The 120,154-nt window shown below is 44.3% G+C and overlaps 1 protein-coding gene across 1 annotated transcript; it reads right to left on the reverse strand.

Moving 5' to 3' along the window:
- Positions 1-16,450: 16,450 nt before the first annotated feature.
- KCNK13 (potassium two pore domain channel subfamily K member 13) lies at positions 16,451-113,911 on the reverse strand. The gene is made up of 2 exons (XM_027571260.2): positions 113,426-113,911; positions 16,451-18,083 (listed from the first exon to the last, which is right to left on the reverse strand). Exons 1-2 carry the CDS (start codon positions 113,763-113,765, stop codon positions 17,191-17,193), a joined length of 1,233 nt encoding a protein of 410 aa, XP_027427061.1. The 5' UTR covers positions 113,766-113,911; the 3' UTR covers positions 16,451-17,190.
- Positions 113,912-120,154: the final 6,243 nt, after the last annotated feature.

Genomic DNA, 120,154 nt, shown 5'->3' on the forward strand with positions numbered 1-120,154 from the left:
AGGTTTGGATTAACTTGTGGATGTAGCCTCACCCACTACACTTCTCCTACCCAAGTATTTTCAGTATTACAGGGAGGCAATGTCTGCAAAGAAAGCATCCCCTACACAGGTTGAAACCTACCTCTTTTTTCCACAACCAGCAGGACAAATGAATGCCATCAATGGGGCTCCAGGATGCCACGGAGCAGAAGTGAAAGCCAGGTGGCTACCTGTGAGCAAACCCTGGAGAATGTGTACATGATGGGTGAGGAAGAGAGCCTTGAGGGGGCCCCGTGCCCAGAGAAGTAGGGACAAAATGGCAGACACAATTGTAGGGAGGCTGTGGCCCACAGAACTGAATACTTCCAGGAGACCGAGTAAGGTCTACGTCGAAGAATCCCTGGGATCTGGCAATATGGAGGCTGTTGGTAAGCATATCTTGTGGTGTTGGTGACCACAGTGGTGTGCTGGAGGCAAAGCCCAAGTGTGTAGGATGAGGGGAGACAGGTAGAGAAGAGGAATGGCAAACCCAAACCTTGCTTCGGGAAGTGTGACTCTGAAGGGAAGGGGAGAGATGAAGTGGTATATCAAAGGAATTTCTTTTGTTTCTTGTTTCTTTTTTACTTTGTTTTACTGGGAGCAGACTCGTGTGTGGTGCAGTGGTTGAATGTGGTGCATGCTTAAAGCTTTGGCATCAGCCAGATGTACCTCTTTGTTCCTCTCACTTTGGGCATCTTTAATTTCTTTCTTTTTTTTTAAAGATTTTATTTATTCACTGGAGAGAGAGAGGGAGTTGGGGGAGGGCCAGAGGGAGAGGGAGAAGCAGACTCCCCGCCAAGCTCAGAGCCTGATGCAGGACTCGATCCCACAATCCTGAGATCATGACCTGAGCAGAAATCAAGAGTCGGACACTCAAGTGACTGAGGCACCCAGGTGTCCCAAGGGGACATTTAATTTCTGTAACCTTGGAAAAGTCTCTGAGTCACCCCAACTGAGTTCCTTGGTTGTAAAGCAGGCAACATAACTGTTCCTACATCGTGTGGTTATTAGGGGGACTGCATAAAGTAATGTGCACAATGCAGTTAGCACTGTGTCTCACGTGTAGCAAGAACTCAGTAAGCGTTCGTTAGCTGTCCTCACAGACAGAGCCAATCAAAGAGACCAAACGTGCAGGAGAGGAAGGAGGAAGGGATAATGATGGAGCCCAGTCTCAGCCGCGCTCCTAGACGGTCTCGTGTCTGACACAGAGATGCTGACCACCTGCTGCTGACCGTTGGTCCATTTCTCTTGCTGAATGTTTTATGTGGAGTGTGGTCAGAGAATGTGAAGGACAGGAGCTGGGACTTCGTCACGCTCTCGGAACAGGCTGTATGAACTGGCTTGGGACCTGCATGGTACTAAGTGATTATTTAATAAATGTCTATATGTAGGGTGGCTTTTGGTCTAAGAGTTGCTTTCATTAGTTCCCGGTGGTAAGGTTTGGTGGGTGGGGGGAATTAACTCTCTTTCATCTCAGAGTTTCAGTGGTTACTGTCTTTTTGCACAGAGAACCTAACCATTGTAAATGACCAAACTGGCTCAGGTCCGGTCACGGGAGGCACCAAACATGGGCTTTTGAAGTGAAGAGGGGAAATTAAGAGAGTGAAAGAAATGAGGGTTCACAGGGGCTAAGTTGAGTAAGAAAATGGGTCCAGGGGCACTTGGGTGGCTCAGTCGGTTAAACATCTAACTCTTGATTTTGGCTCAGGTCATGATCTCAGGGTTGTGAGATCAAGCCCCATGTTGGGCTCCTCGCTGGGCCTGGAGCCTGCTTAAGATTCTCTCTCTCTCCCTTTCCCTCTGCCCCTCCCTCCTAAAAAAATCTTGAAAATGGAGTCCAGAGGTGGAAAGTTTGTAACATCTGCCAATCAATCTCTTCATTGCCCTAGCAGCAACAGCCAGAGGATGCTCAGTGGCGGAAATGCACCCAGCTGACTGGACTAAGAGTGACGGTGGGAACCGCCCTGCAGTGAGCCTGTCACTATGACTTAGGCTAAGACACTTACCAAGTGACTGAATTATGACTGTCCAGTGAGTGGCATCCACTTCCCATTATAGCTTCTGTTCACGGAATAATTGAGGGTTCTAACTAAGGGTCCTCTTAAGTAAGGTTTTGCAAATGGAACTAATTGGGGGAATGTCCCCCAACTCCCCTCACTAATCAGAGAAAAATGTTAAATAGGAAATGTTTGGAATCAACAGATAGTTGTAACTGGATATTCCCACCCCCAATAACTCCATATTCGAGACCCTTGACTTTCAATATATAATGGCATCCTTATGAGCAATAATTTCAAAGAACTCTTTGCAAGGCCAGTTAGAGATATTTATTAGATTCCGCAATATGCCCTTCTCTCACTGAGGGGTAGAATTCAAAAGGGAAGGGCAATGAAGGAAAGTAACTATTACAATTCACAAAAGGTTAGAAGAATTGGTAGTTCCCCAGAATAATCCAGAAAAGGATGAGAATGTGAGGTGGAAAGGAATATTAGTTAGGGTGTCCAGAGAAATGGAACCAATAGGAGATAGATGAATGATAGATAGGTATATAGATAATATATAAAGCATATAAAGAGATTTGAAGATTTTATTTGTTAGAGAGAGAGAGAGAGAGAGAGAGAGCACACACGAGTGGGGGGAGGGGCAGAGGGAGAGAGAGAAGCAGACTCCTCGCTGAGCAGGGAGGCCAACGTGGGGCTCCATCCCAGGACTCTGGGATCATGACCTGAGCCAAAGGCAGATGCTCAACTGACTGAGACACCCAGGCCCCCCTAAAGAGATTTATCATGAAGAATTGGCACATGGGATCATGGAGGCTGAGAGTCCCACAGTCTGTCCAGTGCAAGCTGGAGACCCAGGAAAACAGTGTAGTTTGAAGGCGAGAGAGCTAGGAAGCCCAAGAGCAGGAGACTGATGTCCCAGCTCAGGTAAAAGAGAGGAAACCCAACATTCCTCCACCTTTTTGTTCCATTGGGACCTTCAAGGGATAGGATGGTGCCCACCCACATCGGGGAGGCCAGTCTACTTTACTTAGCCTATGGATTCAAATCCTAATCTCTTCCAGAAACCCCCTCGCAGACACACTCAGAAAAAATGTTTAACCAGATATCTGGGCATCAGGTGGCCCCAGCAAGCTGACACATAAAATTAACCATCACAGAAGAAAGGAGGGAGAGAGAAGCCAGAAAAATACTCCGTATGTGCTTGTGAGGGGCACATACAACAGGAACCACACATGTGTTCACACAGGAAGGCATTTAAAGATCCATTAAAAAAGAAAACACTAATTAGATTACTAAGAGTCTCAGAGCCAGAGATGACCACACAAGCATTAGCACCTCTAGAATTCACAGCAATCTTGGGGGTAGGAAGGGGAGGGCTTTGAACTGATCTTATCTAGATCTTAAGGGGCCAGAAAAATTCACATGAACATCAATCTAAGCATCTGAGGCCAATCTTTTGACAAGTTCCCTACTGTAGAATAAAGTCTCAAGTCCATGAATCTCAAGTCACCCATTCATCTCGAGATGAATATCTTTCTACCTCTAATGCCCAAGACAGTAGCTGGCAGGTGGTAGATGTTCAATAAATGTTTTCTAAATGAGTGGGTGATTGCACGAACGTAGCAGTGCATAGATTTAGCCCTAAAGTCCTTCCTTGAATTAGTTGCCATGAAACCCCAACAGGAAAGCTAGTCATTCTTGCTTAGACCCTTGTTCAGTCTGTCATAACTCATATTGAATAAACAATTTAAAATATATTGGGTACACTGGATACTTGGATAGGTGTCTATTTTAGGAGCACTGATTAGGGGAGGCACAGCGGAAAGTGGCTGGTCCGACAGGCACAGGGATAGCGGAGAAAGAGAGCTGCCAGGATGACCCTAAGACAAGAGGGAGACAAATGTCCGTAAAAGCCTGGAGTCTTCCAGAACAGAGTAAGTTAATCCTTTTATTGAGCGCTTCCTCTGAGCCAGGAACTTCTGGTCATTTTATAAAGCTGTGCAACTCAGCTGTAAAGTTAGGGTAATTATTCTGTTTCATGGGCGGGGACACTAAAAGTCAGAGAAATTAACAAACTTGCCAATATTCAGATCCAAATCTGTCTGCTTTTTCCACTAGTCAGCACTGAATCCGTTGTATTTTATACTTTTATTTTAATTTTCGAAGATTTTGAAACAATAGTTGTCTCTTAAGAAAAGTCCCTCTACTGGATTTATAAAAATGATCTCTTCGCATTCACCAGTTTTGTATCTAATTTAGCAGCCTTACTCTGGCATCCTTTCTTCCCCGGTGTGTATGTGTGTTTGTCGAATACATACTCGGTATATCTTGGTCCCTTCAAGTCTGGTTTGTTAGGCTCCACTGTCTGTCTCCTCTTGTTCCCTCACTGAGTTAAAGAAATCTTTTATTTTTGCTCATTATATATTTGTATGGGACATATGATTTTCATGTTTTGTAAATTATATTTCAACGCATGGGCCCCACCAAGAAGAGTGTGTGAGGGGCCGCTGCAGGGAATGAGGGACTGACGTCTGATCTGAATCTCGTACTCACACTGTTCTTTCTAGGCTGTCAGGACAACACCACCTCCCTCCTCAGCCGGGCCAAAATTTTCCAAACAAATCTTGCAAAATGGAGCTCAGGGAAAATTTTTAAATGTATAAAAACACAGAATATAGAGTAAGTTAGAGAGCATAAACTTAGAACTTCATGAAAATCACTCTCGCAACAATTTTGGAAGCTGTTAAAAATCCTCATGACCGAGTACCATCCTAGACCAACGGAGCCGGAATCTCTGAGACAGGAATGGGGCATCACGTTTTCTTAAGGCTTTCAAATCATTCTAACATACAAGAGTAGGGAATGCCCGGTGCCAGGGGAAAGACTGGAGTAGGGAACTGTAGTTGGGGTTTTCCCTCTTCCTTCCTTTCCCTCAGTCTCCGGGCTATCTCAGGGGAGGGAAAGATCGGACGCCATCGCCTTAGGGTTCTCCTCTGATTTACTTAGAGTCCATTTGGAGACAGAAACCACACTGGCAGTTTGAACAGGGAAAATTGAACAGAAACAACTGTTAACCTGATGAGAGGTGGTTAACTACTCAAAGCAGAGCAAGAGGACTCGTGGGGGGTGAGGAGGCAGCAACGGAAAAAGCTGCTGTCACCCCTAGAGCTGAGGGGGTGGTCGAGGGAGGCCCTTGGAAACCTAGAGGAGGGCTCCTCCCTCCCTCCAAGCTGACACCCGGTCCTCTAGGGTGAGAGTGTGCCATTTGGTGCATTTCCCCTGAAGCCCGACTAGGAGGGATTTCAGGGCTTAGGATGGTTTCTGAATTTTTTTTTTCCCCAGCTTCTGAGGGGTTTAATGGGTGTGATGGTTAATTTTATGTGTCAACTTGGCTAGACCAAAGTACCCAGATATTTGGTCAAACACCAGTCTGGATGTTACTATGAAAGTATTTTAAAGATGAAAGTAACATTTAAATGGGTGGACTTTGAGTAAAACAGATTGCTCTCCAGAGCGTGGGTGGGCCTCATCCAATCAGTTGAAGACACAGAACAAAAAACTGAGGTCACTGGAGGACAAGGCAAGGCAGCCTCTAGACTGTCTTTGGACAAGAGCTGTAATATCACCTCCCCCCTGGGTCTCTAGCCTGCTGGTCTAACCCTATATATCTGGACTTGCTGGCCCCCACAATTGCAGGAGCCAATTCCTTAAAATAAATCCCTGTCTACATATCTATACATACTATTGGTTCTGTTCCTCTGCACTCCTGAGTGCCGAGCTGAGAGGCACCACCCGGGGAAAATGGACAGGCAGCAGTGCATTGTGTTAGCCAGGGATCTGCAGAGGAACAGAACCAATAGTATGTATAGATATGTAGACAGGGATTTATTTCATATCTCCTCCAGGAGAATGAGGCATCGGTGCTGGGTGCTGCCCTCCATTCCCACTAGGTAGAGCTTAAGCAGCTCGGGGGAAGTTTAAAGAGTCCTTGCAGTTAGTGAGTATCCTGGAGCACCCAGGGTGACCAGGAAGAAAACAACTGGAGATTCCAGGAAAGGACCCCTCTCTTCTACAGGAGAAGAGTCGGGCCAGAGAATCCTTAGAGGAGGGAGAAACAGAATTCCAGAAGACTAGGAGCAAGCAGTTTCCCCCAGCTCTGGACTTGCTTCTCACTCCTGATTTCCCATGGGCATGGGAGATGCTCACAAATACTCAATGTTCAATGGAAGACGAAGTCTCTAACCTTGGAATCCTTGATCTCGCTTCTTCCTTTCTTACCTACCTATGCCTTCAGCAGGGAGCTTTTAACCTCTTGTATCCATTCTGCCAGGCTTAGCGCCCAGCCAAACTCTTCCATGCAGACCTCCCTGACTTTCCCAGGCCACATGGACTCCCACCCCTTCCCGACACAACCCTGGAAATTTTTTAATAGTTTGTTTCAGCCCTCAGTTATATAATGTGTTCTTGTGGTGATCACTGTGTTCCGGAAGTCAGGAGCTGCCCTGAGATTTGTTCTGTACTTTCAAACAGCTCACTCAGGGCAGGCTTTGATATTTACTGAATATTGAACTGACTTACAAGAGCCTGTGAGAAAGCAGAGGTGAATGCTCGGACAAATGGGTGGGGGTGGTGCCCAGGTTCATGGACAGGTCAGAGAAAGTCAGGAATAAATCATGTGGACAGGTGCACCATGCAGGTTTTGGATCATCTCAGTGTTCATCAGCCTAACCAATCTGGATGCACAGAGCTATGCTATAATTATCTCAGGTGTCCATAAATCCTTCTCGCTAGATCTGAGGCAGGTCCTGCATCTTCCTTAAGGCTATCCAGTTTCTTCAACCCCCACCTCATCCCAAAAGCAGCGCTTCCCAAATGTGACTGTGCAGAACAACTGATTGTTATGAGAGGTGGTGGAACTCCATATTAAAATGCAGATTCCCTGGTCCGTAGAGATTCTGATGAGAATGTTGGGAAAAGGCCTGAAAATCTGCATAAAAAAATCTCCCTAGGTGAATCTGATGATTTTGAGGAAGGTGGTACATACTTGATGCTCAGCTCCCGTTGGCATATCATTCTGTAATGACTAAAATCCAAGGGCAGCTTCTGGGAAGACTCAACAAAATTCAATCATCAAATGCCCTAGGAATACACAGAAATCTACCCAAGGACAGCTAGGAGGTGATTTAAAAAAAAAAAATCCCTTTACAAAAAGTACCACCTTCTGCACAAATCCAGGATGCTAAGTCATTACTTTCATCTAATAGCTTACTGGAAGCATAGTTATCAGAGTAGTTATTTTGTATCTGGGCAATTTAAAATAATTAGAATTGGTTCTGAGATGCAGACAAGAGATTCATTTCTGGGCACCATTAGGATCCGGCAACAGAGGTAGAGCCTAATGGCGATGCAGGCTGGACCCCAGGGGAGGGTCTTCTACCTGCCCTTGATAGTTCATGCTCAGGACAGCGTTCTTTACTGGAAAAAAATTGCCCTGGAGGACTTGTTAAAATGCAGATTGCCTGGGCCTAACCTCAGAGTTTCTGATTCCTGAAGCTGGGCTGGAGCCTGAGAATCTGCATGTCTGACAAGTTCCCAGGGACTCTGGGGGCCACCTACTGCTTTAGTTCAACGGGCCAACGCCTGCTTTGGACGTGAGACCCGAACTGGAGTCACAGACGTATGCTGAAGTCACAGCCCACACTGAGGTGTGACGGGCTGTGTGCAATCTTGAGAAAAGTCTGGGCGTTTTTCTTCTTAATTTTTTACTTTGAGATAATTTTAGACACATAGCCGAGTTATAAAAGTAGTACAAGAGTTTCCATATATACCTTTTATCTAACTTCTCCTAATGTTAACCTCTTAACCACAGGACAATTGTGAAAACTAAGAATTTAACCTTGGTAGAATACTATTAACTAGACTACAAAATTTATTGGGTTCCACCCCAGTTTTTCCATGAATGTCCTTGTTATGCACCAGTATCTAATCCAGGATCCTATACCATGTTTAGTCATCATGACTCCTTCCGCTCCCCGTAATCTATAACAACTCATCAGGGGCACTGGGGTGACTCAGTCGGTTAAGCGTCTGACTTCAGCACAGGTCATGATCTCAGGGTCCTGGGATCGAGTCCAGGGTCGTCTTCTCCCTCTCCCTCTGCCCCTCCCCCTGCTCATGCTCTCTGTCTCTCTCTCCCTCAAGTAAACAAAATCTTAAAAAAACAAACAAAACATTTCTTCAGTCTTGTCTTCTCTTTTGTGAGCTTGAGACTTTTGAAGCTTTCTTGTTCCTTGTTTTGGAGGATGTCCCTCAGTTTGGGTCTATCTGATGTTTTCTCTTGAGTAGACTGGTGTTAGCGTGAGGGATGCCCCAGAGATGCTGTGTCCTTCTCAGTCTGTCTTTTCAGTGGTACCTGGTGTTGGTATGTACTGTTGTGGCTGTTAACTCTGCTCCCTTGATTGATCTGGTATCTGCCAGAACTCTCCACTGAAAAGTTACTATTTTTCTCCTTGTAATTACTAAACATTTTGGTGAAGATCCTTTCAGACTGTAAATATCCTGATTCTGCTTCAACTTTTACATCATTAATTTTAGCCTCAACAGTGGATCTTGTCTGTGGTGATTCTTACTTTCTCAGGTTCTAAAGGTTAATTCTCTGTTTTCCTGATTCCTTCTATGTTTATTAACTGGAATTCTTCCATATGGAAGAGTTGTTCCTTCTCTCCTATTGTTTAAAAATGTTAAAGAAAGTTCTTCAACATTTCTTGAAGGGTGGGTTTGCTGGCAATGAATTTTCTCAGTTTTTGTTTGAGAAAGTATTTGTTTCTCCCTCGTTTTTGAAATATATTTTTGATGAATACAGAACTCTGGATCAAAAGTGTTCTTTTTTAAAATTTCAGCATTTTAAAGATGTCACTCTATGGTCTTATGGCTTACATGGTTTCTGATGATAAGTCTGCTATAATTCTTACCTTGTTCCTGTGAATGTAATGTTCTTTTTTTTTTCCTCCAGCTGCCTTTATGATCTTCTTTTCTTTTTGTTTCTGCAATTTGAGTATGATATGCCTAGGTGTATGTGGCATGTGTGTGTGTGTGGTGGGGTGTATATTTATAAATACCACCTGCTAGGCATTCTATGAGCTCCTTGGATCTCGGTTTCTGTCATTAATTTTGGGAAATTCTCAGCTATTATTTCTTTATATTTCTTCTGCTCTGTTCCCTTTTCTCCTTGGATTCCACTTACTTGTGTTCTAGTCCACTTGATATTGTCCTGAAGCTCTTGGATGTCATGGTTTGTTAACTTTTCACTCTTTCATCTCTTTGTGTTTTAGTTCGGGTAATTTCTACGGATTCTCTTCTTGACTCTGTCAGTTGACTGATGTACCTATCAAAGGCATTACTCATTTCCCTTACTAAGTTTTATATTTCTAGCATTTCCACTTGATTCCGTCTTGTTTCCATCTACTGAAATTACCCATCTGTTCTTGCACGATGCCCACTTTTTCCTTTTGCACTTTTAACATACCAATTATGGTTATTTTAAATTCCCTACCAGGGTGTTTCCAACAACTGCTTCAAGTCTGAGTCTGGGTCCAATGATTGCTTTGTTTCTGGAGAATGTGAGCTTTCGGTCTTGCACTGGGTCTCAGAGAGGGGTTTTCGGTACCCTCTTACCCTCTCAGCGGTATTCTGCTATTACTTGTTATCTGCAGCTTGTTAGCTTGGTAGGGGGATGTTGGGAGTGTTTCTGTTGTTCTGATTCAGCCTTAGTTTTAGGTAGGCACTGTGTCCTTGGGCGTCAGGGGCATGGTCTTCTCCCTTCTCCTGCCTGTCCCTTGGGCTTAGCTGTTGATGCCACATGTACTCCCGCCTTTCTCCCAGGAGCAGGGATTATTCCCCCTTATTCTCGACCCCTAGCTGCCATGAATTTTCACCAGTGCCCAAAGGAAGCACACTTTGTTGCCTATCCCTCCTCTCATTAAGTTTTCCGCTCCTTAGAAAAGACAGGAGAGCAAGGTCCTGGTAAAGTTTCTTTTCCCACATGGCAGCCATTCCCCTCCTCCAGGTTTGCACCATCATGGACACTTTCTTAGAGCTCATTCTGGATTTTCTGTGAGTACCCAGTGAGGTTTATGAAGAAAAGACCTACAAGCACGTGTAGGTTCCCAATTTTCTATGGCTCTCAGAGGCTTCACACTGTCCCACCGGGCTACACTCATCAATTCATAATTATCCATAATTCATGCTTACTCTAAACGCTTCCACCCCAGGTAAGTGAGCCCTTGTGGTTCTTCCCTCTCTGCAGATGCTCGTTTCTCCTCATATTTTGGGCCAGTTGGTTGCTCTGCAACCTCAGCTCACCAATGGTTTCCTCAAAAATGGTGAATTTGAAATTAATCCAGCTCTTTTTCATTGTTTGTTCAGAAGTGATGCTCCTTCCATCTCTACATCTAGGGAGAGAGGCCACACATGTCACCAAGTCATTAAATTTTCCTAAGCCTCACTTTCCTCATCAGCAAAATGGAAATGGTGATGTCTTCTTCACAGGACTGTTGTCAGAATTAACTGACTCATGGAACAAATGGAGATTCTTCATAAAGTTTGAAAGATTATGCCAAGTAAAGTATTGTTCTCACTAGGTCATCATTATCAATAGGATATAATAATTTCTGGAACCCAAGATAATAAGCTCCCAAGCAGGGGATCTCAACCTTGGCTGCACATCAAAATCACCAAGGAGAATTTTTTTTTAAACTTTTAAAGATTTTATTTATTTACTTACTTATTCTAGTTCTACCCATGTGTGTAGTCTTGGATTCTCTACATATAAAATCATATCATCTACAGAGACAATTTTACATCTTCCTTTCCAATTTGGATTCCTTTTCTTTTCTTGCCTAATTGTTCTGGCTAGAACTTCCAGTACTATGTTGAACAGGAATAGTGAGAGTGGGAATCCTCGTCTTGTTCCTGATCTTAGAGGATTAGCTTTCAACGTTTTGTTGTTGATATGATGGTAGGCTGTGGCCTTATCATATATGACCTTTATTTTGTTGAGGTATATTTCTTCTATATCCAATGTGTTGAGCGTTTTTATAACGAAAGGATGTTGTGTTTTGTCAAGTGTTTTTTTTTTTTGCATCTATTGAGATAATCTTTTGATTTTTATCTTTTATTCTATTCATGTGGTGTATCACATTTATTGATTTGTAAATGTTGAACCATCCTTGCATTTCTTCCCACTTGATCATAAAGGACTGTATTAAGTTAATTAAAACAAAGGAAACTTCCTTTTCTTCCCAAATCTTGGAATAAACCAGGCTCTTCTAGAAGTCCATCTTGTTTATTCTTTGGCTTCTGGAATGTTGTAACATATCCTCTTCACCCTCGGGGGCTTAGATGCCACATAATGAGAGCCCAGATCATTCCATTTATCTGCTGCAGTGATGTTGTGATGCAGATACAATTATTCCTACACAGCAGATGAGGAAACTAGGCTTTTGAACATTAAGTAACTTTCAAGGTCTTACAGCCAGAAAGTGAAAAGGCTGAAACTCAAACCCAGTCTGTGTCATTTTAAAGCTTATTCTCCATTCTGTCAATGTGAAGCCCAGTTCATTTTTATGTAAAGTGTGATTATTTCTCTTATTTCAGAAAAGATTAAAGGCAGTTTGAAGACAAGTGCTCTGCCTACTTCACAGTGTGGTTATGGAAGTAAACATATTACAGTTGTGGACAGATAAGCCTTAAAAGCCATAAAGTTCTAGCAATGTACAAGATACTAGTATTACAGCTTTCCCCAAACATTTTACTGTGTCAAATTGTACAATTAACTCAGCTAATTCTGAAATGAAAGGACTCAGTGGAACAGAAATAAAGTTGATAGGGTCTATTGGTTTAGTATAAAACCATCACCAAGAGTGATGCCATCTAATACTCAAGAACCATGAGTAAAGCACAGTGTGGCAAGCAGTGGATGTCAGTGCAAGAACAAAACAAAATCCTTCACTGTGGGATTTAATGTCCTCCTCATCCCTGTCCCCAGTGCCCCCAGCATGTGGACAGCCAGTGCCCACTGCCGGGGCAGCTCCTGGGGGGCCACAAAGCCCTGCGCTGAGCATCGCCTCATTTGATCTGATGTTCTTACCATTTCCACATCACGGGTGCAGAAGGACTGGGGCACAGAGAGACTTGCCCATCCTCTCTCACATTGGAACTGGTGTCCACGGACAGGTGTTCAAACCTAAGAACTCTTCTTCCCTCTGCGGTTAGCCTCACCTCAGAAACTGCTGTACTTTGTGACTTCTACACAGCCCCTAATGAGGGATGTGCACCAATGGTTTGGTGAACGTGCAATGATTTTAGGGGCCCTCAGGCTTGCGATGAATTCACATCAAAGCACATAGTGAGGAAGTTATCCCGGTTTTCATTCTCTTCCAGTTCTCGTGGTTGTATCACCAAGTCAGTTTGGTGCTTGTGTCTTTCACACCTCCCCCACACATGCCAATCTGCATTTGTAACAGAGAGAAAAGGTCTCAGGTTTAGAGTCTTCTCTAGGATATAGGATCTGGCTAGAATTTAATAACATAGTTTTGTCTTCATTTTATTGATTTTTACAGTGACTGCATTTTCTATTTAGAGCAAGTGATACAAGCTCCCCCTTTAGTGAGACAAATTTCTTTTTAAGACAAAATTAATTAAAAACTGAGTTGATTAAAATATTAAGAAGGTATCATTTCAGGCAGTATGGAAATACCCCAAAACTGTACAAGTTGTATGGGATGAGGGCCCCAGGAGACACTCCATGTCTTGACTCTGAGGGCCCCCATGAAAGGCCAGTTCATATTCATAACATCATAGAGAACTAAAGATAGGCTAGCTGTGAGCCTAGCCATGGATGAAGCCCGAGAGATTCATGGACGTCGAGACAATGGGTCCCTTCATCACTTAGGGGAGACTCTGTGTTCCTGAACAGAGGGACTCAGGCCAACTTCAATGCCTTCTGCAAATAGTCACTCTCCTCTTGGCCAGTAAGGTGCAAGGGCAGAGGAACGTGATTTCTGATGGGGAGGCCATGCAACACAGTCCAGAGAAGGGGACAGATAGAATTGGCAGGGAGGGTTAGGGACATGCAGAGTGGGGACAAAGGTGACAAGGGGAAATAGCAATAAACGTTCTAACTCTAGGGAAGATGGAAGGACTTCCTTGGAAACATGAAGAAAACGGTGAAGCTTAGTATGCAAGACAATGTACATGTATGTACATGTGAGTGCTCCCTCGCACGTTTTATTGCACCTCACTTTCTTACTCTTTGCAGATACCATGGTATTTTTTAAAGATTTATTTTTATTTTTAGCGAGAGAGAGAGAGAGAGTGTGTGAGCACGTGGCGGGGGCGAGGGAGCCGAGGGAGAGGGAGAGAGTCTTGAGCAGACTCCCCACTGAGTGTGGAGCCTGACACGGGCCTCGGTCCCATAACCCTGAGATCATGACCTGAGCCGAAATCAAGAGTCCTACACCTAACTGAGCCACCCATGTGCCCCAGATACCACATTGTTAATCAATTGAAGGTTTGTGGGAACCCTGCATTGAGCAAGGTTATTGGCACCATTTTTCCAACAGCATTTGTTCACTTAGTGTCTCTGTGTCACATTTTGGTAATTTTTGCAATATTTCAAACCCTTTCATTATTATATTTGTGATGATGATCTGTGATCTGTGATCTTTGACGTTACTATTGTAATCGTCTATGGGTGTACAAACTGTGCCCATAGGAGATGGTGAACTGAATCAGTAGATGTTGTGTGTGTGCTGGGTACAGATGTGGAATTCGCAAGAGAACCAGGATTAGAAGGGGAGCCTGAAGATGTGAGTGAACTGTTGCAATCTCATGATAAAAATTTAATGGGTGAGTGGCGCCTGGCTGGCTCAGTTGGTAGAGCAGGTGACTCTTGATCTCAGCGTCATGACTTCAAGCCCCACATGGAGGGGAGAGTTTACTTAAAACTAAGTAAAGTCTGTAAAAAAAAGAAAAACTTAACGAATGAGGAGTGGCTTCTTATGGATGAACAAAGAAAGACATTTCTGGAGATGGAATCTATTCCTGGTGAAGATGCCGTGAAACTTGTCGAAATGACAACAAAGGATTTAGAAACAGTTGATAAAGCAGCAGCAGGGTTTGGGAGGATTGACTCCAGTTTTGAAAGAAGTTCTACGGTGGGTAAAATGCTATCAAACAGCATCACGAGCCCTCGGAAATCGTTGGTGAAAAAAAGAGTCAATCAATGCAGCAAGCTTTATTGCTGTCTTATTTTAAGAAATTGTCACAGTTCCCCCTCCAACCTTCAGTAACCTCCACCCTGATCAGTCAGTAGCCATCGACATCGAGGCAAGACCTTCCACCAGCAAAAAGATTGTAACTCACTGAAAGCTCAGATGACAGTCAGCATTTTTTAGCCATAAAATATTTTTAAATTAGGGTATGTACTTTTTAAAAGGCACAGAGCCACTGCATACTTAATGTACGATAGTATGCCATAAACATAACTTTCATCTGCACTGGGAAACCCAAAAGTTCATTTGACTGGCTTTATTGCAATATTTACTGTATTGTGGTGTTCTGGAACCTAACCCCCAATACCTCCAAGGTGTGCCTGTACATAGGCAACAATGTTAAAGGATTTGTGGCCTCCAGATTTTGAACTCCAGCTTTATATTACTACCTAGAAATTCCCCTATTAACCAGTTCATGCCTAAGAGTAACTACAGAGAGGCTTAACTACATAAATTCCTAGTTTGCCATTTTGGGGGGCAAATGTTATTCCCATCATCCATTGTAAATGTACCACACTTCACTCCTTATGCTGGTTCTCAAATGTTTCCACTAGGGAACCTCAACCCAGAGCAAAACAAACTCATTCTCTAAGACCCTGAGAAGACTCCTCAGGAAAACTCCTCAAAAGTTCAAAAATTTTTTTCATGGTAGCTCAAAAGTTTATTCCAGTTTTGGATCCTACTTAAATAGAGCCACGTGTTTTGATACATCTCTCTGCTAAAATCATTCAGTATACTGACCTTCTAGGAAGATGATGCTCACTTATACTGATGCTCCTTGGCCCCCTGGCACACCCCCGAGGTCTAGGGACCTGGGTTGGAGAAGCAAGGACCTTTGGGCCAGTCCCTGTACCAGGAATGTGGAGCTCAAGACATCTCCTAGGGCAGGGACCCAGCTCCTCTCCCTATCCCCATGATGCTTCGAGCAGGGTAGAGCCCGGGCGGGGTGGGGGGGCTTGGTTTGTGATCAGAGGTTTTTTTTTTTAAGACTTTATTTATCTCTTTATCAGAGAGAGGGAGAGAGAGAGCACAAGCAGGGGGAGCGGCAGGCAGAGGGAGAAGTGGGCTTCTGACTTGGGGCTCAATCCCAGAGATCATGACCTGAGCCAAAGGCAGACGCTTAACCGACTGAGTCACCCAGGCATCCCTCGATCAGGGTTTCTTAATGAGGGCTTTGCAGTAGCTCCAGAAGGCTTCCCTTTAAGAGTGATACAAGGTAAGACATGAAGATCTCTGACTTTGGAGCCACACAGCCCTTCGTTCAAAGCCCAGGGTTGCTGTTTATTGGACCCCTGCTCTTGAGTACTTTTGGCATTATAAAGAAAATATTTGGGTTTGCCAGCTGGAAGAAAAGGCAATTCAGCTGAAGAAGGAGCAGTGGAGGGAGGTTCCGAAGTCTGCAGCTGTGTGGAGCAGGGGCGACAAGCCCGGACATCCCCGTCAGGACACCTGGCTTCCCCTTGCTGTTCGCTGTCAGCCTGAAGAGTTCAGACAAGGAGCAGTCCCTTCGTGCCTCTGTTTCCTCCTTGTCTAAAACACAAGAAAGGTGTATGGGATGGTTCCCAAGGTCCTCCCAGCTCTGATGCTTTCTTCTCAATATCTCCGTTTCATTAGACATAGTTCTCTGCTTTCTTTTCTTTACAATGCCTGACCACCCTCATTGTTTCTAAAATAGCTGTGTGTACCATCCTTATCTTATAAAAACAACAGCTATCTCTTATTAGTGCTGCTCTCAAACCTCAAAATGTTCTCTCCTGAATATATGAAGAAGATCAACAGCCCTTGTTCCCAGCATGGATGTTTTACTGGCTTGGGAGGTTATGTAACTAGACTTGTTACAACACCAGAAGGCAAAACCGAAACAAATGACACAGGAGAAGCCAAATTTTCTTATCTGGCCTAGAATGTTTCTCCAGCCAAGAATCCAAGACGATGCTCATATCCCTGAGAGTTAATTCCTTGTTTCCTTTTTCTCTAATTCTCTGTTTCCTTTTTCTCAATAAATGCCCATTTAATTAGGCCATCCCCCCACCCCAGCCCCACCGTCCATAATGAGCACTCATGTAATCTTAGTTAATAAAGTGAGGATTTATTCAATTTTTAGTTCTAATAAATAGTCAGCCATTATCTCTGCAATGGGCCCTGAGCCCTGGTTAAAAAAAAAAAAATGATATGGTCTCTGTGACCATTCAGAGGGAGGACGTTACGCTATATTCTTTTATTACAAAAGTGAGTCTCTCCACTACTTGGCGGCAGTTTCAAGGCCTGAAGCTGACTTTAGCTTCCTTACCACACGGAGGTCCCACAGACATCTTAGCCTGGCATTAGGATCTTAAAAATTAAAGAAAGGAGAAACAAAAAGCAGAGAAGCAGACACAGAGAGCAAAACAGGCGACTTCCCTCTCTGTGGCATTAGGGACACGTCCGTTCTGAAGGAAGCCCAGGGCCCAGATGTAGCGTGAAACATTCCCCCCGCTTGTTTGAAGGGGCTGGGACGGGCAGTGAATCTGGATTCACAGAATCAGGGCATCAGGCAGAACAAGAGGATCTTCGTTTGGGATTTTTATTTCCAAATGAAGAACAGAGCAGCAGAAAATGGAGGTCTACTCAAACCCTCGCTCCCTTAGGCGGTTTAAAACCCTGGAGGAAGATGGGTCAAGAAACAGTGCCAATGTCTTGGGCTGCTTTTGTGATTCATTCTTAGGACTGATTTAGACCTTAGAGGAGAAGAGCTTTCTAAGGCTGGGCCTGCAGAGGGTGACGGGACAGCTCCAGAGTCAACCCAGGCCCTCGTGGTCCATCTCCCGGTCTCCATGCCCAGCGTACGCTCCTCGCTCCTACCTGTCCCCACTGGTCTCCGCCAGCCTGTTGTTCATGATCGCGAAGGCCCCCACCCCGCCTGAGAACTCATTGTCCCGGGACAGCACGATGGCCTGGGGTGGGCAGCCATTGGCCGTCTCCGACAGCTGCTTCTGGAGGATGGCCAGCGAGACCTTATTGGCGGCCAAGAAGTCCTTCATGGAGATCATCTCCCCCGAGAGCCGCCGCCCGTCCGTGTCGCTGTCTATCACCCCATCTGTGTCTATGGAGATGCTGCACTGGTTCTGGACATTGCCGGGCATGATCACGTTCCTCCGTGACCGCAGGAGTCTCCTCTGGCATAGTCGGCAGCACCCCCCCTCCATTTTCCTCAGGATCCAGTTCACAGACTGTTTGATGAGGATGGAGATGACATTGAACAAGGAGTAGATGCAGCAGACGCCCATGAGGATGAACATGAAGTTGGCGAAGCGGTAGAGACCTTGGCTGTCATACTGGGCATTCTGGCTGCTGACAAGGTCCCCGAAGCCAATGGTGCTGAAAGCCACAAAGCAGAAGTAGAGCGAGTCGAAGTAGCTCCACCCTTCGATGGAGGTGTACATGGCCGAGGCACAGCAGGAGATGAGCAAGGAGGCCACGCAGAGGATCAGCATCACGTAGTACACGGAGGGCTTCCAGCCGGCCAAGCTATCCACCTCGCACCTGCCTGGGTTCTTCAGGCTCTCCTGGGGCAGGGCCCCCCGTCTCTGGAGCTGCCGCTGGTGGCACGACTTCATGATGTAGGCAATGACGGTGATCAGGCGCTCCAGGAAGAGGTTGAAGAACAGGATGGTGCTTGCACACCCAATGAGGCCATAAAAGATCAGAAAGATTTTTCCTCCTACTGTTGCTGGAGTTGTCATCCCAAACCCTGCAGGAGACAAAAATCAGAGGAGAGAAGAGTGAGGGAATGCGGTCAGGGTCTTGGCTGTGATGGCTGGCAAAGGAGGCGAAGAAACAGTTTCATAAGAGCGCTCAGTCCTAGCCTTTCTAGGAACTAGGGGGAGAACTCTCACTTCCTTTTGAAGACATGAAGTGTTGTTCAGAGCTGCATTGCTGAAAGCTCATATGGTGCCCTTGTGCAAATCAGAAAAAGGCATGTCTTCCTCCAGGTGGATACAGGCAGCAAAAAAAAAAAAAATGGCTGGGTGATGAGGACGCGAGCTGGATTTCAGGCCTCCCCTCCGGACTTGGCTAGATGTCCTGTACAGTGCACAACCTGAACAACCATACTCAGCAGACACTGTTCAGACAGACAAAGGTTCATACAGAGAAAAGGCTTACACAGACTCATCAGAATTCATTTATTGTATAAATACTTATTCAGTGCCATTGCAGGAACTGAAAATTGAACTGTAAAAAAGCCAGAGCTGGTCCCTGCCCTCATGGAGCTCTAGCCTAGTGAGGTGATTACTACATTGTGTAAGGGTTGTGCTGGAGGAAGGACAGTGTCCTATGGGGATGGCCAAGAGGGGAACCCATCTCGGACTTGAGGTTCTGGGAAGACTAAGCAGGGATACTTGAAAGCTACAGAGGAGTTAGGCAGGCAAGGAGAGGTATGTGTGTGCGTGTGCGTTTGTGTGTGTGTGCGTGTGCGTGTGAGTATGTGTGTGTGTGTGTGTGTGTGTGTTGATAGTAGTGCTCCAGGCCGAGAAACAGCCAATGCCAGCATCTGTAGAAATGAGAAATTTGTTCAAGATGTTCTCATCTTTTAAACAAAATTCTTCAAACATATACCTTCTATTTAGGGAGTGAAAACTGAGGTGTTGATTTTTATAGTTTGATCAAATAGAAAACGTCTCTCTTGCCTTTACCTCTTACTGTTCACAATTTCTACCTTCTTGACATTTCTACCCATGCACATAGACATGTTGCTAAGAATACCAACTACAGGACAATAGGCATCACTAAGAACACCAAGGAAAAGAAAGGAGCAGTGATTCACTCAGTATTTCTCACTGAGGGGTGCCCGGGGTCAGCCCACCCCGAGTGACATGGAATCCTTCCAAGCAAATGATTCAGTAACCATGAGAATTCTGATCTGTTTGAGGGGATGGGCATCAAAGTCTCTGAATACAAATACCATTCAAAAAATAAGTACTGAGCCTGCCTCCCTGGGTTCAGCTTTTCATTCGAGCCAATTCTTCTTGTCTCCATTTTTTCTTATTATCAAGTTCAGGTTCCTAACTTGGGCCCCATCATTGGGATCTTGAGGGCTCCCCCTTATCCTCTTTCCTGATGACATCCTGCTTGTCCCCAAGGCAATACTTTTCTTTGTTGCCACAGCGGCGCATGGCTGCCTCCAGCGCAGGCTGGGAAGTGGTCAGAGCAGACCTGGCCGTGTGTGGGCTTCTGGGGTGATGGCCTCCTGCTCTCCTCGGGCAGAGAGCCAAGGGGCCACCCTTCCCAAACACCTAGCTACACATACTGTGTTACCATCTGGTTTTCCATTTCAATTTGATTTTCCTTCTGCAGCACACAAGGGTCTACATGAGTGTAGGCTGTTAACAGCCTATAACCAGGACACTGGAGGAAAATGGTGAATCTAGCTTTTTAGCGGGTTGGGACAGGATGATGATGTGGGAAGGAAGGATCGAGGGGCTGGAGATAGTTTCACTGGGAGTTACAGTTATGGACCCTAACGGTAGAGAGAAAAATAGACCCTCATCTCCTCCCTGGGAATTCCCTCGGCAACTCTTGGCACTGCAGGTTTCATTTATTAAATATCGTCATTATGTAAAGAAATACTTTGTCTTGGGGCACATGGGGGCTCAGTCGGTTGAGCATCCGACTCTTGGTTTCAGCTCAGGTTGTGATTTCAGGGTCATGAGATCAAGCCCTGTGTCGGGCTTCATGCTCAGTGTGGAGTCTGCTTGAAATTCTCTCTCTCCCTCTCCCTTTGCTCCCACCCCACCCCACTCCCGCCTCTCTCAAATAAATAAAAAAATCTTTTAAAAAAAGAGAAATACTTTGTATTTGCTGTGGTTTCTCTTGTTAGTATCTTTCATTCTAATCCCCAAGCTCAAGTTGAAATGAGGTGGTTGTAAGAGTGTAGAATTTAGAAAAAACTTACTGAGTTTAATGACTGAGCTGAGAGCAATGTCTTTCTCTCCCTGGGCCAAAGAACGCTGAGGGGTAACCAAGGTGTTGAATAGATGTTGGGGTACCTCCTCTGGCTCAGTGAATGCCCAGAAGCAGTAAAATTTGCAAATCTTTCTGCACTAAGAAATGAACAATGAAAGCTGGAGCCCCTGCCCCAAAGCTGTAAGGCCAAATGGGTCTTAGGGCTCTCTTCATTGGAGACAGAACTGAGGCAACAAGCAGAAAAAAAGGAAACATTTATCCAGGACCTTTTATTGACCCAACAATATTCCAGAAACTGGATAAAGGCATTGAAAATGGGGAAAGCTCAGAAATAACAAAGGAGGGGGGATGGGGGATGGGGAGGTTCTTGCCAACAATCAGAGGAGAACTTTCTCATGTAGCACAGGTTTTAAATGGGCAAACTTTTACTTCTCCAAAATCTTCCTTTCTGATCCCAGAGGTGACTTAATCATTTTAGTCTTGGAGAATAGGGCCAGTTAGGAATAGCTCTCAGCTGAAGTTGCCAACAATAATTTGTTAAGCACCTGTGAAGTTCAAGGGCCTTCACTAAGCGTTTGGGCCACACAATGATTAGCTGGACAAGGTTCTTGACCTCAAGGAACCTCGCATCCAGGCTGGGACAAGTAAACTGCTGTCTACAAAACAAGGCATAGAGAGTCAAAGGCCAAAATAAAGGCACAATGGAGTTTCCCGGCTTCAGGGGCCCAAATGCTGCCTCACTTGAAATGAGTGACGTATAGGTGTGTGACCAAAGCCAGCTGACAAGCTCGGTCAACGGACCTTTCCAATGAATGACACGTCTAGTTGATGTGGGGACATGTCCCAGGGATTGAAAATTTCTAGATTCTATCTTGTTTATTTGGTTTTAAAACATTCAATTTGATTAAAAGAACAGAGAAACCATGAGTTTCAATTACCTACTGTATTGGATTGGGCACCGCCATTTTTTCAATCAGCAAAAATGACAGCAAATGGCATACGTGGTAGTGAGGGAAAGCACTGGGAGGCAGCGTCCTACGGTCTGCAGGGAGAGGTGTTTCCACAGCTTCTACTACTCAAAGCTTAAAAGTGTGGAAGCTCATAATATGGGCTTATTCATAGAAAGCCTTTCCTTTTTTTGAGCCCCATAATACTGAACATTAGGGATGCCTGGGACTGGGAATAAGAAGCCTCGGGGTCCCTCTTGGTGGAGGAAAAGAACACAAGCGTCACCAAAGATCTGCCCTCTGCCAGGTATCACTGGCTTCTCGCACTCTTGCTGGGGAGCTGGGCGTTTAGTATTAGTCCACTAGTCCCATTTGACAGATGAGAAAAAGAAGACTACAGAAGCTAAGTAACTTGCCTAGAAGTGTAAAGCCAGAATTAGAACCTAGATTTGTCTCCCAGGCCTGTACTCTTTCCACCTGACCACGCTAAGTGAGTGTCAGCCACTGTCAGGTATATGCAAGAGTAGAAGCCAGGGAGGGAAATTAACCAAGCATCTATAGTTCCATGCTTTACATAGACACCCAGACCAGAGTGGCTGCCAAATCTGGTACCCAAATCAGGGGATTGGCTTGCATCAGAGACTGAAACCCTACAATTTTCATTTACTAAAACACATGTTTCTGAATGTATGTGTGCCTCTCCCAACAAGTGATGTAATTAAGTCGGTTTTAAAAATGGGCTACACCCCATGCATTTTGGTCTCCGTGTACTTCATAAGCACACAAATGAAACTGATTGCCACAGGTGGTGCTTTTCAGTATATAATTTATTCCCTGCGCTTCAAGCCTGAGGTCATCTGATTTGGGTCCAACCCCTGAGTCTGGGAGCACATGGGCTAGCTGACTGAGGACCGAAGGTTCATGAGTTTGGTTTGGAGTCCCAGGACTCCAAGGAAGCTTGCCCAGCAGTCTGCTTCATTCTGGCTCCCTTGAACCATTTCAGATCTGTTTCAATGTGACCCCTAGGGCAGCTCTGGGACCAAACCAGGCTCCCTGGTGTCCTTGAGGCCAGGAACGAAGAGGCCAGAGACTGCCAGGGTCCTAGTCAACTCCAATAGAGCTTTTCATTTAGACCATGAAGAGAGGAGAGCAGACCTGCAGTCTCCCAGCATTTTATGTATATTCTGTTGACCACCATTCTTTTAAAAAAAATTAATCAAGTTAAAACATTGAAAAGCTTTGCATGATGATATTTTCAAACATACACAAAGGTAAGAGAATGCTATAATAAACCCTCATTTCCTACTTTCAGCAATTGTCAACATTTTGCCAATCCTGGTTCTCCTAAGCCCACCCCACCTCCTTTATTTGCTGGAGCATTTTAAAGTAAATCCCAGACATCATGCCATTGCATCCATTAAGAAGGATGCACTGGGGCACCTGCGTGGCTCAGTCAGTCGAGCGTCTGACTCTTGATCTCAGCTCAGGTCTTGATCTCACAGTTGTGAGTTCAAGTCCCATGCTGGGGCTTGAAAAACAAGTTAAAAAAACAAGAATGCATCTGTAACTGACAAGAACTTGGTTTTCCCAACATAACCACATTGTCACACCTAATAAAACTAACACTAATTTCTTAAAACCAAATAATGCCTTGGCCAATTTCAAATTTCTCAAAAATATCTTTCTACAGATCTGTATGACTCAGGACACTGGCAAGGTCCAAGCCATGTATCTTTTAAGTCTCTTTTATTCATTGAGAGCCTTCCCTCCCATTTTTTATGCCATTGATTTGTTGGGTCAATGTGTCCTGTAGACTTCAATCACAATTCTTTCTAGAAACACTTTTTAAAAAAGATTTTATTTATTTATTTGAGAGAGAGAGCGAGAGAGAGAGTGAGCACAAGCGGGTGGAGGGGCAGAGGAAGAGGGAGAAGCAGACTCCCCGCTGAGCAGAGAGCCCAAAGTGGGGCTCGATCCCAGGACCCCGGGATCATGACCAGACTGAGCGACCCAGGCGCCCCTAGAAACATTTTTTTTTTAAATATCTATTATAAGAGTGTGCTCAGATGCAGCAGAAAATCTCAAACGCTGTTTGGGGACATATAAATTGGCATAAACTGTCTAGAAAGCGATTTGGAAATGTCTCAGGCATCTTAAAAATACTTGTATCTTTTTCTCTCTTTTGTTTTGTTTTGTTTTTAGGAATATGTCCCCAAAAAGATCAGAAATGTGACTCATTATGTACACTGATGTTCACCATGTCTTTGCTTTTAATAATGAAAATCCTCAGCAACTTAAATGTCAGATAATAGGGAAATGCCTAAATAAAGCAGTCATTAAATTGAAGCCATTAAAATTACATATTCAGAGTTTTTAATGACTAGAGAAAATGTAAAGTGGAAAAATGCAGAGCCAAAGTGTGTCTGCAGAATGACTCAAGCCTAGTGCATGGGGTATCCTTGTTAAATATTTGTTGGATGAAGGAATAAACTTTCTAAAATGCATTTGTGCAGATATATATATATATATATCTGCATATATCTTTCATATATATATCATATATATATCTATATATAGATATATATATGGTGGCAGTGAAGATTTTGCTTTTGGTTGCCAGTAATAGCAAATCATAAATAGAGGTGGCTTAACATGAAGGGGATATATTATCTCTTAGAACATGAAATCTGGAGGTAGGGTAGCCCCAGGGATTAATTGGGTGGCTAGTTGGGTGGCTTTCCAAAGGATCTATGAACCAAAACCATTTCACCTTTCTGGCTCTGGCCCTGTCAACAGGTTGGGCATTAACTCCTCACACACGAATGTCCAGAGCCAGAAAATGTTGTGTTCCTGCCTTGTGTATATCTTTCTAAGAGCAGAGAATCTTTCCGAGAAACCCCCTGGCAAAATTCCCATCATACATCATTAATTATTACAAGCCCCCTTCTCAAACCAATTATCTATAAGAGGAATGGATTTCCTCTTAGACTGGCCAGGGTTTACTGGAGTTCCTTGGGAAAGAGACGGACCCCAGGACTGACAAGGTCTGCCACAAACGTATATATACAGAGAAAAACAACATAAAGGGAAAGAAACAAAATTTTTAATCAGGTTATTTCTAGATGGTGATAATTTGGGTGATTTAATTTTTTGTAATGCTTTATATCTTTCATTACTTTTATTTATTTTCCTTTTTTTTCTTTCTTTCATTACTTTTAAGCTAAGAAAAATGCGTTAAAATATTCTGGAAGATTTCCCCAAATGGCAGACAAACACCTGCCCAAAACAATCATCCCTCTTGATTCATTCTTCTCAATACACTGAGAATCAGTTTGACTTGCATAAACTTTTCATCTTTTTGATTCGGGAATTTTAAGCCTCTTTGTGTGAGATGAAACTACACAGGGGTTTTTGGGTGTTTTTAAACAAGACCTTCCAGTTTTAACTGGGATGGAAAGAGGGCAAAAACAGACCTCATGGTGGGGCACCTGGGTGGCTCAGTCAGTTAAACCTCCGACTCTAGGTTTCGGCTCAGATCTTGATCTCAGGATCCCTGCTCAGTGGGGAGTCTGCTTCTCTGCCTTGCTCCCTGCCCCTCCCCCCACTCACCCGTGCTCTCTCACTGTCTCTAAAATAAATGAGTAAATCTTAAAAAAACCCCAAAAACCAAAAAAGAGACTTCATGGACTATTCTTATGGGGAAGGAAATAGGGCTCCAATGATGGAAGACTTGAGGGTCAGTCTTTATGTGGACTATGGAACCACAACTGTTGGAGCCTAGAGGAACTTCACAGCTTTCTAGGCCAAGCTTTCTATGTTATAGGTGGGGAAACTGAGGCACTGAAAAGCCAGGTAATCTTGTGGGGTGGAGGCTTGGCTTGAATCCAGGCTCCCCATCCAGACTGCCTTCCCTTACTCTTGTTGCCTGTAGTAAATTGTTTTTCAAAGATGATTTTGAGCAAAATGCTCCCATCCCTGTAAGAGGTGAAGCCTATTTCCCTTCCCCTTGAATCTTGGATGACCTTGAGACTTGCTCTGACCAATCATATGTGGCGGAAGTCATGCTGCACTAGTTGTAGGCTTAGATGGTAAGGAGCCTAGCAGTTTTATCTTTCTCTGGACCCCTGAGTCACTGTATAAAAAGTGGACCATTGAGCTGGAGAGAGAGTCCCAGCCCTCCCCAGCATTCCAGCCTCCTCAGATATTGGGTAAATCCATCTTGGGCATTCCAGCCCCAGTCAAGCCTGAGGTATACCAGGGGGTACCTTGTGGAGCCAGAGAACCACTAGTTGAGCCCAGTAGATCCACAGAATTGTGAGAAACGTCCATGATTGTTGTCTAAGCCACTAATTTGGGGGCAGTTTGCTACATAGCAATGAATAAGGAAACATCTTCTCTCTGGGGCTTGCAATTTTTTCAACAGGCATCTTCTCCCCACCATTTCTGGGCTGCTCCAGCTCATCCCTTCATGCTTCATTGATAATTGGGTATAAGGGATTTTAAAGAATGTCAAGAGGAGGTCTGCAAGGCATTTGGAATTGAATGGAAATTCCACTTGTAAATCAAGCAAGTTGTTAAGCCTGTGTGATTTTAAGGAACAGACACCAGCTGAGGGCGCTGGGAGGGTGGGATGAAGAGGGAATTCTATGGTTAATACATATTTGGGTCATTTCTGGCTTGGGGGCTATTATGAATAGCATTTCTACAAACACTCTGGTGCATGTCCTTTGGTGAACAAATATACACATTTCTCTTGGCTACCCACACTTAGGTGTGGAAGTGAGGATTCCCATATTATATGTTCAGCAAAGTGGATGCCCTGATTTCCCCCACCCTCATCAAGGTTTGAGAGCCCCAGCTCCTTCATATTCTTGCCAATATTCATTTTAACCTTCTGGTGGGTACATAGTGGTCTTAATGAACATTTCCTTGATGCCTATTAAGTTGAGCATCTTTTCATATGTTTTGTGGTCAGGTGGGCATCCTCTTTAGCACGCCTATTCAAGTACTTTACCCATTTCCTTTTTTGTTGTTGAATTCTAGGTGACACAGAAACAGTTCACCAAAGGACTAGGCCTTGGGTGGGTTCCCAATTTACTCAGTGAATTTACTGCCCATCTAAGCAAGGGCATTGGTTCACATGACCTGTTGGCCAACCTCATCTTGCACAACACTCATTTCTCCAATGGAGAATTATTTCTAACATTTCTTATGCTAGCCAATATTCCCTACAGTGTAGACTTTGATAACAATATTTATAATGCTTAAGAGTGACCTCTTGAAAGTAGACTGCAGAGTAGACACTGTCATTGAAGGCTAACGTCCTCTAGGGTATAAGCTGAAGTTAATTTACACAAAAGTGCACTTCCCTGTTTATTTATTTAATTATAATTTTTTTATTGTTATGTTAGTCACCATACAGTACATCATTAGTTTTTGGTGTAGTGTTCCATGATTCATTGTTTGCATATAATGCTCCATGCTATACGTGCCCTCCTTAATACCCATCACCGTGCTCACCTCACACTTGAGTAACCCCCGTACACCGGTAAATCAAAGGCAAAGGTACAAGCTAATCACTCAAAATCCTTTTTTCAAGACCTTCTACAACTTTTAAAAGTCACTGCCCTCCCATCCCAAACACCATTTGTTGGGTTCCACGAGACAGAATTCTGCCAACAAACAGAATTTCGTTTTGGCTTGATGGGATTTCACACTGCACCATGTTTGTGTTTACCATAATCTCCCTTACAAAAACTAAAAAAAAAAGGCAGTCCCTACTAATGATTAAAATCAGGCTAAGAATGTCTCTCCTTGGGCCTGGTTCTTTCTTCACAAACCACCACTGGAAAACTCCCAAGAACGATTGGTGAGATGTAAAACTAGCCTTGTCTGGTCTGTCTGGGGTTTCCTCTGTAGCCCAGCAATATGCCCTTGTGGCTCCCGAATGCCTAATAAATCAGGTCTGCACAGTACAGCTTCAGTGCTCGACTGGGGGCATGGCAGGCCCTTCAATTCCATCCAGGCATGGGCATCCAAGCCCCGAACCCTCCCTCACCTATCTGGAAATGAGCTGGCGGGGTAGGTGGCAAGATCAGGTAAGTGAACAGATATTTACCGGATGGGTCAGATGGGTAAAACCTTGTCTTAGCAACTTAGGTAAAACGGGGAGAAGATTGGACCCTGTTACTTTAGAGAAAGAAAGTACTGCATGCTAGGAATTAAAACAAAAAACAAACCAACAACAACACTTCAGGGAGTGCCAGAGTGGTGATGGAGGTTTCCCTTAATAGAACTTTGGGGTAACGAGAAACTGGGACAAATCAGTCCCTTAGGATGCGTGTACAGGAAGTGTGGAGGGAGAGGTGTGAGCACGGCGGGAAGAGGTGGGCGGCCATCTGTACTTCACAGGCTGTGAAAAGCGTGGATGAAGCTTTATGAGTCTTCTCAAGAAAATGCTTGAAGACAAGGGTTTATGAGGGTCAAGTGTTCACCATCAAAATTTACTTCCTCTTGGATCATTTCTGGATGTTGAGGAGAAAACTGTTGGAGGCAAGTGTGGACGTGACAGTCCAATCAGGCAATATACTTATTAGGTTGCACGCACTGTGCCAAGAGCATAGGCAAGGTGGGGCAAGGGTGGGTGATTACAAGACAGCTTCTGCCCTCCAGGAGCAGCAACCCTGGTCCAGGAGATAAAGTACTACAACAATACGTAAGAAAAAAACCTTCACTAGGCTGTTTACCAAGTCAAGTAAACTTTTTCTTTCTTTCTTTCTTTTTTTAAGATTTATTTACTTGACAGAGAGTGCACAAGAGCGCGAGTGGGGAAAGGGGGAGAGGGAGAGGGAGAGAGAGCATCTCAAACGGACTCCACGCTGAGCTTGGAGCCTGAGGAGGGGCTCGATCCCAAGACCCTGAGATCAGGGCTGCAGCCGAAATCAAGAGTCGGATGCCTAACGGACTGAACGACCCAGGCACCCCAAGTAAACTCCTTTTCTTTCTTGCTTTTTTTTTTTTTTTTAAGATTTTATTTATTTGAGAGAAGAGAGAGGGAGCATAAGTGGGGGGACAGGCAGAGGGAGAGGGAGAAGCAGACTCCCTGCTGAGCAGGGAGCCTAACACGGGGCTGGATCCCAGGACCCTGAGATCATGATCCCAGCTGAAGGCAGACGACCAACCAACTGAGCCACCCAGGCGCCCTGTAAACTCCTTTTCTGAGTCACCTGCAAACAACATAAGAGAGAGATGGAAAACTTCTGCCAAGCTTCGGGGAAAATGGACGGTCTGATCACACCTTTATTTACAGAGAGGTGAGTGAATAAGGTAGAAGCAAACCATGGTCACTTAGGACAAAAGTCTTGAACTTCAGTACACATGAATATTCCCGAAGGAGCTTGTTAAAAACTACAGATTTTCAGGCCTTGCCCTCAGAGATTCTGATTCAGGAGGTTGAAGAGAACCAGACAACTGGCATTTTAAATTAGTTCCCATAGTGATTCTGGTACAAGGACCACAGGGACCACTCAGGGCGATACCACTAGCTGGGGTCAGGGCACAGGGGCAGGAGGATCAGAAAGAAAGGTCATGTCTGCTTGGGTAAGATTCTGAAGTAGGTTCCCACCAAAACCAGTGAAGGGTGTGATACTTCTGGGATCCTAGAGGCAAAGGCAACCTTAATTTCTTTGGTGTAACAATATATGATGCAGAAAACATTCAGATGGTACATTATATCTGAATGAGCTGTCTTCAGAAGTTCTGGAATAACTGTGGGGCCAGGACAGCAGCAGACATGAGGACAGCCGCTCCCCTTCCTTTGCATTGGTAGGACTTCCAAAGTAGTCAAGGACTTCCTACTTCCTCCATTACCTACGGCAACAAAGACAATGAAGAGAAGGAAGTGGTACTTCCTTCCTAGCCAATCCATTTTCTGGGATGGAACCAGGTGGGTGCTGTTCTTGGTTTATTTTTGTAAAATGAGGTTTGGGATTGTTTGGGTTGCGGGGAGGAGGGAGATGCAGGAGCACAACTGAGGGCTGAGGTGGGCATTGGTTCTAAATCAGCTTTCTGCATGGGCATTTGCTCAGCACCCGCTGCCATGGTAGCCCCCCCTTGGTAAAGAAATAGACCCAGATTCCGTGTTCTAGGCAGTGCTTCTTGACTATAGTACCTGAATCAATGGTTCCAGAACTACCCAAGGAACTTGTCAGATATGGACCCCTGAGCCTTCCCTACTGGATCAGCATCTCTGGGGCTGAGCCCAGTTCCCAGCCTGGATATTAATGATTACCCTAGAGCTGGAGAATCATTGTTCTAGAGTTTTCCATTCAAGACAGGAGTGCTCAGTGATGTAAGAGACCAAAGGAGGGTTGGCAATAACTTCCTACTTTTAGGAATTTGATAACTGCACTCATTATTTGCAGTTATACAGTTCATAGCTTCACCATCTGGTGGTGAGAAAAGCAATGGAAATACTGATTTTGGGAATTTCCTCCTTCGTTCTATAACCTACGGGTTCAGGAGTTCTCTGGGTCTTTAAGCACAAGGCCATTTGACTGTTTATTCCAGCTTCTGGAGCTGGCACATCAGTCACATAAGAGGATGAAGATGATGGTGGTGGTTTAGATGGATGGAGCATTCATTCTGAGCCAGACACTATGCTTAGTGCTATACACGAACTCACTTCTTCAATCCTCATACCAGCCTTGCAAAGTGGGAATATTATGTCCCCCCTCTTGTACATGAGAACCTGAAGCACACAGAAATGATAAAACGTGCTCGGAGTCACGGAGCTAGCTAGTTAGGGGCCTGGGTTCTTGTCCAGACTCTTAATAACCTAAGTGTGTGATGGTCATAACGTATTCAGTTGTCCCTTTGGTAGAACGAGGATAGGGTGGCCCAGATGAATTCTAGGGACAGTCAGAGTCCAGTATTCTATGACTCGGGTGTGCGGGGCATGAATCCCATCATCCCAGCACTCGGGGGAGAGCTCACCTTGTGTATCCGAGGCTCTCCTTCTACGGGCCAGGCAGATGACACGATAGGACACATGAAAAACATTTCTATCTGTAACATTTCTCAATTGCGAACACATCACAGGCTGATTCAAAGCATCTCGCAAAGCAGTCCGATGGCTGAAGGGAAATGGCATTTTGACTGTATGCGGTGCTATTGTTCTGTGATGGTTACTGCTGTGGATGCAGAAGTTCAGAGTTCTTACAGTTCCGGATATCTTTGGAATTTGCTATTTTTCAGGTCATCATTCCTCTCTCATTTTTTAACAGTAAAGCATCTTTGACAAAAGACGGTATCGTAGGTAGTAAAGATTAAACTATTTTTCAGGTAATTTCTGAAGTGGGGGAAATTTCTAGACTCCTGAGCAGTAAGTCACTTACAGGTCAAAAATGAATTACTGCTCTCCTGCCCATAAAAGCTGAAAACCGGGCTGTGAGACATAAGGATTCTTTAAATCATTTGCATTATTACGAGTCACAGTAATTTCCGTGCTCAGAAGGTGACAGAAATTAGCCTCCCAGGAATCAGAAGAATGTCAGCGCCTGCAGAGGAATTTGACGAATTTTGTTTCCCTGGGAGAGAACATTGAGTCATGGGGGGGCTTTAGCTCAGGGTTTGATGCTTTCTCCAGCCCTTTTCCTCCTCGCCAACACGGAGCTAGTACGACGGCTGGAATCGATGTTGTCATTAGTTCTGACTTTGCCCTCATTTGAGAGGTGGGGGGGGGGAATCATTTAATTTACTTCTCTTGGGGAGGCGTCCCCATTCCAATGGTTCATAACTTGTAAGGTAGGAAACTGCTCCTTCAAAGCAAGCACCTGTAGTTAGGTTCTCTCTCGAACAAAACTGCCCTGCCCCAGGGGCGCCTGGGTGGCTCAGTCGTTAAGCGTCTGCCTTCGGCTCGGGGCATGATCCCAGGGTCCTGGGATCGAGCCCTGCATCGGGCTCCCTGCTTGGCAGGAAGTCTCCCTCTCCCACTCCCCCTGCTTGTGTTCCCTCTCTCGCTGTGTCTCTCTCTGTCAAATAAATAAATAAAACCTTTAAAAAAACAAAACAAAACCCCCCAAAAAACTGCCCTGCCCCAGACTCTGAAGAAATGGTTCCGTTAAATAGAATGTCACTACAAGGCAGAGCACGTAACTGATCACAGGTGCCTTTTCTTCAACACGAATGAGAAGGTCTGGCTCCGGGACCTGTTGAGGAGTTGCAAAAAAAATCTTCATTTTGATGGGCATCCGGGTGAAGCACAAGTCAATCGGAGTGACTTTTCGAATTTCTTGCTGCAGATGAGAGGGATGTCAGGCTCCTGTGGATGAGGGGCAGATGGTGTTCACAACGGACAAAGCTCCCCTCTTCTGCTTGACCCGGGAGGCTCCCAGGCCACCTTCCCAACACCCTCTCTCTGCCCCCCAGCAGCTTTGTGGCCCCCTGGTGGGATCCTAGTGTTTCCGGAAATCCAGATTGAAAGCCAAAGACCTTGAGAATCTTGGTGGCTCTCTCATTTGTTATGGTTTTACTAAGATGTATGAAGCAACAAGAATGAAGCATGGCCTGGGCATAGGAAATCATACATGACTTAAGAAACAAATGTGTTCTTTGTAATACCATAACATACTCTCCCCAGTCTATAATTCTTCATGAAATTATAAACTCATGAAATTTCCCATGTGTTATGAACTGACTGTTCAGGAACTCGCCAGTTCATATGTCGAAACCCTACTCCCCAGCGCAGTGTATTAGGTGCTGGGGCTTTGGGGAGGTAAACAGGATTAGAAGTCAGCAGTCTGAAAACCGGAAGGGGGCTCCAGAGCCCGGCCTGATCTCAGACTTCCCACCTCCAAAACCGTGCAAAATAAACTTCTACTGATTATTAGTCACCCAGCCTATGGTACTTGTTACAGCAGCCTAAGACAGTATGTTACTATTGAACCATTATGCACTTTGCATTACCTAGAATCTCCTAGAAACATCTAGCAAACATCCTCATATTTGCTATGAACATCCGCTCTAGCCCTAGGGAACCAAAGCTCCCTACAGAAAATGAAGTTTTTCTTTCCTTTACTCCCTTCTTTCATTCTCTTCTGGCCTCCTTCTTCCCTTCCTTCCTCCCTTCCTTTCTTCCATCTCTTTAAAACTCTTTGGAGACATATGACTCACACCTCATTCTTTTTAGAGGCACCTTCTTGGCTGTATCTAAATGAATCACTGTTCCATAACAAACTATTTTTTGAGGGGGCTCTATTGAGGCCTTTTCTTAAAAACATTTAATTTTGATATTATTAGTTCCAAAAAGCAGTTATAACTTTCTTTTGCCCAAAGCTGGTAGAGAATGCATTTCAGAAAGCATTGCGGTGCTGGCGGCACAAATAGAATTGGTATAATAATTTAACTGCCAGAGGAAATGTTTGAAAATGGTATTTTAGCTAGTCATGGGGAGAGAGAGGGCTAATTCATTAGGATTTATTTTTCCATTGAGGGAACACACACTGAAGACAGACATCACCCATGAACTCAGGCTGTCAGCCCAAACACGACGGTCTTCTTGTAAGTTAAGAAATGGAAGTGTGAAGAGTCAGTCAGCAAGTCTGAGTTGCCCAGTGTAAACCGGAATTCGGGTTCACCCTGAATCTGCTGGGCTTCTTGTCAACCGCACTGTTAATGCCAAGCGGTACCAGAGCTGGTGGCAAAAACATAAGGCTGGAAAAGGACCACGTCATCGTTGTCCCCGGGGGATGGCAAGAGAAATGAGCGGGGCACATTCAGACAGAAGGCACTGAAGAGAACAGTTTAAAGCCTGAACTTTATCTCAGGGACTCTCCTATCTGGGTGTACGCTCGGTGGAGGCTTTTGGGAGGTAATGCCAAAGGATTTTCTTCTGATGACATCATTTCTAGTTTAGGCAAAACGGGCTCTACAAGAAACGTTGACCTAATTTGTCCCTTTGCCCTTAAAAATTTTTTTTTCCCCTCCACCTTTCCGCTTCTCTACAACAAGCATCTGAAGGGTTCCTTCTCCTTGACAGGTCGTCTGTGTTCTTCATCTCTGCTTCTTGAACAAACTTTTTACTGAGCGTGTTGACCATGCGCCAGACATTCAGCTACTTGTTATCTGTAAGTAAGACATCAGCTCCCAGTTTCCTGCAACTATGTTTCTTCCAGAAGTTATGCTTTCTTTCTTCGCCATCTTCTGCTTTGTTGCCATTTTTCACATGTTTATTGGCCTTTTATATTTCTTCGTTTGTAAATTCCTATTCACGCTTAGTCTGTTTTCCTATTAGGATATTTGTTCTTTTTCCTATTGATTCCTAAGAGCTCTTCATATATTTTTAGAAAATTAACTTGCCACCTTTTATATATGTTGAAATATTTTTCCCAATGTATGTCTGCCTTTTATTTTTACATAAATGTTTTGTCCCTTTGCCGAAGTTTAATTTTTATGTAGGAAAAGCCCTCAGTTTCCATTTGCTTTTGTGGCTTTTGTCTTTGGGAGTCGTGGATGGAAAAGTCCTCCAGGAATATACTAGTATTCACTTATGGTTCTAATTTTTAAAAGCAATTTAATAATTAATTCCTCTCCAAGTGCCGGTATCTAAAATTTTTAAAATAGTTTTTCTCAGCACCATTTTTAATGAAAATTTTTATTGAGATAATTGCAGATTTATAAGCAATTATAAGAAATAATACAGAGATAGTCTGCTTATACTTTCTCCAGGTTTTCCCCAAGGCTAATGTTTTGTAAAACTACAGTGTAATATCACAAGCAGGACACTGATATTGATTCAATCCACTGATCTTTCCCCTCCCCCATTCACTTGCACGCGCGCGCGTGTGTGTGTGTGTGTGTGTGTGTGTGTTTTTAAGATTTATTTATTTATTTGTCGGGGTGTGGGGGAGAGCGAGAGCACAAGCAGGGGGAGCGGCCGAGGGAGAGGGAGAAGCAGGTTCCCCGCTGAGCAGGGAACCCGATTCAGGACTTGATCCCAGGGCCCTGGGATCATGACCTGAGCCGAAGGCAGACGCTTAACCGACTGAGGCACCCAGCATCCCGTGTGTGTTCAATTCTATAAAATTTTGTCCTGTGTGTAGGCTGTTCAGCACCATTTTTAAATAGTCTATTCTTCCTGTACTCTCTTGATATGCCACTTTTACCCAAGACAAATTTTATTAATTTTATTATGTTAGTCACCATCATTAGTTTCGGATGTAGTGTTCCATGATTCATTGTTTGCCTATAACACCCAGTGCTCCATGCAGTACGTGCCCCCGTTAATACCCATCACCAGGCTAACCCATCCCTCCACCCTCCTCCCCTCTAGAACCCTCAGTTTGTTTCTCAGAGTCCATCGTCTCTCATGGTTCGCCAAGACAAATTCCTTACACTTGGTTCTGGATTCTGTATTACGTCCCATCAGTCTGTCCGTCCGTGCTGGGAGTGGTACCAAAAATCTCAACAGTTCTCTTTGAATATCCGTGATCACTCGTCTTCCTTTTCCCCTCTCGTCTTCCCGCTCCTTTCTCCTTTTTCTTTTCAAAACTGCCCCGCTTATTTTTATGCTCCAATTTTCCTGATGAGCTTTAGAGTCATTTGGTTAAGTTCCAGAAAAGATTTTTGGATTCTGATTGGAGTCGCCTTATATTTAGAGACTCATTTGTGGAGAAATGACATCCTTACCAAATTGAGTTTTTTTCACCAGGAACACAGTGTATCTCTCTCTGTTTATAGAAATCTTTTTTAAAAAATGAGCCTTAGTAGAATTTTGTCCTTGCTTCATATGAATCCTGTCCAGATCTTGTCACACTGATTCCTGCTTCATAGCTCTGTCCATGCTATGAATGAGCCTTTCCCTCTACCACATATATTTTTCTTCCCAAAGATTTTATTTATTTATTTATTTGAGAGCACGCACAAGCTGGGGGAGGGGCAGAGGGAGAGGGAGGAGCAGACTCACCACTGAGCGGGGAGCCCGATATGGGACTCTGTGGAACTCTGTGGAACTCGATCCCAGGACCCTGGGATCATGACCTGAGCTGAAGTTAGAGGCTTAACCAAGTGAGCCACCCAGATGCCCTGGTTGTGTGTTTTCTTACTGATTTTTAAATTATGATAAAACATATATAACATAAAATTTGCCATCTTAACCATTTTAAAGCATATAACTCGGTAGTATTAAATCCACTTGCAGTGTTGTACAACCATCACCATGACCTATTTCCAGGACTTTGGCATCATCCCAAAGAGAAACTCTGTACCCATGGAGCAGTAACACCCTGGTCTCCCTTCCTCCCAAGCCCCTGGCCACCTCTATTCCACTTTCCGTCTCTACGACTGTGGAATCAGACGGTGTTTGTCCCTTTGCGTCTGGCTTCTTTTGCTTAGCATCACGTTCTCAAGGTTCATCCGTGTGGGGCCGTGTGCCAGCACTTCCTTCCTTTCTATGGCTGCGTCATGGTCTGCGTGTATGTTTAAGCCACATGTCATCCATCCATTCATCATCAGCAGACATTTGGGTTGTTTCTATCTCTTAGCTATGGTGAGTGATGCTACACACATTGGTGTACAAGTATCTGTTTGAGTCTTTGCTTTCAATTCTTTTGGATATATACCCAAAAAGAAAACATATTTCACTACTTATTATTGGTGGCATACAACAGAAGGAAGGTATTACTTTTTTTTTTTAAGAGAGAGAGCGGGGGGAGGGGCAGAGGCGGGGGGAGAGAGAGAGAGAGAGAGAGAGAATCCCAAGCAGGTTTCGTGCCCAGCATGGGGCCCTATGCAGGGCTCGATCTCATGACCCCAAGATCATGACCTGACCTGAGCTGAAATCAAGAGTCAGACACTTAACCCACTGAGCCACCCAGGTACCTCTTACATTTCTAATTAGAAAAAATGATTACTATCCCCCTCCCCAGTAAAAACCCTCAAACAAAACCAAAATATTTGTACTCATCCTTCAAGGCCCTGGCCAAAGGCCTTTCCTCCTTCTGTCAGGTCCTGACCTCCCTGACCTCACGGTGACAATTACTGGTGAATTCTTGTCCATTCCTAGACCATGAGCTCAGCATGCCCCAGATAGCCAAAACTTTAAAATTTAATTGTTAATAAAAAACAAAACAAAACAAAACAGTTCTCTGTTTGTGCTTTTGAATGTTCTGGATGAGTTTCTTTGCAAAGGCAAAAGGGACTGGCCAGAGGAGATGCAACAGAGAGATTCTTCCAACCTTGCCCACGTGCTTCAGGGCTCAAGAGGCAGAAGAATTGATCTGAAGTGGCAGGTTGTCCCCTCAACGTCCAGGTATCTGTCATAGACCTGGTAGCTGACTTAGAACATACTGTACATCTCTTTTGCTTTCCTCACAGACAATTTCTCTTTCTAAGGCGGGTATTCTTGTTGTACCCTGGCCTGAAGGTCTGGATTGGGTTCCTGTTCAGCCGTTCTTGTAGCCTGTTAGGTGTTAAGCTCCTTAAAAGCAATCGTGTCCTGTAATTCCCTATACACGCATGCGCGCACACACGATAGCTGAGGACCAAATCAGGAATCGGGCTGTCTGGGTCAGATCTGAGCCCCGGCACCTTCCCAAGGACACTCAGCGAGAAAGGTCTGCAGGGAGGATGTGAGCTCAAGCAGGTTTTGATCATTGCCTTAACCTGGACCAAATTACTTAACCTATATTCTCAAGTGTCTTCATTTGTGAAACAGGATAATAGCAGTACTTTCCTCATAGGATTTTTGTGAGGATTGAACGATCTAACGTGGGGAGGTGCTAGAACAATGGCTTAGAGTTGGAGGAGCTAATCCTTGAAGAGGGGCAGCTGTTACAGATCTGGGTGGCCGTGAGCGCTGTGCCTTCCGCGCGGTGTTGGCTAAGTAACACTTTCTGTGAATTTGCATTTTCATTGTACATCTTGGGAAAATTTCTTACATTATCACAATGGCCTAATCGCATGGAACACAGGACACCCTGCCCTCTTGCCCTCACCATGGCACCTGGAATAGCATTTCCCTTTGTATTTGACAAGGGCCGGCCCCTAACAACACACAGCATGCAGTGACCCCATGTATCCACTGACTGGCTGTGCATATGGTCCTGGGAGCAGCAGGTGCCTGGAAGAAGAGGAGGGCCAGGCACGGAGTCCTCAGGCTCCATTTCTGATCTCTAATCTGAGCAGAGAGGCCCTGGCTCTGCTGGCTGAGGGGTCTGGGAGCTCCCACATATGCACTCTCCTCCAGCGAGGGGCCCACCAACTCCCACAGGCCCAGCTGGAATAGCTCCAATGTCAAGTGCTCAGAGAGGCCTGTCCCAGTCTGTGGTTATCTTGCATATTTGGCCGTTTCCACGTCTCCCCCAATAGAACATAAGCTTCCTGAGGGCAAGGACCTTGTCTGTTATGTTCACTGCTCTATCCTCAGCACGTAGCCCAGAACAGGCACGCAGTAGATGTTTGCTGAACCCTTGGAAAGAAAGAAGGTAGGCAGGCAAGAAAATCACCTCCTTCCTCTTCCACGCCGCCTACTCACTTACTCCTGCCTCAAACACTGCCTCTGAGAAGTCTTCCCTGATTCTCCAACCCCCCAGAGAAGTACTACCACAGCACAGGGCTCTGGTCTATATTCCCACAGAGGCAAACAGCCTGAATTTCTCCATGTACCCAGCCTTTCCTCACCCACAGTCTTATTTTTCTTTTCTCTAGTTGCTGAGAGCCATGAAAATAAGACTGCCAACTATTCAAAAGCGGAACTGTGCCCACATTGGAGTTATATCCTTGCCCCACGGGCCCCCAGCGGCCAGCCCAGCTCTGGCCACATTTACAGGTCAAGGCGTGGGTCAAATCTTGAATGCTTCCTTTTAAGAACCTGGTCTTAGCCTGCTTTCCTCCGCACGCCCACCCCCCCACCATCAGTGACAGATAATAAACAAATAATCTTTGCTCTTCCATTTCTTTCTCTGATAAACACCACCTGGGAAGGCATGTTGGTGGGGGCAGATGGAACACTTTCAGCCCTGGTATCTTAGCACGGCCCCTCAAGGGAGGCCGCTGGTGCTCTGGGCCACCTTCTCTCTGGGCCACTTACAGGTCTGCTCTGGCTGTGGCCGGTTACCTCCCTTCTGCCCTGCGGTCAACCTGAAGGCTTGTGCATCTCAGACCAGGGCATGGGACCAATCCTCACTAGAGGCTCTCCTTGGAAGGGGGTTAGTTTATCACTATTCCCATCTGATCCCTAGCAAAAATAAATGACATTTTTCTTGGTTACAGTAAAACTGGATCCTAAGACAGGGTAAGTCTAATGGGATTAAAAAAAACCTAGCAGCCTGTTTATTGACTGTAGTTCAATTAATATTCTGGTTAACTGGGCATTACGATAGTAGATACACATGTGCACATATCAAAGTTCATCAAAATGTGTTTATCACACAAATTCTGCCAGATTATATTTAAAACTATCTTTGAGGGTACAGATGGTATTTCAGATTATTGCAGTACATCATCAGAATCACCAGAATGAGCACAAATTCTTTTGAAATAGCACCGATGGGAGTGTCTAATTATGTGAGATTTTTCACTGCTTGATATCTAATAAATGTGTTTCTCTACATTTATTTGTACATAGAATAGACTCTAGTGTATCCAGAATCCAAACATACTCATTCTACAACATGCAAAGGCATAACAGCTGGACTGGAGTTACATAGAGCCGACTGGAACGATGCCCCCAGGATGCGTGGGCAGGGCTGCAAGGATCCCACAGGGGGATCGAGGGGTGGGGGAGAGTCGGGCACTGGGAGGCAGTGGACTCACCTCCCGCCTCTGCCACTCATGCATGGGTGGCCCTGGACGCGGTATTTAACCCCTCTGTGCCTCCGTCTCCTCATCTGTAAGATGGGATGACGATAATACTACTTACCCCACAAGACTGCTGGTCGGATTTCATGAAATGAACCGTACAAGGCACCCACCAGCCTCCCATAGGTCTCTCCCTGACATTCCCTGAATATTCTCATCCCTGGCTCACAGTCACCAATCCCACTATGTCACAATTCCTGACGGTTTCAGTATTCATATAGAATAGATGCTCCCTACAACACAACACCCTGGTGTGGCCTCTCTTGTCCCAGGCCTCCCCCTTTGGCATATTAAATCACTTTCTTCATTTGGTTTCTAAGACATGAGTCTTCTGGTTGTCTTCCTAACTCAGTGGTTTCTCCTTCCCAGTCTTCTTTTCTGGCTCTGCTTCATCTTTCTCTTTTAAGTGCCAGAGTGCCCCAGGCCTTAGCCCTTGGGGCTCTTCTCCACTCCGTATTCATTCTCTTGATGAGTTCATCATAGGTGTCACAATTTTAAGTTCCATCTAAATGCTGATGTCTCTTAGGTGACATCTCTAGTTTGAACCTTTCTCCAGAACTCTAGACCCATACATCCAGCTGCCTATTTTATGTGGATATGCAATAGGGATCTCCCAAATTGACAAATTCAAAATGGAGTTCCTGACCTTCCCCTCCAATACGGCCCACCCACACTCCTCCCTATTACAATAAGGAGTAACAATATCCTTCCAGTTGCTCAGGCCCAGAACAGTCACCCTGGACTCCTTTCTTCCTCCGACACCTCCCATCCAATCTGTCCAGAAATCTTGCTGACTCTGCCTTCCAAAATAGAGTCAGAATCCAACTATTTCTCATCCCCTTCCTGCCACTGCCCTGGTCCAAGACATTATGTCTTCCCCGGATTCTTGTAGTAGCCTCCAGACTGGTCTCCCTATTGCTTATCCATCCTGCAGTGCCAGAGCCACCCTTCTGAAACATGCCACATACTCTAGGGCCCTAAACCCTCCAGTGGCCCCCCATTCACCTGGGATGAAAACCAAAGTCCCTATAAGAACTTACAAAGCAGACTCAAGCTGCCCCCTCCCCAATCCCACCACTGACTTCTCCAACCCCCCACTGCCCCCTCCCTCTGCTCCAGCCAGAGTGGCTTCCTGTTGTTCCTTCTACATCCCAAATCCACTCCTGCACCTCTTGCCCCCTCTGTTTCTCCCCTAGATAGCCGCAAGATTCACCCCTTCACCTCTTGCAGGTCTTTGTTCAAGTGCCAACCACCCCGCTCTCGTGGTAACCCCTTCCCAGAACGCCCATCCCTCCTTCCTTCTTAATTGTTACCATAGCATTTATCACCATGCAATATATTGTGTGTTTTACATTTTTCTCTGTTGTCAATCTCTCCCCATTAGAATGCTAGTTCCATGAAGACAGGATTTTTATTTTAATTATTCTGGTAAAAAACACGTAACATGAAATCTACCATCTTAAAAAACCTTTAAGTGTATAGTGCAGTGTTACCTATGTGCACATCATTGTCCCGCAGATCCTTAGAGCCTTTTCGACTTGCATGACCAACTCTATGCCCATTGAAGAGCGACTGCCCATTTCTCCTCTTCCCTCACTAGTCCCTGGCAACTACTATTCCGCTTTCTGCTTCTAGGAATTTGACTACTTTAGATACCTCATATAAGTGGAGTCATCCAGTATTTGTCTTCTTGTGGTTGGCTTATTTCACTTAGCATAATGTCCTCAAGTTGCATCCATGTAGCATATAACAGGATTTCCTTCATTTTTAAGCCTGAATAATATTCCACTCTACAGATAATACCATTTTTTCTTTATCCGGTCACCCACCAATGGACATTTAGGTTGCTATTGTGAATAATGCTTCTTTGAACACAGGAGTGCAAATATCTCTCCGTGATCTTGACTTCAATTTTTTTTGCATAAACTCCCAGAAGTAGAATTGCCAAATCTTATGGTAGTCCTAGAGGACAGGGATTTTTGCCTATCTTGTTCATTGCTATATCCCCAGGGCCTAGGACAGTGCCTGAAACACAGGAGGTGCTCAATAAGTGCAATCATTTTGTCTGCAGCACTGTACATAGCCTGATTACCTTCAACTCCTCCAGTACAGATTTTGCAGTCATTCCCACAGTAAGATTTCCAATGCAACCTCTTGCAGGGGAAGGGTTTGCTAAGTGACTTAATAGGGTAAGCAAGTGTGCAAGGGAAAATGATGAAATTAGCTAAGAGAATAAGTGATTTTCAAATATCCTCAAACTAGAAACAACCATTTATGTAAAGAGTTAAAATTTTTGTGTAAGTTCTCCTTATTGGTGACTCTGGCAGTTCTGAACATTTGTATGGTCCTATTAACCCTTTTTGTTTTTATGGCCATCAGCACAACAACAGCTGAACAGGGATGACCAAGAACCAGACTGTAGGCTGGGCTAGGCTAGTGGAGCCTTGTGAGCATGGCACTGTGGGTAGGAGAGCATGGCATTGTGGGTAGGGGAGCAAGCACAGTGGGTAGGGGAGCAGGTATTGTGTGTAGAAGAGAGAGCATTGTGGGTAGGAGAGCACAGCATTGTGGGTAGAACATGGCCACTCTGGTAGGAAAGCCCACCTGCAATGTTGGTAGAGATCACTCCATACTATTGGCAGAGTCAGAAGATGCCCATGGTTTCAGGCCAAACCAAAGAAAACATGAGCCACCTAATTATATAGCCAGGTAGAAATGAAGTACAAGAGTCCTGACAGAAGTCAGGGTGCAGGGTCGAATCAGAGATGAGGGACCCAGCATCCAAATGGAACTAACCACATGAAGCGGCAGGGTCCGTGTGGGGACCCATCCACTTTCACCTGTGCCCCCAGGACAGAGGCCATCTGCCCTCAGTCTCAGCACCTTCCTTGCTGGACAGATAAAGGCTACCTGGTGTCACTGCTCTTGGGAGAAAGGCTGGGCACACGGGGCATGTGGCTGGGGCCACCTCGCCTGAAGAGAGCCCCCTGCCTCTGAGTCTTCCTCACAGCTCAGAGGCCTGCAGCCCTGTTTCCTCCCAGGATTCCCCTTTCGGTTCTGATGGTGTTGGATGGAGGACCTTAGGGAGACAGGAACTTTATACCACAATATTCCCTGCACACCCGCTGCGTGCCAGGCAATGTGCTTCATGCTGACATCAAGAAGAAGTAAGCATGGATCCTGCCTGCAGGTGCTGTGGGGTAGGTGGAACCACATCAAGCATGGGTGCGTGATGAAGATGATGACGACGACGATCATGATGGTGGCCGCAATAGTTAGCATCAATCAAACTCGAGGTGCCAGGCTTGGTGCTCTGAGCTTTACAAGGATTATTTTATTTAATTTTAGGAGCCTGTGAGGTAGGTAGAGCTCCTGGGATTATTATTCCCATTTTACACAGGGGACGTATGGAAGTAAACTGCCCAGAGTCCCGCAGCTGATAAGAGACAGAGCCAGCCTGAGACACACAGCCTTCCTGACTCCAAAGTCAGTGCACTAATCGCTCAGCCCTGAGGACTCTTGCGGTGCTGGGGGTACAGTAGAGGGGGACACCTAGCTCTGACTGGGCTCAGGGGAAGGCCGGGGGAGGCTGGTCAGGCTCGTCAGAGAAGGCCTCCCCTGGGAGGTGGCCGAGGCCTGAGCCGAGCTGTCCAGGTAAGACGTGACAGGTGAAATGTTCCAGGCCAGGGAACTTCTAGAGCACAGGAAGGAGCAAGTGAGCAGCACTGTCCTCCTCACTCAGCCGGGCTTCTCAGGTTCAAAACCTGGTTCTGTTACTTGTTAGCTGTGGAAACTTGGGCAAACCACCTAACTTCTCTCTTCCTCCGTGTCTCCACGCAAGAGCCACAAGCTCCACTCCAACTCGCCTTCTTGTTCTCCTTAACGCTCTTCTCTTCTTCTACCTGCTTCTATGTCAGTCTTCCTCAGGACTCTCTGTGTTCTGTCCTTTTCCCATTTTCTTTTTTTTTTTTTTAATTTTGTTTTTGGGGGAGGGGCAGTGGGAGAGGGAGAGAGAGAATTTTAAGCAGGCTCCACACCCAGTGTGGAGCCTGACCGGGGGGCTCGATCTCACAACCCTGAGATCATGACCTGAGTCAACAACAAGAATCAGATGCTTAACCTACTGAGCCACCCAGGAGACCCAGGAGACCCGTCTTTTTCCCATTTTCCACATAATCAGACAGAACTAACACATTCTCTAAGCTTTCATTACTATTGGTATCCTGAGGTCATTAAAACTGTATCTCAACCCAGATTTCTGCAGTAAGCTCCAAACCTGCCAGACATCTCCATTTTTAGATGTCCCACAGACACCTCAAACTGAACCTAGCCCAAACTGAAGTCAACCCTCAAATCTGTCTCTCCCACTTGGGTAAAAATATCACCATTAATCCAAACCAGAACCCCTAAGGTTAGCTTAACCTGGCGTCCTTCATCGGGTCACACTTCAGATCCCGTTGATCTCAGCACTGGAATATTTCTCCAGTCCCTCACTGCCATCGCCCCGGCCCAGGAGGTCGCCTCTCTTGCCTGGGTGGCACCAGTCTTGCCCCGCCCCCACCACTGTCCATGCTGCACCCACAAACCCAGCAAGCTTTCTGAAATGTGACTCCGCCATCCGCCAGTGCAGTCCCGCGGGGACCGCAGGATGAAGTCCCGGTTCCTCACCTCATCTGGGCCTCTCTGCCTCCCTGATCTCGCCTCTCACTCAGCCCTCTCAGACTCTCTACCCTGCCACACCGCTCCCCAAGCAAGCCATGTTCTTGCCAACTTCTGGACTTTGGCCTGGGACTCTCTTTTACTTACCCACTTACTCCTCCGGCTGGGTGATTTCTACAGGGTATTTCAAGCCTCAGTTTAGACATCACCATTCTACAACATCTCTGATAAGCGGGTCGTGTGTCCCTCCCGTGAGCTCCTGCATATGGCCCTGTGAGCGATACATGCACACCCCTGTGGTACCCCTCCCTCTGCGCTGTAAGTGGCGATGCCTGTGTGTTTTCCTCCCCTGGATCTCCAGCAGCTCGAGGGCTCGGGGCTGCTTGACCACCGTTACATCACGAGTGCAAACCTGGTGCACAGCAGGTACTCTGCATGCAGCTGTGAACGCAGCCAGAAACCTCGGTCACCCTCTATCTTCTCCCATTTCCCAGAATCCGTGTGTGCCTAAGTTCTCTCTTGCAAAGGCCTCTTCAATTCTTTTTTTTTTTTTTTTAATTTTTTCTTATTATGTTCAGTTAGCCACTGTATAGTACATCATTAGTTTCTGATGTAGTGTTCAGTGATTCATTAGGTAAGTATAACACCCAGGGCTCATCACAGCATGCGCCCTCTTCAATATCAATTCTTCTTTCTGTTACCATCATTCGGTTCAGGCCTTCCTCGAGCGTCACCACACCTGCTCCCATCACCCCATTGCCTCTCCTCCTGCTGAGCAATAGACAAAACACTTTCCTGACCTCATCCCTCAGGGAGGCACGACTGTAGCCCATCACCATCACTGCACGTTTACAGGGTATTTGCAATTACATGCAAAATGCCTGTCTTTTGTACTTGATTGGGAACTCCCAGAGAGCAAGGACTGTGGCTATTCATTCATTTGTGCGTTTTACAAGCTGAGTGATGACTACTAAGGCAAATATGATTCCTGGATGACTCCCTTTTGTCAAAACCTCTATGAGCTCCCTGTCACTTGTAGGATAAAATACACAGCTCTTCGCAGGGCCGCACGGGCCTGCCAGAGTCCCGCCTCTCCAAGTGTTCCCGCCCCTTCCTGCCCCCGCCCCCACCATGCAGCAGGGGGCGGGCTCGCCCCAAAGGCACTCGGTCGCCCTGTATCCCTGGCTTGCTGCGCCCTTCCTTCTTCTTGGTGTTCAAGACTTAGTTCGAGGCCATTTTCTCTGTGAAGCCTGGCTCAGCATCTCCTGGCAGAGCTACTTCTCCTTTCCTGTCCCTGGCAGCATTTTGTATTCGTGTGGAATGATCTGTTTACAGGTCCTTGTCCCCTCCCTGGACACGGTGGTCCTAAAGGCCCTTGAATACAGGGAGAGGATTTCCTTCAGAGCCTCGTGGCTTAGAGCAGCCCCTGTAAGGAAGAGCGTGTCCTGGAAAGGGCTCCTGACTGAAGGATTTGTGTTTTATGGACTAACAGTGTGGTACGAGGGCAGAAACGTGCAGGCGCGCCCATAAAAGAATAAAAGCTCCAAAAAGCTTCTCCCCTAGAAGCTAAGATTTATGTGTGGCAAAGGTGGCATTGCAAACCAGGGGAGAAAGGAAGGCTTATTCAGTCAGTGAGGCTGGGAAAATCAGATTTTTTTTTTAATCAAGTTACAACTTAACCATGCCACATATAATTAAATCATGGGTATGCCAAATTGTTAAATGTAAAAATATTAAGCTCTAGAAATACTAGAGATAAATAAACATAAATACCTCATTGACATACAGACGGAGAGATCTGTCTAAGCCATAAATCTACAGAAGAAATCTCAGAAGAAATATTGTAATAGCCGTGACTACATATCAATTTTAAAATACCGAATATGTTAAAAAATAAAAGGCAAGCAACAATCTAAGACAAGTTATTGATCACAAATGTTATAAAGTGCTAATACTTTTTTGGGGCGCCTGGGTGGCTCAGTTGTTAAGTGTCTGCCTTCGGCTCAGGTCATAATCCCAGGGTCCTGGGATCGAGCCCCGCATCGGGCTCCCTGCTCCGCGGGAAGCCTGCTTCTACCTCTCCTGCTCCCCCTGCTTGTGTTCCCTCTCTCGCTGTGTCTCTCTCTGTCAAATAAAGAAATTAAATCTTTTTTTAAAAAGTGCTAATACTTTTTCAAAAATTAAGTGTATATAAACTGATAAAAACCTGACTGCTCTAGGATATAGGAAAGGATGTAAGAAATAGAAATGCCTACAAATTTAGTAAACTCTTTCCCTTAGCCATTGAAGAAATGTGAATTGAAGCAATGTATCATTTTTGCCTATCAAATTAGTGAATTTTTTAAATGCCAAGAGTCTTTCACCCTTAATACACTGCTAAGTGTTCATGAGAACTACATTTCTGGAAAGCACTCACGCAACATGTATATATCAAGAGCCTCAAAAACAGCCTGGACCTTCAGGATCTGTTCTAGGGAACTGAGAAAATCAGAAAGTGATTGTAAAAATGTTCAGTGCAACATTATTCATAATGATAATAGCAACAGAAGTACCCGGATTGGGATAATAGTAAAGTAAGTAAACAGGCAAGAGATGACAGATTAAGAGGCAGCCAATACTTGATGCTGGTGAGAGTTTTTAATATTTTAAGAAAATGTCCCTATTCTCCATCATTATAAGACTATATATAGGCTCAATTATGTGAAAATGTAAACAAAATGATGTAAGGGAAATATGGTAAAATATTGATAGTAAGATGTGGCTAGAAAACTCTTAAGACTTCTGCTTCTGAGGATGATGGATAACAGGGCCTAGATCCACCCTCCTGTGTTAGACAACTAAAAATAATGGACAAAATACATGAAACAACAGTTTTCAGACATTGAACAGCAGGAAGCACATATGCAGAAGCAAAATGAATGACAACCTTAGAGTGGAACAAAGTTTGGGAGGGGAGAAATGGAAATACACCATTTTAAGGTAATTATACCATATGTAAAGTACAGTAATACTTACAGACTGTGATAGGTTAAACATGTATATCATAAACTTTAAGTAACCATTAAAATAACACAGCTAAGAATTCTGGCTAACAAGCCAACAGAGAAGGCACAATGGAATCATGAAAAATACTCCATTCAAAAGAAGGCAGAAAAAGAGAAAAAAGACAATAATAAATAGAAGGAGCAGAGAGACAAAAAACAGCCAAGTGGTAGATTTAAATTCAGTCATACGGACAATCACATTACCTGTTTAAACACCTAATTAGACAGCACTGATTGTCACGTTGGAAAAAAGAAAAACAAGATCCAACTATATGCTGTCTACGAAAGACCCACTTTAAAGACACAAAGGGGTTAGAAGTAAAAGGGTGGAAAAAGATATTCCACATTTACACTAACCAAAAGAAGGGGGGGAGTAGTTATGTTCATGAAGATAAAGCATAGGCTAGAGCAGAGAATATTGCCAGGGGAAAGAGGACCACTCTAAGGGGAAGAAGTGTAATGGATAAAGGCACCAATTCATCCAGAGGACATGAAAACCCTAAATGTTTATGCGTCTAATAACGGAGATTCAAAATACAAGAAGCAAAAATTGCTAGAACTGTAAGTAGAAATAAACAAATCTGTGATTATGGTTGAAGATTTGAACATATGTCTCTCCATAAACAACAGAATAGGATATAGAAGACTTGAACAATACTATGGACCAGTTAGACCTAATTGACATTTATAGAAAACTCCTCCCAATAGGAGCAAGATAGGAATTCTTTTCAAGCGCAGTGGAATCTTTACCAAAATAGAGAGTATTCTTGGCCATAAAACAAAACTCAACAAATTTAAAAGCAAATCATAAAACCGTGATGAGCACAGGTGACGTATGGAATTGTTGAATCACTATATTGTACACCTGAAGTGAATATACACTTTATATATACACTTTATGTTATCTATACTGGAATTAAAATAAAATTTGAAAAAGCAAATCATTGAAAACCACAAAGGGCTTGAATAAGACAAAAATAAGACAAGTATAGGCACAAAATCTCCAGTTACTTGAAAACTAAACAACACACTTCAAAATAACCCATGGATCAAAGAAGAAATAGGAATTAGAAAGTATTTCAAATGGAATGAATATCAAAATATGGAAAATTATAAGTTGGATGCATGTGAAACCGTTCTGAGAAGGAAATTTATAGCACTCAATGCTTATATTAGAAAAGAGGAAGGGTCTCAAATAGACATTAGCTTACACCGTAAGAAGTGGGAAAAATAAGGACAAATTAAACTCAAGGTATGGAGAAGAAAACACAGAAAGAGCAGGTATATAAAATAATTAAAAAGGGAAAATAATAGAGAAAAATCAATGATACCAAAAGCTGATTCTTGGAGCAGATCAATAAAGTTGATAAACTTCTAGACTGACAGGAAAAAAAGAAAATAGACACAAATCACCAATATCAGGAACAAGAGAGGGACATCACTGCTGATCCTAAGGACATTAAAACAATCGTAAGGGAGGGGCGCCTGGGTGGTGCTGTTGGTTAAGCACATCCCACTGACTTCCGCTCAGGTCATGATCTCAGGGTCAAGAGATCTAGCCCCGCATCAGGATCCGCACTGGGCATGGAGCCTGCTTGGGATTCTCTCTCCCTCTCCCTCTGCTCCTCCCTACCCCTGCTTGTGTTCTCTCTCTCTCTCTCTCTCTTAAAAAACAAATAAACAAACAAAAACAATAAAACAGTAGTAAGGGAATATTATGAACAACTTATGGGCAATAAATTCCACAAGTTAGATAAAATGTTCAAATTCTTTGAAAGACACAAACCACCAAACCTCACTCAAGAAGGAACAGATAAACATCAATTGCCTGAGTCCCAAGGAAATTCAGTTTGTAGGATTAAAATTTTTTTTCTCATGGGGTGCCTGGGTAGCTCAGTCAGTTAAGTATCTACCTTCAGCTCAGATCATGATCTCAGGGTTCTGGGATGGAGCCCCACAACGCATCAGGCCCCTGCGCAGTGGAGGGTCTGCTTCTCCCTCTCCCTCTGCCCCTCCTCTCACTCATGCTCTCTCCCTCACTGTCTCTATCTCAAAATAAATAAATAAAATATTTTTAAAAATATTTGTTCACAAAGAAACCCCAAGCCCAGATGGCCTTACTGCTGAATACTATGAAACACTTAAGGAATCGAGAATATCAATTCTACACAAACTTAGAATCAAAAAGGAAGGAACACTTTCTACCATCTTCTCTGAGTTTACTATTGCTTTAACACCCAAGGGGGAAAAAAGACATCAGAAGAAAGCTATACACCAATATCTCTCGTGAACATAGACACAATTCTTTTTTTTTTTTTAAGATTTTATTTATTTATTTGACAGAGAGAGGGAGACACAGCGAGAGAGGGAACACAAGCAGAGAGAGTGGGAGAGGGAGAAGCAGACTTCCCGCTGAGCAGGGAGCGCGATGTGGGGCTCGATCCCAGGACCTCAGGATCATGACCTGAGCCAAAGGCAGACACTTAACAACTGAGCCACCCAGGCGCCCCATATAGACACAATTCTTAACATAATTTTAGCAAGTCAAATCCCACAAGGTATGAAAAGGTTATTACATCATAATTGAGGGAGATTTATCCTAGGAATGCTCAGTGGATTCAATATTTGAAAACCGTGTCATTTATGATATTGATGGGCTGAAAAAACAAAACCGTATGATTACGCAGTAGACACAGAACCATCATTTGACAAAATCCAACACTGATTCATGGTAACTCTCAGCAAAGTAGGAATAGATGGGAACTTCTTTGGTGTGATAAAGGGTTAATACAAAAAAACCTACAGTTAACACTGTATTTAATAGTGAAAGATAATGTTTACCCTCTGTGATTGTGAACAAGGGCTGGGATGACCACTCTCGCCATTTCTATTCAACACTGTCCCGGAGGTTCTAGTTCAATCAGGCAAGAAAAAGAGATAATAGGCAGATTGTAAAGAAAGATGTAAAACTGTCTTTATTCACAGAAGACATGACTGTCTCTGTAAAAAATTCAACAGAATCTAAAAAAAGTCAAGAATATATGAGTTCAGCAAAGTTACAGGATACAATTGTCATTTTTATATATGAGCTAAGAAAAACAAAAAATATTATTTACAATAGCATCAAAAATATAAAATTTGACAAAAAATGTATGAGACCCCTATACTGAAAACTATAGAACATTACTGAGAGATTAAAGAAGACCTAAATCCATGGAGAAATATGTCGTGTTTATGGATCAGAAGACTTGATATCATTAAGATGTTTATTTTCCCCAAATTGATCTATACATTCAATGCAATCCTGATCACAATCCCAGCAGCATTTTAACAAGTGAACTTAAAAATTTGTATAGACATGCAAAGGACCTGGAAGAGCCAAGGTAACTTTGAAAAAGAACAATGTTAGAGACTTTTACTACCTGATTTCAAGACTTATTATATAGTTACAGTAATCTAGTCAATGTGGTATTAATGTAGAGATAGACACACGGATCTACAAAACTCAATAGAGTCTAGAAATAGACCTACACATACATGTTCAACTGATTTTTTTACACAGGCGCCTAGGCAATTCAACTGAGAACTGAGAATGTTTTTAACAGATGATGCTAGGAAAATTGGACAGCCAATAAAAAGGAACACATTATTGATACATGCAACAATATAGATAAATCTCAAAATGACCATCCTGAGTGAAAAAAGCCAGTCAAAAAAAGGAAGCACAAACTATGTAATTCCAATTATATAGAATTCTAGAAAATGCAAACTAGTTCCTAGTGACAGAGAGCAGACAGGCAGTCACCTGGCAAAGGGAGAGAGGGATAAATTACAAAGGGGTATAAGGAAACTTTTGGGAATGATGGGTATGTTCATTATCTTAACTGTTTAGACGATTTCACAGATGCCTAGATATATCAAACCCCATCAAACTGTACATCTTAACTACGCGCAGATTATTGTCTGTCAATTACATGTCAATAAAGCTGCAAAAGACAAAAATCTATGGTTTAAAGCATCTAGCCCTCTGGTTATTCGATCAATCCTTGAGAGGCACCGCCGCATTCTTGCATGTGTCTGCACTGGGGAAACCCTTTGTGAGAATGTAGTCCATTTTGGAGTCACCTCCTGGACAAGAGGCAAGGGATGAGGGGGAGGACCACGAGCAGGGGCCAGCTCTTTTGGTTTTGACCTGGAGAAACTGCTAAGATAACCAGGAGCACCCCATCTCTGGGAGATGGGCGCTGAGTTGGCAGAGTTATGTCCTCCCTCTCATTCACTCCGGGCGTAGGAGCTTAAATTGGTCCACTGAGAAACAGCTGGCTTTCCCCTAATGTGAGAGGTGGTGGCTGATGCTTCGAGAGACCCTACAAGCCCCACCCCCAACGCCACATGAGGCTCTTAAGTTGCCATTATTGACTCGTTCCCCAGGAAATGTCAGCGCTCTGCCAAAAGTGGCCAGAGGAATGATCATAAAATATTCACTGCCCCCTTTGCTGATTTAGTTCTCATTACAGAACCTAAAACCTACAGAAGGCACTGGCAAATTTATCTTCAGTTCTGTTCCAATATCCATGACCCTCAAACTCCACTGGACGTAGTTAATCTTCCTCAGATAATTCAGAGGGTACATCAGGATCTCACAGGGAGTCTTGTGGGATTTCCGGAGGAGCAACATGAAAATGAAATGGGTTTCAGTTGATCCCCGTGCTTGTCCAGTTTTAGTACCAGAATGACCTCTTCAGAGGGGACTGGCATGGAAGGGGTGATGACTCATGATCCCAGTCCCTCCACCAATGTGTAACAGTTAATAATACCATTCCCTGGCTCTACTTCCCCAGGATCTAAATGACTGCTTTGTAGTACGGTATGTTAGAATGTTTAAGTTCATTGCTTCTTAATGGGCTTTCCAGAACCAGAATGTTCTTAATAAGGAGTAGGTCTTCCAAAACCAGAAGAAATGAACAAGTCTCTCAAGTCTTATACTCGGTAGGTGAGACCAGGCGCTGGGAGAATCTAAGTCTTATGTAAGGAGCTCAGAGGCTCTGGGGTGTGGTTTCTTGCTTATCCTCATAACTACCCTTTAACCTCACACCCCCAAGTCAGGGGGCTGTCTTTACTGCCCTAGAGTCCCTCATGATGGCCTCCAAGGCTACCCCGAGACTGTGGGTCCTGCATCCCTGACATCTCAACTCTGACAACTCCCCATTTGTGCCGCCACCCCACAGGTGAAGACCTCCTTGTGCACCTGGACCACTGAAGATGGTCCTAACGGACCCTCTGCTCTGCCCTGGCCCACCTCTAGCACCATTTCCTTCTAGCACCCAGAATTCATTGCTAAGTTTTCAGTATGAGGGAGATTATTTAAAAATACAAATTGGATCTTGGGCGCCTGGGTGGCTCAGTTGGTTAGGCGACTGCCTTCGGCTCAGGTCATGATCCTGGAGTCCCGGGATCGAGTCCCGCATCGGGCTCCCTGCTCGGCAGGGAGTCTGCTTCTCCCTCTGACCCTCCCCCCTCTCATGCTCTCTATCTCTCATTCTCTCTCTCTCTCAAATAAATAAATAAAATCTTTAAAATAAAAAAATAAAAAAATAAAAATACAAATTGGATCTTGTCACTCCCTTACTTAAAATCTGTCAGTGGCATCCCACTTCACCAAAGGAAGCTCTAGCTCTTCACCATGCCTTCCAGAGCCAGGCATGCTCTAAATCTTGCCTGGTCTCCTCCCCTGTTCTGTTATTCTGTCTCCTTTGCTCCCTGTGTTCTGGCTACACTCACCTGCCACAGGGCCTTGATATCTGCTATTCTCTCTGCCTGGAAGGATCTTCCCTAGATCTTCATTCACACTACTGATTTCAGGTCTCTGCTTCAATATCACCACCCCAGGCCCCTGGCCACCTACATAATAGCCTGCCACATGCCCACTTGCAGACCTGGTTTTTGTTTTGTTTTGTTTTTACAGAACTTTCCCCTATCTCAAATTCTCTTTATGCACTTGTTGTAGTAGAATGAAAGCTCCATGAGACCACAGACCTCCTCATCTTACTCTCTGCTATCTCTCTAGGGCTAAGCAGATGCCCGGACCATCCTGGCTCCCATGTGATCTTACCCTTCTAGAGTCCTCTGAGCTACACTCTGTGTAATTAATGGAACCAATCCTTTATGCCTTGCTGGACCTTGCCAATCTCCCTGGAGCCCCATTATTGCCTTCTAAACACGGCTGCCTAGAAAGTGCTTCTTTTGGGCCCCACCACCATCTCCCCTCCTTCCCCAGCATGTCTAGAATACAGGAACCCCAAGCCCTATGAGTGTAAGACCTGGCTGCCTGGGCAAGTCCATCATGTAATGTTACCCAGCTGTACTCTGGGAGGCCTGCAGCATCACATTTAGGGGAGCTCAAAATTCCAGAGCAACTTCTTCAGGCTGATAACTGTGCTGGGCCAAAGCATCTAACAGAAACTTAACCTCATAAGAAGCAACTGCTTACTATTAGTCAAGGGCATGCCACTAGCTGGTATGGGAATTTATGTGCAGATCTGAAAGAGGCTCCCCTCTGAGCAGATGAAGCTCCTTGGGTGCAGGGTGTGGATGCATGCAGACTGGGTTCAGCTCTCTACTCAACTCCTCTGCTGGGGGTCTTTGTGCAGTGCACACATCACACAACTGTACTTAGCATCTTTGAATGGTCATCTTAGAGATCCCGTGTCAAGGCCCACATGGGGAATTATTAGCTTCCTTCCTGTGAGCCTCTGTTCTCTGGTATTTTACATAAACTCCCAACTAGCCATGGTAAACAGGGAATGGAAATACGATAACCATAGATACCCCCCCAAATTACTTTAATAAACTTCACTATACTTGCCAGGCCCTAAATGGCCAGGTGCTGGGGTAGACCCTAAGCACAGTGTCATATTTTATCAACCATATGACATCAGCACTTTGTGAAAAGAAAAAATAAGTTACAGAATTCAAAAGATACCAATAGATAATTATCCCATTAGAAAATCAAAATGAATTATGTATGGGTGGATAATTTAGAACACTTTTACTAGCAGCGCACCTGGGTGGCTCAGTCGGTTAAGCGTCCAACTCTTGATTTTGGCTCAGGTCATGATCTCAGGGTCCTGGGATCGAGCCCCTTATCAGGCTTTCCGCTCAGCTCAGAGTCTGCTTGGGATTCTCTCTTTCCCTCCCCCTCTGCCCCCAACTCACGTGTGTGCTCTCTCTCAAATGAAATAAATAAATAAAAAGAACACTTTTAATAGTAGTTACTCTGGGGGAGCAGGATGATGGGACTTACAGCTGATATATTTCTGAATTGTCAAACTTATTTTTGTTTACGATGAGCATACAATTGCTTGTTTTTTTAGCGGGGAGGAGGGGCGGGGTGGGGGGAGGCAGAGAGAGAATCTTAAGCAGGCCTCACACCCACTGCAGGTAGCCCGTGTGAGCAGCAGGGGGCCCGAGGCCTGCCTCTGTGCTTCTAGCACCTGTGGCATGGTTCCATTCATGCCAGGTGAGTTGAGACAGCAGGATGCATGTTCTTTTCTCTCCTGGGGGAACACAAGTAGATTAGCAGCATCCCTGGCTGTCACAGTGAATGTGGACCCTTCTGATGAGTCATTTCAGGTACTTTGGGAAACTTAACGCTCCATGAACAATGCCATGCCCCCAAACTCAATCAGAAGTAGAAACTTCAACACAGAACGAAAAAGCCTCCTTTTCTTGAAGAGGCCATCAGCACAGTCTACAGCTGAAAAGCGAGCCAAGTGCTCCCCAACCTTCCCCACAAGGTCAGACGTTTCTCACACCCGCCGGGGATGCAGGAGCCAATCCTACCGAGGACATTACAGGCCATCTTCTGTCTAATGCCTGAGAGTTGGTGAAGATCACCCACCGCATGTCGATGAAGGTGACAAAGGTCTCATACCTGACGCTGGGCAGTCATCATCACACAGAAAACAATGGAACCTCAACATCTTTATGTTTTGAAAATCTGAAAAATCACTTACGTAGCACCCTTTATCAGCCACGAAACAGTCTGAGATATGGGTGAACCTCCGCACCTCCCTTCCCTTGGTTCTCAGCGAGATAAGTGTTGCGTGCACGCCATCGCTGGCGAGACAGGCCCCGAGGCGGCCCAAGGAGAGGCAGGCCAGCAACGCACTTCCCGTCTTTCCTTTGCCAAGAAGTCATCAAGCACACGGAGGGTTTTCTTTCATGAAACCCACTTTATCTTTGTTTTCCTTTTGAATGAGGCCCTGTTGGAGGATTAGGCACAGATTCGTGTGTTTTTATTGGAAGCCCCAGGTCAGCAGCATGGAGGGGAGCGTCCCCCAAATGAGCCAGGAGGCCCAAGTCCTCTCCGATTTAACAACGTGAAGACTTGAAAGTAAGTCACAGATGACTTTCAAAGGAAGCTGGGAGGCTTCGGGAAGCCTGGCAGCCAGGGTAAACCTCAAGTCAGTCCTGTGCATGATGGACAGGCTGTCTCGAGCTCCCCAATTCCCACTGCAAAAGTGTCTTCTCTCAGCAGCTGTCTTGTTTTAATCACGTTTTGTTTGTTTATAGTAATATTTACTAAGTGTTATTCCTAATAAGACATATTCACTGTAGAAAATTCAGAACATGCAGAAAAGCAGAGACATGAAAAACCACGCATGACCCTGCCATCCAGAGAAGGAAGGTAACACATCTCTCTGCAAAATTCCCCAGCAGTAGAGCAAGGGACAAACAACCCCACAGGAGGATGAGGGTTACATGAGTTTATCAAGAATTCAGTAGCGTGTAAGAGCAAAATAATGAGTTGCTATTGTGGCTGATACCTAGATGTATTTCCTTTCATTCTTCATATACGTGTGTCTACACACATCAATATTTCATAAGCTTTGAATCTTTCCTGTGGAGAAATTTAATTTTTCCTAAAATTCCTACCTATGTCCAAACTCAGTAGGGTTCTCACTAATCTTCTGGGGTTATGGCCCATCAACTATAATGGGAAGAAAGACAGGGAGTCAAACATTAAGCAGTGTTACCTAAACATATAAGGGAATAGTGTTTATTCTTACCACCTGGACATGAGCTTGCACATATTTTCCCACAGCACTACTGTGTTTTTCCCAAATCATACACATGCTCGCCTCGTCTCCTATCTTATCAATGGCACAGGCTTTACAAGAAGGCTGTCTGAGGTGAGGGTTCATTTTGCAATCACAGAAAAGAAAGCAATGCTCGGTGACCTGCCTGGAGATTAGACTGGCCACCTTGGCCTCATTACTGTGAAGAGCTCATCAGTCGGGCTCACCAAACCCAACTGTGTACATAAAAGTGTCCCACGTGGGGTCATTGCACTCGGGAGTCTTCTTTGATGCTGGTGCCAAAGGATGCTTTGTGGAAGGGACTGGCCCGGGAACCACGATTCCAGCCAGAGTCAGGAGTTGGCAGACGTAATCTGTGCCAGACATGAGCTGGGCCCTGGGGTTACGTGGTGGAAAGGACCCAATCTCTCTTCTCTAGAAGCATGCAGAGTTCTACATGCTTTTAGGAGAGAGAGGGCCCAGGAGCAGGAGCGGGGAGGCTGTGTGGAGATGCGGGGGGCCATGCCCAGGGAGCAGAGTGGTGCTGAGTCCTGAAGCAGCTGTTGGCGTGTGTTAGGCAGACAGCTGGGGAGAGAGGCACCCAGAAGCATCCAGTGTGGGCTCAGACCTCCACCTGCCCCGTTTAAATTTCAGCTCTGTTACTTGCTAGCTCTGTAACTGTGGGCAAGCTCCTTGACTGCTCTGGGCTTCTTTTGCATTTGTTTTAAATAAGATTTTTTAAAAAAAATCAGTTTTACTGAGGTACACGGCATAATTCACAAGTCAAGAAACTCACCCATTTAAAGTGCACAATTTTAAAGTGTAGGATATTAAAAAATAAAAAAATAAAATGTAGGATGCTTAAATCCTACCTTAAAATGGATGAGTGGTGCAATCGCATGTCAATTTTGGAACACTATCATCAACCTATATAAAGAGACCTCATCCTATCAAGAAGCCTCATACCCACGGGCCGCCATTCCCCATTTCTCTCTAATCCCCCAGCTCCTGACAACCATGAGTCTACTTTCTGCTTCTTCAGATCTGCCCTTTCTGGACATTTCCTGTAGATACAACATGCGATCTTTTGTGCCAGGCTTCTTGCACTCAGCAGGAGGTTTTCCAGATCCAGGGTGATTCTGTCACGTGTCAAAGGAGAGTGGTCACAGAATCCACCTCTCATGCAGATGTTTGGGTGGGGCCTGGAAGACAGCAGGCCTGTCAAGCATCTGGCACGGAGTGAGTTCTCAGTAACGTCAGGCCTCCTCGGGCTCATGCTTCGGTGCGGAGCCAAGCAGGGGAACAGGTGAAACATGTGTGCTGGGTGTAACGGGCCCGACATCGGTGCCCTTAGGTGACCGAGTGACCAGCCCTGGCTCACGCACACCGCTGTTCCAAGTTGAAAACAGCGCCCAGGGCCAAAGGCAGAGTATAACTGCTGAGGTGGAGGCCTCCGAGGTGAGGCAGGTGAGGCGGGCGAGCCCCGAATGAGGATAATGGAAACACCATCCTGCCAGGGCGCCAGGAGGAACGGATGTGGGAAGGCGCTTTGCAGCAGGGGACTCCTGCAGAAATGGCAAAAGCCACTGTTCTTCCCAGGCCTGTCGGAGAGGCAGACAGATGTGGCCCTTATTGAGGGCCCATCACCCACCAGGCACTTTACCTCCTGGAAAGCTCCGCAGCCCTGCGAGGCAGGCCGGAGTGATTCCAATCCCACAGAGGAAGAAACTGAGGCACAGGAGGGACCAAGAAATCCTGGGCAGTTCTTACCCCAGGGCTTCCCTAGAGGCGCTGGGATTCAAACTTGGGCCGGGCTGATGGAAACTGATACTCTTTCTACCATGCTCGGCTCTGCCACTACACAGGGAGTAACTGTATGTCCTGCACGGAGCTGCTCCCTCCCTCTCCTTACTTATTTTTTAATTTTTTAAAAAAGAATCATTTATTTATTTTAGAGAGAGAGAGCAGGGGGAAGGGGCAGAATCCTGAAGTAGACTCCCCGCTAGCCTGGAGCCCCACACAGGGCTCGATCCCAGGACTCTGAGATTATGACCTGACACGAAACAAAGAGTCGGTGCTTAACCAACTGAGCCACGCAGGCGTCACTTCCCTTACTTCTTTTAAATGTCCTTCTCTATCTCCTTCCCTGTCTGGAAAGCCATAGACTAATCCATCATCACCTTATCTGTCACAATCTCATGAAAATTCAATCACATCTCTCCTGAGCCTTCCTCTTCTCAAAATGAAGGGCCTTTTGATTAAACAACAACCATACCTGAGCGGGAGAATGGACAAAAATGACTGCTGATCGTCTCGGCGCTCACGCGAGGACCTTCCCCAGCTTTGTTTCAGCTAGCCGAAGTGAACCTAAGTGGGCAAAGCACCCAGCTCTCCTACTCTGGTAAAAAACATTCTCTTCCAGTTCTAGGAGTCATTCACCATTCACTTTCCTTGGCAAACCTATTCGAGCCCATTCCTTTTCTGGTTAAGCCCTGTGAAACATAACCGAACAGTGTAAAGAGCTCTTTTTAGCATACTCGACTCAGGGTATACATCCTTTCTGACAGTTTGTCCTGTTGATTAGAGAGAAAGAACATGAATAAAACCAAGAACAGTGAAAACGTGGCTCAACGGAACTTTTCTATACTGTTGTGAAAAAATGAAATGCATAGCCACGTCAGAAAACCACTGGGCATCCTCTTGCCATAGGTGCCCACCTGCAGCCCAGCCCCCCCTGCCCCCCACCCCCAGGTATTCACCCCAGGAGAGCGGTACCCAAAGGGGGCCACAGACCAGCAGCAGCACCAGCACCTGGAATCTTATTAGAAATACAAAATCTCTGGCCCTTCCCCAGACCTACTGAGTCAGCTGTTCTGAGAATGGGGTCCGGCAATCTGTGTTTTAACAAGCTTCCAGGGGATTCTCATGCACGCTCGGGTGTGAGAACGTCTGCACTAGTGAATGCTCACACGTATGCACCAGGGGACATCCACCTCCTAAAAATGTTCACAGTGCCACTGCTTGTAATGGCAAAAACCTGGGAAAAACCCTAGAGGCCCCAAGTCAGGAGACAGGAGAAGTAACCCGTGGAAGTGACCACACTTCCACACTTCTACCAAAGTAAATCGGGTTCTGTATAGTTATAGGTTTGGCACATTACAGATGAATCTTGGAAATAGTATACTGAGGTGACGGAGAAAGTCAACTCTATTCAGTTTGATGCTTGTTTTGTAATGCTCAAACTCAAAAATATGAAGCAATATACTGCTTAGGGTTACATACTTAGGTGACGAAAATACACATTTTGAAAACTCGGGGGAATGATAACCACAGGGTTCTGGGCAGCGGTCACCTCTGCGGAAAGGAGATGGGGGGACAGGTAGGGAGATGAGACAGTGCAGTTGACGCTCCTGTTCTTAGGACAGGTGGTGGGTTCATGGGTGTCCATCTTATCAGGAGGATCTGTAAGCTCTGAGAGAGTGGGGCGGTTAGACTCGAGCCAGAGGCAAAGGCGGTGGTAAGTAGGTGACACATTAGAAGTCTGATGGCACAACATCCTGACTTTGTGGCTTTAACATCCTGGCCTTAAGGCTTCCATTGTCCAGGGGCTGACAGACCAACAGCCACAGGCACAGAACCCGAGTTCTCCTCTTTAACCTCTGCCCCAGGGTAACCTAGAGCTTCCTTTTAACATATTTACACTGTGGTTTCAACAGCCTCTCCCCACCTGCCTCCCCAGGATGGTCATGACAGTTCAGGCAAAAACCTTGTAGGGCCCAAAACGCCCCCTCCCGCCCGGTAGGAGGAGTCCCCTTAGATGACTGGAACCACCTTAGTGAGAGAGCGCCCCAGCTGCCCCGTAACCTGTGCAAACAGAAAAAGAAAAGACACCCCTAAGCCCAGTGCACCTACCACCCCAGGGCAGCGTACGGTCCTTAATAAACCACTTTGTGTCTGCGACCTGCCTTCTGGCTGTCTTTACTGGAGTCTGGATCCTCCCGCAAATCTTTTGTGGGGGATCCAAGAACCAAGAACCAAGATCCTCCACTCACCCAACTGCAGACCCTCCCGCCGGTATCAGTTACACGGACACTACACATGTCCTTCCATCCCTGCCAAATATTAAGTTAAAAAGGGGCAGGGGAAGGGGGTGAATTCTGCCACGTACCACGCCATCTCCTGCTCGGTTAGGAGAAAGATGCCCAGGGAGGGCATTCTGCAAGAGAAAGCACGAGAAAAGGCTCCAGAGGGGAGCCAGGAGGCTATTTGAGCCTACTGCCCTCCGAGGAACCCCGTGGAGTGTGATGGAGGCTGACACACGCAGAGATTTCCTTTTCTCTCCTCCTCTTCAACCTCTGTCTCCACAAGGGTAGGCAATGTGCTTATTGGCTTCTTTGCTACCATGGCGCCTTGTCTGGGGTAGGTGTCCACGGGTCACTTGAAGGCCCATGACGTGCCGGGCAGTGACGGGGAAGTCAGTGACAAGGAATGAGCTGACAGGCAGTGTGGAGAGGAGTCAAGGGGGTGCAGCTGGTCTAGGAGACCCAGGCCCCCTGAAACAGCAGGAACTGGATACACAGAGGAGCTTTCAGTACTTAAAAACATTTTTTTTTTTTTTTTTACCACCAATTGAATCTTCCCTGGGACTGGAAATAAACTGCTGCTTGGAAAATCGCCAATCTTTCCCTGAATGAAAGAACCAGTTTCATTTGAAGGCAGAACCTAACCACCTCATAAAGTACTTAAATATTTGCACCATGAAACCCATAAAGAGGAGATGCACCATTCCTGTTCTCCCTCTGAGCAACTGGAGGGAGAACCCCTATTTTCACTTCCCTGTGTAGACCGACTTCAAACCATGGCAGGCTCTTCTAAATGAGGGGGCTACAGCTGGGTCCCTGCAGGCCCAGGGTCGGGCCAGGTTTGCCTTCCACTCGGGCAGCTAGCAAAGCTCCATCTGTTTTCTGCCATGTGTATTTTCCTTAGTTCCCAAAAGTGTCCTCAAATGGTCACAGAATGTACTTTGTTAAATGAAACATACTCTTGGAACATCAAATAGCTTTAATACACGGTGATGAGTGAGTTGTATGCGAAGCAGGGAAAGAGTGCACAAAAAATAAAGTATGAGGAGTGCTTCACTTTGAGACTAGCTGAGGCACAGACGCTCCCCGACCCCCCACACCACGGCTCTGGGGGCCGTGCCCCCGCCCACCCAGCCACATGTTTCCTTTTGTCCCTTCAGAGAATTGCAGAAAGATACTTCTTACTTGACAGAGCATACACGGTACTGCGGAAGAAACATTTGGGAGGTACATAGGATTTTTTTTTCCACTTAAAAAAATGAGCTTTTACTTTTAGATTAGTTCTGGATCCACAGAAATATTGTGGGATTTCAGAGTTCCCATAGACCCTGCACCTAATCTCCCCTATTCCTAACAGCTTCTGTGAGTATGGTATATTGGTTAGCACTAATGAACAAAAACCAGCACATTATTATTAAAGTCCATACTTTATTCAGATCTCCTTTGTTTTTATCTAATGTCCATTCACTGTTGCAGGACTCCAGCCAGGACACCAGCTCGCCCTTAGTCACCGTGCCTCCACAGGCACCACTGGGTCTGGAACACCTCCTCAGACTTTCCTTATTTCTGGTGACACTGAGAGGTTTAAGGAGTACTCATTAGGTATTGTGTAGAATGTTCTTCAAGTGAGATCTGTCTGATGCTTTCTCATGATTGGGAGGGGGTGGATAGTTCTAATAACCTATCTTGGGGGATGAAGACCACAGAGGGGAAGTGCTATTCGTATCATATTACATCAAAGCAACTCACTATCCATATGACTCATCACCGACTATGCTGGAACCTCGATCACCTACCTGGCTGAGGGACAGTTTGCTAGGTTCCTTCACCATAAAGTGGCCCCGACCCTCCCACCTACCTCTTCTGTCCGGCGCACTTGGGGTAAGTCACTGTGCACCCACATGTAAATGGGCGAGTTGTGTTCATTCATCTTTTTGAGGGCAGAGCATCTACATAAATTATTTGGAATTCATCTTGCCTTCCCCATTTATTTATTGAATCATTTCCTTAATTTGGACTTGTGGATATTTACTTTATATCTGGGTTACTACTCAAATATTAACTTTTACTTAATTTTATTGCTCAAATTGTTCCAGCTTTGGGCACTAGAAGTTCTTTCGGTTGGCTCCTGTGTTCATTTCACATACCTCCATCATTGTGAGGGTTTTCTTTTCTTTTCTTTTCTTTTCTTGAGCATTTCCTTACATGGTGCCTATGATTTTACCATAAGCTTTCATCCTAAAATTAAGCAGGTTTGGGAGCTGACAGTGGGAGAGAATAGGACTTTGTCTGAAATCTGAGCTATTATTATGACATTTTCTTTCTTTTTTTAAAGATTTTATTTATTTAATTTATTTATTTATTTGAGAGAGAGCAAGAGTGAGAGAGCACAAGCAGGGTTGGGGGAGCGGCGGGCAGAGGGAGAAGCAGGCTCCTCGCTGAGCAGGGAACCCGACTCGGGGCTAGATCCCAGGACCCTGGGATCATGACCTGAGCCAAAGGCAGACGCTTAACCTGCTGAGCCACCCAGGCATCCCATGACATTTTCTTTATAAAAAGCCAACCCTTTCTAAATGATCTGTCCTTTCTATATTGTAGCTACAAAAATTCCCCTTTTCCTTCAATTGACAGCAAGAGGCTGTTCCTTCTCCTTTTAGTTGAAATGTCCACTAAAAAGTGCAGAATCTGGGCCTCACACATCACCTACCACTCAGGGCCCTGGAATAAAAAAACTTCTTGCGCCCAAGACTTGGTTCCTCACAACTTGATTTGTTTCTCCCCTTATCAATGCAAACAGGAGGTGCTGAACTGCATGGCAACGGGGAGAAATGTGTTATGTTATTTTTCAGAGTTCAGCTGTATTCATTTTTCTGTTGCTTCTGGAACAAGTTGCCACAAATTTAGTGGTTTAAAGCAACATAAATTCATCAGCTCATAGTTGTAGGGGTCAGAAGTCTAAAGTGTCTCACGGAGCTAAAAGCAAGGTGTCTGCAGGGCCACGTTCCTTTCTGAAGCTGCAAGGGGAGACAGGTTTCCTTGCTCACTTGGGTTACTGACCGAATTCCATTCCTCGTGGCTGTAGAAGTAAGGGCCCCGTGTCCTTGCTGGTTCAAAGCTGAAGGCTCTTTCTAGCTGCCCAGTGTCCCAGCTCACTGTGGCTTCCTGTGCTCCTGGGCTGGTGTCCCCCTTTTCCATCTTCAAAGGCTGCTATGGTGGATGGAGTCCCTCTCGTGCTTTGAATCGCTCCTGCTCTTATGTCATATTTCTCTGACTTTTGCTAGGAGAGATTCTCGGCTTTTAAGAGCTCCTAGGATGAAAATGAGCCAATGTGGATAATCCAGAATAATGTCCCTATTCAAGGTTCTGGGGACTAAGGCGGGACATCTTCGGGGGGCACTCTTCGGTTTATCCCATCAGCGCAGTGTCTGGTGTATCAGTGGCCTTCACCTAGTGACTGTGCACTTTAATTAATGGAAGAGCTAAAGAATGCTGCTACCCGAGTGCGCATGAACTAGAGGCGGGAGACCAAGCTGTTGTTCTGCTGTGTTGCTGATTGGAAGGTATTCTATGTAAAATGCTAAGCGCTTGCTGGGCAGACAGGCTGATGGTTTAGAATAATGAAAGCAACTCAGGTCTTTCTTTAGTATTTCAGTTAAACAGGGTTCTCAGTTCTGGGTGCACATTTGAATCACTGAGGACTTTTTTTTTAAGATCTTATTTTTATTATTTATTTGAGAGAGAGAGTACACACACAAGCAAGAGAGCACAAGCAGGGGGAGCAACAGAGGGAGAGGGAGAAGCAGACTCCCCACTGAGCAGGGAACCTGTTAGTGCCTTAGTGGGCCCTAAGCAGGGCTCAGTCCCAGGACCCTGAGATCATGACCGGGGCTGAAGGCAGTCCCTCACTGACTGAGCCACCCAGGTGCCCCCACTGAGAGACTTTAAAAAAAAAACCTTTGCCAGGACCCTCCAAAGACGAGTCAAGTGAGACTCTGGGGGCATTGCTATTTGTTAAAAAAGAAAACGACCCAAAACTTCCCAGGTGATTCTAAGTGCAGCTGGGGATGAGCGCAAGCCACGGGCTTAGAATTAGCCATATTTTGTAACTGAAGACTTACAATCTTTCAGATTCTATTACCTTTTGTTATGGGCTGAATTGTGTCCCCCAAATCCATATGTTGAGGTCCTAACCCCCAATACCTCAGAAAGTGACTGTATTTTGAAATAGGGTCTTTAGTAAGGTAATTATGTTAAAATGAGTTCCTATGCCTGGGCCCTAATCCAATATGAGTGATGTCCCCGTAAGAAGACATTAGGACACATATATGCACAGAGGAAAGACCATGTAAGAACACAGTCATCTATAAGCCATGAACAGAGGTCTCAGAAGAAACCAATCCTGCCGACACCTTGATCTTGGACCTCAAGTCTCTAGATCTAGGAGAAAACAAATTTGTTGTTTAAGCCACCCAGTGTGTGGTGCTTTGCAGGGGCAGCTCTAGAAAACGAATACAACTTTTAAACATCCGGTGCCTCTGGTCTTTCTTATTAAGTGTAGGCTCCTGGGGGGCGGGGCTTGCCTTTCCTCCTGTGTTTCTCCTAATGTTTGTCTTGCAGTATTGAATATAGCAGGACTTCAGTAAATACAATCAAAGCAGCCACACCCTGTGTTTGTCCCAGCTCTGCTACTGTGTGATTGTTGGCTAAGGTGCTAAGCTTCACACTCTTCACGGGTAAAATGCCATTACCTCATGTGACTGCAGAGATAACGTGTGATGGAAAAACCTGTATGATGGGAAATCTACCAAGATCTTTCCATGGGTCCGTGTGATTTTCATTTCAATGAGAGGGCTTATTGGGTATGTATTCAAAGAATGAACAGAGTGCCATAGAGCAAGTTCATGCAAACTGTTTCTTCTATCAGCCCAGCTGCCCTTTTTTAAAAAAGATGCGTGTATTTATTTCAAAGGCGGGGGTGGGGCTTGGGGGGGGGGGAGAGCCAGCACATGCGTGCATGGGGGGAGGGGCAGAGGGAGAGAATCTTCAGACTCCCCGCTGAGCACCCAGGCTGATTCAGGGCTCAATTTCATGACCCTGAGATCATGACCTGAGCTGAAACCAAGAGTCTAATGACTGAGCCACCAAGGCGCCCCCCAGCAGTCATTTTTTTCACTTGAGAATTTTACTTTGTTTTTAACTTTTTTAAAGTTTATTTTATTATGTTATGTTAGTCACCAACAGCCATTTTTAAAATTAGTTCTGACATTGATCTCCTCTAAGTTACAGCTTCCCCTTTTTTTCATGTTTACTGAATGCTTGGGCCAGTTTGTGAATATCACATTCCAAATACGACCCAACAATTTCATACACGATCCCTAAAATATAAATGGCTACAGACCTTTTGGAAAACAATGTCAAATTACGGGTAAAAAGCTATTAAAATATTCATATCCCATTATCCAGAAATTTCACTTCTATTACTCAATTTGAGGGAAAGATGCTAACTAGAGAAATAAGTTTATTCATAAGCACATTCATAGCATTATCTATAATAGTGAGAAATCAGCAACAATCTAAATGCCCAGGAAGAGAGAATAAATAAAATATAGTACGTGCTCAACATAGACTATTATGAAACTCAAAAGTGCAAAAAAACACTTATATTTTAGTGCTTGCTTAAGAAAAAGATGCAGAATACATATGTTAAAAATGCATAGAGATAAGGCTGAAAGAAAATCCAACAAGGTGCTAGTAAAGTGGATGCCTTAGCTGGTGGGACTGTGTGTGATTTCCCTCTTTCCTTCTACCTCTCTGGAGTTTCCTTTTTTTTTTCTACAATGTATATGTAGAAAAAACTCCATTTATCATGGGAAAAAAAACAAATAGAGTTAACATAAAACAACCAACAACAAAAACAGAAACAGGACCCAGGAGATCCAAGTTGCTTGGGGATTCAGCTATCCCATTACAGGGCATACAAATCGTCGCATGCCATTTAGCTGATGACGGGGCTCTGGCACGATGACATCCCTCCCAGAATGTTTTCCTGGTGTGGGTGTAAAACACATCCTAAGGAAGTCACAGTGCTTACAGGGAGGCAAAGGGCAGAAGCTGCCAAGTGCTGTTTCAGCAGCTTCTCATCTATCATTTTAACAAAACATTCTCCTTAATTAATTTAACAGAAACCTGTCGATGAAAGTCAATATTTACACAAACCTGCGACTCTGATAAGGCACGTATGTTATTCTTACCCTTTGCAGCATGCTCTGCAGAGTGGTCCCTACCTCTGCAGTGAGTGACACAGCCACCGTGCTGGTCCGTGAGCCAGAAGTCTGGGTGTTGACTCGTTGCCTCTCTCACCCTCGGCGCCATGCTGGTCCTTCAAGTCCTGCTGATGAAGGACTCTGAGTCTCTCTCTCCCTCGGTCCACTTGTCTCTTGGCTAATGCCATTGCCATCTCTCCCTCAACAAGTGCAATCACCTCCAAGCCGGAAACTGGTTTTCCTGCTAAATTCATCCTTCTCTCCTTCTACAGTAACAGTACCTCCTAAAAGAGCTGGCGCACGGCATTTAGAAAAAAAAATGACATGTCCCTGTCTGCTTGCAATCAGGCAAGGCTGTGTGGCTATAAGAAGCGATTGGCAACCTCTGCATTATGTGTGTCCCCGTCTTCCCCTGCCCCCTTCCCAACAGCAGGAATGAGGACATGGTAGTCATGGTGTCAAATTCTTTACTTACTAAGAGGACATCACTGAGCTGCCAGGTGATAGGCTGGTGTACGAGGTCCTGTCAACGGCAGTAACAAAACATCGCAAACTTAGCAGCTTAAAACAACAGATTTGTTGCCTTAGAGTTCTGGAGGTCAGAAGACTGAAAACAGTTTCACTGAGCTAAAGTCTAAGTTTGGGCAGAGCTTGTCCCTTCTGGAGGATCTGAGGGGAGAAAGCTTTCCCTTGTCTTTTTCACCTTCTAGAGCTATGTTCCTTGCATCCCTCAGCTCACAGCCCCTGCCCAGTGTGGCATCTTCGAAACCTTCTGTTTCGTGGTCACATCTCCTGCTCACAGGACTCCTCCGGTGTTCTTCTTACATGGACTCTTGTGATTACAACAGGCCCGCTCAGACAATCCAGGTTATCTCCCCATTTCCAGATCCTTAACGTGATCACATCTGTCTAGTCCCTATTCCAATAAAAGGTAATTGTCACAGGTTCCAGGGGTTAGGACGTGGAGCTATGCTGGTGGGGGGGGAGACATGCCTACCACAGACGTTAAATATAATCTCTGATGAAAAGGCACATGTGATTTTTGACATATGACTCAGAAGGCATTCAAAGAATCGAGTGGCAACGCTTTAACAAAATTGTCTTCCATTCTCATTTGCCTATTCATATAAAATAAGGCTTCTTGGATGCTTATGTTCAAATGAAAAACAGGAATAGAATTTATTCTAAACCCATCTCTTTCTAGCTTTAAGTAACATTCATTCATTGATACATCAATTGGAAAAAATTGTAAAGCCCCATTCATCTCATTTAGAAATATATTTCCAATAAAATCTCACTTTTTATGTCTAAGAGTTATTTGTCTAAGCAAGTTACATGTTCATGTGGTCTTGGTCAATTGTGTACTGCTCATATTTGGAGAATAAATCAGAAAGAAATTTAAAAATATTTTTAAGCCTGATGATCACTGGTAATGAGAAAAATTAAATTTCAGTTTATGTATGTACTTTTGTTGTAGGAGAAGGATGATCAAGAAAGACTTAGCTATAAAATGCATTTACTAATATAAATTCCTGTGGGGAAGAGGAATGGATACACAGGTTCCAAGAGAAAATGAAACACTATAAAATTTCTGACAGCTAAAGAAAATCTTATTCGTGTATTTTTAAAATAAGTGGTGGTTGGTGGATATCAAATTGCTATGGTATTCAGAGTCCATTGGGTACATTTACAAGAAAGACATGATAGTTTTGGTTTTAAATATCAATATTTATAATGTATCAAAAATCCATTTTTACTATTTATATTTATGAAGAAGTTTTAGACGCCAACTTACAAATGTGTTAGTTTTCCAAAATTCTTTTGGAAAGTATATGAACAAAAAGTTTGAAGACAACTGCTTGTGGGTGTCAGCTTGGCAGGAGAGCAGCATCCACTCCAGCTGGGGTAGGGCGTTTTGCTTGAACCACAATGTCGAGGAGTCTCCTTGCACCCTTAAACAGGAGAGCGCCTCAATGGCTATGGCAGCTTGATCAACATAACAAGGAAAAATAGCTGGACTCCTCTACTCATCAGCTCACTCATTCCCTTCCCTACACTGCTCAGCCAGAGATATTTGCAGTTGATCAGCCTCAAGAGCTTACACTCTGGTTGCCAACACTGTGCCTGGATCTAAGAAGAGACCTCTTAATGCTTCCAAATATTAAATCCTGACCATAAGCTGTCACAGAGCTAAATACAGATTTGCCAGCTTCACCATCAGAAAAACAAAGCAAGACTCCAGTGATGCACATTCACAGCCTGTTATGAGACTACTTTTACGAGTGGAATCTATAGAAGGTGATTCTTTTGGGTAAACAGAAATGAGATAAAACTCGAAGTGAATTCTTGGAGGGATTGGTTATCTTCACTGGAATGGTGCAAGCAAGCATGCACACAACACAACAGCACGCGTCCACATGAGAATGAACAGAAGAGAAACCAAGAATCAGAGCGTACCTAGCCATGGATGCCCTGAGAGCACAGTGGGAACATGATGCATACTTGGTTGACTGGAATATCATATATCAAAAAGTAATAAAAGAAAATGGATGGCCAGTAAGAATCCAAAGGAATAAAGAAAAAGGGTGAGAAATTTCTAAGCAAAGGTCAACTTCCTGAATCAAAGCAGACTCCATCGTGGTTTGGGCAGGAGTGGGAAGGACAATGGGGCTCTAAGCCATCCCATTTAGGCCTGTTTGGGCTCTGTCATTTGCAACCTCTGTGACCTTGGACCAGAAACCTAATTTCCTTGTGCCTCAGTTTCTTCAAATGTAAAATAGGAATTCTACCTCATGAGGCTGTTGTGAGGGTTGGAAGAGCACCTCAGACAATGCTAATGATTAATGAGTTATTATTCTTAAAAATGAACACTTCTTCGACACTGAATTCTCATCACTGACTAGGCCTTGGGACAGAGCTGCCAGCCCAGATGGGTGTGTTCTAAACGGCTTTCCTGGGGAAGCCTCAGATACCTCAGCCTGGAAGCACAGCCAGGGGTGGGGCACCTCTGCAGAGGGACCCAGAGAACACTCATTAAGGGGCAGTGTCTAGGGGTGACTGGGGGTGACCAAACCCACCTGGCCAGGTAAGGAGTGCACTGGGGGCAGGCAATTCAGGTGCCCTGCAAGGAATCTTTTTTTTTTTTAATACACTTTTTTTTCCTAAGAGAGGGAAAGAGTGCACGTGTGCAAGGGGAGGGGGCTGGGGAGCAAGGGGCAGAGGGAGAGAACAAATCTTAAACAGGCTCCACGCTCAGCATGGAGTCCTACATGGGGCTCAATCTCACAACCCTGAGATCATGACTTGAACCAAAATCAAGAGTTGGATGCTTAACACACTGAGCCACCCAGATGCCCCAGCCCAGCAAGGTATCTTAATCAAAGATGGAAATCTAGCATCGAGCTGGCTAAATGAGTTTGTTGGGGGATTATTTTGCTGCTTCTCTGACACCAGTTATGAGACCATTGCTACTACTGAATTTACGAAAACTTAGGAGAACAGAAGACCCCAGTGGGGCATCACCACATTTCTCAGGACTCAGTCACTTGCAAGAAACGGACTTCCAGGGTGCCTGGGTGGCTCAGTGGGTTAAGTGTCTGACTCTTGATTTCAGCTCAGGTCATGATTTCAGGGTCATGAGATCAAGCCCCGTGTCAGGCTCTGCACTCAGCAGGGAGTCTGCTTGAGATTCTCTCCCTCTGCCCTTCCCCCCCAGTCGCTCTCTCTCTCTCTCAAAATAAATAAAATCTTAAAAAAAAAAGAAATGGACTCCCAATTCAAGGCAGTTTAAGCTGGAAAGGGGAGAATGCCTTATATGAGCAGACCACGAGAAAGTAGTCCTTCTTTGGGGCAGCCGGATCCAGCCCGTGAACTGGTATAAAGACTATTTTCATTTTTCCCCTGTCTTTTTTGCATGTTAGTTTGTTGGGAAATAATGCTAGTGTTTCTGCAATATCTTCTGAGCTTTGTCCAAAGATGTTTCCAAAACTGCTCCGAGGCAGGGAGCAGACTTGCTTACATTCTAGGATTTGGCAGTGCCATCTTAGATATGATACCAAAACCATAAACAAAAAAGAAAGAATAAACTGAATTTCCTCAGAATTTAAAATTTTGGTGCATCAAAGGACATCTTTGTCAAGAAAGGGGAAGGACAGCCTGTAAAGTGGGAGAAAGTATTTGCAAATCATATATCTGATAAGAGTCTAGTGATCTAATGATTTTGTATGTGTAACATATAAGGAATTCTGACAACTCAACAACTAAAAGACAAACAACCCAATTAAAAAATTGGCAATGGAACTGAATAGACATTTCTACAAAGAAGATATACAAGTGACCAATAAATACATGAAAATATGTTCTACATCGTTAGTTAATAGGAAAATACAAATTAAAGCCACAATGAGATACCAGTTTACACCCACTAGGATGGCTATAATAATAAAAAAAAGGAAAACAAGTATTGGTGAGGATGTAGATAAATCAGAACCCTTGTACATTTCTGGTGGGCTATAAAATGTTGCAGCTGCTGTAGAAAACAGTATGGTGGTTCTTCTGAAAGTTAAATACAGAATTACCGCATGACTCGGCAATTCTACTTCTAGGTAGAATATATATATATATATACACACACACCCCCAGAATTGAGAACAAATAAACAAATATTTGTAGGTCAATGTTCACTGCAGCACTATTATAATAGCCCTAAAAGTAGAAACAACCCAAATGCCCATGGAACATCAAGTACTGATCCATGCTACAATGTGCACGAACCTTGAAAACATTGTTACCTGAAAGAAGCCAGACCCAAAAGGTCGCATATTGTATGATTGCATTTCTATGAAACATTCTGGATAGATAAACTCACAGAGACAGAAGGCAGATTGGTAGTAGCCAGGGGCTAAGAGGAGGGAGAGATGGGGGGAGGTGATGACTCTTAATGGGTATGGTTTCCTTTCAGGGTGATGGGAAGGTTTCAAGAACGACATAGTGGTGGTGGTCGCACAACACTGTGAATGTACTAGAAATGCCGCTGGATCGCTGGATCATACGCTTTAAAATCCTTCATTTTGTTTTGTAAATTTCATCTCAGTTAAAAAGAAAATAAAATTAATGTCCCCACTGTGGGAGAAAAGTTGAGCTCCTTGGCTTGTAGGAACCCATGTGCACACAGAGCTCATGCTTCCTATGAGCTGAAAGAAGCCGTCTAAATCCACCTGGGTTTGTTGTGTTCTCTCTGGCAGAATCTAAAGAAGTGCGGTAAGCTGACCCAGCAGAGTCCTGCTGCTTACAACCTGCTTGCTGCTTGAAAGGCCTCAGTATCCCCTGATGAACACAGACCAACAGGGCATGTGAAACTTCCTTCCCACGGGCTCAGTGCGCCATAACAACAAAATGTGCGATCGCAAATTCCGGTCACACCTAATGCTTGTTTTCACTCACATCATGCCCAGAAAATCTGTGGGCAAAGAAAGTGCCAAATACTTTGTGAGTTAGGGACACCTATTCCAAAAAAAAAAAAAGATTTAAAAGCAGGCTTCCCCAAAACATCAGGAGGCTACAGCGTGGAAGGAGAACAAGGGCTTAAGTGTCTTATATTTTGATCTGAACTATGGTTACATGGATATAATACATGTGAAGAGTGCAAACAATAAATGTAAAAATTCATCAAGCCATATACCTAAGATTTGTACATTTGACTGCGTATATGTCATATCTCGTGTAAAAACTGGGGGAGGTCAGCGAAGGAACAATATACTTGGAATCCTTCCATTTAAACAAATAGAAATCCTTCCATTTAAACAAATAGAAATCCTTCCAGAGCAGACTAAACATCGCATCAGAGCAAGATTCTGCTTTTTAGAATGATTTGCACAACAATAGTGCATTATAGCTCTGGTTCCTAATCCTGGCTGGTTGGAAACTCACCTGAAGAGTGTTCTATAAATACCAAGGTCTGGGTGCCACACATGGAGAATCTGATTTGGTTGGCCTGGGGTGAGAAGATCATTTTATGATCCCTGGGTGGTTCTATCAGGAGTGGACAAACTATGATCTGCGAGCAAAGTCAGCCTGTTGCCTGTTTTTGTAAATAAAGTGTTGCTAGAACACTGGCTGTTTTTACACAATGGCAAAGTTGAGCAGGTGTACCAGAGACCATTAGGAATGCAAGCTTAAAATATTTACTAGCTGACCCTTTATAGAAAAAGTCTGCCAATCCCCAAATCAGACCTGGACCACACATTTGAGTCACCTGGGGAGTTTATAAATCACTCAAATGCTCAGTACCACCTAGAACCTTCTGATGCCAACTCTCTAGGGAAGGGGCTTGGGCATGATTTCTTTGTAAATTCCAGGAGATTTTCATGAGGAACCCTGATTTCTGAACCATTGTCCTCGATGCTTTGGGATAATGGAGTTCCTAATGGAGCTCAAGAACCAGCAACAGTGGGAGGGCTCCCCCCAAAATCATGTGAGGAACTTAATAAAACTCAGATTCCCAGCCATCCCCCTTCAGAGACTGAGTCAGTAGGTCTGGGGGAGGGTCCAACAACTGCTGTTATAAAAAAATAACAACCTCCCCCCGCCAACTCCTGTGTCTGGGAACATTAACGTTTGGGGGCTGAAACGAGACCAGGTCCTAGCCCCGGTACTTCGAAGGCACAATTCTGGCTGGCCACCGGAGTGTGCTGTGGGTTGGTGGGAGCCAAGTGTCTTTGCTCTGGCTTTGGCTTTAAGTGCAATCAAGAGAGTAGGTTCTGCCCAGGCCACACTTGGAGGGCACCCGAATGTCTCCGCTCCACATTGCAAGGGAAGTGATCAGAGGAGGACCGGCAACTGCATGCAGAGATAAGGGCCACTTAGCAGAAAAGGAAACCGGCACTTTGGGGCTGCTAATGATGAGGCCGGTGATCACCTAGCAATGAACTCCCTCAGGATGGTGGTGGCCGTCTGCTTCCAGAAAAGAAACCAGCAAACTCACTCATGCTGGAGGATGACTCACAAGAATATCCCAAGAATCAGGGGCACACACCTCCTGGTGGTGGAGACACAAAGAAATCTGCCAAAAAACCCCGCCCGCAGCGTGCCGATTAATGTACAGGAAAGAAGAGTGAGTGAAATACACAAATGCAGGTTTCTGTGTTGGAACCCGTGGGAAGAGCTGCTGTAATTAAGGCAGGCATTAGCCGGGCTTTGCAAGGACCAACAGGATTTATAGTTAGGTGACACCAGTGGTTCTCAGACTTGGCTGCACTTAGAATCACCTGGGCAGTTTTTTTTTCTTTTTAAATCCTGAAGTCCAGGCCATCCCCCAAACCACTTAAGGCAGAATCTCTGGGTGTGGCAACCAGGTGCCACCGAGTTGTTAAAGCGCCTCACATGATTTCAACATGCCCTGGTCCACACATTGGGAGGTCCCAGGGAGCCAGTTCAAGGGATGAGCAATATTAGAAAGCTGTCGGAAACTCAGGGAAAGAATTGTGGGGAGAAGCCAGTGGCTGAAGGTGCCCAGGCTACAAAGGGGTGCAGAGGGGTGAGCATGGATGAGAAATATGAGGTTAGGCAGGCACAACCCAGGGGATCCACTGGGAAGTGAGCTGTGATGCTCATGAGAAAGCTGCAGCGGGAACTCTGGTTTGCTTTTTCCATTGGTCTGGGGGATTCTGACCCCATCATATCTTGGGGAATAATATCAGACTTACAGAAAACTTGTGAAGATAATGCAGAAAGTTCTTGTGTACCCCTCACCCAGTTTCCCCTAATGTGAACACCTTACATTACCATAATATGTTTGTCAAAATGAGAAAAAAAACTAATATTGGTACATAACTATTCATTGAAATACAGACTTCATTTGGATTTCACCAATTTTTCCACCAATGTCCTTTCTCTGTTCCAGGATCCCATCTAAGGGCGTTTGGTTATATGGCTCATTTGGACCCCACCACTTTTGAAGACTTTAAATGCTTTGCCTTTAAACTCATTTTTCATTCTGCCTTTATGAATGTATAGATTTTGACCTGAATTTTACCAAGACTGCAGAAATTTCCTTGAGAAAAGAATTTTCCTCAGTGAATTCTGTTATAAGCCACTTTAATTCCTCAACAATTGTTCCATTCTGTGCAGTTAAACTATTACCATGTTTCACCCCTTTAAAAATTTTCAAAATTCCAAAATTTTTTTCAAAACAGAATTTTTTTTCTCATCTAAAAATATTACCAAGAATACATGGTTCATCAATCACTTCTTGTCTTTGAGTGCTATCATGGCTTCCAATGTTCTGAGTTTTCCTTGATGACCACATTTCTACCAAGATCATTTTCTGGATCAAATTACAGATGTCCAGATTTTGCCAACATTATAGGTTGATTTTTAAAAAATCCATTTTAGAGATACCACCTCACACCAGTCAGAATGGCTAAAATTAACAAGTCAGGAAGCGACAGATGTTGGCGGGGATGCGGAGAAAGGGGAACCCTCCTACACTGTTGGTGGGAATGCAAGCTGGTGCAGCCGCTCTGGAAAACAGTATGGAGGCTCCTCAAAAAGTTGAAAATAGAGCTACCCTGCAACCCAGCAATTGCACTATTAGGTATTTACCCCAAAGATACAAATGTAGTGATCTGAAGGCACACCTGCTCCCCAATGTTTCTAGCGGCAATGTCCACAATAGCCAAATTATGGAAAGAGCCAAGATGTCCCTCAACAGTTGAATGGATAAAGAAGATGGGGGTATATATACAATGGAATATTATGCAGCCATCAAAAAATGAAATCTTGCCATTTGCAATGACGTGGATGGAACTAGAGGGTATTATGCTAAGCGAAATAAGTCAATCAGAGAAAGGCAAGTATCATATGATCTCGCTGATATGAGGAATTCTTAATCTCAGGAAACAAACTGAGGGTTGCTGGAGTGGTGGGGGGTGGGAGGGATGGGGAGGCTGGGTGATAGACATTGGGGAGGGTATGTGCTATGGTGAGTGCTGTGAATTGTGCAAGACTGATGAATCACAGACCTGAAACAAATAATACATTATATGTTAAACAAATAATACATTATATGTTAAACAAATAATACATTATATGTTTAAAAAAAAGATAGTAGAAAGGGAAAAATGAAGAGGGGGAAATCAGAGGGGGAAACAAACCATGAGAGACTATGGATTCTGAGAAACAAACTGAGGGTTCTAGAGGGGAGGGGGGTGGCGGGATGGGTTAGACCCGTGATGGGTATTAAGGAGGGCACGTTCTGCATGGAGCACTGGGTGTTATAAGCAAACAATGAATCATGGAACACTACATCAAGAACTAATGATGTAATGTATGGTGACTAACATAATAAAATAAAATTAATAAAAACAAATCCATTTTACATGTGCATGTTTCCTTCTGTTGGTGGTATTTTGTGTGGGTTTTTCTTTCACATCTCCATTTTCCCCAGTTCAACTGTGGCACTTTTCAACCTTACCAACAAGTTTACGTTCTTCAGTTTCTCATGTGTGATGAATTTTATCATGTGCTGTGTGAATACTCTTGCCAGTTTCATTTTGCATTGGCTTTTTCTACCAATAATATTTACTGATAACTTGGATAAAAGACAGATAATTCGTATTTTTTTTTGTTGTTGTTAGGTAAGCCATGGAAGAATTGAGGGGTGCTTCTCCAACATTCCAGGAGCTCCCTACTGTCCAGCAGGGATCTATTGTACTGCTCATCCAGTTCTTCTGAATGCTGGAGCTCACTTGACCTGCCATGGACTGGAAGAGCAAAGACAAATGGCAGGTCAAAGAGGTCCAATGACCTGCTTCGTAACAATTGTTTTTCTTTTGATGCCTGTACATCAATAGCCCCACTTTGCCTCTGGAATACAGTGTAAATGGCACCCTTGGAGTTGTGCAGGATGGCAGCCTGCTGTATGCCCAGCTGGGGAAGATGAGCAAAAGAGAAGACACAAGAACAGTGCAGACCAAGTAGAGCAGGATGTTGGGGCTGAATACTGAGCAGAGACAAAGCACCAGAAATAGGGCCGAGGCAGAGGCTTCATCAATGGGGAGTCCTAGTTCTTGAAATCAGGGTCCAAAGTCAGGCTGGGGCCAGCCCCCCGGCTGATTTACCGCACTACCGGTGTAGGCTCCTGAAACACCCCCCAGAGCAGAGTCTGTTTCAGAGTGTGGAGGATGGCCTTGTGCCTCATCTGTGAAGTTTGCACAGACAAGTGTGCAGCCAGGAAATTACTAGAGAAAGTGATTCATCTGAGGAGATCAGAAGCCTATTTTGGTAAAAATGTTCTCTGAAGGTTTAACTGCAATGCTCTTGTGGTAGCCAACTACCTGCACAGAGGGAAGGTGGCTTTATTGCTGTGGCCGAGCCACCCGGGGCCATGATACCGTGGTGAAAAAGAAGGGGCAGCAGCCTCTGGGACCTTGGCCGCAGCAGTAAAACTGAACTATTGGGACTTCATCAGGATAAAAAGCTTTTGCACAGCAAAAATAAATCATCAACAAAACTAAAAGGCAACCCACGGAATGGGAGAAGATATTCACAAATGACATATCAGATAAAGGGCTGGTATCCAAAATCTATAAAGAACTTATCAAACTCAAAACCCCCAAAACAAAAAAATCCAGTCAAGAAATGGGCAGAAGACATGAACAGACATTTCTGCAAAGAAGACATCCAAATGGCCAACAGACACATGAAAAAATGCTCAATATCACTTGGCATCAGGGAAATGCAGATCAAAAGCACAATGAGATACCACCTCACACCAGTCAGAATGGCTAAAATTAGCAAGTCAGGAAACGACAGATGTTGGCAAGGATGCAGAGAAAGGGGAACCTTCCTACAGTGTTGGTGGGAATGCAAGCTGGTGCAGTCATTCTGGAAAATAGTATGGAGGTTCATCAAAAAGTTGAAAATAGAGCTATTCTACAACCCCGCAATTGCACTACTAGATATTTATTCAAAGGATAAAAAATAGTGATTTGAAGGCGCACATGCACCCCACTGTTTATAGCAGTAATGTCCACAATAGCCAAAATATGGAAAGAGCCCAGATAGCCATTGACAGATGAATGAATGAAGAAAATGTGGTGTATATATATATATAGAATGGAGTATTACTCAGCCATCAAAAAGAACGAAATCTTACCATTTGCAATGGCATGGATAGAAGAGGGTATTATGCTAACCAAAATAAGTCAGTCAGAGAAAGACAAATACCATATGATTTCACCCATACGTGGAATTTAAGAAACGAAACAGATGAACATAGGGGAAGGGAAAGAAAAATAAGATGAAATCAGAGAGGGAGGCAAACCCTAAGAGACTCTTAACCATAGGAAACAAACGGAGGGTTGCTGGAGGGGAGGTGGGGAGGGGGATGGGGTGACTGGGTGATGGGCATTAAGGAGGGCACATGGTGTAACGAGCACTGGGTGTTATATGCAACTGATGAATCACTAAATTCTACCCCTGAAACAAATAACACACTGTTTAACTTAAATTGAATTTAAATAAAAAATTAAAAAATAAAGAAATAAGGGGGACATTCTGCATCCAGAGAGAGAAAGACTCAGCCCTTCTCCAGATGCCCCTTTCCAAGCCGTACAGGTCAACATCTCTCTGCTTAGTCTCAGGACAACGAAAGGAAACATTCCACTGTGTCTTCCGTGCTGCTCTCCCACTGACTGGCAGACCGGGATATGTGAAACCAACAGAAAAAGGGCACAGCTGGGAAATAAAGGATAATTGGGCTTGAGCAGTAAATAATAATTCCCCTCATGCTTTCCCTGGGCTAATCGACATCTACTAAAGCCACTGAAGGCGAGGTCTTATCTGTATGAGAGATGTAACATTCAGACAAAAGTGAGTAAATGCACAAGTGGCTTGAGCATCTATTCAGCAACCACCCATTCAAGAAATCGAAATTTTCCAAAACCTCAGATGAACGGTCAGCTTTCCAACCTCTATCTGATGTCCCAGGACAGTTTTATGACTTGCACAGCACCTGAGATTTGGAGGGAGAAACATGGCTTTGTTTCATAAAGATTCACAAGATCCAGAGACTAGATATCTAGATACGTACTCTGGAGTTTTCAGCTTTGGTGGTTTTAAGGCAATACTCAGGGAATTAATATTAAGATGGAGATGCGGGGAGTTCCTGATTCAAGACATCTGGGGTAAGGCTCAGGGATATACATTTTTTGACAAGTGCCCCAGAAGATTTAATAGCAGGTGGTTCCCAAAGACATCACACTTCGGAGGGAGATACATGGTATCTACAGAAGCTTAGCTTAGCACAAGCAAGTGCCACATGAGTTCTTTAGGTCCTTGATACTCAAAATGTGGTCCTGGATCAGCAGTCACAGTGGCCCCCCGGACACTTGCTGGGAATGCAGAATCCTGGGCCCAAACCAGAGCACCTGAATCAAATGCATTTAACTAAGATCTTCCAGGTCATTCGTGTGCACACGAAGGTTTTAGCAGTACATCTCTGGGTTCATCAAAGACAGAATTCTCAATAGGAGCAGCACTGCCCCTACAGGCCATTTAGGAAACAGGTGTGTGGCAAGTGGTTTGGCTATCATCATGATTTGGCATTCTCTGGGCAGGGGCCAGGGATGCTAGATGTCCTGTCACGTGTGGTCAGCACATTAAAGGACTGTGCTGCATCCTGCATGACTTTCATACATCCTGCTGGATATCCATGTATACAAAACACCTGCCTATCTTTACGTGAGCCTAGAACCTAATTCTTGTTTTACACATAAAAACATTTTTCTTTTTTTGCATAATTTTAATAGACACTGAAATTTCCAGGAATGCAACTGCCATTTAAGTTGAGGGAAGATTCAACAAATCATGAATTTTAAGTGTTATCAAGAGCTAGTCACCATCTCTGATGGTTAATTTTATTTGCCAGCTTGACTGGGCTAAGAAATGCCCAGATAGCTGGTAAAACATTATTTTTAGGTGTATCTAGGAGCATGCATCTGGAAGAGATGAGCATTTGAATCAGCAGACTGATGAAAGAAGATGGCCCTTCCCAATGCAGGTGGGTATCGTCCAATCAGTCGAGGGCCTGATCAGTGGGGGGAAAAGAAAAAGGTGAGACAGGGAGAGTTTGCTCACTCTGTTTGAGCTGAGACATCCATCCCCTCCTGTCCTTAGACATCGGTGCCCCCGGTTCTTGGGCTCTTGGACTCAGATCGGGACTTACACCATCACACTCCCAATACTCAGGCATCTGGGCTCCAACTGAATTATACCACTGGCCTTCCTGGTTCTCCGGCTTGCAGACAGCAGACTGTGGGCCTTGTTGGCCTTCATAACCCCATGAGCCAATTCCTGTAATAAATCACTGCATATCTATAGCTATTTGTCTCCGATCGGTTTAATTTCTCCGGACCACCCGAACACACCGCCTCAGACAGTCCCGTCACCAACAGTAAGCAGGTGCAGTGATGTGCGGCACACCTGAGTTGGTCGACCAGTAGGTGCAAGCACCTCACTTCTTCCTCAGATTCAGACCCTAGCATTTATTCACTAAAATCTATGTTATTTTACCATAAACTATTTTCCTTTGTTTCTTCTATTATAAGTAGGTCTGTGTGCTGTCTTTTTAAAATTATGCATATTGACAGCTTGTTTTGTCTATCAGGTTTCATCTCAAAATTGTGAAGGACTATTTCATTTAACAAGTTTCATTTCGGTAGCATAAGAAAATTTTCGATATAAAAAGGAAGTTGTTGGGTATGACCAAGCTGAGAAGGGCTGTTCTGGTGGATCTGCTTCATTTTTCAGACAAAGGATCTGAGCCCCAGGGAGGCAGAGGGCTCAAGGTCAGAGGGGCAATTTGGATCAGAAACCCAAGAATCTGGCCCCTACCGGGACTGATCTCCCACCACCAGCACTGCCCGCCCGGCCTGCCCAGCTGTCTGGGGAGCTCCTCGTCTCCACTGCAAGCCTCCTTTTCTGCCCCTGCTCTTGCCAAGGTCCTGGGCAATGATTTATAACATCATGCAGCCTCACAAGGAAGCACAAAACCTTTGCTGGACTCATTATTTTTTTTTTTTTGGCCCAGGATTTTTTCCTTAGAAACAAATTATAAGTTACAAAATAAATGGAGCCCTTGTTCCTGCCTCTCTTTGGACATGAATTACCACCTGTCCTTATCTGTTTGGGGTTGGAAGGGTCTTCAAGAAACATGGCAAGAAGAGAAATAATTCCTTCCATGAATTTGGAAGGCAATGGATTTTGTAGCTAAAGATCCAAAGCCTAGGATTTTAAGCCTACTAGGACACTAGTGTTCTCAATGACAACAATTCAGGGCCCCAGGATGGGTGGCACCTAATCTGCATAGAGTGTCCCCACAAATGCAGAGTGTTGCCACAAATGTATAAGAACTTGTGTTGCTCAAACACCGGTTGTTCTGCCACTTGCTTTGTTCGGAATATAAATATCAAGTGACACCTCTTGTCCCTAATGTACATCATTTCAGGCATTAGCTACACAGGAGATAAATTGGGGTGGGGGGCACTTCCCCACAGGTGGTAAGAGAAGATCTCATGTCTTCAGGGGAGGCTGAAGGATGGTGACCTGGTTTCATAAGGAGCCGAGAGAAGGAAAGGGAAGTCAAAGGTCCTGAAGCTGGAGGGAGCTTCGAGGACTGCAACAGAAAGGAGACCCTATAGGTGAGAGACAGCATTGTTGAATGCCTTGGAGGTGGAGGGGGAGAGATGGATCCCCCCCCCCCCCCGAGCCCCACCCCCACTGTTGTAAATAGCAAAATGGAGCAGGAAAGTCATCAATGCCCAAATTTAGGATGACAACATCTCACAAGGGAAGGGATTCCTTGGCACTCTCCCACCTTCCTTGCTAAGCCTGAGTAGAGCAAAGCTTCCCTTGGGCTTTTCCGGTCATCCTATGAGGACACATGGCTGGGGAGAGAAACAGAGAATGGATATCATCCTCGTGAGACAGTTCTGGAAGAACACTTCAGATTATCACACAAAGTCTTCCAAGAAATTTCCGAAAGATAAAATGACCAACCAACTTATAAAAGTCCCCCAACATGGTAATACATGTTGTGACCAGGACACTGAGTCCTGTTGCCATCTGGGGGCTTGCCATGTGCAGGGAGGAAACTGGCTTCAGACTTGTGTTTTCAGTGAGGCCGAAACTCATCAAAGACTCACCTGTAGAAGAATGGGTTTGAACGAGTGTCTACAAAAAAGAATGGCATTGCTTTAAGGGAGGAACGTGTCCAGAGAGAAAGCCCCATGCTGACTCCGTTCCTGACGCCCAAGACGAATGCAGGGAGGGACCAGACCGTGTGAAAAGGAGAAGGCTCGAGGGGTTGAGTGAGGCTTTTATTCTGTGGTGTCCTTGAGGATGAACAAGATTGCAAGGTTCAACTAAGCAGAGGAAAAGATGTTGAAGGGAAACTGGGCAGAGGAGGGAGGAATGTGAGCTGTCAGAAGGGGAAAGATCAGGAGAGGATCTTAAGGATGACACTGGACCAAAGAAGCTGACTCCCACCAACCAGATGTGTGCAGAGACAAAGACAGGGTCTTCAGGAAGCTGGGAGGCTGAGCTTCAGCATCTGGATAAAATCTGTGCTTCACTCAAGCTACAGAAGAAGGAAAGGAGAGTCTCCAGAGTTAGGAGATGCACTTATAGATCTCTCTGGCCCAAGAGAGGGACAGGGACTCCTTACTCTTCCTTGGGGTGGAGAGGATGTGCTAGTCTCCAAGTATTTTTCCATCTCCAAAAACACCTGCATTGTTTTTCATGCGAAGAGCTCCTGGATAAAATAACCCAGGTCGCCTTTAGGATTTCCAAAGTGTTAACAAAGCTAAAATTCCTCAAACTCTAATGTCTAACATCGTAAACTAAAGCTTTCCAATTCAACTGGAAAATAGCAACCAAAGAGAGAGAAACTTGGTGTGAACATCTAAGGAAACACATCATACTGATTTAGAAGCTCTGTGGAAAGGCTCCAGTTTCCAAGGACTATGTATAGACAAGGGGAGGAATTCCATAGGAGGACACAGGAGACAATATACCGTCCATGTCATTGACTGCCAATAACCAGGAAGGGGGCAGGACTGAAGACAACATTCTGAGCGTGTCTGTGTGAGGGCAGGGGTTGAGTTTATGGATTCTGGGGTCTGACCATCCAGGACTGAATCCCGCCTTTACTACCAGGCATTTGAGCAAATGCAAGAGTTTTGCTTCACTCCTTTAAGATACTCTCTAGTAAATGCAAGAGCCGTGTGCTACGTCGGGCATCCAGTGAGCTTTCTCTGTTGGTGGTTATTATTACTAGTACCACACCAAGGTGTGCATCTCTGCCTTTAACCTGAATTAACAGGGCACCCACAGATCGGGAGTCCATTTCAATGGGCCATTCTTGAATATATGACTCTGCCCCCTTGTCTCAGTACCGGTTTTGACATACAAGGACACGACCCACTCACTGGGATCACTGATATCAGAGCAGGGACATGCTGGGACTTCTGATGAAGACACCAGAAAAACAGCTTCCTGCCTGTTCTATACTGACGGTGATTGCAAAGAGAAAGAACAGTCAGAGCTAATATGGGCTGAATGCCCACCGTCAGGTGGACATGGTTCTGAACACCTTACCTATGTCACTCCTTTACAGCCCAGCACAACTCGGAGGTGTCGTTATTATCGCCCCCGTTTCAGATGGGGAAACCGAGGCACAGAGGCCCCAAGCCCCCTACAGGGCTAATTCCAGCAATAAGCTGAAGCCCGCCTCCTTGTAAAGAAGATAGAGGCATCTGCTGGAGTCAAATAGCTTAGGTCTCGGATGCAAATGTGATTTTAAAAAGTGGCAGCTCTTCAGAATATTTTTCCAAATCATTCCACGGTTTTATGAGTACAAATGAAAGCTATAAAAGTAACTACTACTAATTTGACGAAATTACTGTTTTCCTTTGTTCAATCTGCTGCTTCACACATAGAGACCTGCCTAATAACCTTGGGGCTGATTAGGCCTTCGCCTTTCATGAGGCAGGCAATTTTCTCTCCAGGAAAAGGAAAAGCCTTATGTCCTGAAGGTCGCCAGTATCAGCTAGAAAGTGGCTTATTAAGTGTAATTTCATTACGCAGAATCTACTTCCAGCTCAGATTTCATCAGGGATCAAATACCACTGAGGCTTGAGAACTGGCCACTGACAAAAAAATTAAGTCACAAAAATGTAGCCATAACACTTCTTAACGGAGTTTTTAGGGTGGAAAGCAAACTTGCTTCTTTGCATCAGGGTTCCTACACAAAAGCTCTTTTTAGTTGCATTTAGTTCTTTTTGTACTATGGCTAATACCGAAATGTCTGTGTGAGATTATCTACCCTATTTACGCCAAAGTGGGATTAATGCCAAAGAAACTTTATCCAAGCCCTTAGGCCCTTCTAACACAGAAAAAGCAAATTAATTTTAATATTGAATTGTGAAGAGAAAGGCAGGAGAAAGCTAAGCCTGAGGTAATATGCTAATAAAACCGCAGCTCAAGAAAAATCCCAAGCTGCACCATTAGTCAGGTTGTCTGTACTTATCAGAGAAGGACATTTGCTGCAGGGAAGAAACCATTCTGTATGTCAAAGCCAAATACACACAATTTCGGGGGACTGTTCGTACTGCTTGCCTCCTCTGGAAGGAAAAAACATATTTATTTGGTAGGAGAAAGAATGTGCTTCTGGGACTTTCTCCCTTAAAGCAGATGTTCCAAACCCTTCTGAATAATTCTGCTAACATCACACCCAAGTGTATTTTACTTTTCTGCTCTACGGTCAGGTTTTCACAAATGCTGATGTGCTGTTTTGATGACACGGAGTTTACTGTGCTCTATGATATAGCAATGCTTTTCATCTAGAGTCCTCAAAACTTGCCTCAACAATCAGCACCTTTCTCCCAGTTGTACCAAATGGAAAACTCAATGATACGTACAAAGCCAGTTGTTGAGCTGGAAACAACCTGTCTAAAAGCTCATAGAAATAAATCAATTCTCCATGTCCTAGAACCCAACTAACGGACATTCTATTTTTCTTGGGATTTCTCATACCCTCAACTTTTAGGAAAAGGAGTCCATTAACAAGAAACGAGGTGTATCGGAGATTTATTTAGAGCATATACTGAAGTCACCAAGGGGGTGGCTTGAAAAAGAGTGGAGAGAGTTCCATTTCTGATCCTCTCTACACTTGGTGGCTATTCATAACAGTGCTGGAGGCAATGCAGAATCCCGAACAAAACTCCACTTACTGAGACAGGAGAATGGACTCATGTATTTAATTAAATTAATTAATTAATTTTGGTGCAAAAAGGTGTGGACTAATGAATTTTAGAAATATTTAATCTCAACTATGTGAAAACCATACAAAGAACATTTGGAAGGAAATCCAAAAAACAGAAGTGGTGACTCTGCTTAGGGAGATAATGGGTGGTTTTTTTTTTTTATTTTTTACTTTTTTAAAGATTTTACTTATTTATTTGACAGAGAGAGAGAGGAGGGCACACAAGCAGGGGGGAACAGCAGAGGGAGAGGGAGAAGCAGGCTCCTGGCTGAGCAGGGAGCCTGATGAAGGGCTTGATCCCAGGACCCCAGGATCATGACCTGAGCCGAAGGCAGATGCTTAACTGATCCACCCAGGCACCCCTATTCTTTAATTCCAAAGATGAATACAAAATTGTTTGCTAAAGATTTGGAGTGGGATCCTGGTACTTCACAATGGCAAGAGAAGCCAATCAATGAGACCAACTGCATTCTCAAAGCAATTCGGATGAGACTTGTATGGTCTACAGAGGGTTCTCTCCTTGATGTAGTCATTTGACCCCCAGCATGAGTGGTCATGGACCTAATAGGGTTATATAAATTGCAACATTTTAAAACTCCAAATTTCATCCTAAGCAATGAGAGCAAGAAATCACAGAGGTTTTTTTGTATGTGTGCCATTTCAATAACTACAAATTAAATAAATGAAAATTACTTATTAAAAAATACAATATTTTCCATATGGTATCACCTAAAATTATGTGTAGGCCCAGTGGTACTCGGAGAACCCTGCAGTAGTAATGCCTTGGTCCTCTAAATTGTATTTTAAAGCCTATGAGGAACTCCATGTTAGAGCCTGACGCATAGAGAAGTAGAAAGGGTCTTTGTGATGTATTCTCCTTATCTGCTTACGTCAGTTTGAGTGGGTTTTGATAGGCATGTTTTAAAGAGCGGGGGTGGGGGGGGTTCACCTTCTCCCTGGAGGTCAGACGTTGTACAGGCTCTGTACCTGCCCCAGTGGGTGATCACTGGACATGCTACAATAGGGTTTCCTATCTCCCATTCCTTTTTCCAAAAGGGAATTTGTGTTGCAATTTTGTCTTGTTTTCCTCCTAGTGCTGCATACTGGGTCTGTTATGATGGTTTGACCTAATTGCTTACTCCATATATGGCAGCCGTAGGGTGGTCCTACCTGAGGACCAGGAGCCTTTGCCTGCTGCAGCTTAACAGGACTTTGAATACTCTCCCATCCAGGATGGGGCATAAGATTTGTAGCTGCCAATGAGATGGCTGGTTATATGGGGTAGAGGTGTGTCTGCATGTATAGGAAGTGGGGTTTATGCTAAGTGGTAAAATATTAAGTAGGGTTTCATCCTGCCCCCACCCCACACGCACCTGTACCTCTTCCCTTGGCAACCATGTTTATCCGACCTGATCCACCCCACCCCAGATTCAGCTGATTGGATGAGGACTACACACCTGACCCAAATTTGGCCAATCAGAGTCTCTAAAGAAAGTAGAGGCGGGATTGAGAAACAGGAGGCAGCCATTGCTCCTTGTTTCAACTGGGGAGATTGTGAACTCCCTGGTCTGAGGGGTGGCCGATGACAGCCAAGAGTGGGAGAAGCAGAAAGCAAAAGTGAAAAGCGAGAGGAAAGAATGAAGCAGATGTGAAGAGAGAAGCAAAGGCAAGAGATGGAGAAAACAGCTGCCGATTCCATCTGGCTTTCTACCTCTGGTTTTAGAGCTTTTGTGCTTCCTGCGCCACAGTTCCACGAACTACCCCCGTATCCTTATCATACTCTGCCTTTTGTCTTGAGCTCATCCAAGTGAGTTCCTAGTACTTGCAAGCAAAAGAGGCTTGACTGAGGCAATACAGAGAACATGCTCTTACCTCCTAATAAACTTGTGCCTAGTTTTTATAGGAGAATCACGTGTCATTGTGTTTCATTGCATCCTGCAAGAAGGACTAAAAGTTCAGGTATGGCATCCTCCGAACAAGTGTGAAAATAACTGCTCCTACTTGTTGGGAGAAACAAGAAGTCCTTCTTGGGGTCTTCATCCCAATGCATCTGAGAAAAATCAGGTGCTGATTAACAACAGCAGAAGATGGTGACTCGAACACTGGCTCTGAAGGAGGTGCAAGTGTCAGAATCACCTAGGGAAACTGGTGTCTGTTTTGAATAGAGCCACCAAGGACCCACCTCAGACCTACGGAATCAAAAACCCTATTCCAGTGGTCAAGGCAGTTATACATTTTTTTTTTTTTACGTTTCCTAGGAGATTTTAATGTGCACCCCTGTTGGGAAGAGCCACTTGATCCCAAGACAAAGGCTCATCTGAGAAAACGAAGGGCTCTGGAGCTTACAGATTAATATAGGGACAAATAATGGTAACCGCAGTGGTTCTTTGACAGCCTTGCCTCTCTAGCTGAGGAACAGTGATTTTCTTGCCCATAATAATGAGCTTTAAATCCAAAATGGCTTAATTTATGCTCAGTATACACTTTTTGAAGACATGGGGTAAAAATGTAATCCATTTTTTAAAAAAAATAGGACTTAATTAAGTTTGCAATGTGTGTAAAATTTTAAAGTAACTTCTACACAGTAGAAATTAGAAAATAAAGATAAGAATAAGAAAAATACATCTTATAATCACATCACCCACTGTTCTGTGATTTCTGTCACACAGTTTAGATTCATATCTTTATCTATCTTATCAGACTATGTATTTTTTCCTTATAGAAATTGGACCATATTATTTTATAATATTTTCCATTTCATATGTTATGAATATATTTCTATGTCAAAAATACTTTTATATACTTCAATAATTATACACACACACACATACTTTTTTTTAAAGATTTATTTATTTGAGAGAGCGAGAATGAAAGAGAGAGTACATGAGAGGGGAGAGGGTCAGACGGAGAAGCAGGCTCTGCCGAGCAGGGAGCCCGATGCGAGACTCGATCCCGGGACTCCAGGATCGTGACCTGAGCCGAAGGCAGTCGCCTAACCAACTGAGCCACCCAGGCGCCCTCACACATACATACTTCTTACAGCTTCATAGTATTCCATTTATGGATGGATTTGTGAGGGTTAAATGAGACAATGCATATAAAGTATGTGGTAGGCACTCAATAAAATAGTGGCGCTTAGTACTGTTACTAGAATGTACTGTTTCTTTATTGATGGAATATTAAGTTGTTCTCAGGAGTGGGGGTATTGATTTTTACTTTATTACGTATTTAATAGACATTTAAATGACTCTTTAGCTGGAAACATTTATCTGATTGTTTTTTCTTTTTATTTAAGTGTGAAATATATAGAAGTTTTGTATTTTCACTCGTCACATCTGTGTTATCCTTTGTGATTTCTAGGCTTAAAAAGCTAAATTCTCACTAGAATACCATAATAAATCTTAATACATGATAAATATCCATATGATAAATAATTAATTTAAATGCTTCCACCAACATGGTTAAGTTAAACACAAGTTTGGGACAGACACATTTCTGGACAAAACTTATAGAACAAGTCTTGATAATGAAGCACATCCTCCCCAGTGGGGGTGATAAACCCGACAGTACTGTGGCACGTGTGCAATGTGGACCGAGTCCTGCTTCCTTCCAGCTGACTTGGGAAGAGGACTCCCATCTTGTTAAGACACAGGAAAAGGAAGCAAGTTAAGAACGCCACACTCTAATGGTGTTTTTCCTTTCACAGATGACAAGAAAAAGAATCAGTTTTATTACTGAGATAAGGCACTTTGTACTTGCCTCACCTCTGGTGATTCAGCTGAGTGACAATTATACAATGCTATGATTGTACTCTCCAGCTGTCAGAAGAAACAGTCATTTTGAGAGGTCATATAAATGCCTCGTTCTCATCTGGTGGCAATGAAGGAAGGGTATAAGGATGTTATGGTCAAAGGGCATGGTAGATGGTTTCCACTTATTAATCTACTTGCCCAGCATTTACTGAGGGCCTACTGTGTGCCAGGCACTGGGCTAAGTGCAGACACACAGAAGTGAGAAAGACATGGGGCTCATGGTTCCATACAGGCAGCAAGACTTAAGTACCTGGGAGATTCCCCACCCTTTTCCATAGAGGGAAGGCTAAAGCAGAAGTTAGGAGATCTGATGTAATGAGAGACAGAAGCCAGAGGGGAAAGTGGCACCCACTGAATCCCATTAAAACAAATCCCAGTACAGCCAAGCCAATCATATAATAAATCACTATTTCTAAAAGCCAGGTACTAATTCATTTACAGAATAAGCACATTCAAAATATCAAGAAAGATTTAGGACTGTATCTCAGAGCTCCATTAATGAATATTTGCCATAAATCTCCACCTCTGGGCAAGGAGGCCATCGAGTCTTCTGGGGGGAGGGATCCCACCCTACAGAGCTAGACAGCTCATCATGTCCTCCACCGGCAAAATGGGAGACAGAGAATGGAAACCTCAAACAACCCCACTCCTGTCCTCTCTCTGTGGGGCCTTCAGCCCTTTAGCAATATTCACACCACATCTGGTTTAGGCTGGGCACACTGGAGTGGATCAGGGGTTCCCTGGAATATAGCACTTAAAGCATCCACCATTCTCCCTGACTCACCCTTGATTTGTTGAAAATGCAGAGCTGGCAATGAGAAACCGGGGCATGGTAACAGGTTCTATTAAAAAAACTATTGAGGAAGAATAAAAATCAAGTGGAAATGGACCTGAATCCATCTTCACTGACATAATTTTGAATGAATTTTTCTTCATCCGTGCTTGGTGAACAATAGCATGTCTACACCATGTTTTGGGGGAGTATTATGCTCAACTAATTAATTAGTTCACAGTAGAATCTGATGCTTGTGAAGGTAACAGGGCAGTCTAGAAGAAGCATGGGCTTTTCTAAAAAAAAAAGCCAGATGGACCGCTCCCCCTTCTACTGCCTGTGGGACAAGGACCAAGTTCCCTAAGTCTCTGTTTCTTCATCTGTGAAATAGGAAGGCCACCATCTCGCAGAGGGTTGCTCTGAGGCTCAGATGGGAGGATTACATAAATCTGCACTTAGTACGGTGCCTGGTACACTGAAGGGCTCAACACAGTTAATTATTATAATCGGGGCGCCTACTTGGAGTGTGTGCCCAATGCCCAGAGGCACTTCACTGTGGCTTTAACTGCATCTGTGTTTAATAAGTTCCATTAATCAGTTAAAGACCCTCTCCTCTCTTCATTTAATACAAATTGTTGGAAAGAAGAACTTGAATGGATGGATATGGTGTAGCACTGGGTTCCTATCTCCCGCCCAAATACACACCAGCTTATAAAAACTGAGAGGGTTTTTACAGAGAGGAGATGTTAAAAACATTTCCGTATCTTTAAGACTGGGGCTCCCTTTTCCAAAATGAAATTGGTTTTATTTGTAAATAACACCCTTGCCAATGTTTAAGTAAGTCCATACATAAATGCAATTCTTGACTGCCTTTCTGATCGACTTTCCATATCCTCCGGCACTGGAAATTCCAAGACTCTCTCTGAACTCCTTTTCTAAACTTCATATTCCTAAATCACCTGCAGAAGCACCCCACCCCACCCAAGAACAGGGTATTAAAATGTCCAATACCCTTTATGGGTCCCTTAGTACCACAAATAATGAGGTATTTATGGTACAATCACTCTGGCAGGGATGACATCTGCAGATGTTCTACATTCCAGGTTTAAGAGCAGTTTTCCCCCCAGACGCTGGGGCATTATCCAAAATCAACATGGACGGCATCCAACAAGACTTCAGAGATGCTATTTTTCTTTTACTATGTTGTTACAATTGCCTACTGTATGGGGCTTGATACATTTTTAATTACTCAACTGAGTTTCCTTTGAACTTGTCACTTTTCACCATTTCCAGTTAATGGATCTTAATTTCCCATAGGAAAACCTTTTTAGCCTGCCACAAAGTTCAGGCTTTTCTGGCTCAATTCTCATTTATCAAATATGCTAAGGAGAAAAGCTCTTTTGCCTCCTGATTTGAGATGACCAGAGGGAAATCAACAAGAATGGAATAAAATCTTCATGCACCCCATCAGAAGAGATGGGACTGCCCTTTGATCAAACTAGAAGCAGTTTATATATGTGTATATATATATATGCGTATATATATGTTTGTGTGTATATATATATATATATATATATAATGGAGGACTCAACTTCACAAATCCTTTCTGATAAAAAGCTAGGTGACAAGATTACTTGGTTCTTAAATCTTAAAAAAAGACAAGATGAATGTCAGCACTTACACGAAAGGAAAGGAAAGAAGTCAAACACAGTGATGAATGGCAGGTTGACACCCAGCCTAAGTGGAGTGGGACCAGGGGACTTTGGGGTCACCGAGAGGAGCATCTCCAGTGAGTAGTTGATATACAGGAGTGGTGGCCTGCATAGCCAGCTTTCCATGAGAATTCAGAAATCAAGATTTTTTTTTTTACTAGAAATCTGATTTTAAAAGTTGACAACAAATTCACATTTTCTCAAACACTGTATCTTGAAGCTGGCTGGTATAGGCTCACAAGAGTCAATTAGCGCATCTTTACTCGGGCCTTCACTGACTTCACATTCATAGCTTGAAACCAGCCATTTGGGGGAATATCTGCACCACAGAAATAGGCAAATGCTACAAATCAGGGTTTTATTTGTTTTAAGCCAGTTGTTAACATTAACCAGCATATTACCATCTGCAGGTCAAATAGATCGTGTTGCCTTTGGCCAAAATTGCAACTTCTAACTTAAATACTAAGTAAGAAGTAGGGTTAAATAACCATAAGGAAGCATTCTATATTCCAAGACCAGTATACGTGTGCCCCTGCAACCGTAGGGGAAGTGTGAGCTAAGAGTCAGAGGAACATCCCAAGCAGTTGAGAACACAGAGATAAAGACACAGGGTGGCATCTCTGAACCAAGTCCACCACCCTATAAAAAGAGCACTCTAATAAATAGGACATTTCTAAATGCTGCCCTGGGGATAATGGTCATTGGTGCTCCCAACCATGACCTCTCAAGACATCACTACATCCTGAAAGGTTTTCTGAATCATGGGGAAAAGCTGAGACTATGCACAGTGATTGAGCAACACAAGCGTCCAAGTCCATGTTCAAACAACTACACCACACAAGGAGCAGGGATGACTGAGATTAAAGGTTCCCCATTTCTCTTCATTCAGAATCAGCCTAACCTCAGTCTGGTTCTCAATTCCTGTTTTCTGTTACATGGAGCCTTTGGCAGCCTCAGGAAACCAATGGATCTCTTCCCAGGATGATTGATTGATTGACTGATTTTTAATTTTATTTGAGACAGAGAGATACAGAGAGAGAGAGAACATGAGCAGGGGAGAGGCAGAGGGCGAGAGAGAAGCAGGCTCCCCGCCGAGCCAGAAGCTAGATGTGGGGCTCGATTCCAGGACCCTGGGATCATGACCTGAGCCGAAGGCAGATGCTTAACCATCTGAGCCACCCAGGTGCCCCTCAGAATGACTTTTTAAATGAATGAAATACAATGCATAGGATTACAAAAGCAACCATATTAAAACACAGTGATTAAACCGTGAAACACCCATGTGATATAATACATGTACTTCTTTATTAAATCTTCAAACAAGAATGGGTCCAACAACTACCATGATTTTGAAGTTGCAGTGATGGGGCGTTGGGGGCATCTGCTGCACTGCACAGTGAGAGTGATACATCTGATTTCTCCTGGAGACCAGTCTACAGGGGCTGCTCATGTGAGCTCTAGGTGGTTGCCTGCATTCCTTACTGAAGGAAATGCTAGAGGTTGCCAAGTTAAAGGTTAGTAAACATAAAGACGGAATTATTTTTCCCATCCAAGTTTATAGACCCTCTGAATTCTATCCATGGCCCCAGGTTAAGAACCCCCATAGTCAGGATGAGCACTGTAGGGACTCAATACATTTCGAATGGACTAAACTGAATTTTATGTTTGATATGGAATGGGTGCTGGGTGTGGTTCTAAGGGGATCAGAAGGGAGAAAAGACACTGTTCAAACCTAGAGTGGGACAACCCGATGTCTGCCTTATGATATTTCCTGGCAACCCAGCTTCTTCAAGACAATAGCTTGCAGAAAATATCCATTGGTAACATCAAATACAAATCCATTAATGACAAAAATAAATACAGAACCAGGGCCATGGGTTTTATTTCAGTTTCACTAGACTTCTATCTCAGCCAAACTAACTTCTCTAAAATTTAAATCGTGGCTGAACAAAATTTGGAATCAAAGTTCTACCACTTCCTAGTTGTGTGGCTTTAGGCAAACTATTTAACTCTCTGGGCTTCAGTTTTCTCATCCAAAGAATGAGGAAAAGAATGGTGCAACCTCACAGGATGGAAGATTATGTATCTAGAGTGTTCAGTATGGTACCGAGGAAGATTACAGTACGAGCTAGCTGTGGAAATCATAAGATTCTTGCAAATTGGTTGAGAGAATATTTAAAGACTATCCAAAATTTGGCAGTCCCTATACATAGTTAAAATTAAAAATATGCTTTATGGAGCTGTTGTACTAGCAAATACTTAGAAATAAATGACATGTCCTGCAATAAGAAGAAGAGTTAAAAGACTGAACATCCACACCATAGGTGTATATCTGGGGAAACTGCAGAAAGATCTATAAGAACCATGGCTGAACACTTCTCAACACATCCTATAAGGCCAACATTATCCTGATATGAAAATAAGGTGAAGATACCACAATGAAGGGAAAAAAAAGGTCTTTTGCATATAGATGCAAAAACCTTCAACAAAATACTAGCAAGACAAATGCAGCAACGTATGAAAAGGAGCAGATGGGATTTTTCCCCGGAATCCAAGTTTGGTTTAATATCAAAGAATGCATTAATTCCATATGATAATATCAATAGCAGGAAAGATAAAACCACATGATCAACTCAGGTGCAGAAAAAGTATGTGACAAAAATCTAATGCCCATTTGTGATAAAAACATTCAGCAAATTAGGAAGAGAAGGGAACTTCCTCAAACTGATAAAGGTCATCCTACCAACAAATACACCAGAACTAACATATGGAATAATGAAAGACTGAAACATTCCCCCTAAGTTCAAGGCCAAGGCAAGGATGTCTACTCTCACTGCTTCTATGCAACATTGGGCTGGAGATTTCAGGCAGGCAGGAAACAAAAAAAAAGGCATCCAGACTGGAAAGGGAGAACTAAAACTCTCTCTATTCATAAATGACAGGATCTTGTATACAGGAAGTCCTAAGGAATCTTCTAGAAAACTCTTAGAAGTGCTACATGAGTACAGCAAGGTCACAGGATATGGGATCAATCCATAAAATCAAGTGTACTTTATTTTATTTTTAAAGATTTTCTTTATTTATTTGTCAGAGAGGGAGAGAACACAGCAGAGGGAGAAGCAGGCTCCCCACTGAGCAGAGAGCCCGACGAGGGACTCGATCCCAGGACCCTGGGATCATGACCTGAGCTGAAGGCAGACACTTAACCAACTAAGCCACCCAAGTGCCCCTCAAGTGTATTTTATACACTTGCAATGAACAACCCAAAATAAAGTCTCATTGTCAATAGTGCTAAATACTTAGCTTAACAAAAGAAGTGAAAAACTTATACCTTGAAAATTATAAAACACTGTTGAAAGAAAATTAAATGATCCCGTGTTCCTGGATTAGAATGCTTGATATTTTTAAGATGCTAATATTTCCCCAATTGATATACAGATTCAATGCAAGGCTGCTTTGCAGAAACTGATAAACAGACCTTAAAATTTACCTGGACATTCAAGGGACTCATAATAGCCAAAACAATCTTGAAAAAGAACAACGTTGAAAGACTCACATTTCCTGATTTCAAAATTTACTACAAACCTATAGTAATCCAGACAGTGTGGCCTTGACATAAGGACAGATATGCAGAACTGAAAATTCAGAAATCAACCCTCCCACTTATGGTCAACTGATTTTTGACAAGGCTGCCAAAACAATTCAGTGGGGGAAAAGAATAGTCTTTTCCAAAAACTAATGGTGCTGGAAATGGATATCCATGTGCAAAAGAATTAAGTCGGACCCATACCTCACACTATATATAAAAATTAACTTAAAATGAATTAACCACTTAAATGTAAGAACAAAACTACAAAACTCTTTGAAGAAAACATGGGTATGAATCTTTCTGACACTGGATGAGGCAGTGGTTTCTTAGATAGGACACGGGAAACATCAGCAACAAAAGGAAAAACAAATAAATTGGACTTCATGAAAATTTAAAAACTTTCATGTTTCTCAAGACACCATGAAGAAAGTAAAAAGACAATCCACAGAGAGGAGGACAATATTCACAAATCATATATCTGATCAAGGACTTGAATCCAGGAATGTTCTATAAAGAACACTTATAACTCACTAATAAAAAAGACAGCCCAGGGAAGCCTGGCTGGCTCAGTCGGTGGAGCATGTGACTCTTGATCTTCCGGTTGTGAGTTCACACCCCATATTGGACGTAGAGATTACTTAAAAATAAAATCTTAAGGAAAAAAAGACAACCCAATTAAAAACGGGCACAGGATTTGAATGACATTTCTTTCAAGAAAGTATATAAATGGCCAACAAACACATGAAAAGTGTTCGACATCATTTGTCAATGGAGAAATGCAAATCAAAACCACAAGATACAACTTCACATCCACTTAGAATGGATATAATCAAAGAAACAAATAATAAAAGCATTGGTGGGGATGCAGAGAAATTGAAATTCTCAGTGTTGGTGGGGATATAAAATGGTATGGCTTCTTTGGAAAACAGTCTGACAGTTCATCCACATATTAAGAATAGAGTTCCTATATCATCCAGCAATTCGAAACCTAGGTATATACCCAAGATAAATGAAAACATAATGTCCAAAAACCTGTACACTTATCATTGCACAGCATTATACACAACAGCTAAAACATGAAAATACCCAACTGATTAACTCATAGGTAAAACGTGGTACATCTGTATAGATTACATGGCAATAAGATTAAGTATTGATACATATTATGTAGATGACTTAAAAAGAGTATACTAAATTAAAAAAGCCATGCATAAGAGGCCACATTTTATCATTCCATTTATAAGAAATGTTCAGAATAGGCAAATCTATAGAGACAGAGGTGGATTAGTGGTTGCCAGGGGCTGGAGGGAAGGGTGGGGGTGATGGATGGGTATGGGGTTTCATTTTGGGATGATGAAATGTCCTAAAATTAATTGTGATGATAGTTGTGAAATACTAAAAATCTTTGAATCATACCCTTTATTTTTTTTTAAAGAATTTATTTATTTATTTGACAGAGAGAGAGCATGAGCAGGGAGAGGAGCAGAGGGAGAGAGAAGCAGGCTCTCCACTGAGCCGGGAGCCCGACACGAGGCTCAATCCCAGGACTCTGGGATCAGGACCTGAGCCAAAGGCAGACGCTTAACTGACTGAGCCACCCAGGAGCCCCGAATTGTACACTTACATAGGTGAGTTTTATGGTATGTGAATTTCAGCTCAACAACTTTGTTAGCAAAAAAAAACCACCAGTAAGTATAAAAAAGCAGTGGTTACCTCTCGAGAGTAAGACAGGGAAGTAAAATCAAAGGAAATTTTGATTTTTCACTTTAAATACTTGGAATGGAGCACCTGGGTGGCTCAGTTGGTTAAGCATCTGCCTTCCGCTCAGGTCATAATCCCAGCGTCCTGGGATCGAGCCCTGCGTTGGGCTCCCTACTCAGCAGGGAGCCTGCTTCTCCCTCTCCCTCTGCCTGCCACTCCCCCTGCTTGTGCTCTCTATCAAATAAATAAAATCTTTAAAAATAAATAAATACTTGGAATAATTTGAAAATTGATATAAATATGCATGTGTTACTTAATGAATTTTTTTAAAGTGGAAAAAATATTTGTAAAAAAGAAAAAAAAAGCGACCTTGTAGTTAATAATGCTGCTGAGGGTGGGGTGTGGGTGTGTGGGTGAGGCTGGGAGTGGGGCAAATACTCAAAAAAACACCCTGTACTTCAAAATTTTGTCTTTGGTCTGGAACTCCTCTATTAATGGAAATCCTCACGTACTTTTGCTTTCTGGAACCCAGGTCCCGCTTGCTCCTCTCCAGGGTCCCAGCACCCCTCACAGCAGACCCCCACCCGGCAAGGCTCTTGGAGAGAAAAGCCACAATCTGTCCTCTTGTTCTTTTTAAGGCAATTGTTGGGTTTTGACCCCAGGGGGTATTTGGCTGGAGTCAGTGTGGGTGGTCACAACTGGGGGCGCTACCAGCAGGGGTCAGGGATGCTGCTAGATATCTTCGAATGCACAGGACAGTCCCACAACAGAAGATCATCTGGCCCCAGATGTCATAGTGACCAGCTGGAGAAATGCTGCTCAGGGAGTTTTTAAGGAACTGGGCACGGGTAGCTTAGGTTTTCTGGGTGGAAGCAGAACTGATAGGAGTTTCCTCTTAGCCCCAGGGGAATGCAGAACAGGCCCTCTTAGGCAGGGGGAAGAGCAGGGGGCCAGGCCAGGGAGCCCTGGGGCCCCAGGATCACGAATGCAAAGAAGACAGAGACACAGAAGAGCCTCTTACAGTTGCTGTTGTTGTTAAAAGGATGATGGCGGCAAACATCAAAGGCGAGTCTGACAACGTGACTCCTGACCCAGGAAATTTTACCTTTTTTTTTTTTAAAAGATTTTATTTATTTATCTGAGAGAGAGAGAGAGACACAGCCAGAGAGGGAACAGAAGCAGGGGGAGCGGGAGAGGGAGAAGCAGGCTTCCCGCGGAGCAGGGAGCCCGATGCGGGGCTCGATCCCAGGACCCTGGGATCATGACCTGAGCCGAAGGCTGACGCTTAACGACTGAGCCACCCAGGCGCCCCAAGAAATTTTACTTTTGATGTCGGAATCTCTGGTCCTAACCTCTCTCCCGAGCTCCAGACCCCTCCCCACCTCCCCCTACCCTAGCTGATCCCAAAGGCTCCCTGAGGTCTACAATTTCAAAGCTCAACTCAGGGTCCTTTCAACTGTCCCCTTCTCTGGAATCCCGTTTCTGACCCACACTGGTAGGTATCCGGGGACCATCCTTCCTCCTGCCCTCCCTTGACTACCAAGAATCTTGGGAATTTGGGGAATTGTTCCTTTTTTTACTTTCAGTTGCATGCAACCCCACCCCCACCCCCGCTCTCCCACCTACACCAGAGGTGGGTATGTGACCCTGACCTCCGCTCTGGTTAAGAGTTTGTCTTGTAAACCTGACCTCCGTTCAGGGCTCTGGAAAGACAGGGTTTTTCTTCTTCTGAGGTCCAGGATGCTAAGGACCATGCCAATCTGATGCTGCTGGGGCCAACTTCACTCTCTGAAGCAGGTCCCGAGACTGACCCTCATAAGAAAAATGAGAAGCCAAGACAGAGACAGATGGACAAAATACCTGGTGACATCGTCTAAGCCCAGATCCAGCTTGTCTGAGGTGGACATTTCAGTTAACAAATTATCAATGAATTATCTTTTCATTTTCATGAAATACGTTTTTGTCAGAGAACTAATTTTATCAACGACCTTAGTTTAACAAGAAATAAAAAATTAAATATTCCTTTTCCTCTGCATTATTGGTTTTCCTTTGGAGACTAACATTATTAACAACCTCAGTTAAAAAGGGAAGGAAGGAGGGGAAGGCAGGCTGGCCAGCCAGGCTCTGGCTGGAGCTGTGGCATCTGCCAGCCCCAAAGGACCCCCCCACAACCCTGCAGGGCCAAATCTGCAGCGGGTTCTGCCCCCCGCCTGCATCCTGCCTTCACCACACTCTACTCCATTTCCTGTTTGAGGCAAAGAGGCACTTGGTTCTGAGATCCGTGTCAGGCTGTCTCCATGGGACCTCCCACCTGCCCTTTGTCGGCCTCCTGTTTCCTCCCTGTCCTGGCCTTTAGACCCTGTGGGGGCCAGCCTGGGGCCACCTCACTCTCTTCCTGCCTCTTCTCTCTTCTTCCAAGAAATCTGGACACTTCTGCTAGATGAATGTCTCTTTTTATTATGCGATTCTTCCCCTAACAGCATGCCAGCCCCACCGTGCAGAGTTCCTGCCCTATGGCCCGACAGTCAAGGCTCTTGGTGACTCCTTCAAGGATCATGCTCCTGTGGCAAGCACCGTTAGATGCCTCCGACATTCTTTCTCTCATTATTCCTTAGTAATTATTCTCTGACATGTTACTAACTGGAATAAGGAGCCCACTTCCCAGCCACTATTGCAGCTGGGTATGACCATGTGACAAAGCTGTGGACAATGAATGTCAGGGGAAGGATTATCTGGAGTTTCTCGGAAGCCCCCTCTAGTGGACACTGCTGTTTGTACCCCGCCCAGCTGCCCCTAAGACCCCTGACCAGTTGTGTGTGCCCATCCCCTGGCTGCTGCAGGGTTTACTGCTCACAGTTTACACCTGTGACTGTAAAACTGCCAAGGGTCAGGCAGTTTTAGACCCTTCCCACCCCCCAGCCAAAACCAGTGACTGGTGTGGGCCTATAAAAGCCCAGTTCCTTTGCCAGAAGGTGGTACAAATTCCAAGGTGTAATTTATGCTCCAGAGCTCCATAAAATAACCTCCTACTTGGCTTCTCTTTCCACCTCCTCACTTCCTTTACTCTCCCACTACCCTCTTCTGAGAGCACTACCTTGATAAATCACTTCCACCTAAATCCTTAGCCCAAATCCTTAGTCTGCTTATGAGGGAAAGTGGCCTAAGACATCTCTTTGAAAGAAAAAGGACACACCCTTCCTCTCCCTTTCCTTCCTCCTACTACCTGTGGTGTGGATGCGATGGCCAGAGCTCCAGCAGCCACAATGAGCCCTGAGAACCAGAGAAACATCCTAAGTATAGCAGAGCTGAAGAGGCCTGACTCCTTGTTGATATCATACAGTCACCATACCAGGCCTGAATTGCCTACATGCAGTGCAGTGTCTTCCCTAGCACAGAGTAAAACCTTGTGTGCTTTACCACTGTTTTGGGTCTTGCTACTTGAAGCTAAGCAAAATTCTTAACTGATGGACTCCCTTACTTACCAGCTGTGTGGAGTCAGGAAAATTTCTCTGTCTCTGAGCCTTACTTTCCCTAACTCAAAAGAGAAGTTGAGAGAATGAGCAGGTCATCATCTCTTCCCAAATAGCCATTAGACTCCATCTTCTCCCAGAAATTTGTCTTAATTAATTGAATAAGTAGTGATGCGGTTGCTTTCAGTTATCAATTCCGTGACATGAAACACAAGTATATCCCTGGGTGGTCAAACCGGGCTTTGTACACATTTCTTTTCACAGGTGTTGGTATTAGGTCACAGGCTGTTAAATAAAAAAAACTAAGTCTAAAAATATAGCAGGCCAAGAAATAGTATAGCATGCCTCCATACCAAATACCAGGAATATGACATCTGGAGCAGAAAATATCAACAGCCAGAATGAGTAAAACAGGCCTTAGTGAGGACAATGCTAAATGTAGCATAAATTCAGCTTAAAAATTTTAAGTCCCAAAGAAAGATTTCTAGATTCCTCTGGGACTGAGAATGGCTTACAGGACCTATCCAGGGAAACTAAGAAAAGAAGAACCCCACAGCCGAGCAAACTTGGATGAAGAAAATCTACTTTGGGAGAAAAGAGAGAATAGTTATAAACCATTCAAAGCAAAAGCCAGAAAAGCAAAAATAAACAAGTGGGACTGCATCAAACTAAAAAGCATGGGCACACGGAGGCAATGAGAAAAGGCAGCCTACTGGATGGGAGAAGATAGTTGCAAGTCACATATCTGATAAGGGGTTAATATCCAAAATATATAAAGAACTCATATAACTCAAGAGCAAACAAACGAACAAATAAGCTGATTAAAAATGGGCAGAAGGGGCGCCTAGGTGGTGCAGCTGGTTAAGCATCTGACTCTTGGTTTCGGCTCAGGTCATGATCTCAGGGTCCTGAGATCTAGCCCCACCCAGGTCAGGCTCTGCAGTCAGCAGGGAGTCTGCTTCTCTCCCTGTCCTCTGCCCCTCCCCTATTTGTGAGTGCGTGCGTGCGTGCGCTCTGTCTCTTTCTAAAATAAATACATCTTTTTTAAAAAATGGGCAGAGGATCTGAGTAGACATTTCCCCAAAAACGACGTACAGATGCACACCAATAGGCACATGAACAGGTGCTTGACATCACTCACCATCAGGAAAATGCAAATCAAAACCACAACAAGAGGGGTGCCTGGGTGGCTCAGTTGGTTAAGCGTCTGCCTTAGGCTCGGTTGTGATCTCGGGGTCCTGGGGTCGAGCCCCACGTTGGGCTCCCTTCTCAGTGAGGAGTCTGCTTCTCCCTCACTCTGCTCATGCTGTCTCTCAAATAAATAAATAAAATCTTAAAAAAAAAAACCCCACAAGATAATCACCTCACACTTGTCAGAAGGGCTATTCTCAAAAAGACAAGAAAAAACAGGTGTCCTTGAGGGTATGGAGAAAAGGGAACCCTCGTCCACTGTCGGTGGGAACATGAATGGGTAGAGGCACCATGGGAAACAGAACAACAGAGTTTCTCAAACAATTAAAAATCTTGCCTTTACCTTCTCTTTGGAAGCAGAAGCAGGGCTTAAGAAAATGCAGTTGGTGTTGAGTGAATAATCATCCAAAGCCTAAAGGTCCAGAGGCAGGAGAAGAAGAAACGGACTGGAAATGAAGAGGAAGATTATCGGGAAAAGAGACGCACTAAAGATTGCTAAGGAGAAAAAGATTATGGCTTTGGTGTGCTCTCAGCAATCAGATGTGATGACACAAGGCAGGTTCCAAGGCGAAAAATATGTAATGTGAAAAAGTGTTTCCAGAGAACAAGATATAACAACAAGGGACCTGGGAGACAAGGCGGTTGGAGGGAATGGAGCTGAACTCCAAGCACGTAAGACTCACTATCATCCAGAGGAAAGGGTCTTAATTTTATTTATAAACATGAAAAATAATGGCAGATGTAGTTTTTATCCCCAGGAAGTTTAGATAAGCTTTCATTCTGATCACACTTAAAGTGACAAAAAGAATACCCAATCCACTGTAATAGAAGGTATGGCATTAGAAAGGGAACAGAAAAACAAGAGAAATACAGAACAAAAAAGAATATTGCATATGAGATAAAATACTAAATTGCCAAATTCCCCTACAAAGAGAAAAGTCTAAAACTGGTTTAAAAAGAAAAATACAAAATGTATTAAGTGGTTTGCTTAAAAATATATTAAAACTTACAACTAAAGAAAAGGTCTAAAAGTCAGCAAATATCTACTATCATAATGCAGGAGCTTAATCATATCTATGCTTAAAAATAGATGTTAGTATATAAGGCATTAAGAGGTAAACAAAGTTATGTATTATTAATAACATAAGTTATGCAAGTGACGACATCAATAATTCTGAATTTATATGCCCTGACACACACAACCAAAATGTTATTTTGGGTGAGTTTACTAGGTTTAGAGGGTGTTTGGGGGTGATATTCCCTCCTGCTCCAAAATTCTGTAGCAAGAGAAAAGCCAGTTGAAACATATACAGATACCAGGATACAAAGAAACACTCAAAACAGAAAAGAGAATTCTGGAAAATGCACATTCTCAAATTATGTGATAATTTTAGAAATAAATCAAATCATAATTATATAGCCAACCACACAAACCATTTAAAAAGCAATCTTTTTGAATAACATTTGAGATGAGTTAGAGCTAAACAAAGAATGGATGAGAATATTTATCTCAACCACAGAGAGGACCTGGCTTGATGAAAAACCATAGAAAAAATTGCCAGTAAAAATGAATGTATTTGGCTATATAAAAATCTCTTGTACATGCCAAAAAAATGTAATAGTCAATAAAAAGACAGCAGAACAAGATAAATATTTTGGGCAATATATAGATAAATACATATAACAGAGATAAAAACTCAGGACCTCAGGATAGCTCTTTAAGATACCACCAAGAACCCTATGGGCTACTTGGAGCACAGTTTGAAAACCACTGCTTTGGCTCATCTGTAAGGTTAATGCCTTGTGATCTTCCTCAGATGTTTAACACAAGGGAAGACCCAAGACACACAGAATCTTGGTGTGAATAGGCCAAGAGCTCACAGGGGGTCAGGAAGTGACTTCTGGATCAAATATGTCGGTATTAGAGATGAAAGTCCTGGGCGCCGGCACATTCTAGGCACATCAGTTGTCAAGGTGATGGGAGGAAGGTTGCAAGTTTGCAAGAACTGTGAGATACTGCAACAGGAGGTATAAGTCTCCATTTGCATGGACTCCTGGGAGGCAGGCAGAACATTACCCAAACCTTTTACCCATGCAACCACAGGTACTACAATATCACAAACATCCTCTGAGATTCTGCTAGCCAGACCGTTTCTGTCTTCTTATAGGATCCCAAGTCACCTAAGAACCACTGCAACTGAAAAAAGAGGTCACAGGCTCTCCAGCTGGCCATTCTTCTCACAACAAGGACCCCAAAGGAAGAAATGGCAAAGCAGTAGTGGTTCAAAGCATAAGCTTTGAAGGGAGCCTCCAGGTTTCTTCCAGCTGGGTAACTTAAGACACTGCATGAAAGCTCTCTGGGCCCCAGGATCCTAGTCTAGCACATGGGAATATTAATAGTAATCACCCTCATGGGGCTCTTATAAGAAATAAACATATATAAAGATGTGTGCTGTGTTTAACCCATGGTAAGCACTCAATACACTTCATAAATTTTATTGTACACAAGAGTAAAAAAAAAAATCTGTAACTCCAAATCCAACAGTTTGAGGATAATTAAATAAACTATGCTACATTAATAGGAACACATGAAATTCCTAAGAAAGTGTATAAAAAATAATGTAAAAGGAGAGAAACAAGCTGAATAGTATGTACTGATAGATTATAACACCTAAGTGTAGACATGTGGATCAGAGGAGTTAAGAAAATATAAGTGCCCCATGGGAGTCCTTTAAGAAATTAGTGGGTGCATAATGAAACAGGTAATAAGCAGTTCACCCCCGGTGCTGATCAAGTATCTTCCACAAATAGGTATGCAAATGAACTGTAAAAATCAAGATGTTGCTACTGATCAAGAAGGGTAAAGAGTTTGTCCGAATTTTACCTGGGAGGCTCAAACTCTTGAGTTAAGCCGTCATCAGACCTGCCTGGCCAGGCGGATGCTGTTGTACAGTTACAATCTGAATGCCTGTGGGACACAAGCCCCATTGTCCCCAATGTCCCCCACCCCAAGTTACACTCATGTCATTCATGGCCTGACCCCCAGGTTCAATGACCCTGATAGTGTTTCCCTGTAAGGAGAGGTGACGGAGAGAAGAGATGCCAGGGGTGGATCGGAGAATGGGACCAACAGAATCTGAGTGCTTAGGCTTCTAAAGATGGCTCTCTGGCCAAAGGAAGATGCAGTGGGAATGCGAATGGTGCAACATTTCAGAAAAGTGATATGATATCTAGCAATTCAGACAAACTGAACTGAAGGAGGCAAAAGGCTGGAGGGTAGAGGGAGAGCCGCTTAGTTTTGGAGACACCTCCCAACGAGGTGCATTGCCCCTCTTTCCTCAGTGGGGTGGGCTTCTGGGTCTGAACATGGTAATGTCCTCCTGTACAGGCTGGGAGTGTCCCCTGTGTAAAGCCACTAATGTGTGCTGATCATATCTTGCCCTGCTCTTCTCTCCATCCTATGGGACAGCATTGCTGCTTGCTGGGCCAGTCCCCAGGGCTGTCTTTCACTGGGGAGAGAGCAGGTAACAGGCTGCATGAGAAAAAGCTAAAACAAGTTAGAGAGGTGAAGTCACTTGTGATGACAGAGAACAGACAGAGATTGGGGGGGGGGGGGGAGTACGCAGAGGGGCAGACGGGCTGAGAGGATCTGAGATAAGAGGCTCCAGAACTCCTTTAAGATATAGGAGACTAGGAGAGGAGAAGAGAAAGAACATCCCTTTGTGTTATAAACGGAAGACTCTCAGATTCTTTAGAAACACGCAAGCAAAAATTAAATTGACTTTTTCGTTACTTCCTTGAATGGAACGTCACCCCTAGCACCCCAAGGGGCGCAAGAATGATTTGGGTTACATTCATGCCAAATCTCTCTCTCCTTTGTGGAGAAAGGGATGGGGGGAGAGAAGAGGATGGCATTTAGGATAAAAGAAGGGGAAAGCACCATGTTTCCTAAGAGAAAAATTTAAAGAAACAAGTTGAGATGAGTATGTATGTGGGCTAGCTGGTGTGCTGGACAGCAGAGAGTAGAGGGGCGTCCTGCAACGGAACTCTAATTTCAAGATACTGAAATTTTCCAAGAAGGAAACAAATGATTGAACAAGCCCAGGGTTCACAGGATGGACAGTGTGAGCTTCCTCATGAAATTTTAGAAGATAGATTCCAAGAGAGATGGCCCTCTCGCCTGACCTGGGGGAATGCAAATGCCGACCAGTCACTCTGGGCCGTCTCTTCCCCCCATGACCATGGAGCATCGCTCCTTAAATATCACCTCACAGCACACTGTCATTGTTCACATGAGACAATATGGTGAAGGGTTTTAAAAACTGCTATGACGGGGGGGGGGGTGTGTGGAGCACTTGGAAAAATACTGAACAGAAACTAGCGTTCTTATAAGATCTGGATGGAAAGTTACTTTTTAAGCACAAACAATGGAAAGACATTGCAAGGAAAAGACTGGAATACAAAACTGCACAGAAATTAAAAACGTTCCTAAATCTAATCAGTGCTGAATGGAAAACAAAAATGCATGGAAAGCATGGCCCAACCATGATAAAGGGCCAAAATCCTTAGAATCTAAAGCACACATATACTATGATTAACACAACACCCCCTTGCTCCCGATAGCAAAATGGGGGAAGGATCAGCTAGCTGATGCAGGGAAGATGAACTGTAAGTGTGTGGGGTGTTTTTTTTAAGATTTTATTATTTGAGAGAAAGAGAGAGCACAAGAGGGAGGAGGGTCAGAGGGAGAGGGAGAAGCAGACTCCCCAGTGAGCAGGGAGCCTGATGCGGGGTTTGTCGATCCCAGGACCCTGAGATCATGACCTGAGCCGAAGGCAGACTCTTAACCGACTAAGCCACACAGGTGCCCCAAACTATAAGTGTATTTAATAAGTATTTAAAATCAATCAACTTTAGTATTAATCAAATAAATTCTAATTATGAGATTCATTTTTACCTAATTACAACATATGCTCATGTCATAGTGGTTATATGGAAAACAATCAGATACAAAATATGATCTATTTCTGTGACTTCAAGATGTACCTTTCCCCAACATTTTAATATCTTGGAAATTGAGGTGATCTCACAATGGTTAGCATGTCAAAATTTAATTGGTAGCATTCTTTTCTTTCTTAATGGTACACAAAATAACAAAGCATCTTAGATTCAATGAAATAGCACTTGAAGTACAATATCATATTATACACCAAAACATTAACAGTGATTCTTGTCGGATGGTGGAATTGTTGGTGTTTTCTACTTTCTTATACTTTCCCATATATTTCCAGCCTTCTCAAATGAATATGTATTTCTTTTATCATCAGACAGTAAACAAAACAAAACTTGGTTCTAATCTTGACTTTGCCACTTTATAGCAGAGTAAGTCCTGAGTACAGTCCTGAGTAAGGTAACTCTGCTTTCTGTCCTCAGTCTCCTTATCTGCAAAATGGATCAATAACTTCTCTGCCTACCTCATAAGATTTGTGCACAAATGCTTTGTAAGACATAAAGTGCCTAGTCAATGTGTGATTTAAATACTGACACATGTATGAGAACCACTAACATGTGATGATCATTAATGTACTCATGAGATATTTTTCTTTCTAAATGCCTGTTCATGATGTTAGTTTATAGCTTTATACTGTAGAATGGTGACTCCCAATATTCTGTTTGAACCTGATATAATTCGATTTCTTAAGCTCTTTCCTCAACTTTGTTCCCATGTAGGAAAAAACAGATTCCAAAAGCAATATTCAGTTCAGCACTACATAGATTTGCACGCTGACCAGGCCAAATCATGTACTTGTCAGCCCAGCTCCTGAGCCCCACGAGCCTTCGAGCCTTGTAGAATACTGCTGCATAAGAGCTAATCACAAGCCACACCCAGGGCCAAAAAGGGGGTGGAGCATAATTACTTCTGTTTAATTAAAATGAACACAACTGTTGCTGCAAATCTGGAAATCCACCTTGAGTGTTCCGCCACGGAGGAGGGGCTTGGCACCTCTCTGTCCGAGCCTCTCAGATTGGCAGAAGCCACGGTCCCCTTCTTAGCCCAATCCCAGTGCATCCCTGCATCTGGCGGGGCTGCTCTTGGCTAAATCAACTTGTTCCTCGTGTACTTAACGACCAGCTGGAGAGGAGGTTCACCAAGACAAGAGATGAGCACATTTCCCCTCCTCTCCATTCCAGCCTGGCCACCAGTTTGTCTATGTTCTAGAGCACAGGGGGCCTTGCCCCAGGAAGCAACATCACAAAACACCTTTCATGTGCCTATGACTCACCTGGGTGTTTTGTTAAAGAACAGATTCTAACTCAGTTGGTCTGGGGTTGGCCTGAGATTCTGCATTTCTAACAAGGTCCGAGGTGATGCTGATACCACGGCTTCATCAGCCACTCTTTGAATAGCAAGGATCTCCACGGTCTTCAGCCCTATACCCACTCCCATCAGACATGCCTCAGTGCGCTCCCTATACTGCCTACATTAGAGCCATCTGGGGAAGTTTCTCAAAATGCAGATTTACTGCATCAGGATCTCTGAAAGGCGGGCCCAAATCCCTACATTTTAACAAGCACCATACTCCCCTTAGCTGAATTCTTGTAGACATTGAAGCGTGGGAACTGACAGCAGAGAATTTTAAACGTTCTTAGTGGACCACAGCACTGGGAGCTGTATGTCTGCCCAGCTTCCAGAGGGGCTTTTGTTGAACTGCACCTTGCGCTGAAGGATGAGATGCTAGGCAGGAGCACACAGTTCTCTTTCATATTGATGGCGCAGATGCTGGGGAGGAGATTACTCATCGTCTTAAGTACTCTCATTCATAACAATCTGTAGAAAAAATTTTATTCCAGTCTGAAGAAGCTGGGTGTTTTCCAAACAGGCAGCCTGGATAAGAGGGGCCATTTAATGGTTGTCCTTGCCTCTTTATTTTGACAACTGGAAACTCAGAGCCAAATCTGGGGCTCACTTTTGGCAATTATGCAGGTCCTTTTGACACAAACCTCTGTGTATGAACAATATGTGGCTAGGGACGCCTGGCTGGCCCAGTCAGTTAAGCGCCTGACTCTTGATCTCAGCTCAGGTCTTGATCACAGGGCATGGAGCCTACTTAAAAAAAATAATTAAAATTAAAAAAATAGCAAAAAACATGTGGCTTTAGCTGAACTATCCTATTCATGGTTTCTTATCTCCCCAATGTCTTAAATCCATTACTATCCATTTCCAGTGCACCGTACATATGATGTGTAGTAGGGCATCTGAGCTGTTCACCAATATCGAGTCTTATCCACTTCTGGACTCGGGGGAGCAGTATGGTTCCCCAAGTCCTTGAAGTTGGGTGTGGCCTTATGACTTGGTTGGGCCAATGGAATGTGTGTGGATGTGACCTGGGTTACTTCCAAGTGATGGCCACTGATTGCTGGTACTCCACACTTCAGCCCTTCCCTCCCCTGCCTGGGCAGTCCTGGAAGCATGAGCTGATGAAGCAGCCTGAACACTGGGCCAACAAAGGAGACAACCGCCCCGAGGAGTCACCACACACACCACAGTGAGCTTGGGGTGAGTACGAAGTAAGCCCCTGATGTGTTAAGCTATAGAGATTTGGGGGTAACCTAAAGCCCAAGGCTACCTTGACCATATCATATGCAAATGACCTCAAGTCCTTTTTGGAGAGAAGCTGAGTTATGAATACACAGGCCGATACAGAAACAAACTCCTAACAAAAGCCTATTTGAGAGAAAAGATATTTATAGAAGAATATTTACAGGATATACTATCAATCTACTTCTCTGAGTACTTCAGGTTTATTCTTGTTTCAATCTGATCACCAGCCTCTTTCAGAATCAGCATCCCTGACTTGTGTTTTCATATTCTGCTCCTCTTAAATTGTGGCAAAAGAGACATAATATTTACCACTGTAACCATTCCTAAGTGTATAATTCAGTGCCATTAAATACATTCACTCTGTTGTTTAACCATCACCCCTATCCACACCCAAACCTTTTTTTATTATCCCCAACAAAAGTGCCATACCCATAAAACCCTTCTCCTTCCCCAGCAAGCCTCTGGTGACTTCTGTTCTACCTTCCATTCCTCTAGAATTTGTCTATTCTACGTACCTCATATAAGTGGAATTATATAATATTTGTCCTTCTGTGTCTGGCTTATTTCATTAAGTATAATGCTTTCAGGGTCCATCCATGTTGTAGCATACATCAAAATTCCGTTCTTTTTGTGGCTCAATAGTACTCCATTGTACGTACCTACCACTTTGTCTTTATCCATCCATCTGTTGACGAACGCTTGGGCTGTTTCCACTTTTTAGCTATTATAATAACACTGCAACAAACATGGGTGCACAATATCTGAGCATCTGCTTTCAATTCTTTTGAATATGTGCTCTAGGAGTGGAATTGCTGGGTCATACGTTAGTTCTCTGTTTAGCCTTTTGAGAAACTGCCAAACTGTTTTTCATTCTGCTCTTCTTATTCTTTAAAATTTTATTTAAATTCAAGTTAGTTCACATATAGTGTATTATCAGTTTTGGGGTAGAATTTAGTTCTGCTCTGACTTTTTTTTAAAAAAGATTTTATTCCTTTATTTGACAGAGAGAGAGAAAGCAGGGGGAGCGGCAGGCAGAGGCAGAAGCAGGCTCCCCTGCAGAGGGACCCGATCCCAGGACTCCAGGATCATGACCCAAGCCGAAGGCAGACACTCAAACAACTGAGCCACCCAGGCGCCCCTCTGCTCTTTTTTTTTTAAACGTTTATTTTTTTTTAAGATTTTATTTATTTATTCGAGAGAGAGAATGAGAGATAGAGAGCACGAGAGGGAAGAGGGTCAGAGGGAGAAGCAGACTCCCTGCCGAGCAGGGAGCCCGATGCGGGACTCGATCCCGGGACTCCAGGATCATGACCTGAGCCGAAGGCAGTCGCTTAACCAACTGAGCCACCCAGGCGCCCCTCTGCTCTGACTTTTAAATCAAAGATCTCAGACAACAGGTGCATGAAATCCTCAATTGCATTTTCAGGAAAATGTTGTTTGTGAACCTCACCCACTATCCTATGCAATCCTTCCTATACAAAATCCCAAGGGGAAACTCTTTTGAGGATTAGGTCCTGGGATAAAGTTGATGCTTCCTACTGATAATAAGGATTCCAGTATGGGTCCTGACTCGGCCGTGGGGCTTGCAACCAAATTTCAAACTTGAATAGTCCTTGTTGATGCCCCACCTACACCCTTTGGGATCCCCTTTACCATTTCTGGGCACACTGGCCTGACTTCAGATGGCCAGTGCCTACATCTTTGTCAGAGGACTGCCCTTGGGCTGTCCATGAAAAAAAAAAATCAGGCCAGAAGTACAGGTTTCCCGCATTATCTTCGAGTTTGCTTTATGCCACTTTGCTTTTATGAAAGACCTAGGTTAGTAACGTGTAACTGCTAACCGAAAGAAATCTGAGGATTTTCACTTTTAGGAAATGGCACTTGCTTCATCCTTTCATGCCATTTCAGTTTACAAAAGGTTCCACAGAAACACTCTACTTTCGGATGGCGGGGAAATCTGTACCTGGGAATTAGCCTTGTGCTTCCCCTGCTCTCCAAGCAGCTTTGAACCAACTCCTGACAGGTGTGGGTGTATAAGTACCCCAGCCCCCTTACCTAGGATAATTCTGGGTCATGAGCTTTTTGCACTGATTCAAGCTTCCACTTGGGAGTAAGTACCAGTTGCCCACTAGAGTTCCTGCTGAATAGCAGACCCTATGGTGACTGATTTCCCTTTCTGTATCATTTCCTCCTTCCCTTGCCGTATCCCTTGCACCTGCCAATCAATTCAAATTCTTGGCTGTGTCTGCTTCTGAGGGAACCTAAACTAAGACAAAGCTCATCTCTAGCAACTTCCTCGATCCATTTGCTTTCCATATTTCTGTTCTTCTTTTTCCTGGTTCTCGAGTTTTATTTACATGTTTTTCATTGTTTTACCATATGCTTTCTTGTTGTCTGGAACTTCAAAGTCTTTGCAGAATAAAGCACAGTGGAACTATTTTAGATGAAAAACATCATGTAATTGTTACACCTGAAATACAAGATGAAAGGCTTATTGAATATGATCCCAATTTTAAAAAATATGTATGTACTTATGTGTATGCATAGAAAAAAAAAAGAATAGAAAGAAATGCACCAGAATGTTAACAGTGATTAAATTGGGGGTGGTGTCACTGCAGATGGCTTAACTTTTTTTCTTCTTTATACATTATTTTGCTAAGAACATGAAGCCTTAGCTGCCTTGTCTATAAAATGAGGATAATCATACCTACCTCATGGAGTTGATGGAAATTAAGTGTAAATGTAATGCGGTAATTAGCTCCACTGCATAGTCACATAATAATCACAGTATGTGCCTAATATGTACCCTAATAAAGGGGAGTGAGTGCCGTAATTACAACAGCAATTAATGAAACAATTTAAAAGGAAATGTTAGAATTAAGAAAGTAAAAATAAGCCCGTGCTTTGTACTTTGTAAAGAACATTCACTTCCATGAGCTCATCAGCCCTCGAGAACCCTGCAAGAGGAGCAGGCTTAGGGGGAGGGAGTGGGCAGGAGACAGAATATTTACTGAACAGCAAACACGTGCCAAGGCCAAGGTGGCCGCTTTGTGGACATCTCAGGTGAGAAGGATGGGGCTCAGCATGGTTAAGAAACTTGCCCAAGCTACGGAGACAGGACCAATAGCTCCAATTCCAGACTCTTAGTCCAGGATTCCTTCCTTTCCAACAGGCCACATTATTACTTGTGCACCTCAAAAGCCCCTGTTCCTACCTGCCTGCCCATCTGAGACATTCTCCGTTCCTAAGGCACCAACGTTCACCAGTCAACACACACAAGCTCCTCCTTCCTACCTCCATGTCCCCGGGGAGGACCAAGGTGTGGCTTGTGGTGGGAGAGTGGATTTAGCTCCCCAAATCTCCCACCAAGACCACCTCAAATGAATCATCAATCTGAATAAAAACACTATTCGCGATGGAGACACAGAGTCGAGGTCAGCTCCACAGCAACACTTCTCAATCAGGCTGTCCACCCCAAGTCCTCCCTACACAGAAATTCTGGAACCGTCTTCAGAGACAAAGGAGTTGACACAGCGGGGGATTTAGGGAATTCTGCTAAGACAGCCCAGCAGAGATTGTGGGCTGGGAGAGAGAACTGTGATGGGCATTACTCCCTCTCCAACCCCCTCAGGGCCTCGCGTTCTAATCATCCTAAGAAATCCTGAGAGAGCTTTTCTTGCAGCCCTGGTAACTGTGGTGTCATAACGGCCCGCTGATGGGCAGGGGCCGGGTATGGAATGGGGTGGGGGTGGTGAGAGGCCGTGTTGTCCCCAACCATGCCAGTCCTCCCTGCCATGCCTCCTACTCACCAGCTGAAGCCCTGGGCTTCTAGACTAACCTTGGGAAATCTTTCTGGACTAATCATTCTCCTGGCAGAATGTCAACCTAAGACAGCCATGCGTGGGAGCTTCAAGCAAGTTTGCCTTGTCACCCTGCCTCACTGACAAGCTCTCCTCCCAAGCACAGGGGCCGGGGCTAAGAGCACCCGTTGCACCCTGAGGGCCCTGGTGCAGTTCCTGGGCCCTGGCATCTGGCAGCTACTCTCTTTCTGGGTCGTCTTTCAAAACCCCCGTCCGCTTCAGCTCTCTCCCTCCCTCAGATTTTCTACAGCCTCATCCCCAACCCCCTTCTCACTTGATTATGCTTCAAAGAGGAACGGTCTTTAGGGGTGTAGTACAAAGACTCCCAATGTTTTCCTTCTGCTACAAATAAAGGTATAACCGACCATAACTGTGCTGTCACACCCTTGCTCAAAAACTCATTGGCTCCCAATTGTCTCTAGATAAGTTCTAGCTCCTTAGTTTGGCAGTAAAGGTTGCCCTTCATGCCCTGAGCCCGGAGACCTTCCTGGCCTTTCCTCTACTACTCCATCTAGACCAGGTAGCTCACGGGGCACCCTCAAATGAAATTCTCCTCTAGAGCACAAAACACTTTAGTCCCCAAACCATATCTAACACTACCTGGTTCAACACAAAGGTCACTCCCCTTTCTTCCTGGTAGGAAACTATTTCCATCCTCATTAGCACTTTTGCCTCCTTACTTCCAATTTGGTATTCAATCTGATTTTTCTCTCTGTAAGTTTGAAGTCATGGACAGTCTTAAAATCCGTGCCTCCCCCTCTAACCATTGCCTCACGCATGGCGTTAGGTCAATAAATCTTCGTAGGTCCCTGTTCTGATTTGTAAGCTTTCTCCCCCAAAGTTTCAGGAACTCAAGCTCTGTCTCCTTACCTAGATTGAAAATCCTCCAGAGCACTCGAAGGCTCATTCAACTCCCCTGAGCGCCGTGTTAACGAGCCGGCCCTGACTCAGGAGGGCCGGGGCGAGGCCGAGACGGCTTGTAGAACGAGCTCCCAGGGGCTGCCCGGGCAGCTGCTCCGCGGGCCGCGTTTAAGAAAAGCCGGGAGGCAGTACCACCTGTAGACGAGGCAATAGCTCACCTCTGTGCGGCCCGGCTGAGCGCGGAGGTGGAGGAACGCAAGACTGAGAAGCGGCCGCCCCTTCGCCCGCCAGCGACGCCTACTTACCTATGGTGGACACGACGGTGCCCACGAAATAGAAGGCGCCGGTGAAGTCCCAGCGCGGCCGGGCGCTGTCCACGCGGATGCCGGCCTCGGTGGCCTCCTCGTAGTGGCGAAGGAAGCCGCGCAGCTCGTCGCGGCTCAGGTTGTGGCGGCGGCTGAAGTTGGCCAGGCGCTCCTCCCAGCGCTGCTTGGCCTGACGCTCGTGCGCCAGCTCCAGCGCCGAAAAGACCGCGGCGCCGCCCACCAGGTAGAGCACGATGAGCGCGGCGAGCAGCAGGAAGCGCGCGTTGTCCTCGTTCAGGTAGCCCGGGCCGCAGCTGCAGCCGCAACCCCGGCCGGCCATGGCCGGGTGTCCGGGGGCACCCCCGCGCCGGAGGGCCGGGGCTACCGGCCGACTCTCGCCCAGGTCCCCCCGGGGGGTCGCCGCTCAACCCGCCCCCGGACGCCCGACGGCCGGCTGGCCCATGGGCGCTCGCCCAGGCCGCGCGGCTCCCCAGGCCGCTGCCTCGACCGCTCCCGCGGCGCAGCTCCCCACGTCCGCCTCGACTCCTGGTTTCAAATCCGCTTTGTCGCCGCCGTCCCCACCCCCGCCTTGAGTTCTCCTAAATGCTCAAGGTCCGAGTACCCGGGAGCAGAGTCCGCTGCTTCTTGGCACGAGGGCGCGGGCACTGTTTCCACCCCGGTGCCCTCCCTGCTCTGCTCAGATTGGGGAGGGGGCGTGGCGCGTCCTCAGCGCAGACTGGGGCTGACTTGAATTTCCCCCGAAGCAAAGGTCTTTCGGCCTCGGAAGCTGGCGGGTTAGAGGACCCCGGCGGGCTCAGTCTCTTTGACCATCGCTTCTCAAGCCGCCGACGGCTAGGACGCGGGGTGTCGGTGTACTGGCGCTGGTGGGGCCTCCTCAGATGGATTGGTGGTGCCCCGTGCCAGTCGCGGCGTCGCGCGGAGCCTCAGGCCTCGGGGGTTACCCACCCGGTTGCCGGGGTGTAGAGGCTGGAGCAGGTCCCGGGGGGGCGCACCCCGAGGGACTGCGCGGAGCGGGGTCCACGGGTTCCTACCTCGCGCCCGGCCCCTGCGCTGCGCCGCATCCGGCGGACAGACCGGCTGGAGGAGGAGACCAGAAAGGGCGGTTGGAATGAGGGGACGAAGGGAGTTAGGGGCATCTCCCCCAGGCAGGCTCCCTCGCCTTGCCGGGACCAGAGAACCGGTGGCCTCTGGGTCCAGCGCGGGGGCGTCTTCCGACGCGCGCTTCCCTAGCCAGCCCCAGCTCCCGGAGAGGTGGCCGAGAACCGGGGGCTGGAGAGTTCCATCTCCTCCCTCCGGGCTTGGCCGCCTCAGTGTGCTCCAGAGATTTTGCGCTGCCAGGACACAGCGCAGAGTGCTTTCCCCCCACCCCCTGCAGAACTGCGGCCAGGCTCCCCAGCAAATGGCCAGGGGCTCCCTCCCCAAGACCTCGCCTTTCAGGGGGGCGCTGGCGCAGCCTCTGAGCTCGACTCTCACCTCCCAGGGACAGCCCCTTCCGCGCCGCTCTGTCAGGACTGTCCCCAGGTCCCCTCCTCGCCGCGGCCCCGTTCTGCAGAACGGCGCTGGGAGCAGAGCTCCCAGGGCTCTGCCCTGCCTGGCTCGAGCGCTCCGAAGCTGCAACAGGTGGAGCCAAGAGGCTGCCAGCGGCAGCGACTCCACCCGGTTCCCAGCCTGCCGGCCGCGCAGCCCCGCTCCCAGCGCTCTTCGCCTGCAGATGCAGTCTCTCGGCGGGCCCACCCGGGGGCTCAGATCCCGGGGAAGTGGGTGCTGCAGAGGCAGGTTGGATACTTAGCGGGCTTGAGTGGGCCCCTCCTGGGCCAGAAGAGGGCGCTCCGTCTCCTCCAGACACATGTCGCCCCCACCTGTGTACCCAGCCACACACTGCCCCTCCGGAATCACCAGCCCCTGGCATGTGGGAGTGAATACGGATACATAGAGGAATGGACGCGTGGGCATCTTCAAACTAAGTAGAAGTTCCCCGCCTTCCGAGAGAGTAGTCCCAGGCTCAGAGCCCACCCACCACCCACTTATACTCGTCAGGAGCAGAGCATAAAGAAACACAGAGCTCTGGATTCCAATACATCTGCCATCCCCTCAGCTCTGTTATCTACTGAATGCCCCTGTTTTATCTAATTTACTGGGGGCAAGAGTTTTAGGTAGTAGTGCATATGAAGACATGTGTATACAACGAAGGTAAGTCCAGCAATTACTCCCCTCCCCCATTTTATTACGAAAAATTTCAAACAAAGTTGAAAGAATTTTATATACTCACCACCTAGATTGTACAATGAACATTATACTATACTTTATTACATATTTATCCATTCCTCTTTCCATCCCTCATCTTATTTGGGTGCATTACAAAGTAGGTCCCCAATACTTTCCCCTACATATCATTAATGAGTGTCCAATATTTACAGATTCTTTTTCTTTTGGGGTAAAACAGTGAAATGCACAAATCTTAAGTGTGCCATTAGATGAGTTCTGACAAATGCATACACCTGTGCAAATTAAACCCCTACCTATCAACCAAATTTCACCAGCAGATCAATGTTCCTCGTATCTTTGTCAGCAAATCCCCACCCACATTCCTCCAGAGGAAATCACTGTTCCGATTTTTTTTCCTTACCACTGACTGGTTTTGCCTTCATATAACTTGGTTTTGTTTGTTCTTGATCTTCATGTAAATGGAATTCTACCACTCTATATTTTGTATAAAGCATTTTTTTGAGATCTATCCATGATCTATGTCTTGGTCATTTATTCCTTTTTATTGCTGATTTTTAAAAAAGATTTTATTTATTTGAGAGAGAGCATGAGAGGGGAGAGGGTCAGAGGGAGAAGCAGACTCCCTGCGGAGCAAGGAGCCCGATGCTGGACTCGATTCTGGGACTCCAGGATCATGATCTGAGCTGAAGGCAGTCCCTTAACCAACTGAGCCACCCAGGTGCCCCTTTATTGCTAATTTTTAATTTTTGAATATTTATTCTATTGATAGAAACCAGGGCTGTTAGAATTTTTTGGCTATCATAAAACTGTTAGGAATATTGTACAAATTTTTGTGGATCTGTTTTCATATCTCAGGTAAATACCTAGGAGAGGAGTATGTAGTTTTATATGAAACTGCATAACATTTTTCCAGAGTAGCTGTACCAACCAACAATGGACAAGAGTTCCATAACATTGTAAACATTTGGCAGTATTAGTCATTGTGATTTTATTTTTAATTTTTAAAAGATTTATTTGAGAGAAAGAAGGAGCAGGGGCGAGGAGCAGAGGGAGAGGGCTTTCCACTGAGCAGGGAGCCCGACTCGGGGCTCTGTCCCTGAGATCATGACCTGAGCTGAAGGCAGACGCTTAACCAACTGAGCCACCCAGACACCTGGTCTGATTTTGAACATACTGGTGGGTGTGCAGTGCTATCTGTGGTTTAATTTGCATTTCCCTACTTTCTTAATGTGCTATGGCCATTTGTATATCTGCCTTTGTAAATTTGTTGAATATTAATGTTGAAATTATCTCTTGAAATATAAGTTATCGAATATCTGTTTAAAAATTGATTTCTCTTTTTTTTATTATTGAGGTGTAGGGATTCTTTTTATGTATCTAGGAGATCAGTCCTTTCTCGGATACCTATCTTGCAAATATTTTCTATCAGTCTCTGACTTGCCTATTTATTTTCTTAATGAGTTTTTCTGATGGCATGTTTTTAATTTTGGTAAAGTCCAATTTGTCAGTCATTTCTTTTATGTTTGGTTCTCTTTTTATATTAAGAAATCATTTACTTCCCCCAAAGTTGTTTAGGTTTGTTTTTCTTTTTCTCTAAATTTTATAGTTTTAGCTTTTGTATTTGGGTTATGATCCATTTTAAGTTTGTTTCTGTATGGCGTGAGGTAAGATCATTCAATCTATGTGGATATCCAGTTATTCCAGTGCCATCTGCTAAAAAAACAAGAGTGAATTTATTTCAGGAACCTGAATCTTGTTCAGGTTTATGCTAATTCCACAGTACTTAGATTACTTGTAGCTTTATAATAAGTCATGAAATCAGGAACTGTGAGCCCTCCAATTGTGCTCTTCTTTATCAAGATTTTCTTTGGGTATTATAAGACCTTTATGTTTTCATAAAAATTATAGAATCAGGTTGTTAATTTCATCAGAAAAAGTCTTGTGGGATCTTCATTAGAATTGTGTTGAAACTATTCTGGGGAGTACTGACCTCTTAATTCATGAATGAGGTTTATTCCTCCATTCATTTCAGTCTTACAAGTTTTCATGTAGAAGTCTTGCACATCTTTTGTAAATTCATTGTATTTTAGGTGTTTTGATGCTATTGTAAGTGAAATCTCAAGATTTCATTTTCCAACTGTCTGCTGTAGTATATAAAGTTTTATGAACTAATTTGGTTCCTGCAACCTCAGTAAATTCACTTGTAGTAGTTAATTGGTTAGGATTTTCTGTAAATCATGCCATTTGAAATAGAGTTTTACTTCTTCCTGACATCTATTTATTTTTCTTTTCTTACTGAAATGGTTAGGACCTCGTATAATGGTGGATAGAAGAGGTGGAAGCAGATATCTTTGTCTTGTTGTGATCTTAAGGGAAAGCCTCCGGTTTTTCACTGTTAAATATATCAACTGTGGGTTTTTCATAAATACTCTATCAGGTTAAGTTTCTTTTATTTCTAGTTCTCAGAGAGTTATTTTTTTAAATCATAAATGAGTGCTGAATTTTGCCAAATGCTTTCTCTGCATCTTTTGCAATGATCTTATATTCTTTATTCTGTTAATGTATTGAACTTCATTAATTGCTTTTCTAATGTTAAGCCAACTTTGCATTTCTGGGATAAATTCTACTTGGGGTTCCTACTCTTATTTTCACTCTTCTACTTGTTTCGGGTTTGCTTTGCTTCTTTTCCCTAGCTTCTTATGTGGACACTTAAGTCACTGATTTTAGACCTTTCCTCTTTTCTAATGTTAGCATTTTAAAGCTATATTTCCATTTTCCCTGTGCTAGCTGCATCCTAAAAATTTCTGTATGTTATATTTTCATATAATTTTCAAAATATTTTCTAACTTTTTCTTCTTTGACCCATGAATTATTTAGAAGTGTGTTGCTTGGGGCGCCTGGGTGGCTCAGTAGTTAAGCATCTGCCTTTGGCTTGGGTCATGATCCCAGGGTCCTGGGATCGAGCCCCACATTGGGCTCCCTGTTCCGCGGGAAGCCTGCTTCTCCCTCTCCCACTCCCCCTGCTTGTGTTCCCTCTTTTGCTGTGTCTCTCTCTGTCAAATAAATAAATAAAATCTTTTTAAAAAAAAGTGTGTTGCTTAATTTCCAAATATCTGGTTTTTTAAGACAAATCATTTATTTCTAACATTTTCACTGTGGTCAGAGGACCATATTCAACATGTTTCAATCTTTCTAAATCTGAGACTTATTTTATGGTCCAGCATAGGATCTATCTTTGTGAACATACCATATGCACTTGAATATGTATTCTGCAGTTGTTGGGTAAAGTGTAGAGTCTATATATGTCAATTAGGTCAAGGTACTTGACAGTGTTTTTCAGATCTTCTGTCTTTACTGATGTTTGCTCTAGTTATTCTATTGATTGGTGAGAGAAGAGTGTTAAAATCACCAACCATGAGGTACCTGGGTGGCTCAGCTGGTTAAGCCTCTGACTTCAGCTCAGGTCATGATCTCAGGGTCCTGGGATGGAGCCCCACATCCAGCTCCCTGCTCAGCAAGGGGTCTGCTTGTCCCTCCGCCCCTCCCCTCTTCTCGTGCTCTCTCTCTCTCAAATGGATAAATAAAAAATCTTCTTTAAAAAAATCACAAACCATGATTATGGAATTGTCTATTTCTTTAATTATGTCAATTTTTTTCATATACTTTGAAGCTCTGTTATTAAGTTCAAGCATTTATGATTATTACATCTTCCTAATGTAGTAACCCTTTTATTTTTATGAAATGCCTTTATCTCTGGTAATACCCTTTATTTTAAAGTTTACTTTATCTGATATTAATCTAGTCACCACAGGCTTTTTGTACTTAACATTTGCATGTATCTTTTCCATCTACTTTTAGCCTGCGTCTTTATGTATTTAAAGTGGATTAGTTGTGGACAGTATATAGTTGAAAGTTGGTTGGGTGGTTTTGGTTTGATTTTTGGTCAGGTCTGACAATCTGCAATTTTAACTGGATTGATCAGATCACTATTCAAAAGAACTGCAGTGATGGAAATATTTTGTAAATATTTGTGCTGTTCAATATGGTAGTTTAATATGACTATTGAGCTCTTGAGTGCCACTGAGGAAATAAATTTGTAATTTAACGGTAATTTAAGTTGAAATATCACATGTGGCTAGTGGCTATCATCTTAGAAAATATAGGTTGAGACCCTTTATATTTAATGTAGTGATTTAGGGGGATTGGATTCAAGTCTACCATATTACTATTTGTTTTGTTTGTCCCCACTGGTTTCTGATCCTCCTTTCCTATCTTCTTTTGGATTAACTGAATATTTTTTAGAATTCTATGTTATCTATTGACTTTTTAGCTCTATCTCTTGGCATTTTTTGTGTTTACACTAAGGATTAGCTTTTCATAGCCCTCTAAGAGCTACTATTGTACAACTTGGTGTAAAATATAGAAACCTTGCAACTATATGGGTTCATTTCCCATCTTCTTCCCCACGTCGACTATGATTGT

This window comes from Zalophus californianus, chromosome 6 (assembly GCF_009762305.2).
Source record: "Zalophus californianus isolate mZalCal1 chromosome 6, mZalCal1.pri.v2, whole genome shotgun sequence".
In the NCBI taxonomy this organism is placed as follows: domain Eukaryota; kingdom Metazoa; phylum Chordata; class Mammalia; order Carnivora; family Otariidae; genus Zalophus; species Zalophus californianus.

What these genes read in the sequence shown, in the direction of transcription:
- KCNK13 (XM_027571260.2), bottom strand. Translation starts at nt 113,765, where the DNA reads ATGGCCGGCCGGGGTTGCGGCTGCAGCTGCGGCCCGGGCTACCTGAAC. An exon ending in CACCGTCGTGTCCACCATAG is followed by an intron (nt 18,084 to 113,425) that starts GTAAGTAGGCGT and finishes TGTCTCCTGCAG; the next exon opens with GGTTTGGGATGACAACTCCA.